This window comes from Stenella coeruleoalba (assembly GCF_951394435.1).
Source record: "Stenella coeruleoalba genome assembly, chromosome: 3".
NCBI classification, from domain to species: domain Eukaryota; kingdom Metazoa; phylum Chordata; class Mammalia; order Artiodactyla; family Delphinidae; genus Stenella; species Stenella coeruleoalba.
The window spans coordinates 22504752-22648930 of NC_137148.1; the positions used below are offsets into that span (position 1 = coordinate 22504752).

The 144179-nt window shown below is 34.3% G+C and overlaps 2 protein-coding genes across 2 annotated transcripts; both read left to right on the forward strand.

The window, feature by feature from the left end:
• Nucleotides 1-25679: 25679 nt before the first annotated feature.
• Nucleotides 25680-26594, forward strand: LOC307184201 (microtubule-associated protein RP/EB family member 1-like). Its single transcript, XM_079917524.1, has one exon. It carries the CDS (start codon nucleotides 25707-25709, stop codon nucleotides 26511-26513), a length of 807 nt encoding a protein of 268 aa, XP_079773650.1. The 5' UTR covers nucleotides 25680-25706; the 3' UTR covers nucleotides 26514-26594.
• Nucleotides 26595-50113: 23519 nt separating this feature from the next.
• LOC307184393 (uncharacterized protein) lies at nucleotides 50114-93441 on the forward strand. The gene is made up of 2 exons (XM_079917899.1): nucleotides 50114-51577; nucleotides 93284-93441. The coding sequence occupies exon 1, from the start codon at nucleotides 50129-50131 to the stop codon at nucleotides 50684-50686; it is 558 nt and encodes a 185-aa protein (XP_079774025.1). The 5' UTR covers nucleotides 50114-50128; the 3' UTR covers nucleotides 50687-51577; nucleotides 93284-93441.
• Nucleotides 93442-144179: the final 50738 nt, after the last annotated feature.

Genomic DNA, 144179 nt, shown 5'->3' on the forward strand with positions numbered 1-144179 from the left:
TTTTATGATTCAGGATAGATACTTATTGTCTCTTTCCTAACTGGTATCTAACTACCTTCCAGTAGAGGAAAAAATAAAAGTCACTGATGAAACTTAATGGCACTTCATTGCCTCCAGTATAAAATCTAAAGTGTTCTTTATTGTAAAAACTCACTGAAATATGCCTCTTTCAGATTTGTAAAAATATTTTTTAATTCATCTCAAAATGTCAATTTAACTCCAGCCAATATTGCTTGTAGACAATGCTTCAGACATCATGCTAATTTAATTACTCTTTTTTGTCCCCAAACTACAATTTACCTCTCTCCCACCTTCCATTCTTCTTCTGTTCCAAACTTGAATGCTAGAGTCAAGATCTAAACTTAAATAAGGCCTTTTCTGTCTATGGTGAAAAGGTCTTCCATCTTTATATGTATTTCTCTGACTATATTTTTTCACTAGTGTAGTATTTAATATAGGGTCTGCTTAATATTTATCTTCTATTTACTATTCTGTCCTTAATTTTGATTCTTCAAATAGATTTCAAACTATTTGAGAGCAATCGTTGTGATGTATACTTCATTTTTTATAATAAATAGCACAGTTTTTGATATATAATAGGCGTTTATTACTTGATCGACTCATTTGAAAATACTTCTGTTTAAAGGCAAATAATTTTCTCTAATTTACCTTTCGTTTAAATTAATTCCATCTACCTCAGGAGCCAAATACAAGTAAGCTTTTACCATTAAAACATCTGTTGCACTTTAAGTCTTAGAAGTATTACTAAAAGGAAAAAAAAAATGACCTCCAGTTGGAGACAATATTTTGAATTTAAATGACAAAAATTAAGTGCTATGAAATCAAATAAGTGGGTTGATGTGTTTATTAAGGATAGGAGAGTAAAGGAGAACATTATCTTTTAATATCAGTCAATAAATATTCATTGAATATCTACCATGTGCTAGGAAATCTGTTAGGTACTAGGGATGCCAGTAGACCAAGTTAGGCATGGTCACTGATCCACCTATATAGAGCTTCCTACAAAGTGGAAGGGTCTACAGACAATTGCAATGAAATGTGATTAGCAATATAACAAGTACAAGATATTATGGAAGCAGAGGGTGCTTCCCAGAGGAAGTATAGTCTAAGTGGATAGCTTTCAGTGTCTAAGTAGAGAGAAAATACGTAAAGTGAAGGGAAAGCACTTTTTAGGACTGAAACAAAATATTATATGACTGCAGGATAAATTGTTGGTTGGAGAGAGAGTGAGGAGAGAGAGTAAGGAGATGATAAGGGATCAGGCTGTCCTCTCAAAAACAGTATAAAATATATCTGCCACTGCTATAGTCCATGATATATCAGCTCTTCCTTGATCTATTGTAGTAGCTTCCTAGCCTGCCTCCTGACTTCCCCTCTTTCCCCCACACAGCAGAATGTATGAGCTTTAAAATATATATATATATATATAAATTAAATAAATGGTAATAGTTATCTTCTTAAAGCCATCCAATACTTTATACTTTTATCAATATGAAAGGCAATTTGAACCCTGTCTCCCAAGCAAGCATCATCTCTTTCCACTACTCTACTTACTGAATTTCAACCACAGTGATCTTTCAATTTCTCAAAATCAACAAGATCTTTCTTATGCAAGCAAGTTCAAATTTACTTTTCGTGTAACCTAAATCCTCTCTTCTATCCTCATGTTTTCGCTGGCTGACACATATTCATCCTTTAATTCTCAGCTTCAATATTTTACTTTCAACAAGGTATTGCCTGGAAGCCCAGTGTAATCTACCTTGTTTATTTGGCTCATCACCATCTGATCAGTGCATAGAATTATGATTGGCATATAGCAGGTGCTCAATAAATATCTGTTGAAATGAATGAGTGGAGGAAAGATAAATAATGCCTAAGAAATATAGAGTTGTAAGCTTATCTGGGTGCCTTATGTAAATGGATTGGAGAATGTTTGTTTGAAAACAAACAAAATGTAATTAGGAGACAGAGTAATCCCGTTATCCCATTGATTGAGGAAGAGATAATGGTGGAAAAATCTAGGAAGATGAAGGATTATGGGAAAATGCATGGTTTGAAGAGGCATTCTAGACATGTAATTAATGGCATTTTTAAGCTGATTGGATGTGGTTAATAAGTGGGACACAGACAAGAGAATCATGGACGATATCTAATTTTTTGCCTTAGAAAACAAGGTGAATTGTGTCTTTTTTTTTTTTTTGAGAAGAGAAACAAAGAAACAAAAAAAAAACAAGCAAAATTTAATGAAAAGATGTGAACAATCCAATTTTACATACTTGTTGGACATACAAGTGAAAATGTCCAGATAACAGTGATATATGAGGACTTGCTCAGAAGAGCAATCTAAACAGGAGATATGATGATGCAGTCATTTCTGTTATGGCGGATAACTGGAAGCATGCTATTGAATGAGTTTGCTTTGACAGAGCTTTGAGGAAAAAGAAAATAAGATTCTTAAGACATTAAAATGTTAAAAAAAAATTAAAGGAAGTAGAGACTGCAAAGGAAACCAGAAGAAATGGCTTTGGACAAAACTATGGGAATTTGATATCATAAAACGCAAAGGATGAAAATGCTTGCTGTGTGAGGATACAATCCACAGACTCAATGCAGAGTGCCCTTCAGCTAAAGAGTTCATGGCATTCTTCACCAAGATGATTGGCAAAACAGTTTTATTTCATTCTGGGTGCCGTGGCTAAAATGCAGAGTTTAAGGCTGAATGGAATTATAAAACAATAGGATGAAAAATATTTTTTCAACAGCTCTACCTTATAAAGGGAAAGAGAAAAAACAATAGCAGAGAGAGGGGATTTTATGTACAAAGTAGTTTTTGACAATGAAGAGACATGTGTATCATTAACTTTCTCTGGGAAGGATCTAATTTAGAAGGAGTAGCAGAAGAAAGTTGATTATTGAAAAAGGGACAGCCCACTCATGAGACGGCAGGAATATTTGAGGATCGTAATCCAGATGGATGAATTAGGTTTAGGAAATAGGATAGACAGTAGGGATTGATGAAAATGTTAAAGTTTAGTGGCAAGAAAATAGTTCCATTTTTATCTAGAGTCTTTTATTTTCTATGAAAAGTGGAATTAATGTCACTTAGAGTGAGACAAAGTGGTCTCATCAAAGATAACAGAAGACTAAAGTTTTGAAATGGCTACATGACACTGCGCTGGATGATGAAAATTATTAGACTGATGTTTTCTTATTTGCTATGTGTTTAACTAAATTCTACTTTGTATTCCCATCAATTTCAAAATGTTTAAAATGCTTCTATTGTGTAAATTTGCATGAACTAGAATAATTGAATATTGTAGAATAAAGAGATAATAATATCACACATATATCTTACTCTTTTCTCCATAGCCAGTTGAAAAATCTAGTGCGATTGTCTAAAACTGCATTTCTCAAATGGGAGGGAATTGTAGGAAGAGGCAAGTCATGATCAGTTTTAAAGGAGCTGACTTTTGCTTTGGGATGAAGCTTACCGGTGTGCTTGAATAGACACTTTCAGGTGAAAATGACTGGCCTTTCTTCTCCCCTATGCAACTAATCTTTTAATGTAAAGAAAAGCATTAAAATTGTTGTCTTAAATAGTTCCAGATTATATTAATACTCCAGTTTTATTTTTATAACTGCCTTAAATGAGAATTTAATATACTTAATTTTGAAACACACAAAAAACACTTTAAAAACATTTTCAACTTTATAATGCTGCCTAGAGATAGCTTAGGCCCTGCTATGTCAAGATAGTCAGAGATCTATTATTTCTAGAAATCTATTCTTATCTAAATGGATAAATGAGCAATTATTGCATTCAAAGAAATGAGCAATTATTGCATTATAGAATACAAAAACAAAACAAATAAATCCCAAATTCTTACACATCAGCTTTTTATAGTCAGTGCAAGAAACTCTAATGGGAAAAAATACATCAAAATACCTTGTATTGCTTTTGCTATTATGTTTCTATATCAACCTCTAGAGAAAGTATTATTATTAATAGTAGTTATTGCTCTTGAAACTATATTGCCTTTCCAATAAAATATAATCCACAAGTCTTGAACTTTATAAAAGTAGCCTGGAAACACATGTAATAATAGCAAAGGTGTCTCTGGTTTTCCTCTCCAAAAATCAGAAAAGTAATTACAGGACTTGCTGCCTATGTGAAATCCCCCTGATAATTTTAGTAAATATATTTTCTTTCCTAAACTATTGAATAGTTTTACTTTTTGCCATTTGATAAGGAATTGTGAACTAGCTTTTGGTTTTAACCAAACAGGAACAATTTTGGGAAACATTTTTAAGAGTGGGAGTCTGTGTATAAACAGATAATATCTTACACTGTATATTTTCATGATTACTTGAAAATATTCATATTTTTGTCATTGTTTGAAAATATGCACTCCAGATTTTCTCTTATTCAGTTATGCTCAAATGACATTGAAAAGCAGACAAAACATTTTATTTAATTATATGAGTTAGTGAAATGCAGCTTAAATAAATATATATTAACTTCATGAAGCAAGCTTTTTATAAAGTTGATGATTTTTCAGTGTTTGACTAACTTGTCTACTGTAATAATCAGTTAAAATCTACTTGGGATTGGAATTCTGTATTTTGGGAGTCCTGAGAAAAAAATGTAGATGTTTGAAATTACTTGATGATATAAGAAATACTTAAGATTTTTAAACATTTATCTACAAATAACATAATTATATAATATATGGTAAAACCACTTATAAATGTTTATGTTTTCTATACAGAGAAAACAATAAAACAATTAAGCAGTGTAGCAAAGTAGACAGTTTTTATTTTAGCCCATGATGGATTCCATTATTTCTTTCAAATGAATTTGACCATCTATATTGATGTCATAAGCCATCCTGGACACCACTGTATTCTATACAGGGGTAGGTATGCCCTTGATTGAGAAAGTATGCTATTTTTTTCAGAATACCCTAAGTTACTACTCAAAATTATCCCAGTAAAATCATATCAGTGGCTTCTGTGGAGGTAGGTAGACCTCTTTTCTATATGCCCTGAAAAATGCTGTTGTTTGCTTACTTATTCCATATCATTTCCTGTATCTAGGCTGGATCTATTTCTTTGTCTATTTCTTCTCTACCATTATGTGCTCTATAATATGAGGGCAGAGGAAGAATTCTCATCTCTGCCCAGAAATAATCGTTTACAGACTGGAGTTGAAGATAGAAAGGGTTCCTTAGGTAGAAGTGGAGATATAATAATACTTCATGTTATAAAACAGTGAATTCTTTCTTCACCTTAGCAGCTAATGAAACACTTTTTGTTTAACCAAAGAGAACCAAGAAGCTGTAAGACTGCTTAAGAGGAAATACTTATGTGTGTGAGTGATTTAAATCATGAGAAAACAGCCTTTTATTAATTTGCAATTTTTTTGACTGATCCTCTGCATTTTTCCAATATTTACAATTATTTCAGTAATGTAAAACAAGGTTTATAATTAAACTTATAAATTTAACACTTACATAAAATAGACCAAAAGAAATAAGCTAAATTCAAAATGAGTTACTCAGCAAAAGGCAGGATTGCGTGTGTATGTGTAGCTTTTGAATTCTTTTATAGCTGCTTAGCCTAAAATGGACAGTAAATTACACATTGGCAGTTGTGATTATTAGTAGAACTACTGCATTTTGTGTGGAAAATATATATTTTGTAGAATTGGCACATAAAAGTAATTCAGTTTGCTTGATTTCAAGCCCTTCTGCCAATATAGTAGATATAATCAGTTTACAATGTATTTCGGATTGATCGGCTAGAATACTTTTTTTTTTTAAAGATTTTACTCATTGTTTAAGGGCCATATATCAAGGATCTACTGTTCCTAGGCTGTTGACTATGTACTGAATCTAAAGTTGTGGCTAAATCTATATCGATATCTCCTGTATATCTATATCTATCTATATATATCCCTCACCTCACAGAGCTTTGAGTTTAACAGGAGAAAAAGAGGGAAGAAAATTAATAACAGAAAATATTCTACATGCTACAGCTACATAACGGAACAACTGGGATTAAATATGAAAGAATATTTAGACATCTAGTATAATTTATTTTTATTTATTTATTTATTTAACATCTTTATTGGAGTATAATTGCTTTACAATGTTGTGTTAGTTTCTGCTGTATAGCAAACTGAATCAGTTATATGTATACATATATGCCCATATCCCCTCTGTCTTGTATCTCCCTCCCACTCTCCCTATGCCACCCCTCTAAGTAGTCACAAAGTACCGAGCTGCTCTCCCCGTGCTATGGAGCTGATTCCCACTAGCTAACTATTTTACATTTGGTACTGTATGTATGTCAATGCTAACCCTCTCACTTCATCCCAGCTACACTTCCCCCTCCCTGTGTCCTCAAGTCCATTCTCTGGTAGGTCTGTGTCTTTATTCCTGTCCTGCCCCCAGGTACATCAGAACTTTTTTTTTTTTTTTTAGATTCCATATATATGTGTTAGCATATGGTATTTGTTTTTCCCTTTCTGACTTACTTCACTCTGTATGACAGACTCTATGTCCATTCACCTCACTACAAATAACTAAATTTCATTTCTTTTTATGGCTGAGTAATATTCCATTGTATATATGTGCCATATCTTCTTTACCCTTTCATCTGAAGATGGACACTTAGGTTGCTTCCATGTCCTGGCTATTTTAAATAGAGCTACAATGAACATTGTGGTACATGACTCTTTTTGAATTGTGGTTTTCTCAGGGTATATGCCCAGTAGTGGAATTACTGGGTCATATGGTAGTTCTATTTTTAGTTTTTTAAGGAACCTCCATACTATACTTCATAGTGGTTGTATCAATTTACATTCCCACAAACAGTGCAAGAGGGTTCCCTCTTCTCCACACCCTCTCCAGCATTTACTGTTTGTAGATTTTTTGATGATGGCCATTCTGACTGGTGTGAAGTGATAACCTCATTGTAGTTTTGATTTGCATTTCTCCAATGATTAGTGATGTTGAGCATTCTTTCATGTGTTTCTTGGCAATCTGTACATCTTCTTTGGAGAAATGTCTATTTAGGTCTACTGCCCATTTTTGGATTGGGTTGGTTTTCTTTCTTTGATATTGAGCTGCATGAGCTGCTTGTATATTTTGGAGATTAATCCTTTGTCAGTTGCTTCATTTGCAAATATTTTCTCGCATTCTGAGGGCTGTCTTTTCATCTTGCTTATGGTTTCCTTTGCTGTGCAAAAGCCTTTAAGTTTCATTAGGTTCCATTTGTTTATTTTCCCTTGGAGGTGGGTCAAAAAGGATCTTGCTGTGATTTATGTCATAGAGTGTTCTTCCTATGTTTTCCTCTAAGTGTTTTATAGTGTCTGGCCTTACATTTAGGTCTTTAATCCATTTTGAGTTTGTTTTTGTGTACGGTGTTAGGAAGTGTTCTAATTTCATTCTTTTACATGTAGCTGTCCAGTTTTCCCAGCACCACTTATTGAACAGGCTGTCTTTTCTCCATTGTATATTCTTGCCTCCTTTATCAAAGATAAGGTGACCATAGCACGTGGGTATATCTCTGGGCTTTCTATCATGTTCCATTGATCTATCTTTCTGCTTTTGTGCCAGTACCATACTGTCTTGATTACTGTAGCTTTGTAGTATAGTCTGAAGTCAGGGAGCCTGATTCCTCCACCTCCGTTTTTCTTTCTCAAGATTGCTTTGGCTATTCGGGGTCTTTTGTGTTGCCATCCAAATTGTGAAATTTTTTGTTTTAGTTCTGTGAAAAATGCCATTGGTAGTTTGATAGGGATTGCACTGAATCTGTAGATTGCTTTGGGTAGTAGAGTCATTTTCACAATGTTGATTCTTCCAATCCAAGAACATGGTATATCTCTCCATCTGTTTATATCATCTTTAATTTCTTTCATCAATGTCTTATAATTTTCTGCATACAATCTTTGTCTCTATAGGTAGGTTTATTCCTAGGTATTTTATTCTTTTTGTTGCAATGGTAAATTGGAGTGTATCTTTAATTTCTCTTTCAGATTTTTCATTATTAGTGAATAGGAATGCAGGAGATTTCTGTGCATTACTTTTGTATCCTGCTACTTTACCAAATTCATTGATTAGCTCCACTAGTTTTCTGGTAGCTTCTTTAGGATTCTCTATGTATAGTAACATGCCATCTGCAAACAGTGACAGCTTTACTTCTTCTTTCCGACCTAGAGTCCTTTTATTTTTTTTTCTCTGATTGCTGTGGCTAAAAACTTCCAAAGCTATGTTGAATAATAACAGTGCGAGTGGGCAAACTTGTCTTGCTTCTGATCTTAGAGGAAATGGTTTCAGTTTTTCATCATTGAGAACAATGTTGGCTGTGGGTTTGTCACATATGGTGTTTATTATGTTGATGTAGGTTCCCTCTATGCCTACTTTCTGGAGAGTTTTTATCAAATGGGTGTTGAATTTTGTCGAAAGCTTTTTTTGCATCTTTTGAGATTATCATATGGTTTTTATCCTTCAATTTGTTAATATGGTATATCACATTGATTGATTTGTGTATATTGAAAAATACTTGCATTCCTGGGGTAAACCCCACTTGATCATGGTGTATGGATCCTTTTAATGTGCTGTTGGATTCTGTTTGCTAGTATTTTGTTGAGGGTTTCTGCATCTGTGTTCATCTGTAATATTGGCCTGTAGTTTTCTTTTTTTGTGACAGCTTTGTCTGGTTTTGGTATCAGCGTGGTTGTGGCCTTGTAGAATGAGTTTGGGAGTGTTCCTCCCTCTGGTATATTTTGGAAGAGTGTGAGAAGGATACATGTTAGCTCTTCTCTAAATCTTTGTTAGAATTCTCCTGTGAAGCCATCTGGTTCTGGGCTTTTGTTTGTTGGAAGATTTTCAATCACAGTTTCAGTTTCAGTGCTTGTGATTGGTCTGTTCATATTTTCTATTTCTTCCAGGTTCAGTCTCAGAAAGTTGTGCTTTTCTAAGAATCTGTCCATTTCCTTCCAGGTTGTGCATTTTATTGGCATATAGTTGCTGTAGTAATCTCTCATGATCCTTTGTATTTCTGCAGTGTCAGTTGTTACTTCTACTTTTTCATTTCTAATTCTGTTGATTTGAGTCTTGCCCTTTTTTTTTCTTGATGAGTCTGGCTAATAGTTTATCAATTTTGTTTATCTTCTCAAAGAACCAGCTTTCAGTTTTATTGATCTTTGTTATTGTTCCCTTCATTTCTTTTTCATTTATTTCTGATATGATTTTTATGATCAGTTTCCTTCTGGTAACTTTGGAGGGTTTTTTTTTTTTTTTTTGTCCCTCTTTCTCTAATTGCTTTAGGTGTAAGATTAGGTTGAGTTTTTTCTTGTTCTTAAGGTAGGATTGTATTGCTATAAACTTCCATCGTAAAACTGCTTTTGTAGCAGTCCATAGGTTTTGGGTCGTCGTGTTTTCATTGTCATTTGTTTCTAGGTATTTTTTGATTTCTTCAGTGATCTCTTGGTTATTTAGTAGCATATTGTTTAGCTTCCATGTGTTTGTATTTTTTACAGTTTTTTTTCCTGTATTTGTATCTAGTCTCATAGTGTTGTGGTCAGAAAAGATACTTGATATGATTTTAATTTTCTTAAATTTACTGAGGCTTGATTTGTGACCCAAGATATGATCTATCCTGGAGAATGTTCCATGAGCACTTGAGGAGAAAATATATTCTATTGTTTTGGATGGAATGTCCTATAAATATCAATTAAGTCCATCTTGTTTAATGTGTCATTTAAAGCTTGTGTTTCCTTATTTATTTTCATTTTGGGTGATCTGTCCATTGGTGAAAGTGGGCTGTTAAAGTCCCCTACTATTATTATGTTACGGTCAGTTTCCCCTTTTATGGCTGTTAGCGTTTGCTTTATGTATTGAGGTGCTCCTATTTTGGGTGCATAAATATTTACAGTTGTTATATCTTCTTCTTGGTTTGATCCCTTGATCATTATGTAGTGTCCTTCTTGGTCCTTGTAATAGTGTTTATTTTAAAGTCTATTTTGTCTGTTATGAGAATTGCTACTCCAACTTTCTTTTGATTTCCATTTTCATGGAATATCTTTTTCCATCCCCTCACTTTCAGTCTGTATGTGTCCCTAAGTCTGAAGTGGGTCTCTTGTAGACATCATATATATGGGTCTTGTTTTTCTATCCATTCAGCCTGTCTATGTCTTTTGGTTGGAGATTTAAACCATTTACATTTAAGGTAGTTATTGGTATGTATGTTCCTATTACCATTTTCTCAATTGTTTTGGGTTTGTTATTGTAGGTCTTTTCCTTCTCTTGTGTTTCCTACCTAGAGATGTTCCATTAGCGTATGTTGTAAAGCTGGTTTGGTGGTGCTGAATTCTCTTAGCTTTTGCTTGTCTGTGAAGCTTTTGATTTCTCCATCGAATCTGAATGAGATTCTTGCCAGGTAGAGTAATCTTGGCTGTAGGTTCTTCCCTTTCATCACTTTAAATATGTCCTGCCACTCCCTTCTGGTTTGCTGAGTTTCTGCTGAAAGATCAGCTGTTAACCCTATGGGGTTTCCCTTGTATGTTATTTGTTGCTTTTCCCTTGCTGCTTTTAACATTTTTTCTTTGTATTTAATTTTTGATAGTTTGATTAATATGGTTCCTGGCATGTTTCTCCTTGGATTTATCCTGTATGGGACTCTCTGCTCTTCCTGGACTTGAGTATTTCCTTTCCCATGTTAGGGAAGTTTTTAACTATAATCTCTTCAAATATTTTCTCAGACCCTTCCTTTTTCTCTTCTTCTTCTTGGACCCCTATAATTCGAATGCTGGTGTGTTTAACATTGTCCCAGATCTCTCTGAGACTGTTCTCAATTCTTTCATTCTTTTTTCTTTATTCTCCTCTGTGGTAGTTATTTCCATGATTTTATCTTCCAGGTTACTTATCCATTTTTCTGCCTCAGTTATTCTGCTATTGAGTTCATTTAGGCGGTGCTCTGCCTTCTGTGGGCAGACTGGGAAGGAATCCTCTCTCCTTGTGCACCCTAAAACAATGGTCTCTTGCCTCTTAGGCAGGTCCAGACTTCTTCCCAGACCCCCTCCCAGCTAGCTATGGCACACTAATCCCGTTCAGGCTGTGTTCACACAGCCAACTCCAGTCTTCTCCCTGGGATCTGAACACTGAAGCCCGAGCCTCACCGCCCAGCCCCCCACCCCAGCGGGTGAGCAGACAAGCCTCTCAGGCTTGTGAGTGCTGGTCAGCGCCAATACTCTGTGTGGGAATCTCTCCACTTTGCCCTCTGCACCCCTATTTCTGTGTTCTCCCCCGTGGCTCCGAAGCTCCCCCCTTCCCCCCCTCTGTCACCGCCAGAGAAGGGGCTTCCTACTGTGTGGAAACTATTCCTCCTTCACAGCTTCCTCCCAGAGGTGCAGGTCCCGTCCCTATCCTTTTGTCTCTGTTTATTCTTTATTCTTTTGCCCTACCCAGGTATGTGGAGATTTTCTTGCCTTTTGAGAAGTCTGAGGTCTTCTGCCAGCGTTCAGTAGGTGTTCTGTAGGAGTTGTTCCACGTGTACATGTATTTCTGGTGTATCTGTGGGGAGGAAGGTGATCTCTGTGTCTTACCCCTCCGCCATCTTGAAGGTCCCCATCTAGTATACTTTAGATGGAGGTTATACACTGGGAAAGTTGTTTAAAATTTGAACAGATTGTCAACATTTTAAAATTGATATTAGAGAGGAAAGTCTGTTTTCCTGGACTCTTTTGAAAAGCTGGAAGATGTTACAATACTGGGCAAATACCCATGTTATAGTGGTCCACTGGGTCTGAGAGGAGGCACCCCTGTTAGACAAGGGACGTATCAGTCGAATCTATGTATTCCACTATCCCATATTTACAGATTTACACTGAGGTTGACAATTGACATTTTCATTTGCTATCCAGCCAGTTAAAATATAATTTGTATTATAAAAATGTAAAGGGCTTCCCTGGTGGTGCAGTGGTTGAGAGTCCGCCTGCTAATGCAGGGTACACGGGTTCATGCCCCAGTCTGGGAAGATCCCACATGCCACGGAGCGGCTGGGCCCGTGAGCCATGGCTGCTGGGCCTGCGCGTCCAGAGCGTGTGCTCCGCAACGGGAGAGGCCACAACGGTGAGAGGCCCGTGTACCGCCAAAACATAAAATAAAAAAAAAAAGTAAAAACTACACAAAGAAAGAAAACAACAACAACTATAACAAAACACTTGGTTTTCTTGAATAACAGGCCTTTGTAGTTATGTGTGATTCTTCTAGAGCAAGGATTTAAAGCTTTCTGAAGGAAGTGATATATAAGCTGAAACCTGAAGGAGGAACAAGGAAACAACAAGGGTGAATTTAGCTGTTAGGCATTTATTCTCTCAAATAATAAACACTCACAAGTACCTAATATGTGGCAGGCATTGTGGCATATTGGTTTGGACATATACTTAGTTCCTGCTCTAATGGAGCTCACAGTCCGCAAAGGAAAATGTATGTGCCAGACCCAGGATTTGGCAGGCATGAAATATGGAATTTGAATAAATTCACTATGGTTGAAGGTAGAGCCTGAGGGTGAAAAATGTTGATACATTACTTTCAAAAGAGAGATAGGATTTACACTGAAGGCCTTATAAGCCATGTTAAGAAAATATGACTTTATTCTAAAGACAAATAAATGAGAAGGCACTGCACAATTTTAGTGAACTAACATAACTCTGTGTGTGTGTGTGTGTGTGTGTGTGTGTGTGTGTGTTACACTTGAAAAGGATATCTTTGACCACAGATTGGACAATTATTAAGAGAGGTGGAGCATGGAAGCATGTAGTCTGGTTAGTTTACTGTATCAGTAACAAAAGTGGGAGTGACTGTGGGCTGAAGTAGTTAAGATGGAGATGGTCAGGAGTGAACTGAATAAAGAGTTGCATGATTCAGAAATAAGCATGAATATAGAGACATTCACCTCATCTTTCTCAGTGGCTAATACATTTCCTGATACATAGGAGACATCAGCAATTTTGTTATAAGTTGTCTTATTTGTTATAAATTGTGCCTGGCTCACAATAGGCCCTCAGTCAATATCATCGATGTGACAGACAAAGAAAGGTATTGGAATGACAATGAACATAAGCTCTGGAATCAGACTGTTTGAATTCAGATATCAGACAATGTTGTTTAATTAGATTCCAACTTTCATCAGCTTTGTAACATGGAGGCACGTTATTTAACTTTATTGTGCCTCAGTTTCCTCAGTTGTAAAATAGGGCTTATACTGGTGCAAGGATTCAGTGTGATACTGCATGCAAAGGGCTTAGAGCAGTGCTTATCAAATATGGAGAGATCAAAAGTCCTCGGTCTGTCCTAATTAGCAAGATGGGCAGTTGTGCCTCTTAACCTCTGATCTAAGCGAGTACAACCTAAGAGAAATTCTAGACACCAAAAAATAGCTGGATGTGAAAATATAAAGAGGGACAGTTAAGGCACGATAGAATATAGGTGGTGTAGTTACCATAAGCAACTCTTACAGTTCTAAGCCTATTAGAAACAGAAAAAAGATGGTTAAATACATCAGCTAAACTATAGTTTCTCATGAACCATAATCTTCAGAGTAACAGAGAAATGTAACCAGACCAGAAAGTAGGATTACATTAAATTACAATTACAATTACTTTAAATTACCTTAAAGCACAATTACAAAGGAGAGGAGCTACCAGAGAGCAGAAATAGAGTGCTCACACTGATTTGTCCTTCCTTTTAGATTTGAAAAACCATTCAACAGACAAAACACAATAGACTAAAGTGTAACTCACTTGTTTGAAGTTAGCCACTGGTCTAAGTAGATGTTGCCTATGTAATAACGAGTAAAATTTATTGAGATGCAGCAAACTAACCAAGGATGCTGGCAAAGGAGTCTCCAGAAAGCTTGAAAAGAAACAATCATAAAATATAAGTGATCAAAATATTTGAGTGGAAAAATTTTGATGTTTTCGGATTAGAGGGGCTTTTCTAAAGTAAGACCTTATCTTGATCAATGACAGCCCCTCCTTCCCTAAAGGTAAAACCTGAATTGGACGCTTGCAAATAGTTAATTTCCAAAGCAATATTAGGGAGTGAGCAATATAGAAATGGAACAGAGAGAGCAAAAATAAAAAGATAGGGCTTCCCTGGTGGCGCAGTGATTGAGTCCGCCTGTTGATGCAGGGGACATGGGTTCGTGCCCTGGTCCGGGAAGATCCCACATGCCGCGGAGCGACTAGGCCCATGAGCCATGGCCACTGAGCCTGCGCGTCCGGAGCGTGTGCTCCGCAACGGGAGAGGCCACAACAGTGAGAGGCCCGCGTACCGCAAAAATAAATAAATAAATAAAAAGATAAAGAATTAGTTATGAAGGATGGTTTATGAAGTTGGTCACCAATTTGACAACTGATGTTTAATCCTGTGTGACATTCTGTGGAGCCTTTGTAAAAGAATAGCAGAACTATACACAAGGGTTGGGTTATTAAATGGGAACCCTTATCCACTGTCCAGCGTCCATCATTGGTCAAGCAATGCACTTACAGGGTTCCTCTGTGAATGGCAGTTGTGTCACTTGGAAAAGTTTTAAGGCTGGCAGCAAGAGACACTGCAGCCATGTGCTTGTAGGGTGAACGTGTGAAGTAGGTAAAATCTGCTCTGAACCAATCAATTCGACATTGGCAGTCGGGGCTGGAAAGATTTAAGTAATCTACAAAAGGAGGCTAATACAGTCTGTAACATTATTAGGGAAAAGTGTTGAACTATAAGAATGAGGAACATATCCTATAAGTCTTCAGTGAAGGAGGAGAGATTTTCTTCAGTCGCTTCAAAATTTTTTTGCCTCAGACTCCTAAACAATAATGAATACTGCAAGAACGAGAAGAGTTTTACTCTGCTTTATTTGGAAGCTGTTATTACCCAATAACTTTATTCTCAGCAAATGAATAAAGATTGTTTTTGTTGCAGTTGATGTTTTTGTTGTTGTTCTTAAAATGATGATAGAAAGACATTCTTGTACATGAAAGGGCTCAGATGTCATTAGAGTCTTATATTCCTGGAAAAAATAATTATCTAAAGTTACTTTCCAGGTAAGGAGGGTAGAATATGAAAAAGAACTACAGCAATGTGGAAGAGAAAGTATGAAAGAACAGGAAGTAAACACTGAGGAGACAGAGAACCCTATAAAGTCTCACCTACTCATTTTATCTAGAGTACTACATTCCCTCTCCTTATTTTTTATCATAGTCAAACCATTGATTTCCTTCCTAAAGCTTACTGTTAATATTTTAAAATATTATGTGTCAAATAGATGAATTATTCTTAATCTCCACTAAATTGTAAAGACCAGGAGCACTAAAGGCATATCTTTTCTTTACCATTCTACAGTCAAGGCCGTGTTCATTGTATCAAATTATATGTTTATTGAATTAATTAATGCATTAATTTCCAGCTAATGTCAGGGGAGAGTGAAATTGTACTCCCAAATAGCATAAATAGATGTTCCACAAACTCAAAGAGTCTTTGAAGTTGCTTGATTTGTTTTAGAAATTCAAGCACATTTTGAATTTTATTACCCACTCTATCCATGTTTGTACTGATTAACCAAAATAATGGTTTAATTTGCTTATCTGGAATAACATTCTTGCTTTAGGGAGATGGCAAATGTTTACTAATTAACAATTCAGCCCCTCCAGTGCTGCCTGCCTCTATTTAGAAGAAAAATGATAAAAATCTAAATATAATATATAATTAATGTTTTAGTAGATAAATTCACACTTTTGAATAACAGACATGTTTTTAGCTTTCAAATGGCTTTTAGAAATTTGATAAATCAAGATTTAAGGGTTCTTTCTCTCTTCTTCTGCAGAGTCTGTTCTCTCATACTTGAGTATCATGAAGCCTTAATCCCTTGCTTAACCATAAAACAATTTAAAATACATATATTTCAGGTATTACCAATATATAAAAGAGCCCTGCCATTTTGAATTTTTATATTTAGGACATGAAGTGTGAGAGTCACCTAGCTTCTGGTTGGTGAGCATTTTCCTCATTCCTTCCTGGGCATCACAGATGAGTAGACTCTTAGTAAAGTCTGATTTAAATTCTGATTCTTAGCATACTTTCACATTCTACTCCTCAAACTGTGCAGCAATTAAAACACACACACATACTTATGAAATAATTATCCAAATCATAAGTTAATAATTATAGTGAAGAGAATTGCATTGCTTCAACCAAAGATGTACCTTGCCACTCTTATTTAACACACCAGCCCTTGCTAACATACCCACATGAGCTGATAATGGAATTTAAACAAGGCACTTCTTTCTCATTCTATACCCTCCATGATAACAAGGACTCAAGTCTTCTCAATCTGCTTTCCTTATTTATGCTATCTCCTTATTCCCTTAGAAACAAGAGATCCTTATCCTCTTGGATTCTATTCTAAGTGGTTCTAAGCTTAAGACTTTCTCTTCAAATCCAAAATGGGATAAGTCACTTAAAGTAGCTCTCTTAGGGAATTCCCTGGTGGTGCAGTGGTTTTATTTTTTATTTAAAAAATTATTTATTTATTAATAAATTAAAAAATAAATTAAATAGTTCTCTTATTTAAGTGGATTTTCATAATAATATTTTAACAAAATGAAAAAAAATAAAACCAGGAGATTCTTTCTCATTTTTTTCTTTCATTTTGAAGGTCAATTTATTAGGACTTGCTTTTCATTGACTTATTTCAATTTTATGATTTTTTTAAGAACATAGGTATCTAATAATTAAATTGAGGTCATCACCTTTTTCAAAAAGAAACTAATATTGTTATTATGATAATTAACATGTGTTTTATTATGTCTCGTTGAATGATAAAAATTCCCTTGTAATTCAGTTATTCAAAATAATATAATTTAACAAAATTGTATTTCACTTTCATTGTCTCATTGTAAAACATTAAAAAGTAGTATCATTTGTGCATATAGTATTATGTATTTTATGTAATAGTGTTTTCTTCTTAGTATAATCAGTTTATCTTAAATTTTATTTTTTTCTGTATTTCTCTACAACCAGCTTGTGACATGACTTTTAATATCAATAAATTATTAGTATATTTCAAAACATATAAATTTGCTTTCATAAAGTTAATTACTCACTAAATGTTTCTATGTATTCCTCTGTGTGTATTTCTTCATACCTACTGTGAAAACAATCTTGTTCTTGAGAAATATTCTCAGACACTAAATAAATATATAGATAATTCCTTGATGATTGATAATTGAAAATCTACTAGAAAAATATTTCAAGGGATGTTTAGAATCCTTTGAAGTAGTTTTGTCTAATAATTCAATTTATAATCTGACTCCATACAGTAAGTGGTATCTTATGGGAAGATATTGTCCTGAATCTATTATTCTTTTATAATTTATATATTCTGTATCTTTAAGTAATTTATGTAGAGAAAATAAACTGGTTCTCTCCAATCCAATTATAAACTAATCACCATGAAAACAAAATGCTAAGCACATTGGTGTAAAATGGTCCTAAATTATATCACTAGAAAGTGTTTACATAATAGGTTTTCATTTTGGTTTTCTAAAGAAAGCAGATACTTACTTTTGACAATTTAAATACTGTAATTCAATGACAGGATGAAATATTATTTCAAGAGAGATACACATGGTTCCAGTAGACCTTTGTGTAATGATTATTAACCCTAGGTAACCTAAGTACAAATAGGTGTAAAAAGACTTGGTAATTGATCTACCTGCATAGGTGTGGTCAGTGACAGAGCAGAACTGAGCTGCATGCTGTTCTGACTCCATAGCCCATTTTTCTTTTTAGATATGATGAGTTTCTCAGCAGTTGTACAACATCATCAGTTGTCTATATGAATACTTTTGTCCTTTGCTAGCTACTACGCAAAATAGTTAACAGACATACTCTTTCAGTATTAGCTTCCAAAATGAGAAAAAACACAAATGTGGATTTAATAAAATTAGATAATTTTAAATACCCCAAATATACATTTGAAGGGAAAAGTAATACATATCTTGTGGGGAGATAATTTTTTATATGTAATGAAGATTAAATTGAGGTATTTAGAAATTGGTTGTCGAGGTGTTCAGTTCTATTGCCAGTATAAAGGGAAAAAATCAATGATATAGAAAGTAATTTACTGAAGGTGGTAACCCCACTTTGAAAATGTAAAAAATCATTTTTTAATTTGTTATTTAATTAATTTCTACACTGTAGGAGGTCCAGGAGAACCTAATTATCACTCCTCCCTAAAGAATTCTAATTAATTAGAATTTCATTTAATAGACATATTCTTCAAATGGGAATAAAAGTATCTTTTTTCCGCTATCGCTAGACTGGAGAACTTGTTTCCTAGGTAAGGATAAAAACTGTATTAAACAAATTCCATAATGAAGTAAAATAATCCTTATTCTCTCCTTCATCTCTTATATGAATATACAGTTGGAGAATATGCCCCAGTAGTGGGTAGATACATGGAGAGCTTCATGGTAGGGGTGAGGAGGCAGGTAATGGAGAATTCCTGCTGCAAGGACCTTAAGTATCAAAATAATGTATGGTTTGTATCCATCCCAGATATTTGCTACAAACTTGGCAGAAATAACTAGAACTGTATACTTTCAGTGTGTGTTACCAGATCTTCTCTTGAAATATCTGCTTCAGAGGAGAATTGTTTCAAGTGGTGAGCTGAGGGGCCTAAACTAGGAAATGTGCTCAATGTAACCAAATTTGTTGTTAAAAATTTGGTAAATATCAACTGAATTCGCAGAGTAACCTGAAGAAGAAACTTTTAGGTTTTGACTGGTCTTAGAATAAGAAGCTTCAATTTTATCAGTCATTTGCCTTTTTTATTTAATAAAAAAATATAGCAAACACTTGACTGCTTAGTAAGGGATGGGACTATTTCATCTTTACACCAGCTCTATAAGCCAGGTTTTACTAGGGTCATCTTTTCCTTGATTGGAAATCAAAAGTTTGGAGGCTAAATACCTTGTCCGAAGTCTTTAGAGTAATTAAGGTTGATGGAGTTTTTATTATAACCCAAGCCAATTAAATTTAAGAATCATTATTTTCATCATCATGTAATATCATTCTTGAGTTTGCAGTCACATTTGAATACCTTGAGAGTATTCTTCCAATACATTATTCAAAATAATAAGGTAGGGTTTCATACATATTCAATTTCATGCTAAAAATCTAAAAGAATAGCATTACAATTTCTCAAAGTCTTGAACTTGGTGTCAGCAGAACATCCCATAAGAGTAAGTTGCTTAAATTATTAACATTTCTGAAGATCATTTCATTAATATACGATACTTAAAATATAGTATGTTTTTTGTCTGCCGTTGGGCGCTATAGAGTTCCTTGCCTGTGGATCTGTGTTAACTACCATTATTTTTTCTAAAGTGGGAAATTAAGTATTATTTTAATTTTAATATACTGTGTTTATCACATGACCATAACATAGCACTAGTAAGAGGGTGTCGAATTAATGTATGCATCCATGAATGAATAAATTATAATTATAGTATTATTAGTTATAAGTAATTATAAGTAACCAAATTACAGAGAAATCTGTCATTTTAAGAAGCATTATGTATATAAATAGATGATCATATTTTAAAATACCATGTAAACATATTTTGCATGCAATTCCAAAATGACTTAAATTACATTTTAACAAGCAATTATGAAACAGAACTTGTATATTTCCAAAATGGCCATTTTGAAAAAAATTACACTCAAGGATGTATATAAATATGGTTAGTATTAATACATTACAAGTTGAGTCATAGGATTTTATATTCTCACATTATGAATTTTATGATATGTCTTACTTATTATACTACAGAACTGGCATAATTATTCATTGTGCCCAAATTTACTCTCTAAAGTATTAAAGAAACCTTTAAAAAGTAGTTTATCCCAATGCTGCTTAATCTATTACGGAGAATAGAAAATAAAGGAAAACTTCCAAATTAATTTTATGATGAAACCATAATATTCTTTAAGAAAATTGTCAAGAACTACACCAAAAAGAAAGCCATATACCAGGCTCATTTATGAATATAAATTCAGAAATATTAAATGAAAAATACCAAACAGAATTCAATAGCATATTGAAAAAGTAAAAAGAAATTAAAAACATGACTAAATAGTTTCAACTATCCCAGAAATCCAAGCATTTCAATAGAAGCAACTGTTTCAATATAGTCAATCATAATAATATAAGGAGAATCACATAGTAATTTATAATATTTTATAATTTTATAAATTATAAAAAATGAAAAAAATGCCCATTTGTGGTAAAGAGCTCTAAATAAAATAATAATTGATAGAACGATATGCATTCACCCAAAGATCTTTATCTATTTAATGGAAAAACATAAAAACCTTTTCTGCTACTGTCAAATATATAAGACGTTACATTTTCACTACTATTTAAAATAATGTAAGAAACATTAGTCAATGCAGTTGGAGAAGAGAAAAAACATAGAATTTGAGAGAAAGAAATTAAACATTATAGATGATGTCACAGCCTAAATAAGCCAATGTAAAACTACCATGAAAACAGGAAAACTTACTAAAGTAATAACAATGAAATGTACATAAAACCAATAGTTTACATATAGGCAAAGAAAGCCTATCAAAAGAGATAAAAATATAGAGAAAACCCCCATTTACAATAAAATAATAAACAATTTACAAGGATGACTGGAAGTAAAATTAGAAAGAAATCAATTTAAAGTAGATGTTAACATCTATAAAATTTTCCTGCATCAAAAGAAAGTAGATTTGAAAAAAATGAAAAATTCTCTTTGAATAGGAGTGATCAATATAATAGGTATTACATTTTTATAGGTTAATTTATAAATTTATTACAATTCCAAATAAAGTGCTGTCATTTTCCACTTTTTAATAGTTATTAAAATCAATTACAAAGTTTATTTTGAACAACAAATATGCCAAAAGAAGAGCAATGATGGGGAATTACTTCTTTAAGACATCAAATATACTATTAGGCCTCTATAATGTAAATAATTTGGAATTGTCACACATACAAAATACATCTCAAAAAATAGAATAGAAAATCCAGGAAAAAACAAGATTGCTATATACAAGAGTTCATATATATACAACTGTTTATATAATTTAAAGTGACACCACAGTGGTTTCTGCTCTAACATATAAAGACCCTGGAAGTCATAGCTTCCACCCTCATTACAAGAAAAAAAATCTCTGAAAAACTGAAAATCAGCAACTCTTCTTAGATCTATCAGAGAATTGAGGTCACAAGGCAAACTGTCTCAGAAAACGGGGGGAAAATGCAAGTACACAGAATCATGACTTATCAGGAGAGAAGCCACTGAAGACAGTGACTGGTAGAAACCCCAAACAGTTACTGATGAACTGCTGTAGACTGAGTGTGGAACAGACTGAAAGTTAAATTCCTATAGGCCCAGGATAAGGGCAGCCCCCACAGTTTCATTAGTTTTACCTTCAGGAATACCACCAGGTTCACACTGCAAAAATTGGAGAAACATCCCCTTTCCTCAGCCCTTACTCTCCAACAGTTCAGGCAGGGAAAGGGGAAAAGTAACCGCTTCGAAAATGCTCAAGGGAGAGAAATTATTTTGAAATCACCATATCCAACTATGCATAGAACACTTAAAAGTAAGCAATAAGAAAATAAACAACCCACACTGAAATGCAGGAAATATCTGAAAAGATAGACCACCAAAGAAGATATATAGTTGGCAAGTGAGCTTAGGAAATGATGGTCAACATCATTTGTAATTAAGAAGCTGCACATCAGGACTGCCAGTTCCCAGTCCTGCATGTTAGGGGCTTAAAAGCCTGCCCTAGTAACAAGTAAAAAGCTGAACAATGTGAAAAATCAACTCTTCTTAGATATGTCAGAGAAGTGAGGTCACAGGGTAAATTGCTTCTCTAAAAGTTGGAGAGGCAGACAGGTAGATAGAGAGAACTGCAGCTTTTCAGAGCAAAAATAAGGGAGCAGAGGTCTCCGTGGGATTCAATACTAGGGCAGGAAAATCTGAATTGAAAAATTGCTGGACGATCAGTGATAACAAGTTTGTGAGTTTAAAACTCCATGGGGGAGCCCCACACTTTAGTTAGTTTTATTTCCTGGAGCTCTTCCAGTTTCCCAAGGTGAATACTGGAGAAATATTCCCTTTGGTTTCCTACAAGACGGGGGGAAAGTAACCACTCTGAAATATGCCAGAGCATTCCATTCTTCTTAACAAGACCTACCCTCAAAAGGAACTATTTCACCACAGCCTATTGGGGCTTAGTCAGAGACTCACTGGTCTACGGCAAGGGAAATACCCAAATCCAGTCTCCTCTAGCCTTCTAACAGCGGTGGAAATACCCAACTCCAGTCCCCTCCACCCATACTATCCCACCTAAGATGGGGGTGGGAGGATTGACAGGTACTTGTGAAATTCACAGGTTCACAAAAAGACTAGTACCGAATCATAGGGCTACAGAATGCTTCCCCTGCCCCTACACCTCACCACCGCATCACTAAAAGACTAATTACTGGAGTTCCCTTTACTGAGCACATCATGTCCAACTTTCAACAAAACGTTGCAAGGCATAATAAAAGACAAAAACAAAGTTTGAAGATACAAAACAAGACTGAAAACCAGACTCAGGTATAGTAGGGATTTTGGAATTATCAGACTGTGAATTTAAAACAACTTTGATTAAAACATTAAAGGCTCTAATAGAAAAAAAAAAAGACAATATGCAAGAACATAAGGATAGTCTAAACAAGGAGATGGAAAGAATCAGAAAGAAATTGCTAGAGATCAAAAACACTAAACAGAAATAAAAGTCTTTGATGCACTTACTAGTAGAATGGATACAGCTGAAGAAAGAATCTCTGAGCTTGAAGATATGTCAATAGAAACTTCCAAAACTGAAAGCAAAGAGAACAAAGACTGAAAAAAATGGAACAGAATATCTAAGAAATGTGGGGTAAGAACAAAAACTGTAACATAGCATATAATGTAACATACATATATGGGGATATCAGACAGGAAAGAAAGAGAGAAAGGAACAGAAGCAGTATTTGAAGCAATAATGATGGAGAAGTTCCCTAAATTATTACCAAACCAGACACCAAACCACAGATGCACGAAGCTCAAGAACACCAGGCAGGAAAAATGCCAAGACAAAACGAAACAAAACAACAACAACAAAATTATACCTAAGTGTATCATAACTGCAGAATATCAAAGATAAAGAAATAATCTTGAGAGGAACTGCAAATTAAACTACAATTTGTTACCACTACAACCCTATTAAAATCCAAAAATCACCGACAATACCAAATTCTAGCAAGAATGTAAAGGAAAAGGAACTTTCATTCATTGCTGGCAGGAATGTTAAATGGAGCATCCACTTTGCAAGACTTTTTGATAGTTTGTTACAAAGCTAAACACAGTCTTGCCATATGATCTAGCTAAGCTCCTCAGTATTTACTGCAATGAATTGAAAACTAATATTCACACAAAAATCTTCATGTGACTATTGACAGTAGTTTTACACATAGTTGCCAGAATGGAGGCAGTCAATAAGTCCCTTAATTGATGAATGGATAAACAAAATACCATGTTTATATCCATACAATGGAATATTATTCAGTAATAAAAAGAAAAGAACTATCAAGCCATGAAAATACGCGGAGGTATCTTGCATGTATGTTGCTAAGTGAAAGAAGCCAGTCTAAAAGGGCTACTTACTGTATGATTTTAACTATGTAATATTCATGAAAAGGCAGAACTATAAGGATGATAAAAATATCAGTGATTTCCAGGGTTTACACAAGTAGAAGGAGAGATAAGTGAAGCACAAAGAAATTTGGAATGGTGAAACTATTCTATATTTAGAGAAATAAGAAATGTGGCTTGTGGTTGCTTCTGGGGAAAAAACTGCCCTAAGAGGTATATAGAGAAATGTTTTTAGCTAATATTAAGGTGGTAAACATATTGCAATATATAAATATATTGAATCAACATATTGTACACCTTAAACTTACATGATTTTGTATGTCAATTATATCTAAATTAAAAACAAATAAACAAAAAAGCACTTAAAACCATCTAATATACCATTTAAAATAAAGAGAAATTCTCTGGGGTAAAGGAAATCATATACATCTCAAATGATAGATAAATAGATCTAAAGATTATATATATGTAAAAACTCATCCAATGTACACATAAGATCTGTGAACTTCACTAAATGCAAATTATATGTCCAATTTTAAAAACTGAGAAAGAAAAAGAAAAAAAAGACTTGAGGGTTATATCATCCAATTATATACACAGATATTACTTAGCTTTGTCTTCAAACTGTTAAAAAAGAAATTAAAAATGGATTTATAATACAATCGATATCATGTGAACAATGGAACCAACCTAAATGTCCATCAACAGATGAATGGATAAAGAAAATGTGGCACATATATACAATGGAATATTACTCAGCCATAAAAAGAAATGAAAATGAGTTATTTGTAGTGAGGTGGACAGACCTAGAGTCTGTCATACAGAGTGAAGTAAATCAGAAAGAGAAAAACAAATACCGTATGCTAACACATATATACGGAATCTAAAAAAAAAAAAAGGTTCTGATGAACCTAGGGGCAGGACAAGAATAAAGACGCAGACGTAGAGAAGGGACTTGAGGACACAGGGAGGGGGAAGTGTAGCTGGGATGAAGTGAGAGAGTAGCATTGACATATATACAGTTCCAAATGTAAAACAGATAGCTAGTGGGAAGCAGCTGCATAGCACAGGGAGATCAGCTCGGTGCTTTGTGACCACTTAAAGGTGTTGGATAGGGAAAGTGGGAGGGAGATGCAAGAGGGAGGGGATATGGGCATATATGTATACATATAGCTGATTCACTTTGCTATACATCAGAAACTAACACAACATTGTAAAGCAATTATACTCCAATAAATATGTTAAAAAAATAAAATAAAATAAAGCCCTCCCAAGTTTCTACAGTTATCAATTCGTGTTGGATCTTGAATGCAAACACCTAACTACAAAGGTAGTTCAACTTCAAATTTTCAGAAGAATAAAGTGTATTCTTTGTATTGTGGTCCGTTATACTTTAACTGCATTCCTTCAATTCTCCAGTAACTAGACCCTTGCTTTATTACTTAACAGCTAAACAATAATAAATGTTTTATTGGAATACTTAATATCTTGGTTTTAATCCTTGCATGGCAATCTACTTCTTTATATTGTTCAATTAATCTTCATTTAACTTGTGCCTATCTGGCTTTTTCCTCAATAGTCTTTCACTTTAGCTTTCTAATTTCTCAATCTTAAACCAATTTGGGATTCCATACATCAATAGGCCCATGACGTTTTTTCATATTTGAATTTTTATCAGTTATTAGACTGTGTTTTTCCCACTTAGTACTTTTCTGTGTGATCTCTTTTGGAATCTATAAATCTCTGATTCAGACAAGTGGATGCTTAATAAAAGCTTATTAATAATATATACACAGGGGCGGGCGGGGTCAGGCGGTTTGAATGAGACGAAGATGGAACCGGAGCCGGGTATGGACAGCGGACGTAGTCCAGCCGAGAGCCGAAGATGGCAGTGAATGTGTACTCAACGTCGGTCACCAGTGATAACCTCAGTCGACGTGACATGCTAGCCTGGATCAATGAGTCTCTGCAGTTGAATCTGACAAAGATTGAACATCTGTGCTCAGGGGCTGCCTATTGTCAGTTAATGGACATGCTGTTCCCTGGCTCCATTGCCCTGAAGAAAGTGAAATTCCAAGCTAAGCTAGAACACGAATACATCCAGAACTTCAAAATACTACAAGCAGGTTTTAAGAGGATGGGTGTTGACAAAATAATTCCTGTGGACAAATTAGTGAAAGGAAAGTTTCAGGACAATTTTGAATTCGTTCAGTGGTTCAAGAAGTTTTTTGTTGCAAACCATGATGGGAAAGACTATGACCCTGTAGCTGCCAGACAAGGTCAAGAAACTGCTGTGGCCCCCTCCCTTTTTGCTCCAGCTCTGAACAAACCGAAGAAACCTCTCAGCTCTAGCAGTGCAGCTCCACAGAGGCCCATTGCAACACACAGAACTACTGCAACCCCTAAGGCTGGCCCGGGCGTGGTGCGGAAGAATCCTGGTGTGAGGAACGGGGATGACGAAGCAGCCGAATTGATGCAGCAGGTCAACGTATTGAAACTTGCCGTCGAAGACTTGGAGAAAGAGAGAGATTTCTACTCTGGAAAGCTAAGTAACATTGAATTGGTTTGCCAGGAGAACAAGGGGGAGAACAACCCTGTATTGCAGAGGATTGTGGATATTCTCTATGCCACAGACGAAGGCTTCGTGATACCTGATGAAGGGGGCCCGCAGGAGGAGCAAGAAGAGTATTAACAGCCTGGACCAGCTGAGCACCATCCGAATTCTTCACTCCAAATCATGTGCTTAACTGTAAAATATTCCCTTTTATTATTCTTAGAGGACTCACTGGTTTCTTTTCATAAGGAAAAAGTACCTCTTCTTTTATTTTTTTTGCTGTACGCGGCCCTCTCACTGTTGTAGCCTCTCCCGTTGCGGAGCACAGGCTCCGGACGCGCAGGCTCAGCGGCCATGGCTCACGGGCCCAGCCGCTCCGCGGCATGTGGGATCTTCCCGGGCCGGTGCACGAACCCGTGTCTCCTGCATCGGCAGGCGGTCTCTCAACCACTTCGCCACCAGGGAAGCCCAGTACCTCTTCTTAAAGTGCACTTTGCAGAAGTTTCACTCCTTTTCCAATAAGTTTGAGTTAGGAGCTTTTACCTTGTAGCAGAGCAGTATTAACATCTAGTTGGTTCACCCAGGGAACAAAGAGGCTGACCATGGGGCTCACTCTGTAGATGCTGGTAGCACTGATGGCTGGAGAAGGTGGAGACCTCAGTAGAGAAATGTAAAGACTGATTTGAAATTTAAGCTAATGTGAAATCTTGACAGAGAACGCTTTAATAAATAAATGCCTTAAGAGTATTTAAAAGATGTTTCAATATTTCAAAATGTAAAATGTAACATGACAGGAGCTTTTGTGTGTTTGACATTGTGTCTGGGAAGGAAGGGCCAGAACTTGGACCCTTTGGGACCTGCTGTTCCCAGCCCTCACGGGGCTGCCTGATCCTCACAGGCCCAGACCTTGGCCCAAAAGGAAAGTTTGAAAAGCTGCTTTGTAAAGCCAGTTAGTGTCCTTGACCAGTTGCATCCTTGATAAGAAGCAGGAGGCATTGTTGCCTGGATGAAAAAGGGTGTGTTTCAGCCCTGAGACGTTTTGAGTCGAAGAGCTTGATTTTCATAGAACATTTCTCTGGTGATTTTTCCAGTTATCCCTGATATTTCTATGTACTGTGTTTTGTTGTTGTTGTTTGAAATGCGGTGTGTCTAGTTTTTAAATCTAACAACTACTTTTGGGGACTTGCCCACATCTCTGGGATTTGAACGGGGGTTGTGACCCATTTTACTGTCTTTTAAGTTTACATTTAACATGTTTCTCTTCTCTGTCCTCTTGCCCACCGGGGACTCCTCTTTGGCTCCTTAAAGTTTGCTGCTTAGAGTGGAAGTTCAGCAGGCAGGTGATCATGCTGCAAGTTCTTTCTGGACCTCTGGCAAAGGGAGTGATCAGTGAAGGAAGGCCACTGCTACCTTGGGATCTGCAAGGCTGGGTGTTTTCAGTACCTGCTGTCCACAGCCCTCCACTGTTATCGGAATACTTTGCCAGCACACTAATCTCTTTGGAGATAAAAATGTTAGTGTGTTACTAAATGTTAATTTTCTTTTGCAGAAAATACAGTACCATGTCTGAGTTAATTATTAATATTTAAAATATTTCATTCCTTAACTCCCTCATTTGCTTTGCCCACAGCCTATTCAGTTCCTTTGTTCAGCAGAATTTTGCAAAATGTGTGTTACCCACTACTGAGATTGTTCCCTGATGTATTTGTATTGATTGGTTTCTGGTGGTAGCTTGTCCTAAAATGTGTGTAGCAAGCAGGTATTTTATGATAAAATTGTTGTGTAGTGCATGCTCTGTGTGGAATTCAGAGGAAAACCCAGATTCAGTGATGAACAATGCCAAAAAATGCAGGTAACTAGCCAATGTTCAAATGACAGTGGTGCTATTTCTCTTTTGTAGCCTTTTAGACTTTTGCTGCCCTAAAATTCCATTTTATTGGGAACCCATTTTCCACCCATTTTCTTGACAGAGTGTTTTGCTACTTTAAACAGTTTCTAAATAAAATTCTGTATTTTAAAAAAAATAATGATAATATATACACAAATACTACTGTTAATATCTCAACAGATGTTGTTTTCATCCACCATTTTATTTTGAGAGAAACCAAGAAACCATCATTTTAATTGAAATGCTAATATAAATGCAAGCCACATATCTTCTGGGAGATAAAAATACAACTGCTTTGCTTTAATTAGATATGCCAAAAGACCTTTAGTATGAAGTACCTATATTTAGAAGGTTAATTATCAATTTACAAAATGACCTTGAAAAAGATGTGCCTGCCTTAAGACCACAGACAGATGGACTTTTATGGATTTTAAAGAGCAGCTTAATTGTGCTAATAAAATCTAATATGAAACAAAATGGATTAGGTGAAATTCTTTAGTATCACTAATTATGCATATGTTAGAGAGATTAAAATTACCATCAGACCAAGACAATTTCACTAATTTACCCAAATTTCTGATAATACTTATAAGCTATTTTTCACCATTGCCTCCATTTAGAATTAGGGTAGTTATAATATTCATAATCTACTAATGTCAAATTCAAAGATACATACTGAACTCCAAGAGGCAATATATGACTCATTAATAGCACAAAGTTTGGAGTAAGGGAGATTAGATCGACGGTTCTCAAAACTGGGCAAATCTCCCCTCCCCTGTGGGACTTTGGGAATATCTAGAGGCATTTTTGGTTGTCACAACTGAGTGAGAAGGTAGTTGCTACTGGCATCTAATGAGTAGAGCCCAGGGATCCTACAATGCACAGGACAACTCCCCCCAGGAATTACCTGGCCTTAAAATGTCATCAGTGCCAAGGGTTACAAACACTGGGTTAGTGCATGTTCTCTGTTCTGCCACATAGTATCCATGCTACTCAACTGCATTAAAACTGAGTTTCCTAACCTGTAAAAATGTGATCAAAATAATATATATTTGAAGGGTAATTGTGAAGATTAAATAAAAGAATACATCTGAAAGACAACAGCTCAGTTACACACAAAAAAGAGCTTAAATAATGTCTACTACTTGTCTTCTTTGCAAAATCTTTTATCTTACTTGTATAACTTGCTATAAGTAAGACTTTCACACTCTTCACAGTCACACAAAGAAAAAACATGGGTATCCTTCTCTTTATCTACTTCTTAAATATCTCAGAAATAAATAAATCATTAAATTAATTCTCTTCTGCTTCTTGAACCCACCATTTCTTTTCCATCCATATTACCACATTCCTCATTAAGAGTCTGAACTTTTTCTTATCCAGGATCATTTCAAACTTACCTACTTCTAGCCCCGTGTCTCTCAATAGCAAGGTCGCGTTACCGATCTTACAAGGAGTCTTGGAAAAAAATCAGCTCCAATAAGAAGATATGTGTTGGGTGGAGATTTTTACCATTCAGCTAAACCAGAAGGAGGGGAACCGAGCTGAATTTTGGAAACATGTGCCTGCTATGCTGAAAATCTTCAAAGTATGGCTAAAGGACTGTGTGACTTTTGGCTTCCATTTAGGATGTAAAAAGCTTGAAACAGCATCATTCCCACTCTTAACAACAGCAAAAGCAAACCAACACACAGAAGACACCAGACAATCAGCAAATTCAAATTTTCTTGTTTCCATCAAAAACTGAGGTCACAGGGTGACCAACTAAACAGAAACCTAAGAAAAGACAGGCACTTCTAAACAGAGAAGTAATGCTAGTACTAGCTCACCTGGGACAGCTGCTGCTGGCCACCAGTAAGAAGAATTCTGGGGCTTCCCTGGTGGCGCAATGGTTGAGAATCTGCCTGCTAATGCAGGGGACACAGGTTCGAGCCCTGGTCTGGGAAGATCCCACATGCCGCGGAGCAGCTAGGCCCGTGAGCCACAACTACTGAGCCTGCGTGTCTGGAGCCTGTGCTCCACAACAAGAGAGGCCGTGATAGTGAGAGGCCCACGCACCGCGATGAAGAGTGGCCCCCCCTTGCCACAACTAGAGAAAGCCCTCGCACAGAAATGAAGACCCAACACAGCAAAAATTAATTAATTAATTAATAAACTCCTACCCCCAACATCTTCTTTAAAAAAAAAAAAAAAGAATTCTGGAAAAATTTTAATTAGAAAGAGAAGCTAGGAAAATATTATAGCAGGGGTCCCAAGCCCCTGGTTCATGGACTGGTACCGGTCCACAGCCTGTTGGGAACTGGACCTCACAGCAGGAGGTGGCAGCAGGTGAGTGAGCAAAGCTTCATCTGCCGCTCCCCATCGCTTCCCATCACTCGAGTTACTGCCTGAACCGTATGCCCCACACCCCGCACGTGGAAAAATTGTCTTCCACGAAACAGGTCCCTGGTGCCAAAAAGGTTGGGGACCTCTGTATTACAGAACCCTTTAAAGCCATATATACTGAAGAAATTTCCAACCTCTCTCAGGCTCTTTTCTAAGGACAGTATCAGGTGTTCACTCAAAATTTGCGAGGTCCTGAGAAAGTCTCACTCTTGCTGCAGGCTTTGGGGGCAGGGTGAACAGTGACCACTGTGGAACTCAGATTCTTCTCTCCATGTCTCCTTTAGAATAAAAACATGAAACTTCTGGGAATGACAACGAATTACAATAGCCAAAGCTATACTGAAAAAGAAAAAGTTGGAAGTTTCACATGGTTAACTATCTAGTGCCCAGACCTACAGTAATGTTTCATTAATCACAATAATGTGGTTGGAGAAGGTATAGACAAATATATCAATAAAAGAGAACAGAGTCCAGAAAGAGTACTACATATACTTGTCAATTGATTGAGATTTAATGGACTCCAATCCAATGGGAAAAAAACTGGTGTTTCCAATAGTGCTGGAATATTCGGAATAGTCACATTAAAAAAACAACACACACACAACATATACACAACTTAAAAAAATTAACTAAAACTAGGTCGTTGTCCTAAATGTAAAACCTAAAGCCATAAATTTTCTAGAATAAATATAGGAAAAAAACATTTGTGCCTTGACTGCAGTTGAAAATATTTTAGCTATAACACTGAAAATAGCATTTAAAAATCATAGTAAATTAGACTTTATCAATGTTACAAGTTGGCTCTTCAAAAAGCACTAGTAAGAAAATGAAAAGAGTCACAGGATGGGAGAGTGTAATTGAAAATTGCATTCCTACCTATAGATTATAGTCAGGATTAAAAAAAAATCAAAACTTAACAATAAGAAAATAAATAATTTAAAATAAACAAGGTTGCTCTATAAAGCCAAAAAGTACCATAAAGAAAATGACTATTCCAGAGATTTAAGTATCATTGAAAGTATCAATTCCCTCCAGGTTCCTTGCTTATCCCTGTGGTCTATATTTTTGAACTTTAATTAAGCATGAATTGGGGATAGAAGAATCAACAGTCTGGAAGCAGCAAGACGGAAGGTTGGATCAGACATCTTCACATGGATACATGTGCCCAAAAGGCAAAACTTTCAGTGGATAGAAGAGTATAATAATGTATAGTTTCAGAAAGGAAAGAGTAACTTCCATTATACCTATTGTTCTCTAGATCCTAACCAGTATTCTTAAACAGTAAAAAAAAAAAAAAAAAAAAAAAGGATAAAACAAGAATTTGAAAGAAAACACAAATTTATAATTAGGAGATAATGTAATATGCATATAGCACATCACAAACACTATAAGAAATTCAATAAATCAATAGTTAAAAAATCCCTAAATATACAGAAATGAGAATAATATTTAAATAAACAAAATTATTTTAAAAAGCAATAAAATCTTTTTTTTTTTTGACCACACCATGTGGCTTGTGGGATCTTAATTCCCCAACCAGGGATCGAACCCAGGCCATCAGCAGTGGAAGTGCAGAGTCCTAACCACTGGACTGCCACAGAATTCCCTAAAATCTTTTTCAATAGCAATAAAATATATGATTTATATTAAAGCAGAGAAAGAGATATTCTCCTGCTCTGAATTTTCTGGTCTATAGGAAAGGTTCTGGTGAATGAAATACAGGCAGAAATGTTTTTCAACTCCAAGAAGGGTCGGAGAACTCTTTACTTATCGTTAACTACTCCATTCTTTCTCTACTGCTGTGATGGAGGAGGTTGTATGTCCCATGTGATATATTTAAAACTAGTAAACTCTCCATCATCCAGTAACCCAGAATTATTGATTTCCCAAAGTCCCCTGCCAACCTACATGCGACATGGTGTGTGAATAGAAAATAAACTTTTGCTATATAAATCCCTTGAGAATATTGTCATTGTTGTTGTTTCTGCAGCATAATTTAGTCCGTGCTTACTGACTTACAATACTGGTATCAGGAACTGGGTGTTATTGTTACAAAATATCTAAATGTGTGGCAATGGCTTAGAAAGTAAGTTCCAAAAATGAGGATGCTAATCTCAGAGATTGAAAAGATGGTACCACATGTTATGTAGTGGCAAAGTAGCTTTTTAAAAAATGGATGACTTTTCTTAAAAAAGAAAACATTGTAGGTTCTAAATGAATAGGTTGGAAAGCCATATGTGAGTGTTCAAAGTTATTGTAAATTTTTATCAAGTTAATACAAAAAAGAAGAGTTTAGAAAAATTATTGGCCTATTGCAAGCAAAATTGAAAGGAATACAAAGAGTTCAGAAATTCAGGCAGTGTTGGATAAGTCAACTGTTTTAATTTCTTTTTAAGAGCAAGAAAACCCTCCTAAAACTTCCTTAGTTAACTTAACTCCAAATATGATTAGCCAATATTGTAATCCAGGCCAAAGCCTAAACCATTAGAAAGGAACACATTCTAATATATAGTAGGCAGAAAACAAACATCCCTGTGGTTTATGATTCCATAGTTTCTTGACTCAACAAATTTGCTTTCAGGAAGAATAGGACAGCATGACTGGATAGTAAAAGAAAAAAAAAGTGTTTCCTGCATATAACATACAAAAAAACTACTTATGCCTGTGTACATTTTTACCTTTCTCCTGCAGCTAACACCTCCTCACTCAAATCTGCCCTCTTACAAACAACTTATGATATTCCAAACATAACATATTGTTTCAAGTCTGTATTTTCTTATGCTACCTTTTTACTGATCTGCACTCTGAGACTTGGTCTACCAAAGGAATGCTTTAACCTAATAGACTCCACTCAAGTAACTGCCTCTGAGAGAGCCTTCCTTAACCTCTCTTAATCTCTTTCCCAAGACTAGTTGAGTTTACCTCTCTATTTTTATGTCACTATGATGTTTAGGAATTACACATTTTGTAACCCTTTACCTTTGCTATTATGTTTTATTTATTTATTTTTTACATCTTTATTGGAGTATAATTGCTTTACAATGGTGTGTTAGTTTCTGCTTTATAACAAAGTGAATCAGTTATACATATACCTATGTTACCATATCTCTTCCGTCTTGCGTCTCCCTCCCTCCCACCCTCCCTATCCCACCCCTCTAGGTGGTTGCAATGCACCGAGCTGATCTCCCTGTGCTATGTGGCTGCTTCCCACTAGCTATCTATTTTATGTTCAGTAGTGTATATATGTCCATGCCACTCTCTCACTTTGTCACAGCTTACCCTTCCCCCTCCCCATGTCCTCAAGTTCATTCTCTGGTAGGTCTGTGTCTTTATTCCTGTCTTACCCTTAGGTTCTTCATGACATTTTTTTCCTTAAATTCCATACATATGTGTTAGCATACGGTATTTGTCTTTCTCTTTCTGACTTACTTCACTCTGTATGACAAACTCTAGGTCCATCTACCTCATTACAAATAACTCAATTTCGTTTCTTTTTATGGCTGAGTAATATTCCATTGTATATATGTGCCACATCTTCTTTATCCATTCATTCAATGATGGACACTTAGGTTGTTTCCATCTCTGGGCTATTGTAAATAGAGCTGCAATGAACATTGTGGTACATGACTCTTTTTGAATTATGGTTTTCTCAGGGTATATGCCCAGTAGTGGGATTGCTGGGTCATATGGTAGTTCTATTTGTAGTTTTTTTTTTTTTAAATATTTTTTTTTTAGATGTTGGGGGTAGGAGTTTATTAATTAATTAATTAATTTTTGCTGTGTTGGATCTTCGTTTCTGTGCGAAGGCTTTCTCCAGCTGTGGCAGGCGGGGGCCACCCTTCATCGCGGTGCGCAGGCCCCTCACTACAGCGGCCCCTCCTGCTGCGGAGCACAGGCTCCAGACACGCAGGCTCAGTAGTTGTGGCTCACGGGCCCAGTTGCTCCACGGCATATGGGATCCTCCCAGACCAGGGCTCGAACCCGTGTCCCCTGCATTAGCAGGCAGACTCTCAACCACTGCGCCACCAGGGAAGCCCCTATTTGTAGTTTTTTAAGGAACCTCCATACTGTTCTCCATAGTGGCTGTACCAATTCACATCCCCACCAGCAGTGCAAGAGTGTTCTCTTTTCTCCACACCGTCTCCAGCATTTATTGTTTCTAGATTTTTTGATGATGGCCATTCTGACTGGTGTGAGATGATATCTCATTGTAGTTTTGATTTGCATTTCTCTAATGATTAATGATGTTGAGCATTCTTTCATGTGTTTGTTGGCAGTCTGTATATCTTCTTTGGAGAAATGTCTATTTAGGTCTTCTGCCCATTTTTGGATTGTGTTGTTTGTTTTTTTTTGTTATTGAACTGCATGAGCTGCTTGTAAATTTTGGAGATTAATCCTTTGTCAGTTGCTTCATTTGAAAATATTTTCTCCCATTTTGAGGATTGTCTTTTGGTCTTGTTTATGGTTTCCTTTGCTGTGCAAAAGCTTTGAAGTTTCATTAGGTCCTATTTGTTTATTTTTGTTTTTATTTCCATTTCTCTAGGAGGTGGATCAAAAAGGATCTTGCTGTGATTTTTGTCATAGAGTGTTCTACCTATGTTTTCCTCTAAGAGCATGATAGTTTCTGGCCTTACATTTAGGTCTTTAATCCATTTTGAGCTTATTTTTGTGTATGGTGTTAGGGAGTGATCTAATCTCATACTTTTACATGTACCTGTCCAGTTTTCCCAGCACCAGTTATGGAAGAGGCTGTCCTTTGTACACTGTACATTCCTGCTTCCCTTATCAAAGATAAGGTGACCATATGTGCGTGGGTTTATCTCTGGGCTTTCTATCCTGTTCCATTGATCTATCTTTCTGTTTTTGTGCCAGTACCATACTGTCTTGATTACTGTAGCTTTGTAGTATAGTCTGAAGTCAGGGAGCCTGATTCCTCCAGCTCTGTTTTTTGTTCTCAAGATTGCTTTGGCTATTCGGGGTCTTTTGTGTTTCCATACAAATTGTGAAATTTTTTGTTCTAGTAGTGTGAAAAATGCCAGTGGTAGATTGATAGGGATTGCATTGAATCTGTAGATTGCTTTGGGTAGTATAGTCATTTTCACAATGTTGATTCTTCCAATCCAAGAACTTGGTATATCTCTCCATCTGTTTGTATCATCTTTACTTTCTTTTATCAGTGTCTTATAATGTTCTGCATACAGGTCTTTTGTCTCCTTAGGTAGGTTTATTTCTAGATATTTTATTCTTTTTGTTGGAATGGTAAATGAGAGTGTTTTCTTGATTCAAATTTCAGATTTTTCATTATTAGTGTATAGGAATGCCAGAGATATCTATGCATTAATTTTGTATCCTGCTACTTTACCAAATTCATTGATTAGCTCTAGTAGTTTTCTGGTAGCATCTTTAGGATTCTCTATGTATAGTATCATGTCATCTGCAAACAGTGACAGCTTTACTTCTTCTTTTCCGATTTGGATTCCTTTTATTTCCTTTTCTTCTCTGATTGCTGTGGCTAAAACTTCCAAAACTATGTTGAATAAGAGTGATAAGAGTGGGCAACCTTGTCTTTTTCCTGATCTTAGTGGAAATGGTTTCAGTTTTTCACCATTGAGGACGATGTTGGCTGTGGGTTTGTCATATATGGCCTTTATTATGTTGAGGAAAGTTCCCTCTATGCCCACTTTCTGGAGAGTTTTTATCATAAATGGGTGTTGAATTTTGTCGAATGATTTCTCTGCATCTATTGAGATGACCATATGGTTTTTCTCCTTCAGTTTGTTAATATGGTATATCACATTGATTGATTTGATCGATATGTATGTTCCTATTCCCATTTTCTTAATTGTTTTGGGTTTGTTATTATAGGTCTTTTCCTTCTCTTGTGTTTCTTGCCTAGAGAAGATCCTTTAGCATTTGTTGTAAAGCTGGTTTGGTGGTGCTGAACTCTCTCAGCTTTTGCTTGTCTGTAAAGGTTTTAATTTCTCCATCAAATCTGAATGAGATCCTTGCTGGGTAGAGTAATCTTGGTTTTAGGTTTTTCTCCTTCATCACTTTAAATATGTCCTGCCAGTCCCTTCTGGCTTGCAGAGCTTCTGCTGAAAGATCAGCTGTTAACCTTATGGGGATTCCCTTGTGTGTTATTTGTTGTTTTTCCCTTGCTGCTTTTAATATGTTTTGTTTGTATTTAATTTTTGACAGTTTGATTAATATGTGTCTTGGCATGCTTCTCCTTAGATTTATCCTGTATGGGACTCTCTGTGATTCCTGGACTTGATTAACTATTTCCTTTCCCATATTAGGGAAGTTTTCAACTATAATCACTTCAAATATTTTCTCAGTCCCTTTCTTTTTCTCTTCTTCTTCTGCGACCCCTATAATTCGAATGTTGGTGCATTAAAGTTGTCCCAGAGGTCTCTGAGACTGTCCTTAGTTCTTTTCATTCTTTTTTCTTTATTCTGCTATGCAGTAGTTATTTCCACTATTTTATCTTCCAGGTCACTTATCCTTTCTTCTGTCTCAGTTACTCTGCTATTGATCCCATCTAGAGTATTTTTAATTTCATTTATTGTGTTGTTCATCATTGCTTATTTCATCTTTAGTTCTTCTAGGTCCTTGTTAAATGTTTCTTGTGTTTTCTCTATTCTATTTCCAAGATTTTGGATCATCTTTACTATCATTATTCTGAATTATTTTTCAGGTAGACTGCCTATTTCTTCTTCATTTGTTAGGTCTGGTGGGTTTTTACCTTGCTCCTTCATCTGCTGTGTGTTTTTCTGTCTTCTCATTTTGCTTATCTTACTGTGTTTGGGATCTCCTTTTTGCAGGCTGCATGTTCGTAGTTCCCATTGTTTTTGGTGTCTGTCCCCAGTGGCTAAAGTTGGTTCAGTGGGTTGTGTAGACTTCCTGGTGGAGGGAACTAGTGCCTGTGTTCTGGTGGATGAGGCTGGATCTTGTCTTTCTGGTGGCCAGGTCCACGTCTGGTGGTGTGTTTTGGGGCATCTGTGGACTTATTATGATTTTAGACAGCCTCTCTGCTAATAGGTGGGGTTGTGTTCCTGTCTTGCTAGTTGTTTGGCATAGAGTGTCCAGCACTGTAGCTTGCTGGTCGTTGAGTGAAGCTGGGTGTTGGTGTTGAGGTGGAGATCTCTGGGAGATTTTTGCCGTTTGATATTACATGGAGCTGGGAGGTCTCTTGTGGACCAGTGTCCTGAAGTTGGCTCTCCCACGTCAGAGGCACAGCACTGACTCCTGGCTGCAGCACCAAGAGCCTTTCATCCACACAGCCAGCTCGCCGGCCCCACAACTGTTGCGGCTTCGGGTGCCGGGGCCCCTCCAGATCCAGCAGCCTCAGTGAGGCCGCCCTTCCCTCGGGCTCCGGGGCAGTTCTGTGACGGCGGAGGGAAGAGACCGCTATTATGTTTTTAAATATGACTTCGCTTCACCAAATTTTGAGTGCCTTTGAAACCAGGTCTTCTGTCTTATAATTGTTATAAGCTCAGTATGCAGCATTTAGTAGACACTTAGTCAATACTTGTCAAATGACAGAATAAAAATAAAACAGATTTTTTTTGCCTTATACTCAGTTGAATATCACATTAAATGATGACATTTTGAAATAAAAAATTAAGCAGCATATTACAATTAATGATGTTTTAAAAAATGTTTTCTTCTTCTAAGTTTCTCTTTTCTACTAATAGTTTCCTGTGTTTATGGAAGCTAATTAGTGAAGTGTCTGATTTTCTTCACTAGCCTAAAAAATCTTAGATCTTCACAATGATTTTAATATTTTAGTAGTAAGAGAACTTTATTTTCTTCCTCATTATGCTGTTGATAGGATTCAATTAATCCCATTGTCTAGTTCTATAAATAGCTGCCTTTACAAAAAATTGTTTGCTGTTTTCATTTTATGTTTTCTAGTTGTTCTTCCAAGAAATACCATGTTACAATAATTATATATGTTTATATATATATACACGTGTATATATATGTGTTTGTGTGTGTGTGTGTGTGTATATATATATATATATATATATATATATATATATGGAGAGGTAAGAGCTGAGATCTGTAGAGTGAGTTAGCAAGCTGAAAATCCAGGAGAGCTAATTGTTTAGTTTCAGTCCAAGTCAGAAGTCTTGAGAACTAGAAAAGCCAATGCTGTTGTTCCAATCCAAAGGTCAGCAGGCTCGAGACATAGGAGGGGCCAATGTTTCAGTTCAATTCTGAAGTCAGGAAAAAAGCTGATCATTCAGTTTGAAGGCTATCAGGCAGAAAGAATTCTCCCTTACTTGGAGGAAGGTAAGCTGTTTTAATTTTTTTTTTTTTTTAGTTTAAGTTATCAACAGATGGTCTCTACATTATAGAGACCAATCTACTTCACTCTACCAATTTAAATGTTAATTGCATCCAAAACACCCTCAGAAAAACACCTAGAGTAATGTTTGAACAAATATCTGGCCACTTTGCAGCACAGTCAATTTGACACATAAAATTAACAAACAATGTGTCTATAATTGCATTTGCATTGTGCATATAAGGTTTCTGTCTATTATAAAAATGTTATAATTATTTCAATTATAATGTTCATGTCACATTTAAAAATATAGGAGAAGAATCTCAAGGCCATATAAGAATATAGAATAACCATAGCTGGAATCAATTGTGGAGAAGGTCAGGAAATAATTGAACAATGAATGTCAGTGGCTGAGTAGAAATACAGCTCAACTATGAATCATAGGAGAAATGAGTACAGTTCCGATGGTCAGAGAGAAGACAAAAAAACTGTTCTTGGAGTGATTATTTTTATACATTAACCACCAAATCCAGTGATTTAATGCAATAGGAGTGTCTTTCTTACTCATGGGAAGTCCAAAATGGGTTTGTCTGATGAATATGTGGTCTTATAAATGGTCTTTCAGGTATACAGGTCCCCTCCCCGGTTTGGTCTACCCTGCTTCAGAACTTTGAATCCTCTGAATTCAGCCAGCATGTCTGATAAAGATGGTAGAAATAACACATGGGAAATATTTGGGGCCAGGCCTGGAAGTCATCTGTGTAACTTCTGATGACTTACTTGCCACAACTGAGTCACATGACCACACTAACTGCATAGAGCCTAGGAAAGGAAATCTGGCTCTGTTCAGAAAGAAAAAAAAAATGGTTTGGAGAACAAATGGGCAACCTTTGCCACAAATTAGAAGCAAACCACTGCTGATTTTAAAGTGATGAATCGAAAAATTGAGGTTAAAAGACCAGAGGGTCTTTTCTGAAATCTGTGTGCATGGTATATTGCCGTATCTAAAGATAATACAATGAGCAAGTTCAAAATTAAAATTTATCCCTTGAAAAATCATTCTCATTCATCGTCTATAAAGTATATAATTCTCTATTATATATTTCTTCAAATAAAAAATTGCCAATAAATAAATGAATTAACATAATAAAAACAAACAATATTCCTGAAGATATATAATAAATGGTCATGACATTTGCCCCCATAGTTTATGCCTAAACTTTAGCAGTATATTTTTAACCCTGAGTCAACAGAAAAAAAGAAGTTATGAATTAGATTCTGATTAAAAAGAAAATCTTCCCCCAAACTTATGAGAATCAATAGGGATTTTAGGAAAAAAAACAATAAATACACAAAACTTTTTGGGTATCACTGAAGTTAAGAGAAATGAAAATTAAACTACCCAAGATATTTGATTTTGCTATTAGAATTTGAAAAGACAATTATGAAAATAAACATTCAGCCTGAAGGGCAATTTTTAAAGGTAAATATTAATTTTGAAAATTAAAGAACAAGGACATAGATAGGTAGAAAATTGAAATAAAAGTACTATAATCTTCCTCTGCCAAATTCTTACCAAAATAAGATTTAAATTATGCATTTATGTATATGTGTGTATATATGTTTGTTAGTTGTTAGCTTGTGCAAGTGTGCTTTATATGTATATATGTACTATATATATATAGTAATTAAAATATGTGGCTTTAAGCTTAAGTAACTCTTACTCATGTCAGCTATAGTCTGGACTATAGCCATAATGAATAGCTTGATAAGTGCTTAATAAGTTTATGATATTATCACCACATATTATCCAGTATAGAATATCCTTTTTAAACAAATATTAATAATAAAAAGGTATTTTAGATTTATTTAGACATAGATACTAAGAATATATCATTTTAAAATTAAATATATGGTCAATGAGAAAATAAAACGGTTAAGGTTTTTTAAAATACTTTTCCCACACAGTATCGTCTCTTTCCAGTAAAGAGTCATGAGAATATAGCAGGTTTTTGAGTGTTTTCTCTTTAAGGGCTTTCGTCCAAAAATCTTCAATATTTTCCCAAGTTGTTGACATCCATTTTTATATTTTTGATGCTTGTTGTTTTTTTGGTTTTTTTTTTTTCGATACGCGGGCCTCTCACTATTGTGGCCTCTCCCGTTGCGGAGCACAGGCTCCGGACGCGGAGGCTCAGCGGCCATGGCTCACGGGCCCAGCCGCTGCGCGGCATGTGGGCTCTTCCCAGACCAGGGCACGAACCCGTGTCCCCTGCATCGACAGGCAGACTCTCAACCACTGCGCCACAAGGGAAGCCCTTGATGCTTGTTCTTAATCGATGTTTCCTGCAAGTGAACGTTTTCACCCAACAACTAGGACTCATGTGCCTGCTTTCACTGTTTCTTAGTTTGTTGACTAAATTGTTGAGAGTTTACAGTGGGCAGTCATACCACCAAGAATAACAGCCAAGTTGGCACATGCTGGGCTGATAGCAGTTTTAAATGTCATTGATGGTCAGACAGTTTCAGTGATATTGAAAAGTGTAAAAAGTAGATTTAACATAGTAATATTAACTTCTTGAAAATGAAGAGATATAGGCACATGAACAATCAATTTTTCCTTTCCTCCAGTCAGTTTATACTTTATTAATACAGTTTAATGATAGGAGAGAAATTTATAGTAAAGTGTACATGGAATCAGAACATAAGTCCACTTTCCATTCTGCTGTTAGATGTGATGCTTTTATAAAAAAAGGTATAATTCAAATTATATATTGATACTTTATAGGATCAACCACACATTCAACATTCCAGAAAGTTCGTCATATTTGGTTACATGAAATAGTTTGTATATGAACAGATTCTTTTTCAATGACTGTCAGACAAAGTTTTGTATATAAAAAAAACGTATATTTGAGTACTTGCTATATTCTGAGACGTGCCTAGGTGTATACATATAAAGATGTGTTAAATTTAATTTCCGACTCTAAAGTATTTCTTAGAAAATGAAGACAACAAGAAATAATCAAGTAAAAGTGCAATAGGGAATGCCATAACTGAGTACAGAACACAGTGCAATGAGTGTGAAGAAGAAAGAATAATGAATTGTCAAGATATACAGACATTTTTAGAACTTGGATTTGTGTGACTTTAAGAGGGAATACCAATGGATAAGGCTATTCCAGCCAGATGAAATAGCAAAAGCCAAGACACAGAAGTATGAAACTATATAGGACATTAAGGACGGAAGTAGCTTGGCCTGCTGAAATTATTCACTGCATTTACAGAAATGCTATATTAGTAAAAATTATATTATATATCCATATAAGATGTTATATATCCGTGTAAGCATGCTGAGAGTTTTAAGCTTCATCATTGGCACATGATGCAAAAATAAACCTTTGCTGGTATTGTGAAAAATAGGTTAAAGGTAAAAATATTGAAAGTTGACCAGTTATATTGCAAAAAGAGCCTAAACTCAAGATGATGAGGTTTAATTAAGATGTTAAACTTGGCTATAGATGTTAGAAAATAAAATGGGGAGTCATGGAGAAGGTAAAATTGGCAATTAACTAGGAAACTGGTTAAGAAGGAGAAAAAAGTTAATTAATGAATAAACCCCATAATCAATGATGAGATTTTTTAAAAGCTCAATTTAAAACACCTATCTCTCTATAGATAGATGATAAATAGATATTTATAGATGATAGATATGTAGAGATATAGATATATGTATAGAGCTATCATATACATGTGATATCATATATATAATATCTATAACATATATGATATATATGTCATATATGTATGGGCAGAGACAAAAATAATAGTCACTAGTACCTTTCAATCTAGCATGCCTTAGATATTATTAAGAGACTGACATTATTCAAAGCCATTCATTAAGCTTAAATAAAATGAGTTAATTCATTTTTTAAACATTTTTATTTTATCACTATCATTCTCCATGGTATCACTTCAAGTTGTTAAATCTAATCAGTCAATTTATTTATTGTCTTGAAGTAAGGCTTAATGTAATTATTGTTCAATAAATAGTTTTTGACATAGTAAGTAATAGCAACAGTAAAAATAAGATTATCTAATATTTTTTCACAAACAATGACTATTATTCCTGAATCATTTACTACTACAGAAATAACATAGAAACACAGAAAAGGCAGATAAAAGGATGCCAAAGTACCAAAGTATTTTAAGGTAAGTAGTAATGAATACACAAAATTTGCTAAAATTATAAAGAATAAAAACATTGCTAAAAGGACAATAAAATGGTATGGATATTCCTACAATAAGAATACTCTGTACATAAAACTATTAATATTATTGTGCTTGGCTTCTAAAATGCAAAATAATCAGAATATTTCATGTAACAATTGCCTGCAAGAATTTTCTCTCTGAAAATCTCTAACATTTTAAAGTCTCTCAAATTATGTAATCAATCAATGCAAACATTATTTTTGAAACTATCATTTTCCCTTAGAGATAGCAAATGCTTTGAAGATGAAAGGACAATGCATTTAGATGGCTTGTAAAAAGAAATCTATTTCCAAACACATTCTTCTTAATATTTTTCTTTAGGTAATTTTATAATTATCTCACAATTGATGTAAAAATGAGATTTTGATGTGAATTTTTTCATAATTTGACCACATACTTTGCTTTTTTATACTTATTGATAGTTGGATAACAATACAGTAGAAAATCATACAAGGCAGTGCTGGAAATCTATGTTGCTTGAACTGAAGATTTATTGATAAGACATTGCATCATAATTTGTAAAAGATAGAGAATCACATTGTAGTGAATAAGATTAGTCCTCTCTGCTGTTGAAATAATCAGTAAGTGAGGTAAGCCAGAAAGGGGATGAGGACAATTCCTAACCCCACACATCATTTCTATTGATTATACCCAGATCTTACACTAGCCATGATATGTGTCTGCCCAGATATCCAAAGATTAGATTTGAATCCAACCCTGTGCTGTTGTTTCCTCTTATGTGCATAGATTTCCATTTATCATCAGCAACCAACATAGTGCCCCAAGAGTAACTGAGAATTTTCAAGCATTCTTCAAATGTCCCATAAGTTAAAAGACAAGTTAAAGATGCTCAAACTTCAGCTCTAGGCCAAGCTTTAGGTAAACATATTTTAGAAGATATGTATCATTCCCTTAAAAATCAACCATAAATTAAATAACCCATTGCTGGGTGTAAGACTACCATTAAAAAGCAAATGTAGCAAAGTTATCATTAGATTTATTGACCTTTAAATAATGTAAAGTTTGAACCACTGAGTTTTCTTATATTTCATTTTTTCTAGGATATTCGTGTGTAACAAATCCATAGTCTGCTATAATCAGAAACCACTGACAGGCTTCCTCAAAAATGTTAATTTGTAAGCCACAATAATGAACCTCTGGCTGAAGTAAAACCACAAGAAACATTTCCCCATAGATTCAGAAGAAATAGGAGTCACTCCTGAGGCTCATTTGCGCTGCATTCTCGCTCTAGGCACAACACGTTAATAAACTCAGTTTTGATTACAACAGAGGTGTGTCCTTGGCTGCCCCCTCTTGGTGGACTCAATAATATTATAGTACTCACATGTGAGACCCCTTTACTTCCAGCTGTTAGAGACCACCTAGCTTGTTACAGTGAAATACTATGCTGAATATAATCTCAAAGTTTTTCTTGAACCCTGTGCTGTTGTTTATTTTTATTCATAAGATTAAGTATATAATTTAGGAATCTGATCAGATTATGTCATCTTATGTCCCTGAGTGAAACCTGGCCTATATCTTTATTTTCTATTATTGTTTCCCTTTTATATTTGTAGATTTTATTGTTGCTAATAAGAGAAAGTGGCAACAGGTAGGAGAATATGCACAATAAACCTGACAACATGAATTAGCCCTGAAGGCCAATAAGTAGAATGTCTCAAAACACTGGTGAGCTTTGGACAAATTTGCCTTGGGTCACTACTCAAGACCTCATATGGACTCTTTTCTGTTTGTCTCCCTGAGAATCAATTTGTTTATTCCATCTACCAGGAAGTGCAGCAAGTAAGGTTTACTGATGGTGACAGCTGGCATTTGGTCAGGATATAGACACCCAGGATGTAAAAGCAGCATATTTATTTCCAACTATCTCAGCTCTCATAGGTTGTCCCAGTGGAATCCTCATCCCCACCCAGGGAAATTCATGCTTCATCCATGTACTCTCACCATAGACCTAAACAGCGTTTGTATCTTTTGAAATTTTACACTTTTACCAAACACACTTACATGGACCAAGAGTCAGAGAAGCTGAAGGAAGATCCTAGGGAAGGTGGAATATTTTAAGGGTCAGCAGCTGTGTCATGCTAATAAGATGAGCAAGTAATTAAGTAGCAGTATGTGTGATCTACAAAATGGCTGTTGCTTCACTTCTGTCTTTCAAATACAATCTACCCTCCATATCCACGGATTCTAGGGCTCCACATCCAAGAAGTCAACCAACAACACATTGAAAATTTTGGAAAAAAAATTTCAGAATTTCCAAACATCAAAACTTGAATTTACAGCACTGACAATTATTTACATAGCATTTACTTTGTATTTACAACTATTTACATAGCATTTACATTGTATTAGGTACTATAAGTAGTCTAGAGATATTTTAAAATATATGAGGATATACATAGATATATCCTCATATACATAGGATAGGATATACATATACATAGTGTTTGTCTATAACTATACATGGTTATAGACAAACACTATGCCATTTTATATAGGGTATTTGAGTACCTGAGGATTTTGGTGTCCTTGGGGGTCCTGGAATCAGTCCCCCACAGACACTGAGAGACGACTGTATCATGCACAAGAATCTCTCTTATGACCCATCTTAATGGGAAATCAGTGGGAAAAGGATTTCTGGGAAAGGCAGTTTGGCCTAGCCAAATGGATATATTATAAAGGCACCCAAGTATGTTTTATTGTTATTTAGTATGTTAAAATATCTGTATTGATTAAATGTGTTTGTTTTCTACTTATTTAAAAACTTCTAACATTCTATAAATATATAGATTTTGTAATTTTCTAGGAATTATTCCCTTAAATTAATATGAAAATATTCAGAGAGTAAATTTGTTATTAAATATAAAAATTTGCCAATTGTTACAATATTCCATGGAATGATTATGGGGGGGTTTGGGCACTTTATTGATTATGGTTCAACTATTTTGATCTACATACAAGGATTATTTTGGCTTTCTGTTGCTTCTTCTTCAAACATTGTCAATATTTTTTGCAATTGATATTTCCTGGAAGTACAATAAATCCAATTATTTTAAAGTTTTATTTGTGAAAAATACTTTGTCAAGTACAAAGATTAATTAATGAAAGCAATGTCTTCGCACAATCATCTCCCTGACAGTAAACTGTTTGAATTATGTTGTCATGCTCATATTAGCTAGATAGGGTTTAATTTTTAGGCAATGATAAATATATTCTAGGAATACAACAATAATAATGCATACATATGTTAATTGATGAAAGAGCAAGTATAAATGCATATGTTTTAAATTAATTTATTTTCTGGGTTCACTTACCTTTCCATAATAGCTTACACTTAATTTACATTATGTTCTTCTATGTTTACATCCACGCTAGAGTCTACATGTTCCTGAAAAATTAAATATTTTGTTGCATTAACAATGTCAAGTAGAGTTAGACTCTTCTGTTAACACTTGTTATTATGTAGGCAATCACTAAGCATACAATGATTTCATAATGCTATTATGTGCTTCTACGGTGATAAAGAGCTTGTATTGATGGACAAAAATAGTTGAAAAAGCAATGGTGTTTCTTGCATTATAAAATCTGTTACCATTATCTGTATAACTCCTTAATCCCATACGTTCATCCTAAATCTTCTCCAAGTACATGAAACCTTAAAATAGACTTTTTTGTGAAACTCCATAGGCTCTGCAGCTGGTTAATTTGTTCATCTCCAGTAGTGCTGAAATAGACCGGTGACACCTAAATGAACTCTCTGGCATACTGTGAGAGTGCTAACATGTCAATTATAGATGCCTCTGTTAAACTTTCCTGGAATTATGTGTCCCAGGGAGCTAATTTATAGGACTAAAGGATTTGATATAGGTGTCGATTAAGCTGAATTTGGATTTCCCATAATTGGCAAATCTTAATTGAAATGTGCTCTCATTTGTCAGTATAGTCAGTTCCAGTCTTTAGTATATTAATTCTACAATTTTCCTCATTTCTCTTCAACATTTCACTAATAACCTTTATATGAAGCTGAATATGGTATTGTATAGTGACAATTTTTCTCTCATAAAAGACTGTAAAAGCTGATGTGTGTGATAATTTTACTGGAAAGGAAAGAATGCAGCTGTTTATGGCATTGGAGGACCATGTACAATCCTGCATTATTCCAACCACCCTTCTTCCCATGAATTTTTTTGGGAACATTACTATGCCCTGGGCCAGTGTCTAAAATCAGAAACGCATAGTTTTCTGGTTATCTGGACTGTCGCATAAGGCTGAAACTCAAAGTTAAATACAGCCCTTCTACTCTTAAAAAACTCCAATATATTTATATATATATATATATATAATATATATATTTTTATGAATAGAAAGGCTCTATTTGACTTTTATATTAATTATATAGCTAATGTATATAATTATATAATTAATGTAATTTTATACAATTAAATATAATTAACATATATCATGTTTAATATTATTATATAATTAATACATAAATCCTGCTTTATCCAAACATTTAATGATATTTTTCACTCTACTGGGAAAATATTAACATTTCATGAGATATTTCTTTTCTGGGATAAATATTAAAAATAATCGATGTCACTTCAGGGCTTAAATGGGAGAAAATTAACTGAATCTTATGGATCAATGAATTCAAACCTTATTAACAACCATGTGGCATTAGTACTATTAATATTCTCATTTTACAGAGAAGGAGAGTGAAACAAAACATGGCTAACTTTGGATCTGGGCCTTTACCAACTTCCTTCCATTTCTTTCCAGAAAGAAGAAAGTGTGAATTTTAACCATTATTAACTAGGGACTGCTATCAATGTCTCAGTGCAATACTGACTCCCTAAAAAAGGTCACCAGAAACCTTATTGATTAAGCAAACTAATTTTTAGACCAGTGCAGGTATGGAGAACAATGCCTTGACTGAATCTTAGTGCATCTCAGAAGGGGAAGATACATACAAAATTATCAGAGTCTGGGGCCAACTGGTTTAAAGCAAGTCTTTCATTGTGAGAAGCTCATTGGGGCTGGAAACATTTTTCACACAAAAGTTTAGGATTGTAGGCACAGGCAGGAAATGGCCTTAATAAGTAAACTTGTCTGAAAACCAAACTGCTTGCCCAGGTGAGCAAAATTTTTCCTTTTAGAAGAGCTATTTGCCTAAATAAGCAAATTATGTTATCATATATTGGCTTACAGGATTTCCTTGAATCAAATACAATATCTACCTACTGGTTTCTAGCCCTAAATTCATGAGCAAGAATGTCTAGGGACAAAGTCAAGACAAGTTAAAATGGTAGGAGGGGTGGGGTTCAGTTCTTAGTTAAGATTCCTAGGCTATGTTAATGCAATTCAATTCTCAGTACCTTTCTTGGAAAAGAAAATTTCTCATCTTATCATATGAACAAGTTATACTTAGAAAAGCTTGTGGGAAATCTTTGTAAAATATGTGCCAGCTTTCTCTTTGGTGCTTAAGTTCAGAGGAAGAACAGATCATTGATCTTGTGTCAAATAAAAAATCCTGCTTCCCTCCCATCAGTTACTAATCCCTGTTGTGGATAATTGTCCAATGTGGAAATAACTCCCATTATCAATCTAAGACTGTTCTAATACAATAGCCACTAGCCACATATAACTATTTAAATTTGAACTTTGATTAATTCAAATGTAAAAGGCAATTCCTCAGTCATCCTAATCACATTTCAAGTGCTTAACAGCTACCTGTGGCTAGTAACTACCATGTCAGATAATCCAGAATTGCAGAACATTTCTATCATTAAACAAAGTTCCATGGCACAACTTTGATCAGAGATAATTCTTCATGTTCTGAGAGTTGATTCAGAATATATTCACCTTTAACAAAACATAAATGTCATTTCAGGGTTTTCAGAGCAATAGTCTTATTTATGAATAGGGTTAATGCAAATTGTCATGTAGTGGCATTTCACATTAATTATTATTTTTCATGTGAATGACAGCATGTTTTGCATTCCAATTTTGTATCAAACTCACATTGGACCGTCAATTTTTCCTTTCATTATTTTTTGATAAAAAGCTATTAGGGGCAGTGGGAAATACTTTTTCTCTTAATGTTTCATTGAATGTTCATTAGATATTTATGGGCACACTAAAAATAATACCACTGAGTCATTTCTGGGAAATGCAAAAATACACAAGAAGAATCCCATCATGTGCTATAAAACTTTAATGTATATTAAAATTAAACACCTATGACTTCATAGCTTTACTCTATTCCACGATAGGAAAACAAAAGAATTTCATAAATGAGAGCGAGACATAAGTAGTTGATTCTACTTGATTAGTTTCTTTCAGAACAGAATAATTTAGTTGGAAGTATAAGGAAACAAACTATTTGATCTTTTGCTGTGAAACAGTCCAACATTAACTAAAATTGAGCATCTTCAAGTTTCCATGTAATGTGTGTCCCAACACAGACCATCTGATAGGGCAGTAAAGGCAATTTTTGGTCTGAGTCTGGGCTAATACATTATTACAAGTTCCTTTTTAAAAAGAAATACTTTGAGATAGTAAATTACCAAACCTTGTCTATTAAACATCAATGGGTAAAGTATGATAAATTAAGAAATAAATGCAGTAAATTATGAATTATCTCATATATACAAGTGTGTTTTCTTATTTTCTAACTGGCTCTTAAGGCTAATTTCACCTAGTTATATTCTTACATTTTGAATAACATCCCCATAAATTGAGTCTCTGAACATTTAGTCACGTCTTCTTTGGTCTTGATCTTCTCAATAAAAACACCTAACTCGTGCTATCTCTCTAAGTTAGCGAAAGTAGAGATACCTCCCCCTGGCAACACACAGTGTGCTCCAAAATGGTAGATGTCACAAGATCAGACAGATGCATTTACCTTGTTCTTTTAAGGTAAATCCTCCAATCCCCTATTTAAAATCTCCTCAACCTCAGCAGATTATCCGCGGAAGAGAGGCGCCGACAACCGAGCCTGCGGTGCGCACGCGCAGCGCACGCCGGCCCGCCTTGGTGCTCTGCCCGCTTCCGGCTCTCAGCCAGTCATCTGACCAGCCGCAGCCAGCCGCATCTCTGGCAGCACGTTCAGCTGGCTTGGCAAGAACACTCGCCACAAGAAGGAGCCAGAGCGCTTCCAAATGGTGGCCGAGGGGCTGCGGTCACTGTATCCCCCGGAAGCTGCTGCCCTGGAGGAGCAGTAAGGCTCTCACGAGTTCCACTCCCCGCCGCCGGAGGACTCTGACTCTGACCGTAGCCCAAGCTACTCCTCGCGGGCCTGTACAGTATGCGCAAAACCACCTTCAGGAGGCGTCTGATGAAGAAGGGCTTCCTGGGAATGCGCATAGGGCCGAGCACACCACTGACTCCTTTTTCGCCACCAAACACAGCCTCGCCGAGGATGTGGTGCCCGGCGACACCTGCTCGTTGTGACCTGTGTGGCACCACTTCCACAAGCTCAGCATCTTCGGTACAGATTCCCCAACAGGTTCATGCGTGCCCAGCTGCCTAGCCCAGTGTTGGACAGCATACACACCCTCGGCCCTCCCGGGATTCTGTCTGGAAAGAAAGCACCTCAAGAGAGATTATGACCTTGTGGAGGGCCTGGAGTGGTTCACCAAGCGTGTGGACCGCATCATCCTGCCCTTTGACGCTTCTGAAGTGGGTATCTCCAAAGAGTTCTCAGAGGTCATCAAGGCCCATAGGACAAGAGATGCATTGTGTTGAAGTTCCAGGCCTTGAAGCCCAAACTGCTGTACATGGTGGACGATATGCTGGTCAGTGACACCGCCCGGATGATGGCATGGTGTGCCGGGCCAGGCTGTGAAGGGCCGTGCCTTGTATGGCTCCAGAATAGGCGCTTGGGGCATGACTATGCTGAGGGGCCCGGTGAGGACACTGATGACGTTGAGTGGGTGGTGGACAAGCAGAAGCCCACCTGCAACGAGATCTACGTACTGTCACATTTCAGCTGTCAGGTCATGCGTGCCAGTGCCAAGCAGGAGATGGTGAAGTCCGTGCTGCGCCGTACGGTGTGGGGGAGGTCTGGAAGCTGGCCGATGTAGACCAGGACGGGCTGCTGGGAGATGAGGTATTTGTCCTGGGCAAACACCTCGCCAAAGTCAAGCTCAAGGGCCACAAGGTGCCCGCTGACCTGCCCCCTTGCCTGATCTCATCCTCCAAGCAGAAGCACCAGTGACCCACCCTGCTCCGCCCCCCCAAGCCATCCCAGCACCCGGCCAGGCAGAGACTGGGGAGGGGAAGGGTCACCAGTTCTCAAGGACCCTAAAGACTGAAAGGATGTTTCCTCAGCTTTTGAAAAAGGTAAGGAAAAAAAATTTTTTTTTATAGGATAACAGCACTGATAGGATAACAGTATTGATATCTATCTACTCCTCACTTGAAATTAGTTTACTATGAGCCAGATACTCCATTAAGCACTTTAATATGTATCATGCCTTTTCATAATTACCAAAGCCCAATGAGAAAAGTTATGTCAAATGCTGGTTATAGGATTTTGAATCTCAGTAAGACACCATAACTTTCTAAAGAGTTTATAGCTAATACATAATAGAACTGTAACTTAAATCTGAATTTCAGGTATCTTGATTTCCAAAATAATGTTTTTTTAAAAAGTTTTAGCTGTAATATACAAGTGCAGGAAATTTAATATCCCAAATCTATTTATCAAAAAAACTATCATTACCTCCATAATTAAGGGTTTTCTTATCAAGCCATCAAAAAAATCTTACCTTAAGCAGTCCTGCATGCGTGATGTTTTCTATAATTAGTTTTGCTGTTTGGGAATTTAATGTAAACGTGTTTTCTTGTGCCTGGCTTCTTTCATGCAACATAATGTTCTTGAGATTTTTCTGTGTTGCTGCATGCATCATGGTTGATCCTTTGTCATTGCTAAAAAAAAAATCATTGCATAAGTATACTTCCATCTGTTTATCCAGTCTCCCGTTGATGGATATTTGGGTTGCTTCCAAGTTTTGGCTACTGTAAATCATTGGTTATTTGAGGCTGAAGATGGGTGAGTTTGATTGCTAACAGGCATGAAGGAACATTTGGGGTGATGGAGTTAGTTATGCAAGTATATACATTCAGGTGCATTTTAATATGTGTAAATTTTATCTCAGGAAACTGAATAAAATATCTGTTTTTCATATGGAAGAATGAGCTGTAACACAAATATGACTGCTCCACCACTTTTCTTCAAGCACTTCAGTTATTTCCTAATATTCTTCAGGAAAATATCAAGCTTCATAGCATTTATACAGCGGCTTCTCTGATCTGATTAACTCACAATTGCCTATTTTACTTTCTGACTACCCAACTTTCTAACTTGATCTTCTTACAATACCTTCATGTTCAAATAAAAAATATGTTTACTTTCCTGAACATGTTGTGGTAATTTATGTCTTTACACACTTCCTGAAATGACTTTCTATTTTATTCTATTATGTTATTTGTTTTTTTACTGCCCCCAATTACACAACCCCCCACACACCATAGCATCAGCATCACCATCAACACAGCAAACACGATCCACAACTCTACCACTCTCCACTCTAAGTAATTATAAATCACACTTCAGATTTGGATCACGTGTCATCTCTGTAAATTCTGTGGTTAAATGACTGTGGTTTATAATCTCTGCTCCACCATCCACAAGCTGTGGAACAATGGAAAAGATATCAAACCTTTCTAATCCTGATATTCCTCATTACAAAATAAGGATATAGCAGAATAGCAGTAATTATAGTGATAGTAATTGATTCACATGTTGATTCCCATGGAGGATTAAACAAGAAAAGGAATATAGGTAGTTCATCTAAATGAATGGCATATGACAAACATCTACCTATGTTACTGCAATGCAATAAGTTGGATGAATTACTTCTCCTTTAGCTACTTTATTACCTTTACTTTCTTAAAATTTATACAACAGTGTTGAAATTATCTCATGCTTTTTCATATAATTATATTTTTATAGAGATATAAACATTTTAAATAGATATAATTTTATACACCAAGTTACCGTCACAGTGTTTGGTAAATAGTAATATCTAAAATAGTTTATTGAATTCTTTCAATTGAAATAAGGAATACATACTTTAAATACAATGCCTTCCTTATAGCTAAAACAATTTGAATGATTTTTTTGGCTTCATTACACAAGCATATGGTGGAAGGTACTTTCTGTGTACGCCTAAACCCTCTTTTTCACATCAATCTGACATTGTTTTATCACATTTTCATGTCATAAATACTTTGGAGACTAACTTTTTCTCCTCAAATAACTTTATTTCTTCAACACTTATTTAGCATTTGCTTTAAAGAAAACCTAATCTTATGTGAGAGAATTTCCTTTGAGGTCAACAAAATTCATCATACTGTGAATTTTCCTTAGTTTGATTTTAGCTAGCAATAAAAATATTCTAATGTTCACGTAACATAGAGAATCCAGCTGATTTTTCCTCTTTTCTAGAATAAATTAGTGAATTAGAATCTAATTAAAGTATATTGTACATATCTCCACAAGGAGTTCCTATAAAGACTGATAAAAAGGAAGGCACTGAAATGAGCAAAATATGTCTCTCATAGCCTTATGTATTTCAAAGAATCCAAGGGACTTCCCTGGTGTTCCAGTGGTTAAGACTGCACTTTCACTGCAGGGGGCACAGGTTTGATCCCTGGTCAGGGAACTAAGATCCCACATGCTACGTGGCCAAAAAATAAAAAATCCAAAGCAATGATGTTAATAAATAGTCATGATTTTTATATTATATAGTAAACTGCATGTACACATGCACAACACTATGCATAATAATATGAATATCAATAAATAAAATTAAGTAATATGGGTAATTTAGAAAATATGTGGATTTGTACACTTGGATATAATCTGCATGGAAATAATTAAACTGTTATAAAACTTTAATATACCTTCTTATAGACCTTTTTATATAGAATAAAGAGAAAGGGGTTCAAAAAAGCCCCAAGCAACAATGGTTACATGCACAATAGTTGTTTAGGAAATATTCGTTAAATGAAGGGGTAAATATATGTCCTCTCTGGATAGTAATGCTGATGATGTGAGTAATATATAATAATTGATCCATATCCTAGTAGATATCTTATAAAAGCATGTATAGGCTGGAGCCTCAGTTATTTCCTTGTAAAATAATCATGATAATCATTTTTATTTCATTGGGTAACTGAATAAATTTATTAAAACAATGCCTGGCACATGGTAAGCACTGTATAATTGTTAGTTGTTAACACAACTGTGGCTGTTACTAATGCTACCATAACTACCGCTCGGTTTTCTACTCTGTCCCTCAGTTTTGTCCACTGCAATTGAGGTTTATAATAGCATGCCTGTCTTTGTGAGGATTCATTGAGTTAATATATGTAAAGAAGTAGTAAACACTTGGAGAATATTAGTCATTGAGTAAGTACAATAAAAGTGTTAGCTCTTATTTTTATTTTTTGTTGTGTTTTTGAGAAGTCATATTCTTCCAGATCCTTAGTTTCTCCACTCATAGAGTATAAGGTAAATTATATTGGGAATGTGTTCACATTTAAATTTTGTAATTCTGCATTTGAGGCTCCATCCAATGAAGAGTTTTATTTATCAATATTCTGTAAATTTAGCCAAATATAAACAGATGTACTTGTCAATATGTACTTTGCAACATATAAAAAAAGAATAAATCAACCCCAATGCCTATCCAACAAATGTTTAGTTACACTAGAGTATGTTAATAATAGAATACTGAATACTATTTTTGATCTCAAAACTTTTGATACTTCTATAAGTATTTAGAGAGATATTCAAAGTATTATATATATAGTGCAAATAAAAGAAAATTAAGAATATGTAGTTTATTATTTAAACAATAATTTAATTATAATTTAAATAAAATTAATTTTATATTATGATTTAAACAATTCAATTTAATAATATAATTTTAATAAATTACATATAATTTATATAAATTTATATAAAGTTAATTTAATTTATAATTTAAATAAAATATTATAATTTATTATAATTTAAATGAAAAGAAAAAAGAAATTATTATGGAAGCTTATCAATCATACGTGAGCATTGAATTTGGAGAAATATAAAAATACATATATATAATACATAAGTTTACACATATAATTTTTATATATAATATATGTTTATGAATTTTAGAGGAGATACATATATAATGTAATATAATCTGTATGTGCATATTTCAGTGATAATTACAGTTCCTGAATTCTCAAATTATAATTTACTTTTGAGTAACTGTATAATTATTAAAATTATAATTGTGGTTTAAATGAAGTAAAGTACAGAAGAGTTAATAAATAACCTTTCTGGGAAAAAATAGCTTGTTTCTATTTAATCATATCCATAGCCCACCAATTTTATGAAATTGTTGCAAAACTGTTTGATTTTTGGTGTAATACATATTTTCAAAGGATAAAAATACCCTAAAAATTGAATTGCCTTAAATTATTAAGAAAGTCATCAGCTCATCCATGGTAAATTCCAGCTAATAGGAAATAATCTCTGGTGACAGGGCTTTCACTAGTGAAGTATTGATATGCTATATTACTCTCATTTAAGTAAATTAAAATATAGACTCATAATCATCTAAAGCGGCAAACTGCATTGCCCGGAACCCCATCCCATGTTTGGTTTCAGGTTAAATTTTGTCAATGAAAGGATAATGTGAATAAGATGTCTCAGTTGAAAGAGAAGTCATTATCTTCAGAAGCTTGTGGGGTCAGAATCAGTACCGTTATAAGGTTTAGTGGTTTGAGCTAATGAGACAATTTTCTATTAGTAGTAAGCTTTGCAGACACCTAAACAAACTCCTTGTATTTTTCCTTGTACATGAACATGACTATATTCCTAAAAATTGAAATCATTTAGATATACTGATAATTTTTCTTACATTTAAAAAATGTAATTAAATTTGGAGAATGCCAAGGAAACATAATTACTTTTTCTCTGCTTCCTTTCAAAAAGTGAAGGAGTCTATCTTTGTATAAACTGGTGACGATTCCAGGAAACCCAAACATGATTTAAGTTTAAAAGAAAAAAAAAGGAGATTCTCCCTAAACTGTACAGAGCACAGGGACACTTTTCTTAGTTCTTTGGCCAAAATAATTGTTTCTCTTGGAATTTTTCCTGTGCAACAAAACTCTGCTAGGATCTCACTGGAGGGTGCTGGGCAAAGAAGTAACAAAACAAAACCAAAGACCAAAACAAACAAGCAAAGCCTCATAGCTCACCTCTGTATGAATTACTCCTTCGAGTTTTCATTCCCATTCCTTTTTGCTGGTTTTTCCTTACTTTTACAAGTTCTCAGGGTGTTATTTAAATTTTTTCCAGAGATTGTAGTTGTGACCAGCAATACAGATGGGCTGTTAGTGGGCTTACTCTGTCGAGACTGGATTGAGTAGTCAATAAATATTTAATTATTCTTAATCTAGGGATTTAATTTATCATAAGCAAAATCAAGAAGGATTGTGAGAAGACACAAGATATGAACAAAAATCAGTACTAAAGGCAAGAAACAGTTCCTGGCAGATTCTGAAAATAAATTTAAAAAAGCAAAATTGATAATTAGCAAGTATTTTTTAAATAAGAAATTTTTGGTATAAATAAACCAGGAGTATGCCAAATGTTTTGAGCACTAACAGAATAATATAATTATTAAACTAAACTGTTTTTGAGCACAAAAATCTTGGTCATTTTATAGAAACAAATACAGATTTTAAATTTACTTTTTGTGGTTCTCCATGTAATAATTTGGTATAAATTACTCTACTTGCGTGAATAAATTCATTAACGTTAAACTTTATTTTAGAAAGACAATTTGTTATTTCTTTTGAATTTATTGTTGGAAAGCAAGATAAACCAAGGCAAGTAGAGATGATTTTATCTGACTTTTAGGTTTGCATTGTGACCTCAATTTGTATTTAAATTATTTTTTACTATTGATTACCTTTGTTTTAGTCTTAATATGCTGTTTAATCTTAATGTGCTAGGGGCTATGTGTGTGTGTGTGTGTATGTGTGTATTGTATGTGTGTTTAGACATGTGCAAATCTGTAACTATGGTTATAATAGATAAATCCAATTAAAATGTTTACTTTTGCTTCATTACATATGTATATGTATATAACGTATCAACTAAAATAATGTGTTAGCATAACTAAATGACAATACAGTGAATTAAAAGACATACAATATTTTAAAACTAAAGTGAAATTATTCTAATTTGTTGAAAAACTTTATCAGAAATACTACCTGGACTCAATAAAAATAAAACTCTGTATCAAAAGAGAGTTACAATCAAAAGTTTTATATCAAAATTTGTTACAGTTCTTTAATTCATACAGAAATCTCTAAGTATCTACTTTTTCTTCCTACCTAGGAAGGAAGGCCATTACCAATTCATTTTTGCTTTCCCTGAAAAATAAGAATTTATTTTGTTTTAGGTACAAATTTGTCAAAATAACACAGCAAAACAACAATAATGGAAACAACAATAGCAAAAATAAACTCAGCTCTGCTTATTCATCTACATACCAAACATACAATGACCAATTCTTTATTAAAATTTTTCTTCTGAGGTCCAGTTACAATAAGGGAAAATGATGGAAAAATTACGTTTTAAAATTTTTAGAAAATATAGATTTTTTTGCATTAGGTACTCCAGAGTATACACATAATAATAGAAAAATATTTTTATGTTATATAATCTCCAAAGTTTCTCAAGAGAAGGCACAATAAGAAGGAAAGAATTGCAAAAGAAGGGTCTGGAATTTACTTTCAACAAAAGTAAAATTACCACTGTGAAAAGCTGATTCCCTGCGTGCAAGCTAAGGAGAGGACTTTTTTCTGGGGGAGGGTGTTGAGGAAGATCCATTTTGACAAAACACATAGGAGAAAGAGATCTTTCACCTTCTTGGTTAAATTTATTCCCAAGTACTATGGTTTTTGAATGAGATTGTTTTCTTTATTTCTTTTTCTGATGTTTTGTTGTTAGTGTGTAGGAAAGCAACAGCTTTCTGTATGTTGATTTTCTGTATCTTGCAAGTTTACTGAATTTGTTGATTTGTTCTAGTAGTTTTTTGGTTGAGTTTTTATTATTTTCTATATTTAAGATCAAATTATCTGCAAACAAAGATATTTTTACTTCTTCCTTTCCTATCTGGATGTTTTCTATTTCTTTTTCTTGCTAAATTACTACGGCTTGGGCTTCCAGTACTATGCTGAGTAGGACTGGTAAGAATGGGTACCCTTGTCTTTGTCCTGACCTTAGAGGAAAAGCTTTCAACTTTTCAGCATTTTGTATGATGTTGGCTGTGGGTTTGTCATACATGGCCTTTATTTTGTTGAGGTATGTTACTTCTATACCCAATTTGTTGAGTGTTTTTTTTTTTTATGATAGAATGTTGTTTTTTGTTAACTCCTTTTTCAGCATTTAGCAAAATTTAAATGCATTATTGAGATGATCATATGATTATTTTTCATTCTATTAATATGGTGCATCATGTTTATTATTTGCATATGTTGACCCATCATTGCATTCCAAGGATAAATCCAACTGATCATGATATATAATCCTTTGAATGTGCTGTTCAACTCAGTTTGCTCATATTTTTCTTGATAACTTTTACCTTTATAATCATCAGGGATATTGGTCTGTAATTTTCTTATAGTTTCCTTATTGGGCTTTGGTATAAGGGTAATTTTGGCCTCTTAAAATGAGTTTGGGAGTGTTTTCTCATCTTCAATTTTTTGGAAGAGTTTGAGAAGGACTGGCATTAATTCTTTAGATGTTTGGTAGAATTCACCACTAAAGCAATCTGGTCCTAGGCTTTTCTGTGTTGGGAGGTTTTTGATTTTATCTCCTTGTGTTGAAGGAAGTAATCAATAGCCAGTCAACAATAAGAATAGAAGAGAATTTTATTCAAGCTAAACTGAGGACTGTAGCAGGGGAGATAGCCTCTCAGATAGCTCTGAGGAACTGTTCCAAAGAAGCTTGGTTTTCAGCACAGTTTTATGTCCTGTCGGAACAAAGAACATTAAACATGACAGGGATACATTCCTTCAAGATTTCAGAAGGGACAGATCACCAACTACACAGGCAGTCAGTATGGCCTTGGCTCTTGGGAAGGGAGCCTTATCATCTAAGGAGTACTAGCACTAACATGCCAGGAAGGGAGGCATTTATCTCTATCTTTAAAATGGACATTCTTTACTTCTGGGCCATGTACCCATTTCTTAAACGGTTAAAGCAGATATACAATCTCTAGGTCCATCCATGTTGCTGCAAATGGCGTTATTTTGTTATTTTTTTTATGGCTGACTAATATTCCATTGTATATATGTACCACTTCTTTATGCATTCCTCTGTCGATGGACATTTAAGTTGCTTCCATGTCCTGGCTATTGTAAACAGTGCTTCAGTGAACATTAGGGTGCATGTAACTTTTTGAATTATGGTTTTCTCTGGATATATGCCCAGGAGTGGGATTGCTGGATCATATAGTAGCTGTATTTTTAGTTTTTTAAGGAACCTCGATACTGTTCTCTATAGTGGCCGTACCAATTTACATTCCTACTAACAGTGTAGGAGGGTTCCCTTTTCTTCACACCCTCTCCAGCATTTATTGTTTGTAGATTTTTTTATGATGGCCATTCTTACCGGTGAGAGGTGATACCTTATTTGTAGTTCTGATTTGCATTTCTCTAATAATTAGCGACGTTGAACATCTTTTCATGTGCTTTTTGGCATCTGTATGTCTTCTTTGGAGAAATGTCAAAATGGTAAAATGTTCTTATTTACAAGACAGAAATAGAGTCACAGATGTAGAAAACAAACTTATGGTTACCAGGGGGAAAGGGGAAGAAGAGATAAACTGGGAGATTGGGATTAACATATACACACTGCTATATACAAAATAGGTAACTAATAAGGACCTACTGTATAGCACAGGGAACTCTACTCAATACTCTGTAATGTCCTATATGGGAAAAGAATCTAAAAAAAGAGTGGATTTATGGACATTTATAACTGATTCACTCTGTTGTACACCTGAAACTAATACAATGTTGGAAATCAACTATACTCCAGTTTAAAAAAAACAAAACAAAACAGATGTACCATGTATGTTTAATAGGCCACAAACAGGTTATTCCTCAATATGTGAAAATTTCACCCATCACTTGTTATTGGTCTGTTCAGATTTTCTATTTCTTCATGATTTAGTCTTGGTAAGTTGTATGTTTCTATGAGTTTATCCATTTCTTCTAGGTTATCCAGTTTTTTGGCATATAATTATATCATTATAAAATCACATTTTCTTTAATATTTCTTATAGATACTATTATTGGCTCACAAAGACCTCTCCATCGGATGCATTGCATCCTTTGACAATAACTAGTGAATGACTACCAAATGTAAAACTGATAGCTAGTGGGAAGCAGCCGCATAGCACAGGGAGATCAGCTCGGTGCTTTGTGACCACCTAGAGGGGTGGGATAGGGAGGGTGGGAGGGAGGGAGACGCAAGAGGAAAGAGATATGGGGATATATGTATATGTATAGCTGATTCACTTTGTTATAAAGCAGAAACTAACACACTATTGTAAAGCAATTATACTCCAATAAAGATGTTAAAAAAAGAAACATAATTACTGAAACATATTTACATCAGTAATACTTTAGCTATACAAAATTAATCTAGAAATTGATTTTCTCTTTTTGATCTAATAGTTTTTCTACAATGTTATATGAAAAAAATAGTAGTTCTTCTAACACTGTGGATCCAGTTGTGAAATAAAGAGCATAACAAATACAAAAATAAATAATAATAACTAGTGAATGAAAAAGTCAAGTAAATTAATTTTAAAATTTCAACTCCACTCTATTGCCCTACTCTGAATATATCTGAGTTTGGAACATATCAATGAAGGTTGAAGTATTGCATTTTGTATTGATAGTTTTATCCTTATTCAAAATATGCGTAAAAGGAAGAGAAGACTTTGTTTGTTTTGTTTTGTTTTTTTGAGGTATGTGAGCCTCTCACTGTTGTGGCCTCTCCTGTTGCGGAGCACAGGCTCCGGATGCGCAGGCTCAGCAGCCATGGCTCACGGGCCCAGCCGCTCTGCGGCATGTGGGATGTTCCCGGGCCAGGGCACGAACCTGTGTCCCCTGCTCCGGCAGGTGGACTCTCAAGCACTGTGCCACCAGGGAAGCCCGAGAAGACTTTTTATGGGTTTATAGTGCCTTCACCATTGGAAAATTTATTATGATCTTATTTTGACAAAACTTAAAATCATGAATCTTATAAAAAATAAAGGTAAAATGAACATATGGCAAAAATTATTTGATTCCTTTATTAGAGAATCAATATCATAGTGAAGTTGGTCCAAAGGAGAAGTTGAGGAATGTAGACTTTTATTGTCAGTCAGCCAAAGGAATGCTAAAATGAATTGCTAATAGATACAAAAAATAGTTAAGGTATCATTTGTAGTAAACTGAAACATTTCAGGTTATATTTTATTATCTGTTAGATAATTTACAAGTTAATAAGTGATTTCACAGTATCTGAAATATTGTTAAATAGCAGATAACAAATTCAAAGATACATTTTTCCAGGAACAAATTATCCTTGTGAAGGCCTGTGCTCCAGTATGATGTTGTAAGCTCATCCATTCATCCTCTTGCTTTATGTCTAAATTTTGGATAATTGTTCTTTATAGTCAACGTTAATATTTTTAACCTTTTTAATTTAAAAATAATTTAAGTCTTATAAAAATTGCAACACAGTATGAAGAGTTCATTTATATCCCTTAACTTTCTTCATCTAATGTTAACATTGATATTTTACATTGGTTTCTGAGCACCAGTGTCCAACAAAAGGAACCAGGGTTCCTTGTAGAAATAGTTGATTCTAGGGCTGAGGCAGACATTATACAAGATGTCTGGAACATATTCTGGTTCCAGAAAGTAAGAACATAATTAGAAAGGAGAGGGGGATGGAGAAGAGGGGCAGGAAGAGAAAGGGGAGGGGGACAGGGAGAGAGAAGGAGGCAGGAAGGGGAGGAAGGGGAGAAGAGGAAAGAGAAGGAGAGAAGGAGAAGAAAGAGAAGAATAAGAAGAAGGGGTATTGAAAGAATACAGGAGTCACCCTGAAGAATTTCCTAGTGACTACAGCTGGAACAATTTGAGCAATGAATCAGTATTTTTTATAACACAAAAGGGAAGAGGCTATGGTACTAATTGGAGTAGGAGAAATGAAGACCTCCTTTGTGTAAAATGGAAATATTAAAATGTCAAAAGCCACCTAAGGCAGACTGTTTTTTTGGTAATGTGGAATATTTACTGTAGTTGGGAATTTAAAAGTTAATTCTCTATGACTATCTTTGCCTACATACACCTTGGAAAATCTTGTTTAAATGGAGAATTGCACCTTTCCCAGTTTGAAGACCACTGGTATAAAATGTGGGGTTCCTATTTCACATGTACTATTCTAAAATCCAATAAAAAAGATATAATCTGTGAACTCCAAATTTAATTAACATATTTTTAAATGCCTACTATATGCCAGTTACTCTCAGAAATCCCTTCCTTTGCAGAGCTTGCAAATGTTGTAGTGAAAACATTTATGTAACACTTAAACATGCACAAGGAACATTTCTAAGTACTGTACTTGTATTAACTCATTTGATTCTTACAACCTTGTAAAATAGCTTACATTAATATTTTAATTTTACCAGCTAGTAAACCAAAATTAAGCAAAGGAAAAGAAAAAAGAAAAAAAAAAGCACCAGAGCTTAAGTAATATTCACTTGAGCATTTAAATTAAATCTGGGATTATTTTTTGCAGATTTTGTCTTGAAGTATATGTGTTGACTTTATAAATAGTCAAAAGTATATTAGTTTTATAGAATGGTTAATCAAAGAGTTAATTGTCACAGCCTTAGAAACAGCCCTATAAATAACATTATTTGATTTCAGTAAAAGAAGATAAATAAGGATCAGCTCTAGTGATTACTCAAATTCCATGGAAACTAGAAACATATATTTATAGAAAACTTGTTACTTTATAAATATCAAATTGTACCATTATCTGCAGATGTGCCAGTTCTGTCAAACTTTGCCAAAATTATATAACTATTTCTAAAACAAATGGCTTTATGATGAAAATGGCAAAGTGAAAAATGTAATGTCTCTTTCTACCTTCAATTTTTTATTTTTATGTAATGGAGTGAGAAAAATTTAATTGTTAATTTAAATTTTTTAAATGATTGCATAATATTATAGAATATATCATACTTTGCTATTAGATTGCAAATATTAAGGTTTTATAATATTCCTTGATATTTTAAAGGTAAAGTTACCATGCTATTTTCATCATTTTGAAACTTTTAAAGAATAATCATAAAAGGAACCTAATTGAAAGGTACAGTCTTTACTAAACATTAGTTTATGGATCATGATTTTAATTATTTTTTAGTAATATGAAACATGGAAAGATCTTATATATTAAATGTTGAATATTTCTAGTCCTGCACTAATCAAATCTAGGAAGGAAGAGAGATTTTTCTTTCATACTTGCTTGCTATTTCCTTTTTTTCCTCATTTCTCAGATACATACTTTATGTAACTTGATGTTGTAAAGAAAAAATGGTACTACATCAATCAAGGGATAGTTTAACAGCTCAACAGATAACTGTAATGCTTTTATAAGCCAATTATTTGTATTAAAAATATTTGGGGCGGGACTTCCCTGGTGGCGCAGTGGTTAAGAGTCCACTTGCCGATGCACGGGACACGGGTTCTTGCCCCGGCCTGGGAGGATCCCACATGCCGCAGAATGGCTGGGCCCGTGAGCCATGGCCGCTGAGCCTGCGCATCCGGAGCCTGTGCTCCGCAACGGGAGAGGCCACAACAGTGAGAGGCCCGCGTACCAAAAAAAAAAAAAAAAAAATTTGGGCAATGCAATGTTAATCATATTTGCCTCTTAAAATACCAGTTATATCACATTATTCATAAATGCATCTCATACACAGCTTGCCCAGGAAATAATTAATTAGTATTTATTAATGTCTAATGAAATTATCTAGTACTCACTTTTCTCTGTTTTGTATAATTAACATCACATTGATGTAATTACTGAAACATGTATGTCATTAGTTGCATTAACATTGTTTCTAATGAGATCATGGGCATAAATAAACTTCTACTTTTATACTTTAATTTTGGAATTATGTGCTCAGATTAATCTACCTCAAATTATTTAGCAATTATGCAACTGTTCTTGTTTAATATAGAAGTATTTTGCCAGGTACACTGCAACCTTATCATTGAATTATTTTTAAAACTACACATGTCTTTTTTATTTGTGTATCATGTTTATATCAATTCCAGCCTTTGTTGATACCAGTTTGGCAGCAAAAGTCCAGGTTATCAGCCTTTCTGAACTGATGAAAGTGGTCTCCTTAGCAACCAAAGCACTGTAGAATCTCTCAGAACACCTGTCCTTCCCACTCATAATTCCTGCAGCTGAGATGTATGCACTTGAAAACTGCCTTTTCATTTTGATGTTTGCTTTTCTGTGTTCGGGTTGGTTAGGACAGTGGGAGTTTGCTGAGCTTGGCTGCTCACATAGATCAAAAGATTAGTGTCTACATGCTTTAGACTCACTATCATGGTTAGCAATTAGCATTTCATCTTCTCCACCCTCGAAGTACTCCTCCTGTATTTCCTTAGCAGCCAGTCCTTAGCAGCCAGTTATAATGGTAAGATTTGGAAATCCAGCTAAGGCAGTAGACATTCTGTAAGTGCAGATGACAAAATGTGGCTCTATTGTCACCCTCAGGCTTTTTATCCAGCCAACATTCATAATTCATTGGGCCTAGTAATATAAAAGGGCAATGTGCCTGACTGCTTGTGAAAATTACTGTCATATTTTAGTTTATAAATTTTTAAAATTATTCATTTTCTTGATTGTGTAAGGTCATTCTTCTCTTTTTCTTGAAAATTTACCTGAACTTATTCATATACACTATCTGTATTAGGCCTCATAAGAGAGATTTAAAGAAAAAAAAAAAAGATCCCTCAGTTTTTTTCTTTCTTAGAACAAGTTCCTAAGAAACCTAAACTTAAGTAGTATTTTAATGTTTCATTTTAACAATTCCATGAACAGTTTCATTTAATTTAAGAGTTCCCATTTTAAGATATCTCTTAAGAGATTAAATAAAATAAAGAATGCATAATAAGTTGTCTTTATAAACATACAACCTTTCATATGTAGTGAAACATGTCATAAAAAATAAAAGCTCATGCAGGGAGGGAATTAAAGTTAATTTTCCACATATTGATTAATAATCCTATCATCTATCAAAGTTTTCTTTATACACAAACATATGCTACCATTTATTTAATTTTCAACTTATTTTTTGGTCACAATCTGATTTTCTAAATAAGTTGGTAAGTCATTTCCTCAAACTAACCTTTACCAGTTAATTAAATATTACAGGCAAATTGTTTTACATGTTCACCCAAATAAAATAGGGCTCTGATTAGAGGAAATAATTATTTTTCTATTAACAGAAAAAAACTGTGTAAAAATGATTTATATTTTATTATTCTAAAATATGCCTATTTAAAATGATTTATAAAACAGGGCATATTCTTTGTAGTAGGCCTTTTACTATATGACTGTTGAAATACAGATATTAAAAACCTTTGTTGGGCTTCCCTGGTGGCACAGTGGTTGAGAGTCTATCTGCCGATTCAGGGGACACGGGTTTGTGCCCCGGTCCGGGAAGATCCCACATGCCGCGGAGCGGCTAGGCCCGTAAGCCATGGCCGTTGAGCCTGTACGTCCGGAGCCTGTGCTCCGCAACGGGAGAGGCCACAACAGTGAGAGGCCCACATACCGCAAAACGAAAACAAACAAACAAACAAACAAAAAGAAAAACCTTTGTTATGAGAGACCCACGTATGTAAATTAAAGATGAATTATTCTGCTTTTTTTTCCTCATACACTACCATTGAACATATATCTTCCTTCTGGAAGTTATAGATATCCCAACATGTGCTAAAAATCCAAAGGATCTAAATTTTTAAACATTCCTTGATGTTGTTTAGAAGTTCTTCCACTTCAGGACATCGTTTCTTTTGCATTTTGAAATAGACACAGCAATTTGAGGAAGAAATAACTTGAAAAAATTTTAAATATTACTTTCATTCTTTCTCCTTTTCAACAATTACCAGTATTAAGGTTCCCCCAGGGCCCTTGTTCTCTTTTTCTAACATCACAGCTTCTTTCCTCCCTTTCCTCTTTTCCTCTCCCTCCCCTTCCACATTCTTCTCCTTTCCAGATGACTTTGCTCTCCTAATGCAAAGAGCAGATACTTTTGCTGTTCATCACTCTATCCCTAGTGACTAACACAGTGCCAAACTTATAAAATTGGCTTAATTTTACTTTCTGAAAGATCAGATCAATTCCCAATTTTAACTGTCATCTTTTACATCTAGCTACATTTATCCAGTTATTGGATATCTTCTTACCTTTTAGTATCTGCAACCTAAAATCACACATACAGAATGCCAAACATATTAAAGTGAACATCCTAATAAGATTGTGTGTCATCGGGGGATTCTAGCTGCTGGAGCAAATAAATGCACGCGTTTTCATGGTATAACACAATAGGCATTTATTTCATGCTGATGTAATAATGTGGTGTGTCATTACAAGTCTGCAGGCAGCGTTCCTGCAGGATGCCTGCATGGTGTCAGGGACTAAGACGCCTTCTGTCTTGTGGTTTCATAGGCCTTCAAAGAGCTCTGCATTCTATTAACTAATGGGGTTGACAGCATTAGACACACTGTTTTTTTATAAAGTACATTTATTTTTAGAGCAGTTTTAGATTTACGGAAAAATCGAGAATATAGCACAGAGGGTTCCCATGTATTTTGCACCCAGTTTTCTCTATTAACACTTTTATTAGTATAATATTTGTTATAATTAAGGGATTGATATTGATACATTATTATTAGTCAAAGACCATACTTTCTTCAGATTATCTAACGTCTTTTTTCTGTTCCATGATCCTAAACAGGATACTGTATTACATTTATTTGCATGTTTTCTTTAGGCTATTCTTAGGCTTTCTTTAGGCTATCTTTAGTATGTGACCATATTTCAGAATTTCCATGTTTTTGATGAGCTTGACTGGTCAGGTATTTTTATAGAATACTACTCTATTGTAATTTCTATGACGTTTTTCTTCTAATTAGACTGGAACTATGGATTTTAAGGTGGAAGATCACAGAGGTAAAATTCCGCTTCATCATGTCATGTCAAGAGTATTTACTATCAACATGATTGATCATTGTTTATACTAATCTTAATCACCTGGCTGAGGTCGTGTTTGTCAGGTTTCTCCACTGTAAAGTTACTCTTTTTCCTCTTTTCCATTTTGTACTCTTTGGAAGGAGGTGACTTGGTGCAGCTCACATTTATGGAATGGGGGTTTATATTCTCTCTCCTTGAGGGCAGGATATCTACATAAATTGTTTAGAATTCTTCTGCATGAGAGATTTGTCTGTTCTCCACACATGTTTACTTATTCGATTGTTTATTTATATCAATCTGAACTAATAGATATTTATTTTACCCTTTGGGTTATAATTCAATACTTCTTTATTAATATTGCTACTCAAGTTTTCTAGCTTTGGCCATTGGGTGCTCTTTTAGTTGGATCCTGCTGTACCCCTTGGACGTATTTCCATCAATTCATTTTTGTATTTGTTTTGTTTTTATCTGTTTTTTAGCACTTCGTTGCTCTCTAGCACTACAAGCAATACTTGTGCCAGATACTTCAGGCTCATCATGTATAATTCCTGCCTCAGTCTTAAAAATAGCCATTTCTCCAAAGACCCATGGTTCCTTTTATTGGAGAATAGTATTAGAAACCAAGATCTTGGTGCTAAGTGTGCTTATTGCTACCAGAATGTTCTTCCTTTTAGACACTCTAAGCTGACAAAGCAAGGAAATGTGTGTGTATATTAGCCTATGTATAAACACGTATATTAAAATCTTTCTACATCTGTGTCTAATTAAGCTAAAAACATGTACAAACTGATGTCTCAATTCTATTCCATTACCACAGGGATCTTTCAGTCCTCCTCTTACTTATTTATGAATTTCCTTGCCAGCAGTGAGAAATCTGACTCCCATCTATTTATTTAACTGTTCAATTTCACTACACAAGTATAGCAGTACTACACCTGTACCCTCATGAGAAATAACTTTATCAACAAAAATACAGTGCTTATGTACTATGTTTTTACCTTTAGTCTTACAGAATTTATCCTTTTTTAATTGAAGTATAATTCATATACAATGTTATATTTATTTCAAGTGTACAACATAGTGATTTGACATTCATATACATTATAAGATGATTACCACACATCTATTTATTGTCTGTCACCATTTAGAGCTATTACAATATTATTGACTATATTACCTATTCCGTATATTACACTCCCATGACTTATTTTATAACTGGAAGTTTGTGCCTCTTAATCCTCTTTACCTATTTCGTCCATCTGTTCAACCTCCTCCTCTCTTGGAACCACTAGTTTGTTCTTTGTATCTTTGACTCTGATTCCATTTTGTTTTGTTTTGTTTGTTTGTATGTTTTAGATTCTACATACACATGAAATCATATAGTATTTGTCTTTGTCTCTCTGACTTATTTCACCTAGCATAATAATCTCTAGGTCCATCCCAGTTGTCACAAATGGCAAGATTTAATTCTTTTCTATGGCTGAGCAATATTTCATTATCTATCTATCTAATCTAATCTATCTATCTAACATCTTCTTTATCCAATCATCTATAAATGGATACAGGTAGCAATCATATCTTCACTATTGTAAATAATGCTGCAATGAACATAAAGGGTGCATATATCTTTTGAAATTAGTATTTTCATTTTCTTCAGGTAAATACTCAGAAGTGGAATTGCTGGATCTATTCTATTTTACTGTCTTTGAGGAACCTCCATACTGTTTTCTATAGTGGCTGCACCACTTTACAATCCCACTAACAGTGCACGAGAGTTCCCTTTTCTCTACATCCTCACCAACACTTGTTATTTGTTGTCTTTTTGATAATAGCCATACTGACAGGTGTGAGGTGATATTTCATTGTGGTTTTGATTTTCATTTCTCTGATGATTAGTGATGTTGAGCATTTTTTCATGTGCCTGTTGGCTATTTGTATGTCTTCTTTGAAGAAATGACTTCAATTCCTCTGCCCATTTTTTAAATTGGGGTTTAGTTTTTTTTGATATTAAGTTGTATGAGTTCTTTATATATTCTGGTATTAATCCCTTATTGGACATATCATTTGCAAATATCTTCTCTCATCAGTCATTTGTCTTTTTGTTTGTTGCTGGTTTTCTTTGCTTTGCAAAAGCTTTTTTGATGTAGTCCTGTTTATTTTTGCTTTTGTTGCCCTTGCCTGAGGAGATAGATTCACAAAAATATTGCTAAGACCAGTATCAAAGAGTGTACTGCCCATGCTTTCTTCTAGTAGTTTTATGGTTTCATGTTTTACATTCAAATCTTTAATCCTCTTTCAGTTTATCTTTTTTTTTTTTTTTTTTTTTTTTTGCTGTACGCGGGCCTCTCGCTGTTGTGGCCTCTCCCGTTGTGGAGCACAGGCTCCAGATGCGCAGACTCACGGGCCCAGCCGCTCTGTGGCATGTGGGATCTTCCCAGACCGGGGCATGAACCCGTGTCCCCTGCATCGGCAGGCAGACTCTCAACCACTGCACCACCAGGGAAGTCCTCAGTTTATCTTTGTATATGGTGTAAGAAAGTGGTCCACATTCATTCTTTTGCATGTAGGTATCTAGTTTTCCTAACACAATTTATTGAAGAGATGGTCTTTTTCTGTTGTATATTCCTGCCTCCTTTGTCATAGATTAATTGACAGTATGTGTGTGGGTTTATTTCTGGGCACTCTGTTCTGTTCCATTGATCCATGTTTCTGTTTTTGTGCCAGTACCATACGGTTTTGATTACTGCATGTATATATATAATTTGAAACCAGGGAGCCTGATACCTCCAGTTTTGTTCTTCTTTCTCAAGAATGTTGTGTCTATTTGGGGTCTTTTGTGGTTCCGTATAAAGTTTAGAATTATTTGTTACTGTTCTGTGAAAAATACTATTGGTATTTTGATAAGGATTGCATTGAAACTGTAGATTGCCTTGGGTGGTATTGACATTTTGACAAGATTAATTTCAATCCATGAGCATGGTATATTTTTCCATTTATTTGTGCCATTTTTGTGTAATCAATATCTTATAGTTTTCAGAGTATAGGTCTTTCACCTCCTTAGTTAAATTTACTCCTAGGTATACGATTCTTTTTGATGCAATTGTAAATGGTATTGTTTTCTTCATTTCTCTTTCTGATAGTTTGTTATTAGTGTAGAGAAATGCAATGGATTTCTATGTATTAATATTGTATCCTGCAACTTTGTTGAATTCACTTATTTTAATTGTTTTTTGATGGTGTCTTTCTTTAGGGTTTCCTACACATAATATCAAATCATATGCAAATAGTGACAATTTTTATCAATATTTCTTTCTAAAGTTTCTTAGGTCAGCTTGTCAGCATCTTCCTCCCTCCTCCCCACTCTCTACAGGAGATTGTTTTATATATTTGTAATACATTTAGAATATTCATTGTCAGAGTCTGATTTCTATTTTGAGATAACTCAACTTCTTAAATTATTTTTTTTAATTTGCATTCATTAAGGTTAACTCTATGTGCTGTAAAGTTCTACAGGTTTTGACTAATATGTAGTGTAATTTATCTGCAATTACATTATCACAGAGAATAGTTTCACCATCATAAAAATCCCCTTTGTTTCACATATTCAACCCTTCTTCTCTTCCCCTAAACCCCTAGTAGCAACGGATCTTTTTACTGTCTTTATACTTCTGCCTTTTCTAGGTGTCATATAATTGGAAAATACAGTATGTAGCCTTTTCAGACTGGCTTCTTTCACCTTTTAATATACACATATCAATATACATTTAAGTTTCATCAGTATCCTTCTGTGGTTTCATAAATCAGTTCTTTTCATCACTGAAAAATATTTTATTGCATGGTTGTATCATAGTTTGTTTACCCATTCATCTATTGATGGATATCTTGATTGCTTCTAGTTTTTGGTCATTATGAGTAAACTGCTGTAAAATATTCATATATTGTTTTTTGTGTGAACATAAGTTTTAAAATCAGTTGGATAAATGCCAAGGAGTACTACTGTTGGATCTTATATTAAGACCATATACTGCTGAACTACTTTCAATTTCATTTATTCTATTAGGTGTGTGGTAGTATCCCATTGTTGTTTTGATTTGCATTCCCTTAGTGAAAAATATGGTACATCTTTGTGTATGCTTATTTGCCATCTGTATATCTTCTTTGGTCTATATCTCTTCATATCTTTTGTCCTTTTCTGGTCTTTAAGTTTTTCTTTGTTTGGTTTGTTTTATATTGAGTTTTAAGTGTTGTTAGTTTGGGATACAAATCCTTTATTATATGTGGTTTACAAAAATTTTTTTCTCAGTCTGTGGCTATTTTTCATTCTCTTAACACTGCTTTACATTACCCACATGCTCATACATGTTGTATACTTTTTCCATTAGGGTCCTTAATGTATTAATTGTCACTATCTTAAATTTTCTGCCTAATAATTCCAAAACAGATGTCATATATGAGACTGATTTTGATGATTTTCTTGTCTCTTTATACCTTTTATTTCTTGTCTTTTAGGATGCCTTGTAAATTTTTGTTGAAAATCAAACATGATGTATTTGGTAATAGCAGCTTAGGTAAAAGACTTTTAGCATAAAGTTTTAAGTTTCTCTGGCTAAGAGTAAGTCTGTGTTTATTCTTTGTTGTAGCTGTAGGTACCTGATGCTTCAAAATTCCTCTGACCTACTCTGTTTGTCTTTCTTGTTGTCCTGGGCTTCCATAAGAATTCTTCCTTAAATAGGTCAGTGCCTTGCAGCTCTTCCAGTAGCAATTACAGTTATTAAACTGGAGCCCTTTTGATTTGGTAATAAAGTATGGGGGACAGGAAGCATTCTGTAATCTTATGATTAAATTGTGCTTTTTGGGGATTAAATGTGGTATTAAAATGTGGCTTGTGGGGGCTTCCCTGGTGGCGCAGTGGTTGAGAGTCCACCTGCCGATGCAGGGGACACGGGTTCGTGCCCCTGTCTGGGAGGATCCCACATGCTGCGGAGCGGCTGGGCCCGTGAGCCACGGCTGCTGGGCCTGCGCATCCGGAACCTGTGCTCCACAACGGGAGAGGCCACAACAGTGAGAGGCCCATGTACCGCAAAAAAAAAAAAAAAAAAAAAAATGTGGCTTGTGGGATCTTAGTTCCCTGACCAGGGACAGAACCTGGGCCATGGCAATGAAAGCTCCAAGTCCTAATCACTGGACTGCAGGGGAATTCCCTGAATTGTGGTATTTTAGTGGGCCTTTGCACCTGTGCTGTGACCTTCAAAAGTTTCTTACTCTGCCTTCCCATACCTTAGGTGGGACAGAAAGTTTAGAGGGAGTGGGGTTAGGTAAATTCTCTTTCACTGACTCAGATGAGGCTCTGGAAAAGTATTTTTTCCTTACTGAGTGAAACTTTTTTGTGGAGAATGACCTGGGCAATTTCAGAATAGTTACTTTTCAAATCATCCAGCCAGAAGCATGAGAGTTTCCCTTGGGGGCTTACCTTGAGAACGTGGAGGGGTTTCTGGAGGTAAGCCTGTGGACATGAAGGGATTCTTTAGAGTGTGGGCCCTAGAGTTTCTTACTCTCACACAGATTATACTCCACCTCTAGCAATTTATCCAGTTACTGTGAAAGCGTTCATGATAGTTTGTGGCTTCAGCATCTTCTGCTCCTAGCAATTATATCCTGGCTGTGATTACCTGATTCATCTGTCTCCCTAGATCTTGGGGTTACAGTTTGCCCTGTGACCTCAGTTCTCTGATGGATCCAAGAAAAGTTATTGATTTCAGTTTGTTCATTGTTCTTTGCATCGTGAGTCCAAGAATGACAACTTTCAAACTCTATACATGTCAGAGCTGAAACCGAAAGTCCAGCATATTGATTTTTAGCATTTCTGTCCAGAAGAGGCATGTCACTGTTGTCTATATATGAGTGACAAGGACTTTTAACAAGGCCCCAACTAGCTGCAAGGGGTCTGGGGAATGTGGTCCCTGGCTGAGCAAGTACATCCTAGTCATTGCTCTGTGAGGAGAAGCACAAGTCTTGGTGGACAGTCTCTCATCCATGAAGCTTGTGAAGGAAAAGGCAAAATCAACATTTAGAAAGCACTTTCTGAGCTTCGAACACTATGCTAGATATTTTATATATGTGATCTTACTTACAATCGTTAGTTACTACAAGAGAATATTAGATCCTGTAGGAGATTGGATCAAAGAATTTAGTCAAAATCCTAAGGGTAAATAACTCAATTGATATTTTACCATAAAATTGATAAATATTTGCAAATTAAGCAACTGACAAAGGATTAATCTCCAAAATTTACAAGCAGCTTGTGCAGCTCAATACCAAAAAAACAAACAACCCAATCCAAAAATGGGCAGAAGACCTAAAAAGACATTTCTCCAAAGAAGATATACAGATTGTCAACAAACCCATGAAAGGATGCTCAACATCACTAATCATTAGAGAAATGCAAATCAAAACTACAGTGAGATATCACCTCACACCAGTCAGAATGGCCATCATCAGAAAATCTACAAACAATAAATGCTGGAGAGGGTATGGAGAAAAGGGAACCCTGTTGCACTGTTGGTAGGAATGTAAATTGATACAGCCACTACGGCAAACAGTATGGAGGTTCCTTAAAAAACTAAAAATAGAACTACCATATGACCCAGCAATCCCACTACTGGGCATATACCCTGTGAAAGCCATAATTCAAAAAGAGTCATGTACCACAATGTTCATTGCAGCTCTATTTACAATAGCCAAGACATGGAAGCAACCTAAGTGTCCATTGACAGATGAATGGATAAAGAAGATGTGGCACATATATACAGTGGAATATTACTCGGCCATAAAATGAAATGAAACTGAGTTATTTGTAGGGAGGTGGACGGACCTAGAGTCTGTTATACAGAGTGAAGTAAGTCAGAAAGAGAAAAGCAAATACCATATGCTAACACATATATATGGAATCTAAAAAAGAAAAAAAATGTAAAATAGATAGCTAGTGAGAAGCAGCCACATAGCACAGGGAGATCAGCTTGGCTTTGTGACCATCTAGAGGCATGGGATAGGGAGGGTGGGAGGGAGACGCAAGAGGGAGGGGATATGGGGATATATGTATATGTATAGCTGATTCACTTTGTTATATGGAAGAAACTAACACAACATTGTAAAGCAATTATACTCCAATAAAGATGTTAAAAAATAACAAAAAACTCCAAAGGCCATGTACTATGGAAAGTGATTGATTAGGTTAGAGATTTTATTGGAATTTTAATCTAAATATGATTACATTTACAAAATCGTTTGAGAATTAATAATTTATACTTGAAAATCTTCTTATCAAAAACATTGTAGTTTCTTTCATTAATGAAGTTGATTCCTATATATTTGCTGTTGTCTCTGGGTAAAATATACAGTATCCTCACTCTTGCTTTTCCTAGGCAAGACCACAGTTGTCTAGGCCATAGCTGTTTTTATAAGGGCTTCCAGCCTAAAGCCTTAAGCAGATCTCCTCACCAGTCCAGAGTTCCCTTTCCTTTATATTGCATTCATCTTTGCTATGGTGAATATTTAACTGTAGTACCTCTTTGTTTTTCATAAAAAGGAAATATATTCAGATAGTAACTGACTTCCTTACTGAATTCAATTTTAATATTTTCTTAGTTAAATCTCCTGGGTATAACAAGTAGCCAAACATATCACCTGAAAATAATAACTCTGTCTCATTTTCAATATTTATACACCTTTTATCTTATTGTACTTGTCAGGATATTATAAAGTAATACCAATATTAGCAAGTATGCTTGTCTTTTTACACATCAATCTTTGCTGGGACCATTGCAATGACCTCATGACTAGGTCCCTAGACTCCACTGTTGTTCTATACAATCAGCTCCTCACATAGGTGGTAGTGGCTTGTTTGAAGTCTGTGTCATGCATTAGCTGGTCAGATCAGTGATAGCTGAATGTATGAAAGTTAATCCAACAACAATAACTGCCAGCAATAAAGATTTCCATAGCATCTGAGAGAATAGCTGCACAATTTATGTTAAAATATTCCTTTTATTTATCTATTTTAAGATTTTCCTGGCCCTTTGACACATCTGTATAACGAAAGGCATTGAGAAAATAGCAAAAACAGAGTTCTGTTAACAGCTCTATTCCATGGAGAAATTACAAGAATTTGGAAATATTATAAAATTGAGCTTCCCGATGCATGGCACTCTGGCACAGGGAGGGTTCTAGGAATAGCCATCCCAATCTTATTCTTCTGTTACTTTCTGGTTACCTGCCACTAATTCTAGTGGACAAATTCCCTTGGAAGGCAGAGGACAAGGTCGCTCATTGATGAAGTCCAGACAAATTAGTTTTATGAATACTGAGTAGGTTGGAGGGAGCGAAAAAGAAGTGGAGCAGCATTGTGAAGATTCAAATGGAAGTAATCCAGCATAGAAACGTAACCATTGTTGGGCTGTGTCCAGACAAAACATTCTTTTTTCCAACACAGAGCATGTACAGAATCATATCAACTGTTATAATGTGGCATGGTAATATCAATTCACTCATACTACTTCAACCTTAAAATGTTAATCATCAGTGACTTTTACATAAGCTATTGGGGACAAAAGAGGAGAAAGAAATAGTTAAATAATATTAAACAGAGCTGTCTCAGCCTTTGTTTCTCTATCTGGACACAAAGTCTAAATTGATAATAATAACTTCCTTTTTTTCAATTTTCCTTAAATTCTGCTGGAACCTTAGCAGAGTAGAGTACCTGAAGGGGTAAATTAATCATTCATTTCTGTGAGATCTGAAGCCCTAGTGTCCTGTGTTTGTTGGAGAGTGCACTTTAACCAGGACTGTTAAACTAGTAACTGTTAAGAGGTGTCTCACTAATAATCTGGTTTTCAGATTTTGTCCCCCTTCTCTTATTATATAAGAGCAGCACAAATTCTCCTTGAAGTAAGGATCTATCACTGTGGTAATCAACTTTCTGTTTGTTGTTTGAGACTGGAAAACTGCATTAACTTCTGATTTAACAGAAAAACAAAGCAATATATTTATTGCTAATCGATGTATTCCTCCCTGTGTGTCTAAGACCTTCAAACCTACTGAACCAGATTGTGGGGGACAGAGCAAGCATTTAGTCAGAGGATTATTTGGAGTCATAATGAGAAAAGAGCCACTCTCAAATTCACTCTGTGATTCATACATGTTCATTCTTACGGTGGGGCTATGACAACATATACTGGCTTTTTGTTGAGGCATATGACGAAAACTCTCCAGGTATCGGTATCTTTCAACTGAGAATATAATAAGAACTTCAGTAGAACATTCTGCTCTTCTCTCAAGCCAGTTGCTTTGTGGTGAAGGAACACTAGAAAAATTAAACCTTTAAGCTTGAGTTCACTGTCCCACTACTTTCTCCATTAAAGAAAACCTTTCGTTGGTATTCTATAATTCCAAAGATGATGATGGCAGAAACACTGCAGGCAAAGAAGGCAAATCTGCATCCAAAGTAATATGTCTATCTTTTGGAGGACAGATAGCTGCTGTCTCCATGATGGAAAGGATCCAACATGATCCATCTGTTGTCTGGGCCCTCTAGGAATACTGTCATATGAGGGGCTAAGTGTTGGCCAATGTTTTAGGGAAACTGGACACTCAGCAGGATCTTGGTCAACCCACGCCCACTTCCATTTCTGCCACCATGGCAAATTTGTCTATAGATCCTTGATCAAGACTGAGGTGACAAGGTTAAAAAGGCTGGAATGTGTCTACAAAACTTTGAAATGAGTTTATTTTGTTTTATTTTTAACCTACTTTGGGAATTAGTAAATCTTGTAAAGGACTAGATAGTAAATATTTTAGGCTTTGTGGTCCATATGGTCTCTATTGTAACTACTCATCTCTGTGGCTCTAAGCACAAAAACAGCCACAGAGAGTACATAAATGAACAGATGTGTCTGTGTGCCAATAAAATTTAATTTATACAAATAGATGGCATGGCAGATGTAGTCCACAGGCCATAGTTTGCCAACCCCTGATCTACTTGGTTATTGAACACTTCATCAGTTTGTAAGCCAGTTAACTGGTAATGCGAAAACACCAAGAGGCCAGTTTCAGCATGTATCTAATGAGTTTGATCCAGTGGTGTGATAGAGCTGACTTGCACAGGCTCCCATGAGCCAATTATATACACCTCTTGCTATCTCCAGGTATTGACCAAGACGAGAGTACTACGCTATGGAAATCAGAAAATCTAGTAATCAGGGCTTCTGATCACTTCCAGCTGGGAAGCTGGTTGTTAAACATGACCAGCACAGCACTGGTCTCATCCATTGCTCATGCAGTTAATTGTCTTGAAGCCTGGTTTACTATTTGCCAGTTCTGTTTTATAATGTGCAGCTTCTCTACATGTCCAGTTTCATGACTGGTTAGGTCAGATAACATCCAATGTATGATGTTCTGTTAGATTTCTGCTCTGTAGTCTTAGAAATTTTCTGATTATTTATATCAAGCAGGATCTCATTAGACCACCCATCTGTTTCATTTATGCAGACTGCATTGTCAAACAGCAGTGATCAGATCCCTGCTGGTCAAAACACTGTGAGAACTGTTTTGGTTCTGTCACCTGCTATGATAATTAAGTTCCCATGTCTTTGCTGGATAAGCATAAAACCTGGCTTATACTCCAATTCCAATATTTCCATTAAGCTTAGAAATTTAACATCATTGTGGCTTCATCCACCTTTGTCTCTGCCTATGGAGGACTGCCACCACAGATCTTTCTAGAAAAGTTTGTGGCCGCTTCTCCAAAGAATTCCCTAACACAGCGTAAAGTGTATAACCTCCAGACCCTTTAGAGGTTATGTTAGGAAGTAGCTGAGTAGGAGCAGCATTATTATTCCATCTCAATATTTTCCACTCTCTAAACCTTTACCTTGTTTTTCTATAAAAAAGGCAAAGTAATTCCAGCATTCAACCTCCTTTACTCCAACCATGAATCTTGGCCTGAAATTAGTCAACTAGCAGATTATAAATGGCACTCCTAGGTGATTGATCCAACACAACCTCTGGAGGTTTGTTTTTCTGTGCCACTCTGGTCTCAGTTCCCTTGTGAGTCAGAATTGTGGTTGGAAACAGCACATTTAAATAGGTAACTGAGAATTGCTTAAGAAGGCAACTCTTTCAAATGTGTGGGGAGGACTCTGAAAACGGCACGTAATGGTATCGTCTCGGGCACAGCAGTAGAAAAGGACTCTACTACCATAGATCTGAAGAGGAAGAGGAAGAGGCAGTTTCCTTAGGCTAGGCTGCCCATCAAGCTGCCACCTTTAGTAGAGGATCACAGTAAACATGTAGCGATATGACAGGGAAGGGACCAGAGGAATAAATGCCCCAACTTAACTAAACCCAGTTGATAGCCACGGTTCCAGGGAGACCATTGTCAATTACAGTCAGAGCAGTAGGCCACAGAGCTGATTCAAGAATAGGAAAGAGTGAATTTGTGAAATTCTAGATTCCATGTCACAAGAGAATATCTAGCACAGATATAATGTAATAGGCATAAAAGTTGTTCTAAGAAAACTATAAATTAAAAGGAAGAGTTGGAGAAAGAAATAGTCTCAGAAAAGCAAAGAAAAATTTTCAAGGGTGAATGATTTGGTCAATAATAACATTAACAATAATCGCAATAATTATAACAGTTTCCATTTGTTAAATATTTTCCAGGAACTGGAAAAATTGCATTATTTCGTAAAATTTCTATATGCGGTATTAATTCTTTTTCTTAATGATGAGGAATATGTATCTCAGAGAAGTTGTGTAACATTCCTAAGGTTACACAGAGAGTAAGTTAAAGGCTGTTACTTGCCAAAGTCAGCCTTTTAAATACTGGATTCTCCATAATCGAGTCAAGTGCTATGAGCAGTTGAGGAAGAAAAGATGTGTTGGATTTGACAAAGTTGCTGATTAGTGATCATAGATTCCTGATGTTAAACTTATGGGCAACATATGAAGCAGGAGTTATAGATCACACATCCTCAGGAATTTGCTTTTGAACGAAAAGAAATAAGTAGGTTGGGAACTAAGGGCCACCAGTGTCAGGTGAATATATATGTTAAAACACACACACACACACACACACACACACACACTCACACACATTGATATTTTAAACAGGACACCTCTACATATTTGAAAAGAAATGGAGTGAAACATTTTTCAAAGAAAAAATTGAAAATATTTTTGAGTGGGGTGATAGATAGGCAATGGAATCCCAAGTTTTGTAGGGAGGACTAGTTTTAGTGTATAGTGGTGTGCTTTGCGGAATTCTCTGGGTAAGACAGAATGAGCATTATAATGGAATTATTTTGATTTCGTTGGACATCTATTTTTTATATAAAATGTTGGTAGAACATGTCAAATTCATACACACAAAGACACTATATTTGAGATAAAAGTATTAAGAAATTATTCTTTTATCTTCTATCTCCTTTTTTCTCTAGTCTTAGACTTTTAGGAAATATTTTGTATTAGAAAGTTATATTTTGACACTGACTTTTTTCTGCCTATGCTATTAACTTGTAAATTATTTGCAATTTTTACCTATTTGAAGTGAAAAAAAATCAAATTTGGTGACCTAGAATATCTTTCCAAAGAGTCTACATAGCTTTCGAAAAGTAGAAGAAAGTAGAGTAGCTTTTATGACTTCGAAACACCAAGTAAATCTCAACTTTTTTTCCTTTTGAATAAATTTATTAGTTTCCTCATTTAATCTAATTGATGAGTTCACTTCAGCCTCCTGTGAAATAGATAAGTGCAGTCAACTAAAAATGGTAGTTCTGAAACCATACGCACTTCTCATTTACATTGATCCCTGACAGTGGTTCTTTACTTTCTACGTCAAGCTAGCTAATTAAGAAAATAATAATCACTCACTGTCAGCGAATGCTTTTTATAAGTCAGGTACTGTTATAAATAACATGAAAATTGTTTCATCCTCACATCACCTCTCTGAGGAAAGTTCAAGTAAGATTACATCCATTTTACAGAAACAGTGCAAGATGGTTAAATAACATGCCCAAAATAGTCAGCTCAAAAGTATTGGAGCTGCCTGGCTGTCAGTGTTCGTACCTTACACGGTAAGCACTACTCTACCCATCTTCTAGGTTTGCCACTCCAGTCAACAAAACTAAGACCCTTAATATAAACAGCATGTTTTAGTCCCCATGTTAATCTGCATATTTATACTGAAAGGACTGAAGAAGAGAGAAGTGTGAGCCTTTCCTCTGTCTGATTTGGGAAGAACTTAGTCACGGTGTCTGTGGCATTCCTGAATCAAGCTTCAGTGCTTAAAGGAGAGTGAAAATAGTTTAGTTGATATTTTAACTTCAGGAAAATGAGATACATGTTTTTCTTCTTAGCTGCCTTCTACCCTCCCATCTTGCCCCTGATACATCGACAAATGCATAATCTGAAGGGGAAAACACAGCTATGAAAATTAAGGCCAGAATATCTAAAGCTAAATATAACTGCCTTTTCATTTACTAAAATAAAACGAATTTTACCTGGCATTTTGTCCTAGTTGTCACGCATTATTCCTATTATAAGAAAAACATGAATTTCTGAAGATTAGTTCCCTACATTTAAAGATGCCAAAAAATGCTGTGCTCTTGATTTAACCAAAATTTACTGTTATTTATGAAAGATTAAAACACTGAATAGGAGAAAATAACACTTTATTAAATATTTGTACATGCTATTTAAAAAAATATATTTTAATCTAAATCAATATGGTTTTTGATTTCACAGTTTTTTTCATATTTATAATTTCTCACTTTTCCTATAATTCAATAGAAGGTAAAAGAGACAATTTTTCACTTCAGGGTTAATTTATTGTGTTCAGGTGAGCAAAGCAGTACATTAGTGATATGTACCAGTTTCCATGAAATGAATAAGAAGATAAGGTGTCACACATTAAAGTGCTTGAAGATAAGTAAAATATTATTTTTGAAAAAAACATCAAATATTATTATCTAAAGTTTAAAAAATATGTGAAAGACAAACCAGATGCACTGTAAATGTGATTCAGAACCTCCTGGAAATAAGAAAACCATTTTTTATCAAATGGCCACATCAACATCTATCTTCTTTAGTGCAAATTTTTCTCTACTGTCAAATACAGTTTTCACCTGTCTAGCAGTTAGTTGGTTTGGTAAAAAGTTCCTAAAGCAAAAATATGTTAGAATCTAGAATGTTATATATTAATTACTTGCAGCTTTTCCAACTTTTCTCTAGGCCTGAGCAAGATTTTTTCACATTTAAAAATAAAAAGAATTAAGGACATCTGTTATGACTTCTGATGTCTCTTGAATATTCATGATTGGGTCATTATCTTTCCAAGAGCAGTAGAAACTGATTGATTCCTGAGCTGTCTAGTGGGTATATTACTTTAGGCATCAACAACTAGGAAAGAACTCTAAATTGTATTTATGCCTAATAGTGAAAGAGTACATGAAATAATCTCTTCTTAGTGTCTCTTTTGCTATGAATTCTCCTATTTTAGTTCAGTCTGTGAGATACTAAAATCCTCATTGAGCTCAACATCAGTATTTTTATTTCAAATGTTTCTTTCCTATTCTATACTATGAGATGCAGTAGAGAATTAAATATATAGAAATTACTTATACATGAAAATGTGAAAATGAATTTTTTGAACGGTTCTTCATCAGACTATAGAGGCTAATATACTGTAGAGCTCTATTTTACAGAAGGATATTTTGGGTTGCATTGGTGTGTTGAGGAAATCAGCTATTTTCTTTCTAAAAATATATTTCTTTCATAATGGTGTATTTAGTATTATAGATTTAAGTAAAACATTTCTTAGAGGACACATTTCACATTGTTTGAAATCATTATATAAGATTTAAAGCCAAATAAATCTCCAAGGCATAATTAGTATTGAACTATGGTTTATTTCAATAATTCTGAAAAATATTTGAAGCTAATATAAAATAGTTTTAATTTACCTGTGAATTTGATCATTCTCAATTTATAAATTAAGTATGTTTATGACTATTTCATTTGACTCTCTTTGCCTCACCATCCTAGACATGTGAAATACTTTGAATGCAATACTGCCAAATTTATATGGATTCAGTCCATGTATGTATAAGATATTTCTCCACATAGGTAAAAGTTATTCATTTTCTGGACAGTTGGATCTAACAAACTGACACAAATATTAATTAATGACTATGTAAACCATCTTATACCATTAGCTTTTGACTTTAAAAGTTATATATATTGTTTTAGGATTTCCAAAGGTTGATTTGAATTTTATATGATTTTTGCTTTACATAGAGCAGTATGATTCAGTTGATATTTATGTAATACCAGATTTACAATCAAACTACGAAGACATATTTTATTAAATTATAATTTACATAAGGTTAATAGAAGCAAAGGCAGAGTATGACACTTAGATAAATTCTGAAATAATAAAACATTTCAAAAATTTTACATGATGTTCCTACTATTGTCAATTAATAATGCTGATGTAAGAAATCTATTTATTTAAGAATTACAATTCATTATAGTCTTTAATTGCCATTAGTGGGAACTACCATTTGTTTAATGCTTATTATTTCCAAGACACTAAAATAAAGGTTTTATATGCAGTATTTTACAATCCTTACAAAATAATTCTTCAAGGCATTAATTATATATTCCTTTTTATGTGAGCACAGAAGTAACCTGCCCAAGGTCACAGAGCTACTTGGTTGATTAGCCAGTACTCTGAGTCTAAATTTTATGGTATTTCCATTACACTCTGCTCTCACTGTACTAAACTTTGAAATATACGTACAAACTTTATGGCTGTATGCAATATTTATCAGAATAAAAAACCATGCTCTGTATTTTAATATATACTGTCAGCCCAAACTGAATTGTGAACTCCATGAAAGCAAGGATATTTTCATTTCATTTCCTTTATTTTTTGAAAGGCAGCATAGGAACACTCGGAAGATATTATGTAAGGACCAGATTGTTCTGGTTCAGATTCTAACACCTAACTTATTACTGTAAGTTTGAGTAATCATCTCAGTTTCCTCATTTATAAAATGGGGACAATAATTATAACCTCATTATATTGTTATGTAAATTCAGTATTTACAATAAATGAAAGATTGGCACATCCAAGGCAGTTAGCACTTTTTCTTTAGTATTTTGCCTGAGGTAAATATTTAATTACTGATAAAGATAGAACACAAAGTTTATTGTTGTATTCAAATATCTATATCTATATATATTTGAATGAGTTAGTGCAATGTAAACTGATATTAAGAGAACACTGATTTTTGTTTGTTTGTTTGTTTGTTTTGTTTTTTTGTGGTACACGGGCCTCTCACTGCTGTGGCCTCTCCCGTTGCGGAGCACAGGCTCCGGACGCGCAGGCTCAGCGGCCATGGCTCACGGGCCCAGCCGCTCCGCGGCATGTGGGATCTTCCCGGACCAGGGCATGAACCCGCGTCCCCTGCAATGGCAGGCGGACTCTCAACCACTGCGCCACCAGGGAAGCCCCAGAACACTGATTTTTTTTAAAGGCATATGGCTTAAATTTTTCTCCCTAGTATTGTCTGAACACATGGAAAACAAAAAGTTGGTTATCATTCTCTGCTTGAGACTAGGGCCATAGAGTATGGAGTAAACATCCAGTCATCACAGGGTCCTCTGTCTGGGTGCTAAATTTTAAAACCCAGAAACATGAGGCCACCACCACCAGAGCTCCACTGTGACTACCACACTTGATAAGACAATATGAACTCGCCAGGCCTCATACCCAATATCTCTTGTTCACTGACCAAACCAAAATTTTCCCTCATCAAACATCTCTTCCCAACTTTTTCTTCCATAATGGGTTATACTTTCTCCAACATTAGCCAAACTTCCCCTGCTCTTTCCCTGTACACCTGGGATTTTTAAAAGATCACACACTACACTGTCTTAGTCCCTATCTCAAACTCTGGTCATTTCAGCAGCCACATGGCTAATACATCTAACACATTAATCTGTGTTGTTTTACTGACATTTAACCACATTCCTTTTGATATTCGTGATGACTTAAAACATCTATCCTCAGAGGTGCTAAATTCGATTATATGTAGTAGTTCACAGAAATATCACAGCCATTCAGCCCTCTCTTATTTGGGCCACTTCATCTTTAATTTCCTGGAAGTGGACAGTCCATTTACCAGTCTAATTTCCATTGACAATTATGTTTTCCACTATGAAGTTAATTCTCAGCTAAATTTCAGTCAATCTCTTTTTGTAAGACACCACCATTTTTCCACATTTCTGGCAAAATTCCAATAATAAATCTACTCACTTTTCCCTTGCCTATGTCCAAGATGCAAAGAGTTCCTAGAGAAAATCTTTCAGCCATGTCTCCAATCCTAATAAAAGCCTAAAGACTAACTAGCAAAGCTTTTACCTCTCTCTGTTTACTTATCTATCCTGTGCTCCACACAGGTTATTGCACATCTTTTCCTATCACCGTAAGCCTCCCTGCCCCATATTTCCCTTTCAGCAGCCAACTCTCCATTCTACTTCAAGACAAAAATAGACGTCATATAAACGAAAGACAAATACACACATACATACACATTGTTACTACCAACCCACTGACTTACCAGCTAACCTGTCCATATTCAAGTTTTTTTTCACTTGTAATATTTTCACAATAAAATAGATGGCTCTTCTCAGTCTAATCTAAATAGCTGTTAAATGGATCATGTTCTTAGTTGCCTCTGTTTCCCTCTCTTTGTTTTTTAGTTCAGCCTCCGCTCTCTCTAAGGACTCCTTCTAATAGTAGTTTAAACATGCACAATTGAGATCTCTTTTGTAAAACCAAGTAATGGAAAAACAATATAGTTGTCCTTTGATGCTGAGTTTGTCTCCATCCACAGCCTGTTCTCTCATTTTCCTCCCATTAAAACTTTATGAAAGTCTGTATATCTTCTTTGGAGAAATGTCTGTTTAGGTCTTCTGCCCATTTTTGGATTGGGTTGTTTGTTTTTTTGTTATTGAGATGCATGAGCTGCTTATAAATTTTGGAGATCAAACCCAGCAATCCCATTACTGGGCATATACCCTGAGAAAACCATAATTCAAAGAGTCATGTACCAAAATGTTCATTGCAGCTCTATTTACAATAGCCCGGAGATGGAAACAACCTAAGTGTCCATCATCAGATGAATGGATAAAGAAGATGTGGCACATATATACAATGGAATATTACTCAGCCATAAAAAGAAACGAAATTGAGCTCTTCATAATGAGGTGGATAGACCTAGAGTCTGTCATACAGAGTGAAGTAAGTCAGAAAGAGAAAGACAAATACCTATGCTAACACATATATATGGAATTTAAGAAAAAAAAGTGTCATGAAGAACCTAGGGGTAAGACAGGAATAAAGATACAGACCTACTAGAGAATGGACTTGAGGATATGGGGAGCGGGAAGGGTAAGCTGTGACAAAGCGAGAGAGAGGCATGGACATATATACACTACCAAACGTAAGGTAGATAGCTAGTGGGAAGCAGCCGCATAGCACAGGGAGATCAGCTCGGTGCTTTGTGACCGCCTGGAGGGGTGGGATAGGGAGGGTGGGAGGGAGGGAGACGCAAGAGGGAAGAGATATGGTAACATATGTATATGTATAACTGATTCACTTTGTTATAAAGCAGAAACTAACACACCATTGTGAAGCAATTATACTCCAATAATGATGTAAAAGAAAAAAAACTTTATGAAAAATGCATGCATGGCTATTGCCTTCACTTACTTTTCCACTTACTTATTCTCAACTCAGTACCATATAAACATGGGCATCTTAACCACACACCATTATGACACTGGAAAATTATTTTCAAGGCCATTAAAAGTCTTTGGATATATATGGAATGAACACTGTCAGTCTTTACCCTAATTCACCTCTTAGAAGTACTCAACACCCCATCTGTTAACATAGCATCATGTTCCTCTGGCTTTCATGTAAACCTCTAATCAGTTCCAAGCAACAGCAACATATATTCAATGAGCTGGCGAAGAAAAGACTGCATAGAAAGTTGCCTTGATTTCCTACATCCTGTTTATTTTTTAACGTCCTTTTCTGACTCTCTTGTCAATGCTCAGTTCCTAGAAAATGCTTTAAATGAGCTCCTAAGGGATTTTGCAAAGATCTCCTCTGACCTAGAATACACCTGTCTTCACAAGCACACTCCTGTTTCATCTGTATTACTAACAATAATATTCTTTATTCTGTTAATGTGCATGAGTTGTCCCTCTCTTCCGCTCCCACAGAACTATTTTCGATGTATATACATGTATAACACAGAATTGTTGCTTGTCTGGTCATTCATCTACTTCCTGCACCAGACCTTAAGCTATGTGATGGCAAATCATTCATTCACTCCTTTATTCTTGAATTCAACAAGTGTTGGTTGTGCCTAAGATAAGCCTTTGTATTTGTTTTTATGACAGAGCAGCAAACAAATCATACTTAGCATCTAATCTCATAATTTATTAGGTGAGACATATCCTAAGACAAACAAATGTACAAATCTTTGTCCAATTTCAATTATTTTAAGTGCTATAAAAGAAAAATACAAGACTTTTTTTTAAGATTAAGGGATTATATGTCAATAAAGCAGTGTTCATTGTTGTAGGATATTATTTCAGAAAATTGTCCAGGTGATCTTCGCAACTCAGTGTTTTAGCAAAAATAAGTGAATGTATTTCTTACCATCATTGCATTTAAATTTCTGTGTTTCATCTCCCATGTGTTTGTTTTTATAGACTACTGAATGGGTTATTTCCTGGTTTTCCAGAGCTGAGGCTAAACTCCAAATGGGAAAACAAAAGACTGTTAATAGTGCATATTCCAAGATTAAAGAACTACTGAATGATGGGGGCCAGCTATGTCCCATAGGGTTTACTAAGAGGAATATAGAATAAATAGATAAGAAAAAAATAACTTTTGGCAGATAAAATAGCAGCCCAAAGAAACATACCCAGATGACTGTTAGTGGGAAGGAAGAAACCAGGAAACCTTAGGAGAGAGAGAACATTGAAGTTTTCGTTTTGATAATCACTGCAGATTCTTACTCATTACCAATATCACCTATTTCTCTCAGTGATCTGCAGAAGAAAGAAAATAGGCAATTAAAATAAAATCAGATTAAATCACCAAATAGGAATTTAATACCTCTTCAATCAAATTTTTGTATATTTGTATTCTCTCCAACCCTGACATTTAACACTGAGTATGGCATGAATAGTTAAATACTGTGCTTCTCAGGAGAGAACGTGTAATGTTATTCTTACTCTGCGTCAGCTGACCTGAAGAAATCTATATGAAGTTAATATTCTTGCTTCTTTTATGTTGACATATATTCTGAAGGACTGAGAGGAGCCTGGGGTCAAAATCTACATAGTGAGCTTTATGAACTTTTCATGCAGTGTCTGTTAGCATGAAGTTTTACGTTTAGTTAGCTCACATACCTGGTACCTTCTACCCTAATCAGGCAGTTTACTTAGTATCTCCTATAGTGTCCACAGTTTTTAAACTCTTTTCTTCCTGATATAAATTAGTCTCCTTTTCTTTTTTTTTTTCCCCCAACTATGCAAAGGTTATCTTACTAGGACCAGACTGGGCCCTTCCATTCATGAAGACTTTTCTAACTAATCTGATCAATATTAGTTATGATTTCTGAATTATAGTGAAATGTATTTTCTTTCATACCACATTTTTTTAATCTAGAAAGAATTTTAAACCTTTCCAGATTGTCCCAGAATTTGTAGTCTTTATGGCTAAGATTGGTATTCTTTTATTATTTTAAATTATAAATGTTTCAGATATATAAGTATGTAGTAGGAGATTTTAATGAAATGTTGAGAAGCTCTTTCAAATCCCTGCAGTGTGCTAGGTTAGGACATTTCATTCATTTTGAGTATTTTTAAATGAATACATCATAGAAAGATTTATAGAACCAACATAAATAACAAAGACCTTTGAAAGATAAAAAGTCAAAGGATTAATAAAATAAATATCTGAGAATTTCTCCCCTTTCTGCACAAGACCCAACAATAGAAATGATCAATCTGAAATGAATCTCTCTTTCTGACATCAAGAGGTAGTGCATTAGAACATAGAACACTGGTAAAAAATCAAATCTGTTCTTGCAATCAAGTTTTAGATCATCCTAGGGATTTTTGAAGCTATCGAGTCATGCTCTTACATATCAACCTCAGAATAAACACACACAACATACACAAAGTGACAACAAAACAAATAAAAACAAAATAATTACACTGTAAGGCCAGCCACTTTTGATCAGTTTATTAAAAGCTCAATTCTGTCAGAGCCATGATTTCTGCCTTTAAGAGGGCTCCTATTTCTAGCTCTAGATTTATGCTAACTCTAGGACCAAAGTTCATCAAAAGAGAGATATTTCTGTTTTTGTCTCTACACTCCGAAAATTTGCCTCTGGATTAAGAGGCAATACTTAAATTTATTAGACTTCATTTGCTTAGAAAGCCTTAAAATTGTAACCTCTCATCCAAGAGTTAAAAGGTGCCACTTTAAAAAAGAACAACATTGATATCTTTGAGTGATTTTTGTACCTCAAATAATTCTACTTACATACGCATTTTGCCAACCTTTATAGCCTTCTTGATTTATTTAGATAACAGAAGCCTACACAACAACTATGTGGAAAAACATGCTTTCACCAGCAGGGAAAATGTTGGATCTCTAGAGTTTACATTGTTTAAGCTTAATTAAAAATCTGCATTTCCCTTAAAAAAGATTCAGACTGAGCCTAGGGTTATTCTTAAGCAGGAAAATAAACACAACACAAGATAACAAAAACTAAAACTGAGAGGAAATAAGTTGAAAAGGCAAGGCTTAGATATAAACCAGAGATTGGAAGAAAATTGAAATGCATAGAGTATGGGCTAAAATTTAGCTTTATGCTATGTTGCTGCAAAACAACAACAAAAACAAACCTGCTTAGCTATACAATCGTAATAACCATTAGATAAATACAGAGACAATGCAAAAGTACAAATATTCATAAACAATATACTGACTGACAGCACTAAAAATATCTTTGATAAAATTCTTATGAAATACGCAGTGGTTAACTTTACATACAGTGATTACTTTCATTGTTAACGTTACAGCATCAAATGCATTCAGAAAAAAAGGATACCTGGGAGGCAAGTAATGTGCATGTATAGGGGTGAGCTGTACAATTTAATCATCTTGCATAAGTATTTCTCTCCTGGTCTGACATAGAGCAGCAGCATACTAGTATATATATAAGTGCGGGGAAATGGTATGTCATTCAACCATTCCTTTCTGAGTAGCATTTTTTCCCCCACCATTGAACTTTCAGCAACACCCACGTTCTTCTATTTTTAATTTAGTGCTAGATAATCTTATTCCTTTGTTTGTTATGCAAACTCTGGTATACTATATATATGTCCTGAGTTTACTTATTAGAGTTTGATTAATCAGTATTTGTTTTAGGAAATGATGCACAGTTAGCTTTAGGGCTTGGTGAACCTATACCATAGTATTACTTGAAGATAGTTAAACATCTTTGAATGAATTATAAAACTGAAATTGGTGAAGGTAAAATTGATATTCTGTGAAAGTGCAGTTGTTTAACAGATGTATGTGCCTGTAAGGGAGTTAATTCTCCCTCTGCTTAAAAGACTTCCCAGAATATATTCCCTTTGATCTGCTTGAGCAAGCAAGCATTCAGCCATGTAAGCCACAAAAATTTTAATGCATATTGCAAAGCCCTAGTAATTTTATAGTTAGTATAAGGGAAAAAAAAGATTCAAGTTAATTTTCGGTCCAAATGTTCCTCATTCAAAACAGATTTTCAGTAATATATTATAGAATGTCTAGCTTTAAACAATATTACTTATATAGTCTATAAGATAAATCATTTATATACTCTATGCCAACCTAATCAATTGAGATAACTAGTTATATGGACTGATATTTTTAAACAGACTATAGTGAGGAAACCTCTGCCAAAATTAATAATAATTTTAGTTTAAAATAGTTGATCTTTTTATGATTATCTATACATAAATATAAGTATATATGTACAGTTTTTAAAAAATAAACTTTTTGTTTTAGTATAGTTAAGATTTACAGAAAAGTTGCAAAGATAATAGAGAGTTCTGATATACCTTCACCCGTTTTCCCCTGTTTTTGATATCTAGCATTATCATTATGCACAACAACAAAGAAACCAACTTTGGTATATTACTACTGACAGAAATCCAGACTTTATTTGGATTTCACTATTTTCTCCACAGTTGTTCTTTTTCTGTTCCAAGAATCCATCCAGAATACCACATTACATTATGTACAAACAAATATGTTACTCCTTGGTAATATATCCAAAATGTGGTCTAAAAGCTTCATGACACTGGGTTTGGCAATGACTTTTTGGGTGTGACATCAAAAACACAGGAACCAAAAGAAACAATAGAGAAATTAGACTACATCAAAATTTAAAACTTCTGTGCATCAAAGAAAAAGGCAACCTATTAGAGAAAATAGTCACAAATCATACATCTGATGCTGGGTTAATGTCAAGAATATGTAAAGAACTCCTGCAGCTCAACAATAAAAAAAAATCTGAAAAAATGTGTAAAGGACTTGAATAGACATTTTTCCAAAGAAGATGTATGAATGGCCAATAAGCAAATGAAAAGATGTTCAACATCTCTAAGCTTAGGAAATTGCAAATCAAAACCACATGGAGATACCACTTCACATCCATTAGAATGGCAAATATCAAGAAAAAAACCATACCAAAACAAAACAAGAAACTAACAGATGTTGGCAAGAATGTGGAGAAATTGGAGCCTTTGCACTGCTGATGGGAATATAGAACGGTGTAGCCAACTGTGGAAAACAGTATGATGGTTCCTCAAAAAAATTAAACATAAAATCACAATGTGATCCATCAGTTCCACTTCTGGGTATGTACTCAAAAGAATTGAAAACAGGGACTTGAACAGACATGTGTACACTCAAATTCATAGCAGCATTATTCAAAATAGTCAAAAGGTGTAAGCAATTCATATGTCCATAGACATATGAATAAATAAACAAAATGTGGTATATACTTACAATGAACATTATTGATTCTTTAAAAGGAATGCCGTCCTGACACATGCTACAACATGGTTGAACGTTGAGGACATAATGCTAAGTGAAATAAGCCAGACATGAAAGGACTAGTATTGTATGATTCCACTTATTTGAAGTACCTAGTATAGACAAATCATAGAGACAGAATGTAGAATAGGCTGGGTGTGGAGGTTGTGGGAACACTGGGGAGTTATTGCTTAATGCATATAGGGTTTCAGCTTTGCAGGATGAGAAGAGTTCTGGAGGTAGATAGTGGTAATGACTGCACAACAATGTGAAAATACTTAATGCCACTGAACTGTATACTTAAAAATGATTAAAATGATAAATTTTACCTTATGTGTATTCTACCACAATAAAATAAACAAATAAATAAGGTCTATAATGGAAGAAGTTTGTTTAAGCATGCCTGATATTCATGTAGAATATGTGCAAGAGATCATCAAATTTTCATTTAAGCAAAGAGGTGACAAATATTTGCACTATGGAATTCCTTGGATAAATGAAAGATCTTAATCAAATATCCTTGAAAACGTGCTATTAAAAAGACCTCTTGGTAAACCCACTAATGGTGTTAAGGAGTGAAAAATTCTTATCTTTAAAATGTTTTGGAGGTATGTTTTACAATGTGTTAATACAAAAGCTATCTATGTTTTAAATTGCATGAGGCTTTAGATGTTTTAGTAATCTTCAGTTAACTTAAAATATTTTTAAAATACCCAGCAATTCTTGATAAACCAGGTATTAGAAAAGTAAGTCCTATTTTGTCATCATTTTTTACTGTAAGAATTGTTATCTGAAATTCACTGATTGCAGATACAGTAATAACGTCAGCTAAGGAAGTTCAGAATGGAAGGTGGAATTTTAAATAGTCCCCTGTCAGCAATAGGTAATCTATAGGTTCTGAAAACCCCTCTACTGACCTGCCCAGTGTACTAGGGCTCTACAACAATGGTTAAAATAAGGCAAGCAATGGCACTTTATTCTGAATTCTGAATATTTATTCTAAAATTATTTGGAAGCCTGGAATGGTTATTCATAAAATAAATATGGGTACATATCTTTAGAAATTAAAATATTAACATGATTTAATTCTTATATGGTATAAAATGTTTGCATTAAACACACATGATTATTAAAATCTAATCAAGGAGAAAGTTTCTTTTTGTCTTTATACTGCCTCTAAAATTTTTTCAGGAGGGAATGATAACTTCACTGCAGCTTAATGAAAAATTTGGACATTCCCATGAATTTTTTATTACTGTCACGTAATCATAATGTCATATAATAATAGTCACATTGAGGTTCAAACACACAGCATCAATTTGGTAATTTCATGTGTCCAATCTCATAATTAAGACATCAATTTGCATTTGAAGAGTGACTTCTGCAATTTCTCAAATAGGACATGGCTCAAATGGATTCATCTGCTTTTAGAGAATGGAGTGTGGTAAGTATCCCTCTAGCTCTGTATATTCCTTTTCTCAGTAGAAAAATTTCACTAAAAACCAAAGCAAATGAGAAAGGTGATAATACCCTAAGATGCAAACACTGTGACCAACCATCAGAAGGAAGTTTATTTTCTAATGTACCCTACAGTGACTTTGTGCTGGATCAGTTTAACAAACCTGAAATTAGATTTTCAAAAATATTCTTGCCTATATGGTTCAATGTTTGGGTTGACTGCAAAAGAAATTCTCTTGACATTTGGATGACAGAGGTGAAATAGCATCCATTATCATGCTGCAAAGGGTGGAGTAAGGCCAGACGTGGTTGCAGCTTGCATGTACTGTCCCCAATCTAGAAGCTCACCTTGTTGGCTTGGGCCAGAATCTCAGATTGCAGCTCCTTTAGCATCCAGTAGATGTTTTCCTTCAACAGTTAAATCCTGAGCCAGGTACATTTGCAGTTCTTTAAGGAAGGGCTCCAGTTTATCCTATAGTTTGTCTGCACCAGAGAAATTAGAAGTTATGAGAGAGATATAAAGATTAAACTTATCCTCACCGGTTACAGTTTGTTCTTCTCCAGGCCCAACACAATCTCAAAACAACAGTATTATGTAGACTGCTTAACCAACTCTCACAAATGTGCATGGTCCAGCCCCTATAGTAAGCCCTTTATATACCACTATCATAGGCAACTTTAGATTGTCTCTTGGTAAGATACCAGTTGTGTATCAAATACCACTCCAAACAGTGTTCTTCTGAATTTCAAGGGAGATAGACATGTCCCCAATTTTAGGGACATGGGTGAATCTTTCCAGTGGTCTTCTTTGAAGCCCCACTCACTAAATCTGAAAGGAGGGTGGTGCTTTATTACAGGAGATCACTCCCTTCTCCTTGAATAGGTTGGGAATTATAGCCCAGTGCCTCACCAAAGATATCTTCTTACAAAACCTTTTCTCAGTCTCCACACCCTTGAATAACTTAATTTCTTCTTGTAGATTGGAGACCATTGGAATCCTACTTTGATATTTCCACATGGTGTTCTAACGCACTTGGTGATCTTTTTCATATTAATGCTATTTTCAAAGCTGATATTTTAGCATATTTTATGTAATAGAAGATGGCCCAAATATTTTAGATATAACAACTCATTTAATTCACCCTGTTCCTTTCACGAGGTGAAAGCTGAAGTTCTAGTTTAAACTGAAAGTAAATGGCGATTCTTGTTTGCTTCTTAGCCAATCTGGCTACAGACTACCTTTTAATATATTAATACATTGCTACACTGCTTTCCATGAATTTCAGTCAGGAATAGTGGAAATATAGAGCATTTTACTGAATTTTGATTTAGATCTATAGAAAAAGCACAGGTTTTTCTTTCTTGTCTCAAATTATTCGTGAACTAATGTAAGAACCATGGGGAAATGTGTCTCCCTCACTGGCATTCAGTTTAACTTTAGTGTTTCCATGGACTGGCCCCTTCATGAGATTGCAAAAGTGCTCAGTTAAGTTCTGTACTCAGTTCAATAAAAGGGCCTTGCAACTGTAGGGGAGAAAAGAGTTTTCCTCAGCTCTCTTAGAATCCTTGGCTTGATCTGAACAATAATCTGACAAAGACAGATTAACAGGAGAAGAGCATACACATCTTACTAAATTTTTACATATGTATCACAAGAGAATGGAGACTTGAAGAAATGACCAGATGAGGAACTTTTTTACCTCTCAGACAAAGAAACAATAAATTTGTGAAGAACTGACAAGACAAAGAAGTTTGGACTAGGGGTAGTAAATGGTGAAGAAGTAACTAGAAAGACAAGGGTAGTTTAGCAAGGTTTTTTTTTTTAAGTTCCTCTGGTACTATCTCTGGACTGATAAGAGTCTGTCTCCAGCAAGAGAATTTATTTCCTGCCTTTCTGCATTTACTCTGTCTTTTTTTTAACCTTTTTTATGGAAGTATAGTTGATTTACAATATTGTGTTAGTTTCAGGTATATAGCATGATAATTGAGTATTTTTGAAGATTATACTCCATTATGGGTTATTATAAGATAATGGTTATAATTCCCTGTGCTATACGGTCTATCCTTGTTGCTTATCTATTTTATGTATAGTAGTTCATATCTGTTAATCCCATGCCCCTAATCTTTCCTTTCCTCCTTCCCTCCCCGTTGGTAATCACAAGTTTGTTTTCTATATCTGTGAGACTATTTCTGTTTTGCATATACATTCATTTGTATTATTTTTTAGATTCCACATGTAAGTGATATCATACAGTAGTCCTTCAGCTAAAAATAAGTTTTGTGTCAAAGAGGCAAATTTTGGGGTGACATATTCTGGTTTCCTTTATAACTAAATAACATAGGGGAATTTTATCCAATCTTGTAGGCTGTTAGAACTGAAAAGTTCTGAAATTCAAACTCTTAAAACACATACTTTTTAATTTTACACTCATCAGCCAAACAAAACATAAGAGTATCAAGTCCCATTCTCCACAGTTTTACCTCAAATTATGGAATAACATAGCTTTTAAGGATGTCAGAATTCCTGCCAGCTTGTGTTTCTTCCTATATAGAAAAGCTCTGGATACCGCAGGTGTTCCACCTCAGACTGACTCTTTATTTTACCATCAGCTTGGTCCCCAGTCACTTACTTGTCTCAGAGATGCTATAAATAAGCAAAATTGGCTCTATTCATTTTCTCACTCTTGCTTCTTGAGCTAGTACTGCATATTCCCCTGGCCAGATTCTCTCAGAAATTCTTGCTTTTCTTGAAATAAGAGATGAAGAAAGTTTAATATAGTGTCTCACTCTAGGCAGGATTGAGCAGATAGACTCATTGAAATCTTTATTAGAAGTGCTCCTGTCTTACAAAGAGCCATTGGCTTCCTATTTTTCCAGACTTATTTTCTACTCCCCTTCTCTTCACTCACTAGTGAATCTATCATCCTCTCTCCTTTCTCTTCCAGGAAAAGACAGACTCATTCTTGCTGTAGGGTCTTTGCACTGGCTGTAATCCTATCTGGGAATTTTCCTCCCCAACATGTTTTCATAGGTAACTCTTTTTTGTTATGTTCATCTCTGATAAATATCACCACCCAAGAGAAGTCTTCTTTGACCATGCAGTTACCATATCCCATGTTTTTAGTTTCAACATAGCTAATGACTGCATGAAAAACACCTGATTGTTTTCCTTCTATTAAGTGTCTGTCTCTTCAGCTTGAGTGTAAGTTTGAAGAGAGGTAAAAATGTATATCTCTTGATCAACTTTCTCTGTGCTCTAAAGTGTATCTTGTACACAAGGGGCATCCGGTAAAACGTGTGAGTTGAATGACTGAATGAATAGCTCTTTACCATTAGATTTTTGTTTTACCTCATGCATGAAGTTGTTTAGGTTATGCATGCATATATTGAACATAGGGTCTCAGTTTGTTCCACATTAGAACACTGCAAATACTTTAATTTTACCTTACAATTTTGCCTGACACAGACCTTTGAGATTTGGTATTTTTTTTTTAGCAGGGGACCTTCAGGCTTATTTTTCGCCATATGACATTTTAAGGCCTGATACATCACTGGTTCACTAATATGAGCCAGTTGTATTCTTTTAAGAGAAAGAAAGATAATGATTTACATTGATTATGAGAGGGGACATAAAACACTCAGTGAAACTTTCCAGCATCAGGGAGTTCTTCCAATGACCATTCATGTGGGGGGTAATGGCATTTTACCATTACCCAAGCAATCTTTCAGCATTGGTTGTGTCTCAAAATCAGAAAGAAAAAACAATCCCCTTTATTACCCAAGAACAGGACCTGAGGTTTAAAATAATGTGTAGTCGCAGAACAAATTATACAATGTTTAAAATCTATTCAGGGAGACTCCTTCTGTCACCATCTAAAATCCTTAGAGTTCATGATAAGGATTGAGGATTGCAGAGGGAGGTATTGAGGTAAAAACACTTAGATCCCTTGTCCATCAAGTTTTTACCTAATAGGAGCAAGTATCACAGTAACAGAGAAATAGGATAAAAAATATGCTTTATAAAGGACTAAGAAAATAGCTCATAATTCCTAATTCATGGATCTCTTTGCAGTACTAAATTGAGGAATATACCTTTATTACAGAACCAAATAAACATCTCTTCTTCTCCAAATCTGCATTTTTGGGCCCTTAATTTTATGTTTGCTGAGCAGTCTTGTTAAATTTCTTAGCCAGTCATAAGGGCTATCAAAGTCTGGTCTCATATACTCGTTCATTATTTATTCATTTTTTAAAATGTAGTAACACATTATTGGCTGTCCACTGTGTCCTAGGCACCTAGCAAGGTGATAGTAATAAAATGATGAAAAAAAAATCTGTCTACCTTCTAGAAGCTTACATTCTCCTAGGGGTGGCAACAGAGAGCAAGTAAATAGAAAATAGAAAAGATAATATTGAAGGTACTTAAGTAAGTTCAGCGGGGCTGCAGGATTGTGGGGAAGTGTGTGTCCTGAGTAAGTAAGCCAGATTAACATTCTTTTTTTCACTGGTATTATAATTAAAAAGCTGATAGGAAGAAGTAATATTTTTAGTAAAATTTTATTTTTTTAAAGAGCCATTGGCTTCCTATTTTTCCAGACTTATTTCCACGAATCCTGGAAATGTTTGTAATATATATATAGTAAGAGTTTTTAACACCATCATCTTCCCTGAGTTATTGCCTTATGACTCGATAGGTACACACAATTAGAAATAATTTACAGTAATCTACTAGGAAGAACTGATTTAGTTCATAGAGGGATTCACTTTTTGAGTTCAAAGAAACAAATTATTATTTATGCTTACCTCAGTGGAGGCATCAAGATGTATTATGATCAAATAATCTCTTCTATCTAATGAAATAAATATTTCAGGTAAATAATTAAGAAAAAAAGTCTTTAGGAAATATAGAACTCTTCTCTTTTTTCCCCCAAGAGGGAAAACATTTGTTATAAAATGTTTTGTAGAAAATCTGTTCATTTCCATTTTTCATCTTATTTCAATATTCATTATTAGGTCATGTCTGTAAAAATCAAATTATTTTATTCATCTGAAAAGATTTTGCTAACATGGGAGACTTAAATACATGAGAGTTTTGATTCCTTTCTCTTTTTTTGCCTGCTTTCTCTTTTGGAAACATATGTTGAAATTATTAAAAAAGAAAAAAATTCATTTGTGCATCATTTTAACTATTCAGAAATATAAAATATTTAATTAGCTTTTAAAATACATATATAATAAGGTTATTTTTTCTTTTGATAAGACATAGAGAAATGAAGAAGTTGTGGAACCACTCCTTAAACTAAGTGAAACTATCATGAAGGAAAATTATTCATGCTTAGTCTACCATTAGAGGTAGTTAAAAAAAGCAGATAACAGAAAGTTAAAAGTTAAGTTAAAGTGAGAAAACCGAGATTTTTAACAGCCTATTATCTCATTACATATCTCTTTAATTCCAATACATAATTTAAAAAAAATTATCATACAGTAATTCAAATAACATGGTATTTGGACATTTACCATTAATTAAATGAAATGCACATCTCACTTTTCATTTCAAACTACCATTTTAAAATGCATACTCCAACCTCCAACTGAATTATTTGTTTCTTTCGAAGATACTAGGAGTGTGAAAAATAAGGAAGTTCTAATATAATGAAATCCAAAATATTTTAAATTGGCTTAGAAAAAAATATATTGTGTTATAAATATAGAAACATTTGACACGCAAGTGAAATCAGATTTCACATTATTTTGTTTTCAGTAACAGCACTGCCACTCACAATTTTCAGCACAGAGTTATTCCAAAGTGTTTATTTGCTTTTATTGACAGGCTAACTGTGATCATGTTCACTTCACCCAAAAATCAACCTGTGCTAAGAGAGACCTCTGAAATATTTTCCTGGTCAGAGGTTGAATTTTTAGAACATTAGTACTCAGAGATATTAGAGAAGTAAACCTCTAACTTCAGGTTTTGAAAATATAGTTAATTTTGAAAAATAAGCTCCCTTTGACTTGGGTTATGGTTTTATTAGACATGTCAATGTATATCTCATTGAAACATGGAAACAGTATTTGCATTAATTTAAGATAGTAATTTTGCATCTGCAAATAGTCTGTACGTAATCGAAAGTTCTTGGACACATCTATATGAGGAAGTTTACAAAACTTAGTAATCACTAGGAACAGTTGTTCTTTTTTAGTTATTTGTATGTGCAAATGGGAGAAATGTGAATTATTTTGTTTACAGTATTTTGGTATAAGAATCTATTTTCTGTTGAAACTTATTGCATTCATTATAATATTATTCCTATAGTAGAATCATATGGTTTTATCCAAATCAGCTCACATGGCACTGTACAACTACTTAGGATAACCTATTTGATTTCTGGAGTGAGGGGGAAAAAAGGAGCAGGACAAATTCAGCGCAGATGGCTCGAGATAAATGTAGCAATGTGACAATTTGGGCACAGGTCATATGGGCTAACAAACACTTTGGCCAATTTTCTAGTCCATATCCAGTTTGCAATTGGCATACAGACAAGATATAAAGCTTTTATTGACTGCATCCTTCTCTGATGGCTTTGCATGTGAGCAGAGAAAGACACTGTTGCCTGTGTTGTGATGTGAGGAGCTTTGCTGTATCATTTCTAATGAGAACACAATTGTAGCTGTGGTTCATGACAACAACGTGATGCTTGTATCCGAGAATCAATACTAATTCCTTGAGTCTATTTCTCTGCTATTGAAGATCTACAGGAGTAGAAATAGTGAAAGAGCATGTAGTGCTGGGTAATGTAATAAAGTGCTATTTCCAATGTAACTACTGAAAATGCTTCTCTGATATTCTCAGCTTTTTGACACAACTAGTATCTAATGTGATAAATATGCTTCAAGCCATTAGTTGACAAAGTGTCATGATATCCAGATATTATCAGTAGGAATCTATCAGCACCATGAGAAGCATTAGGTAACTGACTATGGCATGACACTTTGAAACGCAGAATACTCTGTTTTAAAACTAGATTGAAGACTCATTTTCTCTGGTGCTCCTTAGATACTAGTTTGCCTTTTTTTGTGTGCCTCTGAAAAAGAGACACTGGTTAATAAATATTAGTTATGTCTTATGACAAAATTAAGAGATATTTTGCATTATGTGACAGATTCTTCCAAGATTGTGAAATTACAGAGTGTGAATTGCTTATGTTATCTCTATATTAATTTAATTTTAAATAACGTCAAAATTATCTAGTCTTATTGGGCACATGTTTTTTTCTTTTTCTGAACACAGTCTACCTAGAGTGGAAACTTATAGCACAGTTATCTTATTCTGTTTCTTTGCAATATACATTTTTAATAAAGTATAAATAATTTAGAGAAACCCATGACCTTCCAACACTAGCAGGTAGGTCTGGTTCAGTCTCTCCTTGGGTCACTGCTCCTTCCCCTAGGTCCAAATGCGCATACTACTTTTTGTGTGCCCTCCAGCAGTGGAGTTTCTGTTTCCCCCAGCCCTGTCAAAGTCCTGTAATCAAATCCCACTAGCCTTCAAAGTCTGATTCTCTAGACATTCTTCCTCCCGTTGCCGGACCCCCAGGTTGGGAAGCCTGACATGGGGCTCAGAACTTTCACTCCAGTGGTTGGACTTCTGTGGTATAAGTGTTCTGCAGTTTGTGAGTCACCCACCTAGCAGTTATGGGATTTGATTTTACTGTGATTGCGCCCCTCCTACCATCTCATTGTGGCTTCTCCTTTGTCTTCGGATGTGGGGTATCTTTTTTGGTGAGTTCCAGTGTCTTCCTGTCGATGATTGTCCAGCGCTAGTTGTGATTCTGGTGTTCCCACAAGAGGGAGTGAGAGCACGTCTTACTCCGCCATCTTGCTTCCGATTCTGAAGCAGTTCGGAACATCTCTACTTCAAATTCCAGAATTTTTTTTAATAGCTTATGTGTCTTTATCCAGGAAGTCACACCTCATACGTTCTGTATTTATGTCATTACTTATCCTTAATATTCTCCTAAGGTCTTTCAATAGATGAGCTTCCTTTCTGCTAGAAAATACATTAGTGTATTTATTCAGAGGTCCAGTTATGGCTGATAATCTGTTTAGGTGTGTGTGTATGTATGTGTGGGTGTCTTGATTGTTATTATTTTTGTGTTTTACTTTCCTAATCTTTTTTATCAAATATTTAAATGGCTTGATTTTCCTGTTTTAATTCTAAAATGACTTTGTGCAGACCTAAAAAATATTATGTCTGATATTGAGCAAGATAAAAGTATAATTATAATTTGGAAAGAAGTTATAGTTTTCAGTTATTTCTTATATGAAATTTATAGATATTTAGATAGGTTGATAGATCAACTTGTGAATAGATAACCAACTTATGAAAATTTCTAACTAAATTTAATATTGAGTTGATTTTTTTCATCATTTTAAAGGAATAATAACTTACGTTAAAATAATTCTAAATGTGTCTCTTTTGGTCCATATTTATTAGTAATTTATAGTTCAGTTCATTACATCAAGTAAAGTTTTATTACTTTATTCCTGGAATAAACTCTATTGGCTAAAATACATAATTGAACTAACATTTTAGTAATCTATTTTGCTGTTATCTAAATTTTTCCTAGGAGATCAGTCTGTAGTTTTTACCTTTTTGTGTATGTAGTAACCTTGGTATTTTGACACTACTCTTTTTAAAAAATATATTCCTCTGTAATTTCTATTTATTGGAAGTTTGAGATAATTTAGTTAAACTCTAGTTTTAGAACTCTTAAAATTTTGAGTGTGATCATATTATTTGTTCATTTTATTACTTACTTTATCTAATAATTTTTCCTGTTAATTTTTGTAATTTCCAGTATAAGAAAATAATGAGAATTTGGGGTTTATTGGCATTAAGTAGTACATAATATTTTCTTATAATGCTTTGGTTTTTAAAAGTTCTTTTGGATAATAATATTTTTTAATCAATCTTCTTTAATTTTATTGAGGTATAATTCATATACAAAAATCTTGCATATAGTTTATGTATACATTTTGATGAGTTTGGACATATGTACATACCTGTGAAACCATCGCCCCCTCAAGGCACTAAATATATTCATCACCTCTTTGTGTATCTGTGTCCTTGTTAATAGTACTTAACATGAGATCATCCTCATAACATATTTAAGAAAATTTTAGAAATACAAACATCATCATAAATTGTGCTCATACGGTTTCTCATGAGGGAGGATTTTCAGTTTTCTTTATGACCAAAAACATGATCTATTTGCTAAGATGAATATATGCTATTTTAAAATTTAAAAATATATGAAATATATAAAATAATGTGAACATATATATTACATTCCTGGCCAAATAACACAATATCTTAAGGAAAAAATGAATTACTTCAATATAAGGAAAATATTATTATGATTCGTAGGTAGATGATATGATTCTTCTCCATAAAACCCTTAAGAAATAAACAAATTAGCATTCTAACAGAATGCTGTTATGTTGCTGGATAGAGCATAACATACAAAAGTCAATAAGTTTTGTATTTACCATGAACCAATTAGAAAATGTAATTTTATTTAAAAAGCTTAGTAGAGTATAGCAACAAATTTTTATAAGGGACATAGACATGCATCTAATAAATGTTATGAAAGTCATACTTAAAAATTGTAAAATGTATTGAGGAAAATTAAGAATTATTTGAGAGATAAAGCATTTATATAAATCATAAGTTGCCATAAAATTTTCAACATACCCAATTAAATCTATAAATTTGACAACTTTAGTAATTATCTTTAAGCTTACCCTTGAAACTTACAAGGTGGTTGAAACATTTAAACAGAATATTAACGGAGCCACGATTAGCAAGAAAGTATTGGGACAGAATGGGAAGGTGCTTGATCTACTAGATATTACACTTTATTATAAAGTTAGATAATCAAAATAATGTGGTATGGCACAGAGATAGAACATGCCAATTAATCAGAATTGAGAGCCTGTGGATTCACGCATTTACAGGAAGTTGATAACTAAAACAAAAGAACAAATAAATCTGGGAAGAAAAGCTTTGTAAAAGCTAGTTCTCTGTATAAGTTTAGAGTCCCCAGCACCCCTCACAGAAGAGCAGTTGAATTGAACACATTTTTGGTATGTCCAAAATTTGGCATGTCCTCATCTAATAAGGCTTATCATTACTGTATACAACATACTTTTGTATCTCTAACTCCAGATTATCAATTTATCATTAGGGCTTTTTATTGACATTACCATAACAAGGCTTGTGCATGAAACATGTCATGTCTTTTGTAACGTGTCCTCAGTTTACACACGATGCTTCAACATTATTTGAGAAATATTTTTCCCCCCATAAAGGAGACATCAGAGAGAATAGTTCAGAGGTCTTTACTATGATATTTAACTTTCTTTCATTCAAGTATATGTGTTTTTGTACTGTACTTACTGTTACACTTTGTGACACCTCTTTCAGAACTTGTCAACAGATCAGCAAGAGTTATCTTTTGGAGAGGCAATAAGAATGGAAGTAATGCTTTCAAAGTTATCCAGATTCAATTTCATATTTTAGCTCCACTTATATTACGACTTACACATACCTCTTGGTGTTTCTGAAGCTCGTTTCTTAAATAGTATATTGGAATAACACTGTCTTGTCATAATGGATTATTTTAAATAAAAAAATAATGTAAAATAAATGAAAACTGTAAACCTTTAAAATGAATAATGTTTTTAAAAATCTCTATGCTAACAGCAAGAAAATGACATCGTTTTGTCTAAAGGTGAATTCTAATATATATGTTTACTTAGCCAATAATTCTCTATAGTTAGATTAAGAATAATAAAAATAGAAGTTTTTATTTTATTTTCACTTATTCCTACTTTGATGCACATCCTGTCTTTATGTAGATTTCAACTTCTAACCTCTCTTATCTTCATTCTCTCTAAAGAACTTCTTTTAACATTTCCTGCAAAGCAGGTCTGCTGGTAAGGAATTCTCTCAATTTTTGTTTTGGGAAGTTCATATTTCTCTTTCAGTCTTGAAGCATAATTTTGAAGAGCACATAAATTTAGGTTGTTTTTTTTCCTCAATACTTTAAATATTTCACTCCACTCTTTTCTTGCTTGCATGGTTTTTGAGAAGTCATATGTCATTCTTCTCATTGCTTCTTTATAGATGTCCCCCCTCTGGCTTTTTTCAAGTTTTTTTTTTTCTTTTTTTCACATTTATCCTGCTTGGTGTTCTCTGAGATGCCTGCATGTGGTTTGGTGTAATTAATTTGAGGAAACACTGAGTCATGATTGTTCCAAAGATTTCTTCTGTTCCTTTTTCTCTGTTTTCTTCTGGTGTTCTTATTATGTGCAATTTCACCTTTTGTGGTTGTTCTATAGTTCTTATATATTCTGTTCTTTTCTTTCTTTAGTATGTTTTGTCATTACTTTTCAGTATTGGAAGTTTTTACTGAAATATCCTTAGGCTCAGAAAAATTTTCCTAGTCATTTCTAGTCTATTAATAAAGGCATCAAAGGCATTTTCCCATCAAAGACATTATCATTTATTTTCAGTGTATTTGAACGCTGGCATTTCTTTTTGTTTCTTTCTTAGAATGTCCATTCTGTGTTTATATTACCCATCTGTTCTTGCATGTTGTCTACTTTTTCCATTAAAGTCCTTAGCATATTAATCATATGTTTTGTTTTGTTTTAGTTCTCAGTCTGTTAAACCCACCATTCTTGACACATCTGACTCTGGTTCTGATGTTTGTTCAGTCTCTTCAAACTGTGTTCTTTACCATTCATTACGCCTTGTAATTTTTAGTTGAAAAGCAGGCATACTGAACTGAACCCTAAAAGGGGTTAGGACCTTGACATATGAATTTTAGAAGGATAGAAATTAACCCATAACACTTTTTATTTGTCTTTCTTTTTTCCCTATACTTTCTCATTAGTCCATAAATAACTTTAGAGCATATTGTACTGTTTCCAGGATCTTACTATGGAAGATTTGGAAGGCAGAAGAACCTTCACAATATTTTCTCTACCTATGTGAATGCCTCTCTTACTTTTTCAATTCTCTTACTTTTTCTTTAAATTCCATGGGATTTTATTTATTAACTCTGACCCTTTGATATCTCTACATTTGTTAACTTCATTATTCAAATTGCTGACTTTGCCAAAATGGAATGAGGTTTTAACAATAGTGTAAAATCAATTCTAGTCACACATAGTCACAGTTAGGCAAATAAGGGAACCTCAAATTTCTAGGAATAGTGTCTATTGCTATCAGTTGTTCTTAAACTATGCTCCCTTGTCCATCGAATTGAATCTTCTGTTCACTAAAATATAACAATGGTGATTCCTTTTTCTAAAAACTACAGTAAATATTTCATAAATTACTTATTTCTCACTTTTTGTTAAATCTTGGCAATTATTTCTTAGCAATCAAGTCGAAAAGTATTTATTCATTTTTTTCTTCCTATCACAAGTATTTGATGTCAAGTTGGATCTTTAACATTTGGAATATGTGTATTTTAGAAACATAGCTGATTCTCAATAACACTGTAAATTTGATTAACATATTCACAAGTTAATTAGACTGTACACCAGGAATTAAAATCAAGATACATTTTGATGTCTCCAGACACTTTGAGAGATGCTTGCATCTTCCAAATTTAGTCAAAGGCTTTAGCCTGTGGTTACTTACCATATTTTAATACACTACTAGATGTTGTTTTGTAAATAGATCACATAGCTAACATTTTTACTTATGACTCTCAAGTTTCTTTTGTTTCACGGACACTTTAGTGACCATCTTGAAGATATGGGCAATTTAAAATGGAGCTCTTCCCATAAAAAGAGAAGCTCTGAATGGACAAATCTCAATGTCATTTTAGAGTTACTGACAATGAAAGGGGATATATTGAAGGCTTTTCCCTGCCTTTCAGTAGTGAAGAAAGCTGTAGGTTGGTTTACATCCTGAATGCTTCATTTACAATTCAATTAGTATGAATGCCACTGGAGGCAAATACTGTGAACAGCATTTCTAGATTCATTTATAAAGATGCCTACCAGATAATGCAGGTTCAGTTTCAGGAGTTAGGTTCCTATGGAATTATAGGTAGGCTAGGGAGAATTATAATCCCTTCTGATCATTAAAATGCATGCATGAATTACTTCAAGCCAGTTTATTCATCACTTCTGAAATGCTGACAAAGTGCTTAAGGGTCTACTTCTTCACTAAGGTGAAACAAATCCACTATTCTTTAAGGTTCATGATGATATTGTGCATAGGTAGGTCCATTTTTAAATGCTACTTATTATCTGTAGACAAAACTATGCATTAGTTACTGTGGCTATGCAGCATACTGTTTTGTATGTAATCATGAATTTACATCAGGGAGAGAAAACACACTGCTAAGATGTTAAAGCATTAGATAGCATGCCCTTAATATCACTTTTGCAAATATCATTATTCTGAAGATTGTATCTCTCCCTGAAAATTCTATTCATACTTAAGGCTACCAATTCTTAACCTAAGAGTAGTCACACTTGCAAAACAATAGGTATTGTTTAAAATTTATATATCCAGTTTATTATTTAGTGAAATAATGTATCTACTGATAATAAAAGCATACTGTATTAATACTAGTTTATTTGCATAATGCACTTTCTTGTAGTAGCATATACTGATATAGCACATAGTAAATATTGTAAAATCATTTGGTGGCACAGTTTTAATAGAATCAGAATTCCTCTGAACTTCCCTTGGCCTTTAGTCTGACATTACAAATTATAATCAGTGGAACTTCACTGATTTTCCTGAAATAAATTGTGAAAGTTCTGGAAATTAAGACTTTCAAAAAATATTTCAAAATATATTTTCATATTTTAAATGTATGCTATGAATAGTTGAAAAGTTAAACAGTAGCAAATTAGTTTATTTATCAAAGAACTTTCGTTTTTCAAATTAGAATTGAAGTTGGAATGACTCCAGCAATTTGAAATCTTTCTAATATTCCACACTGAAGCGCTGATCACCTTTAAATGAAGTGCTTATAAAAAACACTAAAGTGCTCTTAGTAATTTTCAAGCAGTATGTACAACATTGCCCAGAATTTGAACTCTTCCAGATTTCATTTCCAATAAATTTTAATTGCTTTGTATAGTGAAGAGTAATTTAAAATTATTGAAGTGCTCCCAGAGTAGAATACCCATAAAATGTAAAGCCTTTCAGTGATTTTCATCAGTATGCACACTTTAGAATAATTTCAACACATAAAATGCTTTGATTTTTAGTTTCCATTGCTTTAATTTGAAAGAATGAAAAATGCCAAATCAAAATAGTATTTATAATCAGTGAAAATTGTAACCAACCTGAATTTCAAAATTGACATTAAACATGGGAAATATAACTATTATTGATAGGGGAAAAAAATTAGCCACCATTATAACGATTATCTATAATACTAATTTAAATACCCTTGTCAGACTAGATTGAATTTATTATTCTAGTATGTTTCTACAATGGACCAGTAGTATACTTCTATTTTATACATTCCATGTGGGTGTGGAAAATTGACGGTGCCTGCTTACAGATCCCTAAAGTGTTTATATTATAATTTGAGAACAATCTCAATTGACCCAAGATTGCAAAGGAGACACAATAATTTAGTTACATTTGAAAATCTTCAAAGAATGACCAGTGAGGGCCATAAAATTACTTCAAAAGGTAAGGAAACAAAAAAATTCCTATTTTGATTCTAACATACATAACATTTTGTTGTTTTTAGCTAAAAAATTAGAATATTACATATATGATGAAATAGAATTCATAGGATTTATAGTACAAACAATTAAGTTAAGAATGATAAAATGCTGGTGTTAAAGGAGGCCAATAAATTACACCCCTCTATTTTTTTTTTTTTTTTGCGGTACGCGGGCCTCTCACTGTTGTGGCTTCTCCCATTGCGGAGCACAGGCTCCGGACACACAGGCTCAGCAGCCATGGCTCACGGGCCCAGCCGCTGCGCAGCATGTGGGATCTTCCCGGACCGGGGCACGAACCCGTGTCCCCTGCATCGGCAGGCGGACTCTCAACCACTGCGCCACCAGGGAAGCCCTACACCCCTCTATTTACCCAAGTTCTGAACTAAATGAGAAACTGGGTCAGAAAAAGAAGTGAAATTAAGTGTGTACCTTATTAATGATTTTCTGTACACAAGGGGGTTTTATAATACTAGATCTGGGAGTTGAATAAAGTTATAAATGTGTTTAAGGGGATGCGAAAAACAATTATTCCTCAGGAACAGGTCCTTTTATAATGAGCCAGAGGGAAAAGCAGAGTATATAGCTTTTGAAAAGCAGAGAATATGGATCTTCAAGCTTGAATAAAAAGAGGAAAGAGATTTTTGTTTTTTATGAGGAATTCTTCTTTTCCAACTAATCAATGAATTAAAATGAACTCATCCTCACATTTTCTGGACAGAATGAAGTTAAGACTGGATAGATGATAAAATATTATACTAATAATAAAACATCAGTAATGGGGTTCAAGCATTCTCCTCTAATATGAGAGAATACATCAATGTAGAACAACCTATGAATATAAACATATCTCAATAAAAATAATAGGCCAATGTAAATTATTGTGTCAATAAATGCTATAAAGGTCAATGAAATATTTGAAGGTAAAATAGATTTATATAAAATAGCTACATTATCATTAATCATGGAAAAAGCAAATTATATAAAATCACATAGAATACAAAAATTTGGAAAGTCTGATAAAATTAATTTAAGTGGCAAAAATTTATCTCTGTAAAAGAAAATAAATCAGAAATTATCAACTAAAATTATCAGAAATTTTAAAAGTATAGTAAATCCACTAAATATTATTATATCAATATATATGTATTTATTTAATTATTATAAATATTATATTTATTTATTTAAATCAATTTATACATACATAAAATTCAGTCTTTTTTTATACCAGTGCTTAGGGAATAAATGGTAAACAGCCATCTGTTTAACAATTGTGACAAATAATAAGAAAACATTTTTTTAAAAGGGGTCTATTAGGTAAATGTGTACCCAAGTCCAACATGATTAAAGAGCTTTGTTTTTTATATATATATTTATATAAATATAGAATAGGTCAAACCTGTATATAAATAAAACCTATATGTGGCTTCTTTATGTGGAACCTAAATAAACTAAACCTGTCAATTAAAAAAAATTAACTTACTGATTATGTGAAATTCTGATTTACATTAAGTAAAGTATCAGGGAGGAGACTTAATAATTTATTTGAAATTTTAATTAATCTTAAAAATGAAAACAAAATTACTCCCTGAAATTCTTGTTGCTCTTTGGCAGTGAAAGCCCTCTATGCTTCATGCATCATTCTAATTGCAACTATAAACTCAACAATTTTTTAATAATGAATTGAAAAAAAAAATACCAAAGAACTTTGGAGAAAGTAAGCAAATTTGTCTTATTTTAAAGGGTGGTCAAAATTTGGAGAAGCAACTGTTATCACTGTGATTTTCACTATTTTTCTTTCCTGCCTGTGCTGTTTTTCCCCCCACTCATAAAGTAGTGGACCTTAGATAGCTATCACTCAGGATAGACACTCTGCTGGCTAAAAATACTAGGGAAGGACACTTGGTGAATCAGAGAGGAAAATGAGATTCCAGATAGAGCTGGGTGAAGATTCTCTATTCTGCATACGAACTTGCACAAATCTTAAGCTAATCCCTGAAACATGTATTTCATGATACATACAAACGAACATAAAACACTTAGAGAAAGTTAACTAAGGTTTGGACTACTAGCTGCAAAAGACAAGATAGAACCTATCATTGGCTGAACCTAGCTAGGCTGATTGTCTGCTAAAACAGAAACATCAACATTCTCCAGATGATTATAACAGAATCTGTGTGTGTACAACATGACATTAAATATTCAGAATACCTCACAAACATAACTTGATGTGAAAGGAATTAGAAAAATATGACTGATTCTCAAGGGAAAACGTAATTATGAGATATTAACCCTGAGAAGACCCAGAGTGGAATTATCAGACTTTAATGCAGGTATTTAACTATGTTTCATGAGGTGAAGGAAAACATACTTGACTTGAATGAAAAAATAATAAATATAACTGAGATAAAGGAATGGTACAAAAGAACCAAATGAAAATTTTATAAATTAAAAATACAATATCTGAAATTAAAAATTCCACTAGATAAGCTCAGTAACTATATGAAGATGACAGTGGAAAGAAACACTGAACCTGAAGATAGATCAGTAGAAATTATCCATGAAGAAAAAAATTGAGAATAAAATGAATTTTTGAAAAAGAAAAATAAGAGTCTCAGAAACCTGTGGGGCAATATTAGAAAGTCTAACATATGTGTAATCTGAGTACCAGAAGGGAAGATTGGGACATATTTCAAAAAATAATGTGCAAAAATATCCAAATGCAGTAAATAACGTACATTTACAACTTCAAAAATCTCAGAAAATTTCAAATAAGTTCCAAGAAGATCATGCCAATGTTCATAAAATCAAAGTGTTGAAAAGCAAACAAATAAAAATCTTGAAAATAAGTAGATAAAAATGAAAAATTATACATATGAAGACAATTTGAATGACTGCTCAGAAGCCATGAGACTAGAAAATAGTGGAGTGTCATCTTCAAAGTTCAGATGGTGAAGGGAAAAAATGAAAAGAGAAGAGAAGAAACTAAATGGAAAGAAAAGAAAGAAAAAAGAGGAAAGGAAAGGAAAGGAAAAACATGTCAACTTAGAATTCTATACCCATTGAACATCCTTCAGGAGTGAATGTAAAGTAGATTTTAAGGTGAATAAAAAGCATGAGACCAATGGAGCTGGTCTCCATTTCTCTACAAGAAATGCTAAAGGAAGTTTCTCAAACTGTATGGAGCTTATACTAGATGGAAACTTAGATTCTAAGTTAGTCGACTAAAGGAAGAGATTGTTAGAGACTGGCAGAATGAATATAAAAAGCTGAATATAACTTCTTATTGCCTACAAGGAAGTTACTTTGAACATAACAGAGCTAGGTTACAATTAAATTGAGAGAAAAGATATATCAAACAAAGAGTTATTAGCATATACAATTTGGAGTGGATATATTAAGTTCAGAAAAAAAAAGACTTCAATAAAATGAGTATTACTAGAGACAAAATGTAATACTTCATAGTGATAAAAAGGAAAATTCATCAGAAAAATGACAGTGATCAATTATGTTCCTAATAAAAGAATAGTAAAATATGTGAAGCAAAAACCAACAGAATGAAAAAGGAGAATGAATAGACATTTACACAATTATAGTAAAAGATTGTACACAACTTAGCAATTGATGTAATCACCGGTCAATAATAATAACAATAAATAAATAAAAATAAAGACATATATCTGAACCACACCTTCATTCAATTTGTATTCATAGAACATTACATCCAAAAACTATAGAATACATATTCTTTTCAAGTGCATATGTATATTTACCAAGATAGACCATTCACTGTACCAGAAAACTAGTGTTGATAAATTTAAAGGGATTTAGAATGCATTCTCTAACCACAAAGAAATGTAATTACAAGTCAGTAACAGTAATCTAGGAAAGTCCCCAATATATGGAAACTAAGCAATTTACTTCAAAATGATTCCTTGGTTAAAGGAAATTTCTAAATGCAGACTCCATGAAATTAGGGTTTGGTTTACACTTTGCTTTGTCCCCAGCAAGGAGAACAATGCCTGGCACATAGTAAACATTCAATAATTATTTCCATAAGAAATGTCAGAGAGGAGAGAGAGAAAATGATTAAGTAATCTGTCACTTTATTTTGAGAAATAAAAGTAGAACAGGTTTTCATAAAGGATTCAACAAAGCCTGGCATGTGTTAGGATCTCAACAAACATTGGTCTCTCTTCGGAGAAGACAGACAGGCTTAATGGTTAAGAATATACCTGTGAGGTAATTCCCTGGTGGTCCAGAGGTTAGGACTTGGCACTTTCACTGCTGGGGCCAGGGTTCAATCCCTGATTGGGGAAGTAAGATCCTTCAAGCCGTGTGGCGCAGCCAAAACAACAACAAAACAACTATATATATATATATATATATATATATATATATATATATATATATATATATACACACACACACACACACACACACACACATATACATACATATCTGTGAAAAACAGTACTTACAGTCTTCCAATCAGACTCTGTTACTGACTATATAAACCAGAGCAATTTTCTATAATTACTGATTCCTTAGCTTCAAAATATGAAAAGGTTAAGGAAAATAAAGCATAGGATTTTCTTTTTTGCCATGCTTAATTTAAATGATATGTGTTAAAATGCTCAGTACAGTGACTGGTTCAAAGCAAAGAAATCAACAAATAATACTACTATAAGAAAAGCATGTTTATGCCAGAAAGATTGGTTTTTGATCCCTAGTATCAAAGTTTGTGAGACTGTGTAAACTTTATAACATTACTTAATCTCCTATATTTAGTTTCCTTAAAAGAAGAAAAAACGTTAAAAAAAATAGTCATTTACTTTCTTTGGAGGAATTTAGAAATAGTTTCTAGAAGAAAGGGTATTAATAATATTATTATGATTAGTTGCATTAACAAAGGTTTTTGCAAGAAAAGTTGGCTAATTTAGAAAATAAATGCAATCTAGAGATATAATAACTGTTTTAATAGAATAATATTTTTAACCATTATGAATTTTTATGCAGGGAGCAAAGCATATTTTATTTTCTTTAGGAATGGAAGTGCTATTATTAAGAAATAAGGGTATAGAGGCCTGGATCCTATTTTTGAAATGATTCTTTAAAGTTTTATAAATTAGAAAAACAAAAACAAAGATAAAAAAAAACTTGGAATAGTTATTATATAATCTAAGTGAATTATACAGAGCCTTATGATGTATTAGAAGCAATAAGGACAGAATATCTACAGAGAAATAAAACGAGAATAGGATATGTCGAAAATTGTTCTTTTAAAAAAATCATGATTTCTAATTCTAATTCAACCAACTTCTTCCTGTCTGGATAGCCTTGAGATTTTATTTCAATTCTTTGCATTGTATTTTAAACCAAGGATGAAAATAAATAGCCTGCAAAATTGCTGTACAGATTTATTAGAATAGTATATATGAAGTGCATGCCTGGCACTTAGTAAGTTACCTAACAAATAGTAGCTACAATTATCTGTTTGGAAAAAACAGTGAGGATTTTATGGAGGTTTCATTTGAGCTTGGACAAGCTACTTAGAAGAGATGTTCTGTATTTGTGTATGTGCAGGCACAGTGCATCATGGGCCACTTTTGAAGTCTGTAGACAACATTTTAAAATACATAAGTAAAATATGAATGCATAGTATTACAAAGAAAAGCAAATATATTAAAATATTATTAAAATATTTAATAAATTGTGATATGGTAATATGTATACTTCTCAACACAATAAAAACAAGAAAATATTTAAATTTAAGCAAGTTACATTTTATGTTTTAAGACAGATCAGTGTAGACTATAATTGCTTAACTTTAAAATCTAGGCTGGTTGTTGATTAACTTCTTCACACTGATTGACAAATGATTGTCAATTGGTAATGCTGCAAAGCAACTGCTTTGTCTGGATCAGCAATGGAGAATTTATATTCTTAGGTGTTTTGTGGCCAAATGACTGCTAGGCTCAAAGTAGCTCAATAGGTGTCCAGTTTTATTGCATAAGCATCTATATACAGCACAATGGCAATTACTGGTAATTTCCTTATCAAAATAACTACTGTGATTTTTCAGTAATGAAAACTGTAAATGGTATTTTTAGATATATTCAAAAGTATAATGTCAAATAAAAATATCTCTGATATCAAAAACTTTTTTTCAAGCCAAATTCACCCCTACATTCCACCCACAGACTACACAGACCTCAGGTTAAGAACCCATGATCTAAATATTTGACACTGGACTGAATTACCTACAGGAGGAAGAATGGAAACTGACCTATCTGTGCACATATTGAAATTCAGAAACTGTTCAAAAACCTTAGAAGTAATCACTTAATCTTCATAAAAATCTGTGTTAGGTAAAATTATCCTATATTATATATGAGGCAACTGAGACATGGGATAGTTAAGTAATTTGCTAAGATTAAGTAGATTGTGAGTAGGGAAACAAAATTGAACTCCAACTGTATTGCTCCACAGTCATAACTAGGCTAAAATATTTACTGGAAAGATTTTTTTCATAGATGTACTTACCATCTTCTATGTAATTAGTAATGAAATTGTAGTAATGTATTTAGTCTAAAGAATGAAGTTTAAATTCACATACAGAATGACAAAGGCAAAGAGGTCCAACTATACCACAAAAAAAGATTGTTTAAATACTCAAATCCATCTACTAAAAGCAACAATGGCAGTATAAAGGTTTCTCTTAAAGAGATCCTTCAAAGGTCTATTAAATCTTCCATCCCCTATATTACTTTAAAATTTTTCATTTAGTATTTTTATACCTAACCCTGCATATGTCATTTCCCAGGCTTCATGCTTTAGAAGGGTTTTATTTCAAACAATAAAACAAAATGAGTGATCACGCACTCAATATTGGGCGTTCATATATTTTAGGCTCAATTATTTATTCTTTTTTAAAAAATAAATTTATTTATTTATTTTTGGCTGCATTGGGTCTTCGTTGCTGTGCATGGGCTTTGTCTAGTTGCGGCGAGCGGGGGCTACTGTTTGCTGCAATGCGTGGGCTTCTTATTGCGGTGGCTTCTCTTGTTGTGGAGCATGGGCTCTAGGCACGTGGGCTTCAGTAGTTGTGGCACACGGGCTCAGTAGTTGTGGCTCAGGGGCTCTAGAGCAAAGGCTCAGTATTGTGGCACACAGGCTTAGTTGCTCCACGGCATGTGGGATCTTCCCGGACCAGGGTTTGAACCCGTGTCCCGTGCGTTGGCAGGTGGATTCTTAACCACCGCACCACCAGGGAAGTCCTTAATTATTTATTCTTATACAAAAGAAAATATTCTAACTGATTGGTACTGGAAAGTAATCAGTATATATCTGATTAAATCAGTATATATCTGATTAAATCATTATGATTTTCTTATTGATAGTAATATAGAATGGAAAACAGGTTTCCAAAGTACTGATTGGTAAAACAGAATTATTAATGTTAATATATGATACTTAGCCATTTTTGAATAATATTTTAATTTCATTGATAATCATTTGTGCACTATGAAAGATTAGATCTTATTTCCTGAGGCTTTCATCTATACCATTTTATCTTTTTAAAAGACACTAAACAATCTAAATATAATAACCAAAGTTATCTGAAGATGTAGATTTTCAGATGTTAATAATCTTTATTTATTTAATCGACTTCCTAGAAGCATTTCACATGCGCAGGAAACTTGATGTGAACTTCACAGGTTACTACCAAAAAATGACCTGAAATCAATGTGCTTCATTATGTTACTGCCAAAAAAAAGTGATATATGTGCAAGAAAAAATAAATCTGTCTCATATTATGCACTAACTATTTTAACATTTGGATATTTTAAAAGTATCAAATTTAGTCAGGTCATGTATACCTAATATATCTAGGTCTTCTCAGTTGCATCTTGAGGATTAGATACAAGAATATTTTATGAAGGTTGACTGCAATTTAGAAATGAGAATTTGGTCAACCAGAAAATGTATGAGATGTGAAGACTGCTGTGGCTGGTTCTTCAGATATCCTTTAGAGCGATTGTCTAGATTTATTGATTAACCATAGCTATAGTATAATAAATTCCACATTTGCTCTCATACGCTCTGTGTGATTCCATATGGGAAGTCCATAAAACACTGCTATGGCCTCTGAAGATCGAAATGCAAGTCTGAGCAACAGGTTGTTGAAGAGGTGTCAGACTACTACAAGTTCAGTCCACTAATACAACTAAAATTTAACTCTAGAACTGAAACAATAGGGTAAAGCTCCTATAAAATCTTCCTCTCTGGGGAGAAAAAAAATCATCTTAACTTTTCATTTCAAAAAATTCTGATGTCTCTTTTATGTAGAATCTAAAAAAGCCAAACTCATAGAAACAGAGAAGAGAATGGTGGTTACCAGGGACTGTGTGGTGGAGGAATTGGGGAGATATTGTCTAAAGGTACAAACTTGAAACTAGTAGATAAATAAGTTCTGGAGATCTAATGCATAGCGTAGCAATTGTGTTCAACAATACTGTATTGTAAACTTCAGAGTTGCTAAGAGACTAGATCTTAATTGTTCTCATCACACAAAAGAAATCATTATGTGACATGATGGAGGTGTTAGCTAACACTGGTGGTAATCATCTCGAAACATAAATGTATCAAATCAACAAGTTGTGCACTTTAAACTTACACAGTGTTATACAGCAATTATATCTCACCTTAAAAACATTTGGATATTGGCTAAAATTCAATGAGCCATTATGTTAGTTTTGTAACATTTTTAACATAAAATTATAGTGAACAAGGTCTGATATCCAACATAAAGAAATGAATTTCACTTCTTATGTCTCATTTTATGATATGCTTTGTCATTTAATGCTTAAATGTGAAGGGCCTAAAGTCCACTAAGATCATGCAGATATAAAATTGCATATATAGTATAGGACTTTTCAGGGGGCTTGAGGAGTAGTCATAAGGATATTTTATGTAGATTAATCTGTGATTAGTAGTATGAAGTCTGTCACAGAATATATGTCATCCAGGAAGAAGGATACACTTTCAAAAATACAACAACATAAATTAGAGGTTGCTGGTGTGCCCAGTAGACTGCAAAGAACAAAGAGGTTATTATCTGACTGCAGGCAGGTTCCATCTTTTATACACTTGCATTTTCTTTCTCTTCTTATTAAACAGTCTCAGCTTTCTTTTTCAGGAAACACTTTCTGAAGATGTTAGAATACTTGAAAACAGGGGTGCAAGCAGGAATAAGGACTGAGTTATGCTTGCCTTATTAATTTTGAAGTAGATATTTTGAAGGTACTTTAAAGGGTACCCCTATTATTGATTCAGAGTAGACTTCCAAGGATGTAAATGATAGAAATCTACAAAATATTAATAAACGATAAGAAACCATGACCTAAGTGTCCTTGAAATTGCATTGTGATTTATTTAGTAAGATATTGAACAGCTCCGCCTGTAGCTCTAAGATTCTATTGGAGCAAATTGAAAATATGCTAACCTGAAGTGTTTTGTAAAGTATTGTAGGAGGGGAGTATATGTATAATTCAGTCTTGGAGAATCAGCATCTTTTAGTCAGATGGAATTAGAAGGAAGTAAAGGGAGATTTTGTTCAAAGGAAGAGTGTAAGCTAAGGAATGAAATCCCCAACAATTATTGAATTAGGTAAAGCTCAATTAGCTTAGCAGTGCAGATACAGAGGTATGGGAAAGGGAGAAAAAGGAGTGACAATACAAAGCCAAGAGGTAAGAGAACTCAAGATAAAAATAAGCTTCAGTGGATATTCTGAGAAATTTTATTTCTGAGGGCAATAGGGAAGAGCTGAAAGAATGTAAGAGGGAAAAATATGTATAGTTTGTGTTTTAGAGAAAAGACTGGCAGTGAAATGGCGGATGGAGTGAAGTAGTGGTAGGACTGAAAATACAAAGACTACCTGAATTTCATCAGTAATTATAGAAACTGTGGAAAATAGTAAATTAATACTATAAATCTATTCTATTTTTTAGAATAATAAATCTGTTTCTAATTCACCAAGTGAATGAACAGGAGAAATGGAGTTAAAAGCTCTTAAGAATATATTTATATTAAATAGGATTTCTTGATTGAACATATAGCAAATTAAGGAGAGGGGACAATTTGAGTAGTACTATAAGACTTCTTGCTCGGAGGATAGTAAAATGTAATATAAGAAATCATTGGAAATACTTTTTGTCGATGTCATAAAGGAGAATCCTGTTTGGAGCAAATTGTTTTTGAAATACTTGTGATAAATGCAGGTGAAAATGCCTTTATGCAACTGGAAAATTGTTGCTTGGTGGAAAAGTCTGTACTGGACAAATAGACTTGAGAATGATATATATGTTATCTTAAGCTAAGTTAATGGAGACAAATGTTCTTGTTCAATTTAAAAATTAAAATTTGAGATAATTTACTCATTAGAAGATAAGTAATTTTATTTACTTATACAAGAAATATAGTGATGTATATTTGTATACATATATGTGTGTGTGATGCTATTTTAAGTGACTTTTTATGTTTTTGCTTATATTACTGTTGTTACTCTGTGTTTTTTCACTCACCAAAACCTATTTCTATAACAGTTTATAGAGACTCTTTCACAGGCACTTTACCTTATAATTTACTAAACTACAGAGCCAGAGAAGATTGTCTCAAAAAAACCAATTATGATTCTGCCATTTTTCCTTCTTATAATCCTTAGGTTTTCCCATGTTCTTTTCATATCAAAAGCAAAATTCCTTGTAACACGCTCAGGATTTGTAATAATTTATCCCCTCACTTCATCCGTGACCTTCTTTCATGACACTTCTCCAAATGCAAACTATGCTCCATCAATGCTAATTCATTACATTATTTGATTTTGTCCTGTTCCTTCACTTCCGTGTATTCTCACAGGCCTATGTCCTAGTCACATTCTATCTAGTTAATGACAGCTTAACTTAAAATGCTGCTTAGGATTTATTTCTGTGTCAATATTTTCTCTTCATATTCCATGAGTTTTTGGCTTGGAAGCCAATCCTCTTTGCTGCCAGAGAATTCTAAAATATCTCTTTTTAAAAATAGAACTAAAGAGAGAGAGAGTGGGAAAGAGGAAGAAGGGAAAAGAGGGAGAAAGAAGATAACAGTAAAAGAGGAAAGATATGACACTGGATTAAATTGTTCATATTCAGATATGGTTTCATACTGGGATATAGTAATACATATTAGTTAAATTAATGAATTATTTTTAAAAAGTGATTTGATTTATAGAAATTACCGATGACCATTCAGTAGTATTACATTGAATTATGTATCAATTTCAAAAGAAAACTGGACTGCAAAAGTAGCCTTTGCACGTACATATGGGGCCAGATTATTATATTTTGCTGAAGTCTGAAGCATCAAAGATATCCAGTTCATTCTTATTAACCTAGCAAGTAATTTTCCAGAGAATTTTTTTTTTTTTTTTTTTTTGCGGCACACGGGCCTCTCACTGTTGTGGCCTCTCCCATTGCGGAGCACAGGCTCCGGATGCACAGGCTCAGCGGCCATGGCTCATGGGTGCAGCCGCTCCGCGGCATGTGGGATCTTCCCAGACCGGGGCACGAACCCGTGTCCTCTGCATCGGCAGGTGGACTCTCAACCACTGCGCCACCAGGGAAGCCCCAGATAATTTTTTATTATAGTATTTGTTTTATTCATCTTCCACACCGATTGGAATTCTAGTTTATTGAAAGTTGGGTGAGAATGTTAAAAACATCCTTATTATTGCAGTTATGTAACCTCAGACAAAATGGTCAATAAATTATTAAACTGAAATCAAACCCACCAAACATAGCAATTTAAGAAAAATGTTTTTTAAAAATGTATAATTTTAAAGACTAATGCATTTTAAATATTATGGTTAGGAAGGAAGAGATAAACCTTGTCTTATTTAATTTACCAAGAGTATGAGTATATTAAACATTTATTTTCCTCTCATATGTTATACTGTCTGATGCATTCAGCTGTGATTTTAATCCAGGAAACACCACCTTAAAAAATTTCCAGGATTTGTGTTATGATGCTAGCAAATCTGTTTTTTTTTTTAGTGTTGTAGCAAAGCTCCTAAAAGTATTATGTGAGAAATGTTCTCAAAGCAACCACTAAAATTATATTATTTATCATACATAGATGGCAGGTAATGTGTTATTCTTAGCATTTGAAAGGCAAATTTAAACACGTGTGTGGACACACACCAATACCAATTAAACTTAGAAATATATAATAATTCACTTTCAAATATATTAATATTTGGCCCTTGTTTGTAGTGTAGTATTATAACAGGGCTCATTTTGGTTCTCTGCAATTGAAGTTTAATGCAATGTTTGTCAAGAACTTAAAATCATTAAGTTTTGTTATGATTCAGATTTTTCACGGCTCAGTAGTGAAGAGAATACTACTTCACTTTAAGGAATTTAAAGGAATTTAAATTTTTAAGGAATTTAAGGAATTAAATTCCTTAAAATTTAAGGAATACCGTATTCATTGGGATTTTAACTAGAGATAAGAAAGGTGTGACAAAAAAAGAGGGAAAAGATAAAGCCAGGGAAATGAAGAGAAAGTCAATGAACATCTTAAATGTAATCTGAATTTGCACAATAACAGTGTATTATGCCACAAATGTCCTTTTTATCTGTTGTAAACCTAATGACAGTTCAGTGATCCAAAACATTTTCTCTGAGTATAAAACTCAGATTTTTGATGGCTATTTTTTATATTGATTTATTCAAATATCTCTACTTAAACAGAAGAGTATTGCAGATATTTTAGAATAAAATTATCTTATTTGATTTTAGATAACATTTGGAATAATTGGTATAATTTTGTCAGAACATGTAGCTAAAATCAGTCATCAATGTAAACCTCAAAGTTCTTTAGAATTATAGGTCTTTTTTGAAATTTCAAAATTTCACTGTGAAATTAATGTTAATATTTGTATTGGACCACTATAAATGTACAAATAAAATTAGAAAGGCTCCAGATAATGATTTATTTAAACCACACATATTTTGTGATAGTTCCAAACAACTAAAAGGTCTACTAATTTGTCGTGTTCAACAACATTATCAAATTATTGAAGTATAATAAACCATATTTCCATAAAAGTTTTGAATAATCATAAATGCAGAAAATTTAATAAAAATATATAATATACTATTTAAAATTATTTCTATAAAATACTTATTTAGGGAAGAAGTATTGTGGTTTCTATTTGTTTGAAAAATTAGCTTTTTACTGACTGATTTAGGAATGCTTAGAAATATGCTGAGAGGAAGAAACAGTTTTCTCTGTGCACAAAGATGAAGTCAGTTATTTTTTGGAGAGTTTACCATGTTTGAGAGCTAGTGCAGTTACATTGCTAGAAGAGCAAATAAAGAAACCCAGAGTCTTCATATATCGTATTATAGTTGTAGTACAAATCTCTAAGATTACATTTTAGACTAAGCCACACATTCAGACTTTGAGATTGAATGTCTCACAACTTTGACAGTCTAACTCCTTAGAAAACATTATTCTTTGGCATCAATATGTCTTGAGCAAAATTGAATGGCAAGTAAAAGACTTTCCACGGTGAGATTCTGGAAAATAGTACATAAATGTGAAGGCCTTGCTCATTACAAATCACTTGTATGGGACAGTCTTCTATAGTGACTATATTTGGGAATAGAGAGGTACTGTGGAATGGGATATGACACAAGCAAGCAGAATAAATATTCAAATATCTGGAGGAACAATTGGAAGCAATAAAACACTACAACAAAGAGGAAAAAAAGACAGTAGAAAAAATACCTTATACATTTTTGAGAATAAAAAGTAGTATAGTTTTGTTGGTGACATGAGGTGAGTTGATGTATTGATATTATGTAGGTGACTACTATTGTTTGTTTAGAGGAAATGTAAACAAATAGAATCTATGAAAGTAAAATTAAGACCAAATGTTTAAATTCCTTCACCGTGGTTTTTAAGACAGAATAAAACTGAGTTATAAATACATAATATCACAGTAAAGTAATCCATGATGCCTTATAAAAAGTATAACTAGAGGGCGCTTCCCTGGTGGCGCAGTGGTTGAGAGTCCGCCTGCCGATGCAGGGGACACGGGTTCGTGCCCCGGTCCGGGAGGATCCCACATGCCGCGGAGCGGCTGGGCCATAAAAAAAAAGTATAACTAGAAAGAGACATTTATTTGTAGTTGATTCGTTTCTTGTTAATATTATAACAGGACTGTAATATTTCCACTCTTCTAGATCCCATCCCATTTACCTTTTAAAAGAACAAGATTCTTATAATTATTCTCTATTTCCTTATTTATTTGTTTGCCTTTATTTGCAGAAGTATTTCAAATAGCATATAAACATGTCCTGGTTTTCCATGTTTGAAAAGAAACAAAGTGGAAAGCTTTTCTTGTCCTGACATTTATCATCCCCCATATCAATAGCTCCCATAATACCCTCCTGAAGCAAAATGCCTCCAAGAATAGATATTGCTGTCTTCCCTCAATGACTGTTCTCTAAATGTCTCTGATCTGGCTTCTTCCCCCACCATTTCACTAAACTTGAAAATGACATTCCCAGTGTCAAATCTAATGATCAGGTTTTTGTTCTTATTTTACTCCACCTGTCAACTATGCTGAGTATAGTTTATTACTCCATTTTCTCTTTAAACATATATCTGTCTTGAATTTCATAACCAAGCACTCCTAAGATTGTTCTCTTACACAATAGCCATCCCTTCTTAGCATCCTTTGCTCATTCTATTCCTTTTACCAATCTCTGTTGCAATAACTGGAGTCATTCTTGATCTCTCTTCTTTCTCAAACTAAAGTGAGGCTTTCAGGCTTCTGAATTTCAGTACTAATACGTGCTTAGGATTCCACATTGTATGTGTGTATATCCCAGGTCAGATTCAGATATTTAATTACTCCATATTATTTCCACTTGGAAAGTAAATTAAGTAATTTACTTAAGTAAATTAAACTTAAAATGCTCTAAATATTTCTCCAAAAGTCGTCTGTGTTTTATTAGGTATCACTTCTATCAACAGAAGAGAATAATGTAAGAATTTATATAGCATCCTAGATCTCTTATTTATCTGATCTGCTACACCAAATATAATAGAAGACCTTTCAGTTAAACCTCTAAAATATACATTTTCCATTTCACTACATTTTCATTGTTGCCATCCTAGAAACATCCCCATAATTTCTAAAATGGAATTATATAATAATTGATCTCTAAGTTTCCACTATTGTATTTTACAATCCATTTGCCCCAAAATACAGAAAGATTCAATCCGAAATATTAGTAAGGAAATACTGATTTTTCAGTTTAACTAGTGTTTCCTTCTTTATGGTAAATGGAACTAAGTGCAACAATTTGTCCTTTATTTTGAAGGGCAGTGCAGACATGCTCCATGTCTCCTGAAATAGTTTTTTTTTTTTTTTTTTCCACAACCTCTGTGCCAACATACTGGCTACTTTCTGATTTGATCTAATTAAGATGATCTCAACGGTATAGTGGGACAATGTGATATTCTATGTCATATATCATTGATGCAGATCTCCAGATTATTTTATGGCAGAAAGCATTAGAGTTAACATAAATTCATACTGTTATCTATTCCACAGGAATGTAACCTTTTAAGCCTCAGTTTTCTCATAGGGGTGGGGAAAAATTTCTGTCCCCAGATCAATGTCTATCTACCACCTTTCTGAGGTAGTGTCAACTACTTTAGCAAATATACTGCATTGGAATAGCAGCTGTAATTGGATCTATGATTTGTTTGAGTTTAAAATCATCTGCTTTCATTCTCCAGAATGTTTATTTCTAAGGGCCAGACTGGCAAATTAAAAGGAATATTTAATGAGGAACATTGTCTGTGTCATTTAACATCTTTAAGCATACCCTTGATCTCTGATATTTCTCCTATTCTACAGTACTACCTTACTTTTGATATACTATCTTGGTTAGGAAGCAGCATTTATTGGTGCTTCTACTTGCCCTTCTGCACTGCTATAGATCTTACACTACTAGCCACAGAACCAATGTGGGCTTTCTTTCAGCTACCACCAATGTCCATGCAAATTATACAGTTTTTGTGGGAAAAGGAAATACCAGTCCATGTTCCCAAGGAACCCACTGTGAGCCCAACCTGCACCAAGACACTATTTATTACTTGGAATCCCATTAGCTACATTCTAGCAGGAGGATCTCTTGTTATCAGTGTCTACTGGGCCCTTTGATAAATGAACCATTCTCAAAAGTTTTGGACACTCCCCTTTCCCCAGTGCTGGTTACCTGAATAAGTAACTGTAGGTCCCTATCAGGAAGGACTAAGATAATTATTACCGTATACACTCAACATAGTATTACAGGGGACCTGGCCTCTCCTTCAGTTAGTGATTTCTGAGTCTACAATATGGTTGAAGAACTGGGCAAGGGAATATGGCTTTTAATTGGAGTTGCTATTTTCAACCTCCTGATCTTTCCATTTTTTAATATTTTATTTTAAAAAAATTTGGTAGATTGATCAATTCTTTTTTTGGCTGGGACCATCATTTTTGCCCCTATGGACATTGTATTCTGTTAACTATCTTCATAATTATCTTTGTGTCACCTCTTTTCTCTCCATCCTCCCTTTCTAATTTTGATAATTGTACTCACCTTACTTCCGATGTTCAAATGCTGTCATTTGGCCTCCAAGATATCAGGACTCTGTCATTCTCATTGCTATCACAAAACAGAGTCGTGTGTCAACAGTTTCTACTCTCAGTCCTAAACTGTAGAAGACAGAAACCTCTGAGCTTCACCATCACATTTCTGATTACTTTGGTAAATGGAATGTCCTTTGAGGTTTGCCCATGAAACATAATCCTCTTGTGGATTTGCTGGCTTTGTGCAATATATCGCTTTAGCCTGCTCACTTTCTCCAAATACTTTTATTTCATTTCATTATATTTTGTTCTATGATATACAATTTACATATGACATTGTGTAAGTTTAAGGTCTACAGTGTGTTTATTTGATAAATTTATATATTGCAGTATAATTACCACCATAGCTTTAACTAACACCTCTACCATGTCACATAATTATTTCTTTTTTGTAATTAGGATATTTGATTGTTTCCTAACAGTTTTGAAGTATATAATACAGTATTGTTGACTATAATCACTATATGTGCATTAGATCTCCAGAACTTATTCATCTTCTAGTTGCAAATTTATACCCTTTAACAATATCTCCAAGTATTTCAAATTGTACTCATGATATCTGCCACAGCAGTTCTGGAATTCCTACTTCACTTGCTTTCTCCAAATTTTTAAGATCAATCCTAGTAATGAGTTAATACTGTATCTCAGAGTATTAGCCAAAGTATTAACTATTGTGTCCTGGGAGAGTGCTCCTAACATGATAAATGTTTCCTTATCCATCTTGATGTTTTTGTTCCCCTTGATGCAGCACCCTCAGAATCTAAACCCAGCTGTAGTCTCTCACTTCTTGGTGATACATGCCGACTTGTTATTGCTCTATTTGGGGGAGGTAATGCCTTTTCTCCCTTGGCGTACTCAGCACCTCTCAAACAGGATTATGTTGTACCTTCATCCTAGTTTTGTTCTGATGATCTGGAGGGGAAGGAGGGATAGGCCCTGGGCAGGGAGTGTGTTTTCATATAAGGCACTCTCTTCCTGTAAGTTATATTCTGTCTTCTGGTATTTAACTGATAGGATTTGGGCCACTTCAGCAGGCTCAGGAGGTCAGATATATCTTTTAGATTCATGATTTTGAATTGTTTGAAATGTGTGTTCATCTAAAATCACAATTCCCCATTCTTTCCCAATGAATGCCATAATCTTTTTGTAGCCAGATATTTGCAGAGTGAAAATTCAAACTTCTCAGGAATTTTCTAAGGTTATAACTAAGCTGTGGGCATGATTCTCAGCTTTTTCTTGCACTCTGGCTTCATGAGAGTCTACTTATATGCCACCAGGACTGCTTCTGATATTCACACTTAGTATTTGATTGTGGATCAGTCACTCTCAGTCTCTTAATATCTTTCTCTAGTGCATCAATTGTCCCCAGCAACAGCCATCCAGTTCTGCTGTCCTCATGATTACTATTTTCCTTGTATTTCAAGACATCTTCTACTTTACTTGAGCCAGTGCATTTTCTTCCACTGGTGTACCATCTTAGTTCATCACCAGTGGAAGCTTCAATAATTGCACATTTGCAATACTGCCCCCATATCAAGGGCTATCCACAGTTCGCCTACCACCACTGAAGGAAACCTCTTTGCCAACTGGTCAATGCATAATCCAGGTCAAATATTACATTTTAGCATCTGTTTTTTTGTACCACTCCTATTTCCAACTATTACTAGTTGTATTACCCATGAAGCAGACTCCAACACAGAGATATTTGCATGTGTAAATATTGGTGGAAAATAATTTCAGGACTAACAGCAGTAGGGAGTTAAGGAACCAAGATTGGGCAGAGGAAGAGAAGTCAGTTGCTGTCATACAGAAAAAGCTGGTTGCTGATGCAGTGAAACAAAAGCTTCAGTCAATCTCATGGGGAGCTCAGGATCCAGGATAACCATGCAGAGTTGCCCGGATTGAGACAGGGAGGCCAGGACCCTTTAACCATTTATGGTCCTGTCACTGGATGTATGTTACCCACAAGGAAGGGAGTCCTTCTTTACCGAGGCAACTCACTTCAACTAAGGTCATTATTTTAAGGGGGACTCAGCTGTGAAAACGCAGTCCCTAACACTCTCAATAGCTGGGAGAGAGGGAATGTTTCATTCCTGAAAGCAGAAAGTTGGGAATCTTGAGAGCAAACCATGGTGTTCATTTCAAAGAGCAAATCATCACAATCTGATGTACAAAATTCCCTCTCTTCACAATCACTTTCTTTAACATTGCCTACTTTTACTTTATTTTCTTATGACTCCCATAAGTGATCTTATTTTTATTGGTATTCCTTACTCATTTATTTTGTCTCCCTACACTAGAGTATATTATCCATAAGAGCAAGGAACTTTTTGACTTGTTCAAAGCTATTTCCCCAGCATTTAGAAAGTACTTCCTACACAGGTATATAATTAATAACTATTTGTACTGGTTGTGACTAATAGAAACATTTATACTGGAGAATAATAGATACTCTGATAATATTATGTTAAGGGAACAGTTAGAGCAGTTAGGAAGAGCATTACTCAGATTGGGTTGGTGTCTTATTCTGCTCAGGCTGCCGTAAAAACACCACTGACTGGGTGACTTCAACAACAGACATTTACTTTTCACAGTCTGGAGGCTTGGAAGTCCAAGATCAAGATGTTGGCAAATTAGGTTCCTGCTGAGACCTTTCTTCCAGACTGCTTTTTCCCTGTGTTCTTGCATGGTGGCACGAGAGAGGGCTCTGGTGCTGCTTCTTTTTCTCATAAGTCACCAGGCCTATTAGATTAGGGGCCCACTCTTATGGTCTCATTTGTATCACCTCCTTACAGACTCAATGTTCAAGTACAATCATTTTGGGGGTTAGGGCTTTAACGCATGAATTTTGGGTAGACACAAACATTCAGTCTACAGTAGTTAGATTATCATGAAGAACTTGCTGAAAGAAGATTATGGAAAAAAACTTCCTGAATGAGGCAAACTTTTGTGCAGTGGTGTGCTAGTTTATGTTTAACAACTGGCTGTCAAGTTCTGTTTCTGCTGTGAATGTTGATTATACTTTTATTTATGTTGGTGAATAAGATAATAGCAAAACAATGAAAATGTATGTTAGAACTGTGCTTGTTCATCAAGAATGTAACTTCTTTGCTAAGTTAGGTAATGGGTTTTGAATACCAGAAAAATATTTCTTCAACATTTTTGTGTGTATTTGTGTTTATTTTTAAGTTTAATCTACTTTATTAACATTTTCTCCAACACTTTCCTAAGCCTAGACAATACATAAAAGAATCAATCCAGCCATGTCTGGTAGTATTTGTTTGATATCTTGTTATAAATATTCCCACCATGACTGATTTCAAGCTACCAAGCTATCATTGAACTCAGAGCTGAGATGCATAGTAGTACAACTTACTGTTATTTTCAACATACATACAAAGTAGACATAAATATCCACAAGAACATAGAAAATAGTAAAATGAGAAAAAATTGAGAGGTAAATTGGGAGATTGGGATTAACATATACACACTACTATATATAAAATAGATAACTAATAAGGACCTACTGTATAGTGCAGGGGACTCTACTCAATACTCTGTAATGGCCTATATGGGAAAAGAATCTAAAAAAGAGTGGATATATGTATATGTATAACTGATTGACTTTGCTGTACACCTGAAACTAACACAACATTGTAAATCAACTAGACTCCAATAAATTTTTTTTAAAAAGGAACATAGAAAATAATAAAATGAGAAAAAAAGTTTTGAGTATGTATTTTGTTTATAATGTAATTTATTTAATTATAAGTTATATAATTTAATTCTTAAGCCCTTTGAAAACTGGATTGCACAGTTGCTGAAAATATAACACCTGGCTCTCATGGGTGGATATGGACTGGCCCTAGCTCAGCACTGCTTTTGTGTGAATAAGGTGATCTGGTGGGGCTGCGTGGAGTCAGTGAGTCAAGGAATGGTAAGAAATGCATTTCAGTAGAAGGACCATACATGAATGTAAACATGCTTAGAGAGAGAAGCACGGCACGGTTGATGGACTTAACGTAGTTCTGTGTATGTGAAGAGTGGTGTTCTTTTGGTAAATTACATGAAGTAGGAAGTGGGTAAATCATTAAAGAGAATGTATCATGCAAGATGGGTGTTACGGACTGAAAGTTTGTGTTTCCCCCCCACCCCAAATTCAAATGTTGAAGCCAAATCCCAATGCGATGATATATCAAGGTGGGGGCTTTGGGAGAAAATTAGGTCATGCGGGTAGAGCCCTCATGAATGGGAAAGGTGCCCCTATAAGAAAAAGTTGAAGAGCTCTGTAGACTTTTTTCTGCCATACAATGAGAAGTGGACAATCCATAAGCCTAAAAGAGACTAACCAGGACCTAGATGATGCTGACACCCTGATCTCAGGCTTCCATCCTCCAGAACTGTGAGAAATAAAATTCCATTGTTTATAAGCTACCTAGTTTATGGTATTTTGTTACGGTAGCCCAAGCTGATTAAGACAATTGACTAGCTTATACTGCAGTGCAAAACAGTCCCCCAAAATTCAGGGTCTTAAAACAGCAAAAATTAATTCTCACTCTTTCTACATGTCTAATGCTGGTCAACTGGCGAACTCTGCTCATTGTAATCAAACAAGTATCAAAGTTGATGCAGACTCTACCATATCACACTAGAGCCTTATTGGTGCTGGACTTCAGTGAACCACGATAAGGGAGAAAAATGTGGAGAATTGTGCACTGGCTCTTAAGTGGAGCCTGGCAGAAGTGACACACATCACTATCCTCATGATTAAATGGCCAAAGCCAATTGTATTGGTGTATCTTATCGTGGTATTGACATTTTGAATATTTAAACTATTTATTTATGAAATGGCTAAAGGAATAACTTGATGAACTTAACTACTCCACTGAAGTCCTGTGTTTTAATTGATTTCATAGATGGTGAAAGAATGAATCATACCTAGATCATCTCTGGAAATTGAACTCTGCTGCAGATATATAAAGGAAGGTGAAATGGCATCCCAATTTGTACAATGCTATTTAGAAAGACTCTGGGAGCCAGGAAAATTGAACAGTCACTTTTATACAGGATTTATCCAGAACTTGAGAAAACTGCTTTCTGTTTAAACATGTGATGTTTTTATTACAGATCTCTTTGGGGCATGTGGAGCATATAGTCGCTTAAGAAATGGTCAGTTTCACTCATGCCCAGCCCCACACATGTTTCAAAGGTTAATGTTCCTTTAATCTACTTTGGAAGGAATGTTAACCTAGGGATTAGTCTCCAAAATTTACAAACAGCTCATGAGGCTTAATATCATCAAAACATACAACCCAGTCAAACAAATGGGCAGAAGACCTAAATAGACATTTCTCCAAAGAAGACATACAGATGGCCAAGAGGCACATGAAAAGATGTTCAACATTGCTAATTATTAGAGAAATGCAAATCAAAACTACAATGAGATATCACCTCACACCAGTCAAAATGGCTATCATCAAAAAATCCACAAACAATAAATGCTGGAGAGGGTGTGGAGAGAAGGGAACCCTCCTACACTCTTGGTGGGAATGTAAACTGGTACAGTTACTGTGGAGAATAGTATGGAAGTTCCTTAACAAACTAAAAATAAAGCTACCATATGACCCTGCAATCCCTCTCCTGGCCATGTATCTGGAGAAAAAACATAACCAGAAAGGATACATGCACCCCAGTGTTCATTGCAGCACTGTTTACAATAGCCAAGATGTGGAAGCACCCTAAATGTCCATTGACAGAGGAATGGATAAAGAAGATGCGGTGTATACAATGGAATATTACTCAGCCATTAAAAAAATGAAATAATGCCGTTTGCAGCAACATGGATGGACCTAGAGATTGTCATACTGAGTGAAGTAAGTCAGACAGAGAAAGAGAAGTAGCGTATGATATCCTTATATGCAGAATCTAAAAAGAAATGGTACAAATGAACCTATTTACACAACAGAAACAAACTCACAGACTTAGAAAAAGAACTTATGGTTACCGGGGTGGGGGAAGGGATAGTCAGGGAGTTTGGGATCAACATGTACACACTGCTATATTTAAAATGGATAACCAACAAAGACCTACTGTATAGCCCAGGGAACTCTGCTCAATGTTATGTGGCAGCCTGGATGGGAGGGGAGTTTGGGGGAGAAGGGATACATGCATATGTATGGCTGAGTCCCTTTTATGTGCACTTGAAACTATCACAACATTGTTAATTGGCTATACTCCAATCTAAAATAAAAAGTTAAAAAAAAAGAAGATTGATGTTCCTGGTGCAACTAATTTAGGCCAGGATATTTTCACTTGACAAACATGATATGAGTCAGAGCAATCTTCTGCAGAAAAAGCTGTTTTTGATCATTTGCCTAGAATGAAGCTGTGGATGAGGAAGATGCATATACTCTCCTATAATTTATTCCAGTTATTTTCCTTCCTTGTCTGAAAGACATGCCACAAATTCTTTGCTGGATATTTTCCTTTCGCCCTCCAGGGCCACTTGCCATGTGGTTCTACCCTGCTCCTGCCTCTGAGAGACTTATTCATATAGGCTTGGTAAACAGGTTCCCTTCCCTCTGGCTTATGGTTGGGTTTGGCCATTTACAGTTATCAAGAGAAGATCAGAGTATAGGAGATGGGTAAGAGGGGAGTTTATTTTCTAGCTCATTCCCTTCCAGTTTTCCACAGGTTAGTTGCATTTCTCCACCAAACGACACAATTCCTGTGGAGATCATGTAACTTCCCTTTCCTTCTGCCTTTGAGACAACAGTTCTTTGCTTTTATTAGCCTGAAATGATTGCCCATATTTTTAAATTTTAAACTCTCCACAATGACATCTTTTTCCTGCCAGGCCATGACTGATACATCTTCTTAAGCATATACATGCAAATATATCTCTGCCTAATAATATCCCCTTCACACAGCCTCAGATGCACTCCCATGCAATAGCATGGCCACATGATGAAAGCAGCAAGTAACTGCAATTACAAAATGCCCATCACAATCTAAGCTGTTTCTTCCTTACAGTGGCCTTTTAATATCAAATGAATTAATGTATGTGAAAATGTTTTATAAATTTTAAAATGTGATAAGTATTATTTTCTGTGGATGATAAATGTAACTATGGGTTCTATTGCCTGTAAGACAAGCACTGTTCCTGCATGAATCAAACCATTAATTCTTGATGGTTCTTAATTATTACTGAACATATTTTTCTTTACAGGAGCTGTCATTTAAATGTGCTTGCCAACTAGCTTGCTTATCAAAACATTCCAGTCCTATCAAATTCTCATTTATGTTGCCTTGTGTTTACCACTCCCATAAATTTGTACTATCAGCAGATTTAACTATCCAGGCTATTTTGGAGATTGAAAAGACGAGAGTTGATTCATCATGTATAATATCTTATATATCTGTCATTTCTATTCTACTGCCGTTTGGTTAGCTCAGCCTCTTATTACTTCATGTTTGGATAATTGCAATAAATTTCATGTGTTCTTCTTGCCTCTGAACTTGCTCCCTCTATTCTAAAATGTACACTCATAGTCATCTGGCAAAATGCCACTAGGTTATCCTTTTTACCCCTCTGTCTTCCTAGAATATTTGTCCTCCACTTTCTCCTTTGTTTTTTTCCCAGCCTTCATTGTAGCCCTTATTAGAACACACATTATCAATTCTCTCACTCTATGTATGCATTCACTTCACAAAATCTAAGTAAAACCTCACCTTCTTGGAAGTGATTTAACAGGAAAACCTATAAAGCAAAACTCCTAGAATATTTATAGTTTGTAACAGTTTTTAAGGACATCTTTTAGGCTGTAGTCATGTGGTTATCTCATAGTAATCTTATTTTACATAAACACCTTGAGATAAGTACACATCTCAAACTTCCTTATCCATTTCAACAAGACAGGTTCTGTTGATTTTTGTAATAAATATTTATTAAGAACATACTCTCTTCCAGGCCAGTTTTTCCCACAATGTTTGGTATGCTCTGTGAAAATCTGTTAACTTATTTACTGATGGAGTGAACTGATTAGTAATTTGAGACTAGAAAACTTTTTTAAATGTACAATTTTCTTTGTGGCACATCAAGCTGCTGTGTGCCTGTAGGCACTATTTCTGTTAAGTGAACAAACATCTGGATACTGTGTATCTGGTTAGCCAGTTCTCTGAGTGAATAAAGTAGTCATCATATAGAAGCAACTTAAAAGAATGGGTCAGGGGCTTCCCTGGTGGCGCAGTGGTTGAGAGTCCACCTGCTGATGCAGGGGACATGGGTTCGTCCCCCGGTCCGGGAAGATCCCACATGCCGCGGAGCAGCTGGGCCCGTGAGCCATGGCCACTGAGCCTGCGCGTCCGGAGCCTGCGCGTCCAGATCCTGTGCTCCACAATGGGAGAGGCCACAACAGTGGCCCGCGTACCGCAAAAAAAAAAAAAAAAAAAGAATGAGTCAGGCTGATAACCATTTCACTTTGAGGAAAGGAAAAGGAGCAGGCAAAATTTTGTAAGGTTTTGTCATCATGTTTATCATCCATACAGATATAAGGCACAATCCCATCAACAGAAATGAATTCAAATAAAAAAATGGCCTCAATATAGATGTTTTTCTTTTAATCTGCATCTAAGCATTAAAGAGATACTTAATGATTTTTTAATTTCTGACAGCCATAAAATCAGTGGAGATGAATCATTTAACTTTTGAAGATCTTCTTTGTGGTTGGAACTAAGCTCTGTGTTTTAAGTATGTTATAAATCTGCCAAAAAAAATGGCATTGCACACAAGGAGACTGATAAATGTATTTAAACAGAAATTGTAAAGACTATTTAAATTCACAATGAGTTTGACTTTTTACACGGGTTGTGTGGCACCACAACCCACGCTGTTGAACTTTATATTTACAAATAACCCATCTCTTCTAGGAAGAGATTCCTAGAGTCACTTTGAGGTTGCTTACAAAAATACATATAAAAATATATACAGTAAAATAAGACTGTAGTGATAAAGACAAATCAGAATTATGATGACAACACAATGAAGCCAGGGTTGATGTGAACACAAAAAATGAAATACTAAACTATTTTCTTCGGTTTTGTTTGAGTTTTCTACATGCCATTCTACATACTATGCCTCTGTAGCTGAGGCATAGTATTTACTATACAGTAAAAACCAAACTAGTTTATCAGGAGAAGGCTGATTATTCTTCCTGTGAGTCTTAAAGAGACTACTTTTTACAATACTTTACAACAGAGTGACGCTTACCAACTCTTACCTTTTAGATCTAAGGTGTTCAAACACTGCTTCTTTTCCAAGTAGGAAACATAAAAGAAATTTAAGGCAGCATAATCTAATCCTTATTCATAGATTTTGAATTCAGACAGACTTGAATAATGATATTTACTACCTATATGACTGGGGAATTATTTACTATATATTAACCTTATTTTTCACCTCTGTAAAATAAAGGCAAAAATCATATTTATGTTATATCTTGTGCAGTTAAAATAAAATATAACTGACAATAAGCATTGTTTTATAATTATTGGTTGCTGAGGCAGAATATAAGGATTACTAGTGTTCTGTATCCATTGCCTGGCTTGATTTTGATTCATTCCTGGCCCTTATGCATAAAAAAGGGATGAATTTTTTATCCACTGCCTAACTCCTTTCCCTAAGCCATTGATTCTCAACCAGAGGTGATTTTGACACCCATGGAACATTCGGCAGTGTCTGGAGATATTGATGATTGCACAGGATAGCTTTTCATAACATAGAATTATCTGGCCCCAAATGTTAGTAGTGCCAAGATTGAAAAAGCCTGCACTAAGCTTTTATGTCTGGTTACCCAACTCTCTGCTTTGCCCTGATTTTATAGATATCGAATATCCTGATTTTTCACTGCCTCACTCACACTTACAGATGTTCTTTTTTGATTTGTACATATCCTCCTAGTTTTAACCCATTGCCTTTCTCTGAGTTTTACTGTATTTGTGAAACATTGAATGCCATTTCCTTGGAGCTTAGTAATGATATTTACTAAATTTCCATTTGCTTCAGTCTGAGGTAGAGCTCTATATTAAAAAAAAATCAAATTCATGTAAGACTTAATAGCGTAGTCACTTAAATGTGTAACCTTTCCCTCATATGATTTTAAATTTAGTGAGCGACTTGTAGTATTCAGGCTGGATCAGAAGGTTTTTCTGGACCAGGAGGCTTTATTTTCTGAGGCATGAGATTTTTAGCTGCCGATCTGGGTCTTGCTTGTTACAGACTTCTTAGGGTTCCCTGACAGAAGTTAATTCTAGTTGTTGTCACCAGCTCAAGAACGTAAGTGGTTTATGATAGTACTGGTGGTATCACTGCAGCAGGGACTGGTCCATTTGTGAACCCAACTCTTCTGCATAGGCAATATTTATTTTGCCGTTTTGGGCAGTTAAGTTGAGAAGGTAGATCTACCAAAATACATCCCACTTTCTAACTTATCAATGTCTGTACTCATTTTCTTCGTTGACACATACTCTCTGCAGTACATTGATATCCACCTCTGACACTCATACGTAGGAGAATACTACAAAGCCTAAACCACCCTCTAATTAAATATTATTCATGCTAATAAGCTTTTCTTCCCCCCAGAAATCTCTAAACATTTAAAAAAGGATTAGAAGAGATACATGCCTGTGGGACAAACAGAAGAAGTAGTACTGACTAAGTTGGGCCTACTGGCCTAACACAAAATAGATTAAATTAATGAAAGCAAGGTGTTCTGTATGTTGTCTTTTTAATGTGTATGCCTCATTAATGAGTTTAGAATTAGATTTTGAAGAATTTGATTCTGGATTTCGTAGATTACCTGTATTTGTCCTGGTAAATCAAGATGTTTGATTTTTCAGTAAAAGGTCTCTAGAAACCCCTGTAACAAGTAGGAAAGATTTAAATTTTATAGGAATTTTTTGCTTATTTAATAAGTAACTGCACTACATTTAGTATGAGCTAATAGCTAGAGACAAAGCATTTCTAAACAAGGCAAATTCTATCAACTGGCTTTTATACTTCAGATTTTAAGACAACGTTGAGTGCCTTGGAATTTTAGCTATGTCCAAAAAATTTCCTAAGTAGTGAGTTATTGTTACAACTTTTTCTTACTCTGATTCTGTAAGACCTGTGTTTATACATTTTCATATTTCAGATTTGAATCATTACTATTGTACATGTTATTGCAATATATTTTAGAAGTCATTTTAGCTTTTAAAAATTAACTTAATTCATTTTAATTTTGATCACCATTTTAATGCAGCTGCTTGCCTCTAGTCCCTGATTCTTCTGTATTATTTAACAGTTGTTGTTTTCTAAAATAGAAATTGAAGTGTTTTGCTCATATACACCAAAGTTCAAACTTAGTTTGGAAATCAAGGATCTCCAAAATATTTTTTTCTGACTTTAATTTCAAACCTAAGGAGCCAGTAGAAGGTTGATAAGTACTGTAGTCTAGATGTGTATTTTAAACACTTCATGTTTTCCATATATACACCATATGTGGACTATCACTTCAAATTCCAAGTCCTCAATGAAGTCATCATTTACCCATTACATAATTCAGTTTTTAAAAATAAATGTTTAGTAAATGATTTCTGTATGTCAGGAACTGTAATGTGTTTGGGGATAAAGTGATGGACTAAATCAGAATGTTTTATCCTTAATAGAGTGTGTATTTTAGCTGACGTGGTTACATGGATATCTCAAAGCAAAGCTAAATACATTGAAAAGGGAGAGACATTTGTGGGTGCCAGATAGCCAACAACGAATGCACGACCCATTGATTTTATCCATTTTTCAGAGCCCCATTTATATAGAGTCCTTTATTTTGTAAACTTAAGTGTGAGACTCTTAAATTCCTTGTTTTAATAAGGAATCTGTCAAAGTCATAGTTTATGCTTTCATTCACGAGGGAGAAGATGATAAATCCATTTTATTCTCTGGTTTTACAAAGGTGTTTACAAGTATTTAAGTGTTTATAAAAAAACATAAAAGGCATTTTAAATGTTATTAATGTCACAACTATAAATTAAGAAAAAGAACCAAAAGAAGTGCAGACATTTAGGGATTAAAGATTACATTTTTGAGAACATAGTAACATTCTCAGTGGAACATTTGCCTTAAAATATGTGTTTATTAAACACTAAACTGAACAGGGGTATACATATTCATGCAAATCTTCACATTTAAAAGGCAAGTAAGATTGACACTTTCGTTAATATTCTGTTCATCACTTTATCAAAACTAGCTCTTTGATGTAGAATAGTCTCTGCATTTCCACAGCCATAAGGGAGAAGAAAACACTTTTTCTTTTTTATCTTTCTGATTTTTCTTTTGCCCTAGCAGCTTTCTCAGCCCTAAGCACTGGAATTTCATTTGTCAGCTTTGAAAGAAAACCCAACCAGAAGAGCTTAATACTAAGAATACAGAATCACGAAAGGGCAGAAAAGAATTTCTAACAAATGAGATATGAGGCTTGCAGTGCTTTGCTTCTACATCTTTAACACATTTCTATATCGTTTCCAGGGTCATTTTGTGCTATTATAATTTGGTTATACAGTCAAACTGTAACAAACAAATTATGGATGCTAGAAATTATTCTACCTACATGTTCACTTCGTTAAGCAATTTTGAAGATTCATTTTCTTGTGCTGTGCAGAAATGAGACATGAACTTCTACTTCTCCAACCCACATATCCCTGTTCCTGAATAGGGTTTTACAATTTCCTTAAGCATTGTTTACCATTAGGTTGGATGTTCCATAGTAGTAGTTGTTCTAAAGTCCCCAAATAAAACAATATTTTAAACAGTTTTGTACCCTATAGTATCACCTTGTTTTATCAAAGTGAGAGTTATTATAGAGAATGCAGTGTTTTACAAATATAATGATTATAATAAATGTATAAAGCTCAACTTTTTATATAATAAATCCTAACCTGACTATCTATATAATGGAAGAAGACAGATACATTTTTAAAGAAGCTGAATTCCCTTTGAACAGATTTCTACCTCTGTGTGTAATGTTAACCACTATACCATTCTACTTCATTTACTCATATTCATGATTTTCTATGCTTATGAATCTATCTATCTAATCTATCTGTTAGTTTATATGGGTTATCTCTTCTCAATACTGAGATTCTTATGCCTTTTACATTTATTAGTAAAAACCCATTTTTTCTGTATATTCTAGTTCTGTGTTTTTGTAAGGTAAAACAAGTGCAAATCATTTAAAATTAATTATTAATATTCCCATGATTTCTCTTTCATGTATTCCATGAAAATAGTTTTCCATGTTAAAGTAAGTTTGGGAATTGCTGGCATAAATAATTTCCTAACCTCAGTGCATCACAGCATTTTTATTCTATGTGTCTCTTATGAATCTCTAAACAAGGTTATGTAGTCAAAGTTTTCTAGTCATATAAGAACCTCTCCTACAATGTTATTCCATAAACACAGACTACTAAAAGCAGGCAAATTATAACATCATCTTAATATCCCAAAGGCTCACCTAACTCTTTCTAACTCAAAAAGTCTAGGAGTTGGCATTGCAGCCAGTTTGCCAATATTCAGTATCTGCTCTTCCACCAATCTATTATGTGAATTTGGTAAGTTACTTTAGTCTCTGTGCTGTAGTTTCTTTCTTTTAATATGGGTGATTAAAAGAATTTTTATCTAAAAGATTATATGCTCTATAAAGCTTAGTAATTATAATATAGTTTCAGTAACTTTGTCTACAAACTATAATATACTGAAAAAAAATTTACTTCTCATTTGCTGCTTTGTATTACCTCTGAATCTCACCCAGAATTTCTGGTCCAGTTGGTAATTTCAATTTTTTTTATATTCGAGTTTTTACTTTAAAATAAACATATTCTGATATAGAGTATTTCCTCTACCTAAAATGCATATTAATCTCATATTGCCATTTTAAATATTATTTTCTATGATAAATATATTAATTTACCAAATTTGCATGTGCAGTTTGGATAGAAATATGCATAGTATTTGTAATGGACTGTAACGAAAACAGTGATTGTCTCATATTCCTGAAATAGTGGGTGGATAAATAATGTGAGATCCATGCAACAGCTCCTACACTTCAGTGCTTCAGTAGTCTTTAAATAAATTTTATAATTAGAATATATAAACATTATAATTCTATGAACTTGTAATAATCATAATAGTTTAAAAGTATTTTTTTCAAAATCACATTTTTGGAGTGGAAATACAGAAGTTCTTGGAAATATTCTTTGATTAATATTTTTCATAACTTTATTAAAATTTCCAGTGTTAGAACATTATACAAACTCCTTCAACCAGTGATAGAATAAATATGAAGTACAAGTCAACCGAGTATATTTAGCTCAAATAACCAAATTTAGTAGTTTTCGTTGTAATTTTGACCATGCTTCTGATAAGATATGAAATGCACTAACAATTTATTTTCTAAAATTGCATTCATAATTTTTCATAATCCTGCCAAGTGGAAAGCAAGTTAAATTATTGGAAATGACCATTTCCCTTTCATTCACTTATGTTTGTAAAGTAGGAAAGTTCCAATATAGCTATTAGGGCATCATGTATTAATGTATTCATAGGATTTCATTCCTAAAGGCAACCGCTTCATCAAAAAGTCTAGGATTTAATCCAACAACAGTCTCTGGAATGTATATTTTTGAAGGTGAAAATTACACATGAATACATTAAATTAGGCAAAATAAATCTTGGTAACAACACTTGAAAATACAAAATATTGTTTAAAAACATGAAAAACTATATTCGTCTAATGATTTGCTTTTAACAACTATGTTTCTTTGCCTCTTTTAAGAGTTCCAAAGAGGGCAAAAATTCACTATTTTCTGAAATATCTATCCCTGCAAAATATTTTCATTTCTATAGGTGATGTGATAAGAAACCTGATGAAAGTCGAGTGGAAGGAAACTGAAATGATACTTGTGAGTGTTAGTACTCTGGCATGGGAGAGGTCTTGTTCATGGGCTTAGCTGTAGATTCATGTGCTCATGTGTGCACATACACTAGTATTAAATTATGATATATTTTTAGGGCGATGACAGCATCAGCAAGACATAGCTTTGTGATTTATTATTGAGAAAATAACAAAAATATTTTATACAGTATATTCACTTATCATTTATGGATACCAGAAACAAAATTGGAATAATATTTAGAAAATGTTAAAGCAAGGTAAAATAAACCAAGCAAACCAACCAACAAACAGCTCATCAATTTAAGCTGAGAGTTCTTTATGCAAGTGATATTAGAAAAATACAAAAATGTTGCTAGGAATATTTTTATAGTAAATATAGGTTTGGTTTATATTCATGTGGCTGGAAAAAAAAATAGAACTTTCTACTTCCACAATCTAATTCATCCCAGGTTCTAGGAATTCCGAAATTTAGTGGTTTATTTCTTTTCTTTTCTTTGGTAATTTAAAACTATCATCTGTTAATTTAATTTTTATTTTCACTTTAAAATGTGCTATTAAGATAACTGCCTTATTCATGATTCTGATTTTATAAATTTGTAGTCAGAATCTTTCTGTTGAGAACTGCCTATCATGGTAGCGTCCTCCCTCTAATTAAGGTTCACAAAAAAGTTCTATTAATCCCTACTTATTCCAAGAAATGACTAGCCACAGAAACACTCAGGCCCTAACATTGAACAATCTTTCCTCTTTTGAAATGCCAGCAGACTTGCCCCCGTACGGCCAACCAAGGACTGTCAAGTATATCTGAAGATCAATTAGAAAATCTCCCCATTTGCAAATATTGCTAGAATGCTTGCCAATCAAAGACTGTCTCAGTAATTCCTATTCTTACTCTGTAAGATCGACTCTCCTTTCTAATACCTTTGAACCCCACTGAAACAAAAGTGATACAGGTGGCTTCTCTTCTCTTGCTGCAAGTTTATGAATAAACAACGTTCATTAATTTTGTGTAATACTTAGATTTGTCTATGGCACTTATATAATATGCTATGCAACAAATCAGTTGGATGGTAGGAGTCAACATATTGGAAATCTTTTTGTAGGAAATGAGACATAGTCATAATTTGTGGACTGAAGGAAATGTATAAAATATACAATGTTATTTATGTATTTGTAGGTGATGAACTGATTGTACTATGCCATAAACTAGAAACAGTGAGAGCTGGGATTAAAATCCAGAGTTTCTGATTTTCTTTTCCAGGTCACTGGTTTTTTTAAAAAGAAGGAAATTTCCTTTATAAGAAATTAAATGGTGAAGAGACAAGTCTCCTTATAAGATTAATGTATTTGAAGCCTCAGTCTTGACTCCAACATATTCTCTCTGGGTGGAATTATATAAATTACTCACAATTTCTATACATTGGTTTTTCTCATCTCTAAAGTTGGGGTAGAATAGCTTTGCTTCATAAAATTGTGGCATGGATTATATCAGATGATACTAAAGTAAATCATTTATAATTGCATCTGGCATATAGGAGTTAATAAACATTAGCAGTGATGATGATAATGATAATAGTGATTCTATGGAACTTTGATTTTAGATATACAGGAAAAAAGTTAAATCATTCATATAATAATCTCTTTATTGTTATTCATAAAAGAGTGAAAAATTATTTATGGCTCTAGGTTGTCATTGATAAAATTAATTTGGATTCTATATAGACTGAAATGATTTCAAGTTTAAAATTTGGATATTTGCCTATAATTTATTATTTCATTGAACTCAATGAATACCTAAGACACATATGCTTGTCTTTAACTATAATGGTACTCTAGCCTAAATATATATTTTTATGATTTTTCTATTTCTACTCATGAGGACAAATATAGAATATTATTCAGCTTTTATGTATTTTATTTGACTAAACTTAAATTGACTTCTTAACAGTTACTTTTTAAAAGTATGTAATTTAATGTTAACTTTTCCAAAAATCTTGACATATGCAAGTTTTCATGTCTTCTCTCATCTTGAAATGGTCTCAACCTAAGTAATGACCTCATCCTTTTTACTGAGTTTATGACTGATTGCAATTCCTTGAGAGTAAAAAAAAAAAAAAAAGGTTAACATTTTTTATATCCCGTATGAAGTATGTTACTTTCACTTTACCATTAACATAAGAAATAGCTCTTTAAGTCAAGAAAGATAATAATTTTTCACTAATCTCCATAGGGGTACCAAGTAAGATCAACAAAGAACATTTTGTTTCATTTTACACTGGAGACCCTTGAAAGGTACATAGTTAAATGTTATCCTTTTGTAAGTAAATCATTCGCACTTTTGGAAGACAGCTTAGAGCTTCTTAAACATGATTTACTGCCAAGACCTCTACAGTTTTTAAGGAGTCAAACCAAATGCATAGTACATATTTTATAGGTACATTCATGTATTAAAAATTTGCAAAAAGAGTTTGGAGACATATAAAATAAAACAATTTTTAAAAATTGTCCCTAACTTTACCTCTCTGAGAAACAGATCAATCTAATTATAAACCTAATAATTGTAGATCACCCTTCAAACCAAAATGCTCTAAGTTCATAAAATGTATAAATTAATATTCTCAATTTAAAATTCATGTAAAATGCATTGATTTATTATTTTGACAAATTTTATAACGTTATCGAGATGTAATTCAATAAAATTACATCCTTTTTAAAGTATGCAATTCAGTGTTTTTAAAATTCTATTCATAGAATTGTACCAGCATTACCATTATCTAATTCCAGAACTCACGCCAAAAGAAAGTTGTATCAAGAAGCGTTCTTGAGAATTATAAATAAGACTGCTGTTTATAGGTAAATACCAGTACAGCAGTACCAGTTATTAAAATTTTGAAATGCTTTTGTACCAGATGGTGCCAACCTCTGCTCCAAGTGCCTGGGTTGCTTCCTAACCTTTTTTGAGTATCCTCGGACCTCTCCATGGTTCAGAAATAGAAGATTAGAATCTGGTACAAAAGGGAGCATCTAAACTACTATTGCTCAATAGTGAGGCCAATATTATTTATACTGGTCAGTAACAATGCTAAATGATATTTGTTTTTTTTAATGTCATCAATAAAGAGAATTATATCTTCATTTAAAGGGATAATCAGTAGAAAATCCATAATGGTGAAAAAAAATAACTAGTAATAGAAAAGAAAAAGACATTAAGTTACTTAAATCAGGAGTGAAAGAGGTGATATTATTTTTGACCTTACAGAAATAAAAAGGAATATAAGGGAATAATATGAAAATTGTATGCAAACAAATTATATGCTCTATGTAAAGTGGACAAATTCCTAGAAAGACATTACCAAGACTGATTCAAAATGAAATAGACTATCTCAATAAATCTATAGCTAGGAAAACTAATTACTAATTGTGAACCTTCCTACAAAGAAAAATCCAGGATTAGATGGTTTCGTTGGTAATTTCTATCAAGTGTTTGATGGAAAAATTAGCACAATCATTCAAAACCTCTTCCAAAATTAGAGGAGAAGGGAATATTCCAAACTCATTCCACAAGGCCACTATTACGCTACTATTTAAACAAGATAAAGACATTACAAGAAAACTACAAACCAATGTAACTTACAACTATAGACAGAAAAATTCTTACCACATTTTAGCAAACCAAAATTAGAAACGTATAAAGAGGATTATACACTACAGCCATGTGAAATTTACCCCAGGAATTCAAGGTTACTTTAAAATAGGAAAAATCAACTGATGAACTATGCCATATTAGTATAATAAGGACAAAAATTGATACGGCTATCTCAGTAGATGCAGTAAAAGCATTTGATAAAATTCAGTATCCTTACATGATAAAAAAAAACACTTAACAAACTAGGAAGAAAAAAGAATTTCCTCAATCTGATGAAGGCCATCTAGTAAAATTCCATAGCTAACATCATACTTAATGGTGAAAGATTGGATTATTTCCCACTAGAATCAGGATGTCTGCTTACCACAGAAGTAGGAGATGTGATGATGGAAGCAAGCATGGTGGGAGGAAGGGGTCATGAGCCAGCGAATGTAAACCGTCTCCAGAAAGCCAAGGAGGCCAGGAAAGGCAAAGACACAGTTTCTCGCCTAGAGGTTCCCAAAGGAACCAAGACTCTTGACTCCTTTATTTTAACCCAGTTAAACTGATTTGGGGCTTCTGGACTCCAGACTGTAAGATATTAATGTGTTGTTTTAAGCCACAAGTTTATAATAATTGGCTACAACATCATAGGAAGCTAATGCATTCCATAACAATATATCCCACC

Coding starts and splice junctions, on each gene's coding strand:
- LOC307184201 (XM_079917524.1), top strand. CDS start 25,707: ATGGCAGTGAATGTGTACTCAACGTCGGTCACCAGTGATAACCTCAGT.
- LOC307184393 (XM_079917899.1), top strand. CDS start 50,129: ATGCATTTACCTTGTTCTTTTAAGGTAAATCCTCCAATCCCCTATTTA.